We start from the raw sequence: 106873 nt of genomic DNA on the forward strand, positions 1-106873 counted from the left end.
CCCTCAATAGGGGAGAAAAGATCTCAGCACGTACCCAAGATAACATGAGAACGTGGTTATGAGGCGGTCCAACCTTATCTCCTTGCCTTAACGACTAAGTCTAAGTATCTGATAGACTCCACTCTTAATGGGCTTCTTCCCTTAACCTAGACGCGGCCCACTTGGCAAGCAACATTTTCGGCCCAATGGGCGATATGCGAAAATATTAGGAGTTTTTTTTTTTTTTGAATGACAAATTGTTAGTATGTTAATTGTTGTGTTAGTTTATTTACGTCTTTTCAGAATTTGAACCCTGAAACTCCAACTCTTTTAATCCTTAACTCAATTAGTTCAACCAATTGAGCTACCCAATACTCATCCCACCCAAAATATAGGACAACTAACTTATAGTTATTGTTTTCTCCTGACAATTACTTAAAAATACGGTTGATACTTGCCAAAACTTTTTTCAACGGTGGTTAATTGTTGATCCTAACGGTATTTCATGTGTGTTTTGTGGTTTCATGGTGAAGTCGGCTAATCATTTGCTTGTCACTTGTGATTTCGTACTTCAAGTGTAATATAGTATTTGTACGCAGCTAGGGTGAGTTGTAATAGTGGGGAAGGATCTAGGATTAGGCTAACCTTAGATTTGATTTGACATTAGTTGTGTGGTTTATTTGGAAGTTCAGGGGCGGAATTAGGCCTTTTGAGGGGTTCAATAGAATCACTTAAACTTAAAAAATGCAAATATATTCCAATATATTTTGTATTTTGAACCCTTTATTTTTTTTCAACACTAAGGCCAAAAAGCTCAAGAACTCAAAAGTTTAAGATTTTTAATTTTCGCGCCCCCTACAAATTCTCATGCGCCCCTGAGATTACCAAAATAACCACTCTCTATCTAGAAAGCAAACTCAGTTCGTACCCTATTTTGCGAGTGATAATTTTATTTGACTCAAGTTCAACGTCTGCGCCCCCATAAATGAAAATATTATGAAAAAAAAAAGTTCGCATCATAGGATGCGAACTCACATCCTAGAATGCACATTGTTGTAGTTTTTAACAATTTCAAAAATACATGGTACCATATCAAAACGTATATGAAAAATGAAAGATAAGATTATATCTATAATATATATATAAATAAGAGCAGGCTGTTAAGCAGGCTGTTTTTAATATGGATGGTTCTTCTTCACCCGGCCCTGATGGTTTTGGGGGATGTTTTTTTCAAAATTATTGGGATATTGTTGGCAGTGATGTTGTGGCCTCGGTCACTCAATTCTTTAGTCAAGGCTGGATTTTACCCAATCTGAATTCAAGTCATGTGGCTCTTGTTCCTAAATTTCCAGGTGCGGATACTATTGAAAATTTTAGACCTATCGCGGTGGCAAATTTTCAATTCAAAATTATTACAAAAATTTTGGCGGACAGACTTGCGGTGATTGCCCCTAAAATTGTTTCAGAACATCAAAGAGGGTTTGTACAAGGAAGACATATTTATGAATGCATTTGTATAGCCTCCGAGGCCATTAACATGTTGGACAAAAAATCTTTTGGTGGTAATATGGCTATGAAAATAGACATTAAAAAGGCTTTTGATACTTTAGATTGGAGTTTCCTTCTCAAAGTATTACAGGCTTTTGGCTTTAATCATAAATTTTGTTCTTGGATTTCCACTATTCTTCATTCTGCAAAATTGTCTCTCTTGGTTAATGGTAAAACTGTTGGCTTTTTCGGCTGTTCTAGAGGAGTCAGACAGGGGGACCCCTTATCCCCTCTTCTTTTTTGTATTGCAGAAGAAGTGTTGAGCAGACATCTTTCTCTTCTTGTGGATGCTAACAAATTAAGTTGCATTACTTCAGGTAGAACTATTCTTCCTAGCCACTCCTTTTTTGCTGATGACTTGATGATTTTTTGTAAAGCTACTAAAAAAAATGCTAGAAACATTCATGATTTGTTGGAAGAATATGGTGCTAACTCGGGCCAGAGGGTTAGTCCTCATAAGAGCAAACTCTACGGAGGCTCTATTAGTCCTACCAGATTAACTACTTTGTCCAATACTCTTGGATTTTCTTTGGGTTCATTACCTTTTGACTATCTTGGAGTTCCTATCTTTAAAGGGAAGCCTAAGAACATTCATCTTCAGGCTTTAGCAGATAGAGTCAAATCTAAACTTGCTTCTTGGAAGGGTCATTCTTTGTCTATGATGGGAAGAGTCCAACTTGTTAATTCTGTGATTCATGGCATGTTGACATACAGCTTCAAGGTCTATTCCTGGCCTAAAGGACTGATTAAGCAGATGGATCGTTGTATTAGAAATTTTATTTGGTCTGGTAATATAGATAAGAAGAAATTGGTCACTCTGTCTTGGGACAAAGTTTGTACTCCTACTTCAGCTGGTGGTCTTGGGTTGAGAAAACTAAAAGACATGAACAAAGCTGGATGTCTTAAACTTTGTTGGGACTTGACTAAATCTGACAAACAATGGGCTATCACTCTTAAAAGTAGATTTTTTCGTAATTTTAGCCCCATCAATCATGCGATTTCATCATCTATTTGGTCAAGTTTGAAAAATGTTTTACATTTGGTTCGCGATCATAGTATTTGGCAAATTGGTAATGGTTTATCTACTTCATTTTGGAATGATAATTGGCTTGGCTACAAATTAAAAGACTTAATTTTGGAGCCACTTCCTAATCCTATTTCGCATCTCGTGAATGCCAAAGTTGCAGAAGTCGTTCATAATCAAGTTTGGGCTTTACCTGAAATTTTTAAACAACAATTCCCTATTATTACTTGCGATATTCATGCTCTTTCTCTCCCATCCACACCGGAACCAGACGAATTAGTTTGGGAATATTCTATCTCTGGAGAATTGACTTTTAAACTTGCATATTCTTGTGATATGCCGCCCCCTCAATGTATAGGCTGGACCAAGCTCATCTGGAAACTTTTTATTCCCCCTTCTAGATCTTTAGTTGTTTGGAGAATTATGCACAATGTTATCGCCACTGATGATAACTTGATCAAAAGAGGCCTCACGATAGTTTCTTGTTGCAGTCTTTGTGGCAGTAGTTACGAAACTGTTGCTCATCTGTTCTTGCGCTGCCCCTTTATAATGCAGTATTGGAACTGGTTATCTTCTTTGCTAGGCATGCCTCTTGATCTCTCAAATTTTGATTCCCTTCTTGGCATATGTAACAAAGGTTGGAGTCCTCAATTGCATGATCTCATTATTGCAGCCATTGTCAATATTTTGTGGAAGGTCTAGAAATGCAGGAACAATGTCAGGTTTAATGATATTTATCCCTATTTTTCTCGGGATCTGATCTATGTGAAAAGTCTTATTCATCAAGCAGCCCATTATTCCAAAGGTCACATGTACTCATCTGTAAAAGAATTTTCTATCCTCAAGCATTTTGGTGTTGATTGTCATCCTCCCCCTCCGCCATCTATTAAACAAGTCAATTGGATCATGCCTCCTAGTTTTTGGGTGAAGTGCAATACTGATGGTGCCTCTAGAGGTTCTCCAGGTATTTCTTCTTGTGGTGGCATCTTTAGAGACCATCTTGGTACTTTTTTAGGTGCATTTTCGGCTAACATTGGTGTTGCAACCTCTCTTTATGCTGAAATTTGCGCTGCAATTTATGCTATTGAATTTGCTTCTGCTAAAGGATGGACCCGTCTATGGCTTGAATGTGACTCTATCCTTTTAGTTCAAGCTTTCACTAATGTGAATGTGGTCCCTTGGAAGCTGAAGGTTAAATGGAAAAACTGTCTTCATATCATTCGGAATTTTCGTTTTAGATTTTCTCATATTTATAGAGAAGGAAATACTTGTGCAGACAGATTAGCTAATGCGGGTTTTTTTGTTGATGGGTTAGTCTGGTGGGATCAATTACCAAGTTGCTCTAGAGAGAGTTTCTTTAGAGATAGAGTTGGTTTGTCTAATTATCGCTTTCGTTAATCTTGTTTTGGTGGGTTTGGTTTATGCCCCCCCACCCTTTCTTTTGTTTTTTCATTCTAATAATACTTTTGGTGAGATGGTAGAGGAGTGGTAATGTATTGAGGTGCCAACATAGTTGGGATGTCGATGACTTACTATGATGCCATACTCTCCATTTTAGAAAAAAAAAATAAGAGCATATGACGAAGGAAACCAAAATTGGATTTGGAGGTGGTATCATATTAATTATTATGCACAAAATCCTTATCCATTTCTTAATTCTCATTAAAAATTGGTATAAATTCCAATTTATTTATATATATGGTTTAAAATTTTTTATTTTATTTTGAGTTATGTGCTTTGAGCTAACAAGGCAAACCGAGTTGTTTGCGAACTCAAATGGAGTTGAGTTTGAGCTAGATTTTTTTTTTTTATCAACTTGAGTTGAGTTTCAAACTGAAAACAAATTAAATACTGATGAATCGAACCGAACTATTTGTGAATAAATGAGCCGAATTCGAACCGCAAATAGAATTCCTGTCGAACTCGAACCAAATTTCAAACTGAGCCTAATCTTATCGAGCTCAAAGAAATTACTCATTTTCAATCGTTTTGTTTGCTGAAACACTTGGTTTCTTTCTTTCCCACCCCGTCTTCTTGTCAATCATGTGCTTTGCGGCAATGGATATTGGAACCTTGTTAGGACTTTTCATGAATTTAAACACAATATTAAACGAATGACTAATGAAGTTAGTTTGCTTCAGCTTCACCTTTTGGGTAAAGACTGTTGGGCTAAGCCCGAAAATGTTGCATCTTAATGGGCCGATTCCTTATTTGGGTTGTGGAGGGGCCTTCCCTATGATTTTTAAAATAGTGTTAGTTTTTGCACCCCTGAGATTCTCAAGCCCCCCTTGAACTTCCAATTTTACTCCTTACAGGTTGGGTAGCGAGTGTGTAAATAGAAAAAATTGGGAAAAACAAATAGTTTGCATCCTAGAATGCGAACTGAGCTTGCTACATAGGATGCAAACCTTATAAAAATCATTTTTTTTTGTCATCTTCACCCTTCTCTCACCTCCCATAAAACAATTTTGAATGAAATACAGTTCACAAGTTAAAGCGTTAACCCTTCCTTCACCCCCCCCCCCCCCCCCCCCCCCCCAAGAAGATATTCTGAATGAAACATTGTATGAGCGAGTGACACCTCTAAAAAATGCATGATTTTAGTGTTACTTTTACTTAATAAATCTTGCTTGTTTGTTAAGTTATTGAAACTATTTCACTACATTTTCTTTGTTTTGCACTTTGTAGGTCCAAATACATGAACAAGTGGAAATGTGCACTTTCTAGGCCAATTTTGATGGATATTTGATCAAGCCATCATAAGTGTTTTAAAGGAAGACTTCCTTTATGAAGGAATGATGGAATTTGAAGGCACCTTTTTCCGTTACACAGTGTTTAAAGAGTGAGAAAATCAAAGGTTAAGGGTAAAAAAAATCCTGTCATGGCCCTGACAACTACAATAGAAGGAAAATTAGTGTCTGAAGACCCTGTCACGGCCGTGACACCGCTCCACATGGTCGTGACAAGCTTTGTTGAGGCAATTGTCAGTTTTGACTTTTGGTTTTCCCTCTCTTAATGACACTTATGTGCACTTATGTTTTGAATGAAATCTATAACCTTGGAGATCTTTATAATATAAGAAAAATCAATCATTGTTACTTGTTTGTTTTGATGACTAAAAAAATCCAAAAACAATTATCATAATCATCATCACTATTTCTTCTCATATAAAAAGCAATATAATTTTTTTTGAGCGAGATTCTACCCTATTACTCATTAGATTATGTGAATTCAATGCTCTTTTTTATCGACTTAAAATCTGTGACTTCATAGTTATGAGTGAATTTCAATGATGTATATCACCGAACAAAAAGAAAAATGAAAATATTATTCACCATATCTTCTTTCCTTTGTTTTGTTTTGTTCAATTCAATTCTATTATGTTCAAGATCTGGTTGAGAATTGGACTCGTTGCCCACGCCCACATCCCCTCAACGAAAAGGACTATGATCAATGGTGAAGCCGGGAAAGAAGGGGACAGAGTTTTGTTGTTTTCTAATAATTTTGTCCACATTTAATAAAAGACATTCAATTGGTGTGTTGTGTTTTTTTGTGCATTTAAAATAATAGGGACCCCCACAACTAAGAGCCGGAATATGAACATTATTAGATGTCATTTTCGTTGTTTTTTTTACACCGGGTAAGAACGATAAAACGTACTACTATATTACTATTACTATTCTTTTTCTTTTCTAAAATTGACAGCATGAACAGCCAATAAAAAGTTCTCCATTTAGAAAATTAAGAGTTCTGTACAAAGCTATTCATCGGTACAACTTTTGCTTCTCCAATTTGTAATAATAATTAGGGAGCATTTAACAGTAGTAGCAGGTTCAAGTGTTAAGCTACTCATGTTAAAGATTTAGAAAGGACTATTTTTTTTAAGACTAAATTGTATTTTTGACCTCATAATTTCCACAAACTTACAAATTTTACTTCTTAACTTTTATAATAGTATTTTTGGATTGTTAAACTTTCACAAACTTTCGATTTTGACTACATGACCAAGTCAACGCATATGTGGCAATTGACTCACATGATACGTCGGCATGTTTTGCCACATGGACAATGTCATTGTTCATATGGCAAGACATATGCTAACGTGGTATGTGAATTACTTGTCACATGTGCGTTGATTTAGTCAAAATCAGTGGGATCTTCCTTTTGCAAAATGAGCTAAAGTTATGGGAACAAAATTGTAAATTTGTGAAAATTATGTGGCAAAAAGTGCTATTATGAAAGTTAAGGACCAAAATTATAAGTTTGTGAAAATTAAGCGGCTAAAAGTACGATTTAACTTTTTTTAAAATTTGGTAATATATATATAAAATATGAGACATTTGTTATAGATATTTTTTTAGTTTAGTTATATAGGAGGAAAACCTCATATCTTCCTTAACCTAGTTTCAAACCTTAAACTCAACAAAAATTTGATTTTAATTTGATTTTTTTTAAAATATCTCGCTATAAAATTTGTTTTAGGTTTCTAATTATATTAGACCAGTACTTTTTTAACCTAGCTGTCACTCTCGATCAAACCCGTAATTTCCCTTGAGTTTTTTTTTCCTTTTTGTTCATCCATTAGAAAGGGGTAGGGTCAATTTTGATCCGAAATCACTTCACTTAATCGTTTTTTCTTTGTTTTTGTTTTAATAAGTGATTTCCATATATTTTTAGGTTTCGATTGAATTTTCTTTGTAAGTATTTAGTAAGGATTTTAAATTACTATTGACCGTCTTTGTTGATCGTAAGGTCCGTGTAATCTGAAAAATATAATCACTAGATATGAATTTGGTGTTATATTTTTTATCCTCATTTAGAATCGGGATGGATTTGGGGAAACCCAAACTTTATGGGTTTCAGCTTTGGGAGGGCAAAATCCGCCCCCGTCCCACTCCATTGACATGCCTATTCTTGTCTCGAAGCCCCAATACTCAGGCCTAATACATATGTAGATTAACTATCAGACTTAATAGACTTTTTTGTCTGCATAAAAGACAGATATCTATTACGGTCACCTCTTCTGCACACCCCAATGTCACATGTGGTATACTCATGACTAAATTGATACTCAAACTCATAATACTTATGTAGATTGACTATTAAGTGTATGTTTGGTTTCAATTTTGGAGCAGCCAGAATTGATTCTGGACATGTTGAATGGATTCTGACTTGTTTGGTTCCTCAAAAGTAGAATTAATTTTGCCTCCAGAATGGATTCTACTTGAAGCTAGAAATTGTAGCTTCTCATTCTAGAATTGATTTTTACACTTAAATTCTTTGTTCAACTCACTTTTGTATGAATATATCCAAACATAAATCAATTCTATCAAACTCAATTCTATCAAAATCAATTCTATCAAACTCAATTCTGTCAAAATCAATTCTGTCCACCGCAGAACCAAACACATACTAAACTTAATAGACTTTTTTGTCGGCATAAAAGACAGAGATCTTTTACGGTCACCCCTTCTGCACACCCCAATGTCATATATGGTATACTATGACTAAATTGATATACTTTTATATAGCACCGGAGGTAGTAGCCGCCATGGTAGGAAGTATTTGGAAATACTTACACATGATTGAGAGCCACTAAATAAGGCAATATTTTTCACCAATAGGAATTAGATTCGTCCACTTACTCATCTATCATTATTTTTACAAAATTATGTCCAAAGAAAAGTCCACAGACCACAATGTAGTAATTACTAATTAGATCAAGTAAGGACAAGGGTTTGTTTATAGTCTTCACTAAGTCTCCTTGTACTATTCATACCTAACATGAAGTAGGCTTTTAATTCCACCACCTTTTACTGTTAACCTCTAGCTAGTTCACGACAAAGAAAATGAGAAGACCATATACCACTTGTGGTCCTAATACATTCTCTCAAACTATTCACCCTTAATGTGATGTTTCACTATATATTTATTTTTTTCACCACAGTATTCTGTCTAATAGACCGTTTAATCTGGTTCAGGTCAGTTCTGGCATTAAGTGGTTCTAGTCCACTCTCGATCGCAGTTGTGAGAGATCGAACCATGACTCTCCCTACCAAGTTTAGTGTCAATTATTACTGGACCAACTAACGATTGATGATGTTTCACTATTTATATTTATATATATATAAAACAAGATTCGATATACGTATTTTCTCCACATAAATAAGCTTGTTTAATTAATTTCTAGATCTCTCTATCTTTCTCTCTGGCCTTTTTCTTTGAAGTTATGGAGACAAGAAGGTCAGAGGGCAAGAGGAGTTTGAGGTACAAAGAAGAAGATGAGGAAGAAGACGAAGAAGATATGGATTTTGAAGAGGAAGAAGATGGTAGAAGGAAGAGGGTAGTGACAGATCTCTATAGCAACAAGAGAGGTTCTAACAAAGCTGGTGGTAGCTCAAATATTACACCTTGTTGTCAAGTTGAGAATTGTGATGCTGATCTGAGTGAAGCTAAACAGTATCACCGGAGACATAAGGTTTGTGAGTATCATGCTAAGGCACCTGCCGTACACATTGTAGGGATGCAGCAAAGGTTTTGTCAGCAATGTAGCAGGTTGACAAACCCTAATCTCTTTTTACTAAATTTTGAATTTTATTATAATTTTTTGAATTTATCATATTTTTCTTGAAGAGTAATCTTTGCTAGATATGTGAAATATTCTTGAGGGATTGGATTATTGTTTACACTTTTCTCTAAAAAAAATTATTGAAATGTTTTTCAAATACAAAAACAGATCGAAATATACAAACACTCTGTAGGAAGACCTAATTTTCATTTTTTAAATAATTAATTATTTACATATATAAAATGTATATTTGTATTCCGTAGGGTGTTGATTTTTGTGTGTTTAAATATTGGATTACTGTTTACACTTTTATCTAAAACAATAGATCAAAATATACAGATAGAGACACTCTGTACAAAGATATAATTTTTATTTTTTAAATAATTTATTTTCTTTAGGCCAACATCAACCCTTATGTAGAATGTATATTATTTGTATAAAGTAAGGTGTTGATTTTTGTGTGATTAAATAGGATAACTCAAAAATTAATGTTAAACTACCCTAGCTTGAGGAATTAGTATTTTTTTTTATGATTGGAGGTGGAGTGGAGGCATGCTTCTTGTAATCTTTGCTTCAATCCAAGACTCATCTTCTGTTTATAGTACAAGTACTGTCTCAAGAATTTTAATTTGGTATTTTCACATCTACCAAACAGTAATAGAAACTATACTGTTCAATATGTGACTTAAATAAAATGATTTCTTTTTTCAGAAAGAGTACGGTGACTAATTTTGGTTAAAGGGGGTTGGTCCTTTACTGTGTGCATGGTTGGATTATATCTCAAAGATGACCATAAACTATGTGGCTTTCTACATCAAATCTTTATCATGGAGTAGCTGTTTGTTGGGGGGTCTAAAATTAAAATTTTGAAGGGTTATATCGTACTACCTTATAATCTATTTTAATATACTATAATTTCTTTGTCAAAAAATTTAAAATTCATTGTCAAAAAAATATGAAAGATATTTTTTTATAAGAAAAATAAAATGAAAGATTTAACAACTCCTTATATTACCACAAAAAAAAAGAGCCTTATATTGTACCAAAAAAAACTGTCGTATATCGTATGTAAAAGTAAAAATAAAACCTTATATATATTATGTACTGTTGAAAAATCTTAAAATTTTATTAGCATAACTTTAGTACTATTTTTAGTAAATTTTAATAAATTATTATTTTTATTCTCCAGTTTTTATTGTTACAAAATTTATTATTTATTAAAAATGGTAAAAGTTTACCTTTTGACATTTTTTAGTGGTCCATGTTATTTTGTCGATCCCCTCAACTCAGTGTTGATGGTTGATGTTGTGGGTGTTGCTCGTCCACGAACTTAATTTCTTTTCTTATTCTTTTGTTGTTTGTCTTCTTTTCTTATTCTTTTGTTGTTTGTCTTCTTTTACATCTTGCCGCTGTACAACAGGCTGAAAAACTTAAAGCTTATCCAATACACACAAATCTCTCCAGAGTTGTTACTAGCGTGAATTCAAAAATTGCCAGCTGTTTAAGATGAGATAATAGAGTTTGTTATGATTGGGGATCATAACTAACTTTTATAAAGAATAAGATTAAATCTTTTATCTTATGGAGTTTGTTTTAAAACTGAATCATATAGCTGACATCTCACGATCTCTACAATCAAGAGGAGGTGTCGAAGGATTAACATGAATCTTTTATCTTATGAAGGAAGTTTTAAATCAAAAGTTTGTTTTCAAACTAAAATCCCCTATTAGAGTGCATCTCAAACAAACTACAAATCAAAAGAGAAGCAAGACTATAAATAGAGACTCAAGCATACGTTTTGAAGCACGAGCAATAACTGAAGATTGCGAGTCCAAGACCTTGTGCCCCATTGTGCAAGGTATACAACTAAGTGATTAAGGCTTAAAGACGTTAGGTTCTTAATCACTTAGGTGTTGATTGTTGAATGTTCATTCAACTATATTTGTGAACCACAAAGAAGAAGTTACCATCACTTGTGATAGTGGTGAGAGGAAGATGAGTAGTAACTCATATCTTGGAGAGTAGCTCTTAGGTAGAAAAACACTAGGATTAAGAAAAGTCATACATATCAATAGGTTTTGGTATGCGTAGTAAGACTAAGTATTAATTTGGAGTAGTGGGTTTCCTTTCTTGGATTGATATCCAGGTGTGGTTTGCACTGAACTGAGTTAACTTTACTTGTGTTGTTTATTGTTATCAGTATTTTACTTCAGTATTATTAAGTTGATCATGCAATCCAGTTGTCGAACTAGTTGTCTGAGACATCTGGCAATTTACACAATTGTCTCAGACATTGTGTAAGACATCTGTCCTGCCTAGAACATAATTTCAAGGCGTAGGGTTCTAGTCTCATCTCTGTGTGTTTTTACGACTGCTATGTTGAAATTGCTCTCCATATTGGTTCATTGCATATGACTTTGCCCTCCATGTTTTGGTATTTTGTGTTTAGGTGGTTAGGGTGGGAATTAGCATTGTTCTCCATATTTCTTCGAAAATTTGCAGCCAAGACAAATTTCTTAATCAACTAATTTTAGTTCTATTCAATATTTTGTTTTTCAGATTCCACGAGCTATCCGAATTTGATGACACAAAAAGGAGTTGTAGAAGGCGTTTGGCCGGGCATAATGAAAGGCGTCGCAAAAATGCAAGTGATTATCAAGGAGAATAATGTCATCATTGAGGCAAGCATATGATTGAAATAAAATCTGTCATTCAAATCTTCAAATAATATATGTTGCTGGCCTCTAAGGATATAAGACATGCTCTCTATCTTCTGTCAATCTTTTAATTTCTACGTATGCAAATTAAGACTAGTCTTGCTGCTTAATTGGTACATCTATATCATGTAATATTTTCACCTTGACTCATCATTAATAAATTAAGTCATGCATTTGAACACTTGGGTTTCTTTTACTTTACTCGGTTAAAAATCCCTTATTAAATGAGATATAACTTAAAACTGTGGTTATATAAGTGATTTTTTTTTTTTTTTTTACATTAACACACCGTTTTGTAAGAATTTAATTAAGTCACAAAAATGTTGACGTAATAAATTAATTAATATTTGTTTGCTTCCAATTTTTCTTTTTTAAAATTTAGCACAATAAAACCGCAGCTAATATCTAAAACACCGCCCTTATATACCTACCGGCAGTTGTCAACACCACCGTAGAATAACCTGTTGGAAAAATATGACATAGAATTATTTCATTTATATAAATCAAAGAAATATTGGTACAAATAAATATGATACATCATGAAATAAAATTGATAACATAATAAAATAAAATAAAATAAAATAGAAAAGAAGAAAAGCTTATCGATTTGACTGAGGCGTGCAAATGCACTGGGCTTAAGAGTATTTCGCCACCACAGGTAAGTTACCCGGTGCAGTTGGTCTCATAGCTAATACCCTCCAGGATACAACAGTCACTTCTTGCTAGCACCGCACGTGAATTAGCAAGGTCTCAAGAACCACTTTTTGGATGCTCAAGGGAACTTAGTATTATATTAGTTACGCACAATGTTTATTTTCTTTCTAACTCTCCGTCCCCCTTTTTGCCTAGCCATCACCCATGCATATATATACATATATACCACTTTATTAGAAAACAATAAGTTTACGTTGCAGCATAACGGAGCTCTTTTAATTAGGATTGATTACATATTAATCTTGTCAATGAAATAGGAACGGCTAAGCAACCAATTAATTAGAAACATGACCAATTAAAATTAATAATAATAATAAAATAACTTTGAAATAAATTACACATAAAATATCCTACAATCCCCCACAATTTATTTTAAAGTTTTAGTTTTTTAAGTGTTCCCAAGAGCGTGAAAAATCAACGCATACGCACTAGTGTCTTTTGGACTATGAACTAATACATAGAGCAAATGAAATTTGATCCACTAGAATGTCGGTGAGATTATAACCTCTATGAACCTCATTCCGTATGTGAAACAGTGACTTCATCACTCACATTGATCTTTCGTCCAAAGTTGTTCAACGCGGTGTGGTGCATTTTGGCCTTACACCTATTCCTGGATTTCATGAGTGGCTCTAGAAAGTCTGCCCAAGCTTTCATAGGGGCGGCCTCACCTCAACACTCATATAGGTGAATCTATCAAGTGTACACCACAGTCAAGCACACCACTCATTTATGAGCTATAGATTCATTAAGAGAAGAACTCAACCTCCAACGTTGTAGTATACACTATCCTACACCATACTACACCATAGGGATGAACTCAAATAGAAATTGGATAGTGACTCCTCAATTGACAAGTGACTTGTTCTTACCCATATGAACATAGCCTTGCAAATTTTCACAATCTATGTTGGGTTACCATCACTTTCAATTTTTGTATTGGACATAAATCCATCCCCTTCGATGTATATTGCACCCACTAGTTTCTTGCTCAGTGGGATTATCACAGGATCCTTTATATATATATATCACTCAACAACGCGTTGTTTTACAAAATCACAATGCATTGACTAAGACGTCTCTTAATCAATATTTCATCATTTATTTTCAAATGTACATCTATGATATATTATCATAGGCTTACTTAGATAAATTCTAAGCAACAACACCTCCACTAAGGGAGAAATTAAATCTATATTTAGATTTATTGGCACAGGTCTACTTAAAAATTTTCCAAGCAACAAACCCCCACATTGGAAAAACTAATCCACACAAATATTTATTTTCTTATCGAAAGTTTTATTAATCATCATTGTATTATTTTAATACAATGGATAATCCACAATATACCATATTATAGTTTATGGTATCTCTCAAATATTTCATGAGTCACAATCATAAGTCTACTTAGAATATTTCTAAGCGACATCTTTTTTATCACATATTCAAGTCATGAAATTTCTCAATAAAATATCTCCTCAATTTTCCTCCGAGAAAGCACAACATTTTTCCGTGAGACAAAACCTTACAGCATCACTTGAATAACAATTAGAGGACAATATATATACATATATATATATAAATAGTGAACAATATAAACACAACAAAATATTATTCACCGATTGGAGAAATCAAAGTTTGAAAGTACTAAAGCTTTAAAACCAATTCATTTTATATCACCCCAATGTATCACAACCGAGTGCAATCCAAAATATAGTATCTCCAATTTTTCTTAAATCTTGCAATTCACATATATAGAATAAACATTGTAATAAACCAAAACACAAGCTCACTATAGACAACAAATTCATAATTTATAAAGAGTACTACTCATACCAAAACTTGGTCACGTTAATATATAGGTAATTTTATTTTCACAAAAACATTAGAATAATTATATCTCTTTATTCAATCATACCCAGCGACCACACTTGTTTCATAAAAACATATAATATATTTATTTCCAAAATTTCTCAATTTCTTTCCAATCACATAATAAATAAGCAAAATAATATTTCATGATAAAATAAAATTTTTATCAAACAATGCTTTTGATATATATACATTAACTTTAATTATATAATTATGCCCCCACAATAAAATATATTTCGAAAGTCAAGTGGACATTTTAATTTATGCTCAACAAAATTTTAGCTTTAAAAATAAATTCTTACACATTTAACTCAGTTAACCAATACTATGGCAAAGTGTCAAAAACTAAAAACAATCCACAAGATAAATTACCATGTTAAACAAACTCCAAACTTACATACATACTATATAGTATTAAAATAGGTACAAAGTAATTATTCCATAACAATAAGCAATTCAATATTAAACCAGCATGAGTAGTATGGAATGTACACTAGCATAGAATCGAACATACACAGTATTTAAAAGTCTAAAAACACACATTCATGGACATAGTTTGCAATTAACAGTAACAAATCATAGTTGAGCAAGGAAACATAAATAAAGTGGAATAATTAGATAGAACCTGGATGAAACTCATTCATCATTTCTCTATACAATATATCAAGATCAGCACGCTCCTAAAGTGAGTAGCCTCAAAATTTGCTTTCCATCGATATCATATCTACCTTATTACCCAAATTTGAGTTTCTCTTTTTCATCAACAGATAATTCAATTACCAAATCAATAATAAAATTAGTAATAATTCTATGCCAAAGAATACTCTTAAGATTGTTGGAAAAATATGACATAGCATTATTTCATTAATATAAATCAAAGAAATATTGGTACAAATAAATATGATACATCATGAAATAAAATTGATAACATAATAAAATAAAATAAAATAGAAAAGAAGAAAAGCTTATCGATTTGACTGAGGCGTGTAAATGCACTGGGCTTAAGAGTATTTCGCCACCACAGATAAGTTACCCAGTGCAGTTGGTCTCATAGCTAATACCCTCCAGGATACAACAGTCACTTCTTGCTAGCACCGCACGTGAATTAGCAAGGTCTCAAGAACCACTTTTTGGATGTTCAAGGAAACTTAGTATTATATTAGTTATACACAATGTTTATTTTCTTTCTAACTCTCCGTCCCCCTTTTTGCCTAGCCATCACCCATGCATATATATACATATATACCACTTTATTAGAAAACAATAAGTTTACGTTGCAGCGTAACGGAGCCCTTTTAATTAGGATTGATTACATATTAATCTTGTCAATGAAATAGGAACGGCTAAGCAACCAATTAATTAGAAACATGACCAATTAAAATTAATAATAATAATAATAAAATAACTTTGAAATAAATTACACATAAAATATCCTACATAACCTTGCGACTCTGAAAACTTCGATGTTTGGAGAACCGTCGCAACAAGCACATAGCGATGGTTGAAACTGCCGGCACTTTCCATATAGAAATATGCTAGGGTTTTATTTTTATTTAGATGTTTAATACTCCATCCGTCCCAAATTATAAGGAAAAATAAAAAAATCACACTAAACATGAGAATTTGAAGTATGTTTTTATGAGTTTTTCTTGGAATAAGTTGCATAGGAAGATGTAAAAACAATTTTTATTAGTTGTTTGTTTATTGAGAAAATGAGAGAGAGAGAGAAGAAATTAAATGCAATTTGCATTTAATTTTATGAGAATGAGGAAAAAATATTCTTGAAAATAATTTTTTCCTTATAATTTGGGACTAAAAAATGAGTTTTTTTCCTTATAATTTGGGACGATAAAGTACTTAGATTTACACATTATTAGTATCAGTATGTAGTTTACGTGTATATATAGAACGTGAGATTTTTTTTTCATGAGTATAAGATGTCTGGACATTCTACAAAAATGTTTGATAAATTCCTTGTTAATGTATTTATCTTTTGCTTGCATATATAACTTGTCTTCAAGATTGCCTATATGTGATGTTGATAAAAAATTTGTTTGACTATGGACCCGTTTCTGTTCCCGTTTCTGTTCGCCTTATTTTTGAGTTTTGAGTTTATATAAATAAATAAAGTTTTATGTGAATTTATAAGTTTTCAACTAAAAAAGTGGTATTTTTATAAGCTAATTTCTTATAAATTACTTTGAAAAACTTATAATATTACATAAAAACTCATTTATTTGCATAAATTATTTCACATAAACTCAAAATAAGTCAATCCAAACGAGATCATTATACGATGACAAGTCACTAAAGGAGTATAAAGTTTACCCACTCATGGCATGCACATTTATTGGCACACAAGATCGACAAACGTACAAAAAATGCAAGTGTACATCGATAAATAGATAGTTAGATTAGTTGAAAATATACATATTGAAAATTCTAAATTTCACATTGTTAAATTTACGAAGATTGTCTTAAAATTAGTTTGTGTAAAATTCTGTTTGCTTTTAAACCAAATATATTTTAAAACAAAGGTTTATATTTTTTTGCAAAATTCTATTTGTTTTTAAACTAAATATGTTTTAGATATTAAGCCTTACATTTCTATATATATGGACTCTAATTCTTCCTTAGAAGATGCACTAGTCAAAAGCAATTTAAACTTATATCTTACTTTTTTTTTCTCTCTCTTTTTCTCTCTCTTATACTCTTGTTTTAGTGTTTGTGAGATGTAGTGAGATATTTGTTTTAAAAACTATGAGTGTATTTAGGATTGAGAGTAGTTTGTGTATTGAAACAATTTTCACATTGTGTTATGCTAAATTTGCCATCCTATCTCTCAAACTAAAAAATCTAGGATTGGTAAATGTGAACTTCATCCTATCTCTCGGTCAAACTCATCCCAATTTTTGTTCTCCTTTTTTGTTCATCTCTAATGAGTAGGGAACAACTAACTTATGGGTAGGGCTGCACAAAATAACCAATTACAATGCAAATCCACGACCACATTCAAATCCAATCTTAAAAATTCAGTTAATTCTAAAATAAAATTTAACCAATCCATTTACATATGATTAGTTATCCAAATATGAAAACCGGTTATTTAACCGGATATTCATATCCAAAACCTATTTTATTTTATTTTTTTGGATTAATTTTTTTAATTTTTTTTTAAAAAAACCAATATCTTAGTTTATTCTCTGTTAATATGTTATCGTCAAAAATCAAAATCAACAACCCCAATTTCATTCGGAGATTTCACAAAATTGGAAAATAAGTTAGATTCATTCCATAAGATTTGAAAATACACAACAAAAAAATGATATAATTATAACCTGCAAAATTAGAGAGACGGAGAGAGAGAGAGAGAGAGAAAGTGAGAGCGAAGGAGAATGGAAAGTGGTCAAAACACGCCGACGGACGTGGCCGGAGTTACGGCGGCAAGCTTCCATCCCTTTCATATTCTTCTTCCATCCCTAGAGAGGGAGAAACACACGCAGAGAGAGTGAGAGAGAGAGAGAATGAGACAGTGGAGGCGCAACTAGGCCGAAAAAGATGAACATAGCGCTCACGGCGGTCGTGGCCGGCAGCGCAACGGCGATCCCCGTTCTTCTACCTTTCTCCGTGTTTCAATTTTTTTTCCATCAATATATATATATATATATATATATATATATATATATATATATATATATATATATATATATATATATATATATATATATATATATATATATATATATATATATATATATATATATATATATATATATTCCAGTTTATATATGCATATTTTTATGCATCCTTCCTTTTTTTTTTTTTTTGACATATATGTATTTCTTCCTAAAAAAAAATATTTACATTTATATTTTTTTATATGCATTTTTTTTGTTTACAATAAGCACATGGAAATATTTAGTAAAGGAAAAAAATGAATTTGGAGAATAATTGGTTTCAAACCAAAAAATAACTAGATTAAAATTTGAATTTAAGAAATAACCGATTTTAAATCAAATTTGATAAATAACAAATTTAAAAATCAGATTTATAAATTTAACCGGTTATGTAACCATAATCATATTTATAACTAGTTTGACAACCGGTTTTAAATAAAATGTGGATTTGGTTATGAATACTAATCCAAAAAAATGGTTTATAAATGGTTTGGTTTTGGAGAAAAACCGACCATGCACACTCCTACTTATGGGTGGGATGAATAGTTCAACTGATTGAACTAGTTGAGTTAAGGGTTAAAAGATATGGAGGTTTAGGTTTATTGTCTTCCAAGTGTAAAAAAAAAAAAAAAACTAACATAACAATTAACATACTAAACCAGAGAGGATAAGAATATTAGTTTTAATACCACATTATTCTGGTATAAATCTTACGTTTATGCAAAGATTAAACGTGTTCCTGTGAGCATAGTTCGGTTGGTAAAAATTTCACATTATATACGTAGAGATCGAAGTTAAAACTCAGAATCTCTCACTTATTCACCTCAAGAATAACAAATTGGTATATACTTTGAGTTATTAAAAAAAAAAGTTGTGACTTTTTCTCTCTTCTATATAAATATTCTATATAAATATGTATTCTATATAAATATGTATAAAGGAGATGCCAAGTTTTGATTTATTTTTCTCTTCCAATTTTACCATTCATTTTATGCTTCATAAAAAAGTCTTGAAAGCTCTCAAAATTTGTCATACACAAAAAATGTTTTTTTGAGTGCAGAACACCAACAACTCCTACAGAAATATATTTCCACAAAAAAAAAAAAAAACCAACAGAAATATACTTAATTTTTTTCGTTTTTAATTCTTTAAACAAAATATTATCACCAAACTAAAAATATTATCACCAACAATTAAGGTGTTAATTAAATACAACAAGAAAATGGAATTGAGGTGTTACACTGTTCACCTTTAGACTTTCTCTTTAACAATATAGTTCATCTCATGTATCAATAATGAAACCATCTCAACTTTTTGAACAACAAAAAATGTGGAGTGTTTCTTTTGGCGCCCCTGAAGTTTCTCGCGCGCCGTAAACACTGTCCGCTATTTTTCTCTTTCAAACTTCCTATTTTATAACATCTACTACTTAAGTAGCGGACAAGTAAAAAATGGAAAACAAAGAGGGCGCGCGAGAAAACACAAGGGCACCAAAAGAACCTCTCAAAAATGTGATGAGTCAGGCTCAAGAGTGAAGCATGTAAAGCCCTTTCCCTTCACCCAAAAAATTCTGTTATACGACTGAAACAAATAATGTGTGATGTTTTAGAAATGGAGGGGGTGAAAAGTAATCCTATAATTGAAATTGAATGCCTATCCCTTCATCATATATAAGAACTAAACATATAATTTCAGTAGTCCACTAAAAAAATGCTCTATCCATAAGAAAGAATGGAGGACAAAAAATACATGTATTAGGGGAAGTTAATCAAGCCCCCTTGTTTCAACTTCATCAACCAAGCTCCCTAGTGTCAAAATTAAGCAGCTTCAAATGCAATAATGTATTCTGTCTACATACGTAAAAACTTAGGAAAAAAAATGAAAATTTGAAGATCTTCAAATGCAATATATTAAAAGCATTCCTCTCTTCATCCAACTATGTTCTAGTGTGTAAAATGGGTTTCATGAAAACATACTTGAGCTTTGTTGTATTATCTGCAATAGAAATGAAGTAGACTTAGTCGTGCCTAATGAAAGACACCAAATTGCAATTGAAAAGAACTAACCTTAGTCATGCCTAATGCCTAGCATTTTCATTGCTAGCTCCCAGGTGACAATTGTTGCAGCATTAGCCGGAAATGCTCGACCTACCGTGGGGCCGAGACCTGTATAGCACCCCTTCAAACCAGTCCTCTTGTAGATCTACAAAAAAACAATTTATGCCTTTCTGATGTCTAGTTTTGTTTATGATTGGCAATTACAGAAACAGATGAAGAAAGGTTTGAGAGAACTTACTGAACTCAAGATCGTAAAAGGGTTTCTGGGACAGTTTTTATCCGGGTTTGTCTGAATTAGTGTCTTTGCCACGTCAAGGGGCATAACTACCAACCAAAACTGGTAGAACAATCAAGCAAAATCACAACCAACAAAACTTTAGTAGGGTTTATAGTATATTTAGTTGTAAACTACATAAAGTAAATACATGCTTAGTTCTCAAGATGCTTACGGCCACACCACTAACTCCACCGGTAACAACTCCAATTCCAATTTCAATCAGGTGACTGTAATCGGATGAAGCAGGTTTGATATATGAATGCATTCGATAACGCATATATTCATATACACTGAAAAAGGTAGCATTCCCTATAGATTCTCTAAGCAATGTTGTACTACTTCCACGAAATACTCCTTTCACCTGAAAGTAATTCCATCAGCTATAACACATTAATCAATAATCATAATATTGCAAGATATTGCAGAATTTCCTCACCCCTTCTGTTTTTAAAGTTTTAAGGGCACAATCAAGGGGACTACTGTATCTACTTGACACGGGAACTAAAGAGTCGGTGCCTTGGATCTGCATCCTACACTGAAGAAGTTTAACTTAAATTGGAATGGTTATATAGACAACCGACCAAAGAAACTGCGGTATATTAGATATATACAAACCTTAGGTTCACGTTACCTTTATCAGTTCAGTTGGACCTAACACAAAACTGTTGATGGCACCACTAAAAGCTGCAGACGGTATTACCACTTGAGGTTGTGGGGCACCGCTTTGCACGCCACCCTAGATTAGTGGACAAACAAAATTTGAAGGCATGAATTAAAGCATGCTATGAAGCATATGATACATCACAACAGAGAAATTCAGAAAACCAGTAAAAAGATCATAGTACTCTATCGAATAACCTCATTTATGTCACGTTTATGCACACCTGAAGGTACTGTTTTGTCTGGGAATAAATGCCGAAAAAGAGAGATCCTTCCAAAGCCATCCCAGCAAAAGATGATGTTGCTCCTCTATAAAATCCTTTGATCTGAAATAGAGTTTGTACTAGTTGGCAATCTCAAATCATTTCTCTCAAATCTCTTATTTAAAATGAATAAGAAAAAGAAAACTTGGTTTTGCATACAGTTAAACTTAAGAGATATGAAGTCATTAGCACCAGAAAAAGAAAAGGAGATATAACATCATTCATAGCACTATATTTAAGAGTTCATGCGTTCAACCACCGACACTCCCATTCTTCGTGATTAAATTTATGACCAAGTAAAATGAGCCTAGTCTTAGACACATGTCAGTAGAAAAGGTTAAAATTCAAGGTGAAAAGCATCCCAGCAGAAAGGAACTAAAAAAGTGAATGTTGCTATGCATAACTGATGTTAAGCATAGTAGCATGCAGATTTTACGAATAATAACCAAAATAAGTCCAATGATCAGTTTCCATGAAATATAATATCCAGTGCAAACTTGACATCATTCACTAAAAGTTTAGATGTTTGATTACATCAAATCAAAATTAATTTTGCTTCCAAATCTCAGTTTGACTAAAGATGATAAATAAGACAAACTTTGTGTTGGGTTGAAATATTTACGCCAAGTTCAGTCAAAAAAAGAAAAAAACTTAAGCTAAGTTTAACACCAAACTTGCTATTAGAGTACAAATATACCAACATAAAATACTTCACTTAAAATCCAATTTCAACAAAATGAACTCATTATTAGAATACTAAATCTAAATTAGTACTAAATAAAACGGTATCAATCAAGTAAATGATCCCATAACATGCCTAATTGCCTACATTATGATAAAACTACAATTGGCCAGACTTCCTGTTTTATACACAAGAAATCATATTAACCATCACTGATACAAGTTAGCAGTTATCTACTATTTCACATTCTTCTGTTTACTTCAAATGATTAACTTGTTAATTTCATCTCTCGGAAGTTAAAGCTAATGATAGAAGATATTAAAAAAACTATTATAATATCTTGATATTTGTAGTGTATATGGAAAAAAAAGACATACTCCTTCAGTCTGTAATATCCTAGCAGTACAATGCAATCCATTTCTGTATGGAACTAGATGTGCTTTTGTGTTGTGCGTCTGCAGCTTCACCTAATAAATGGAACGGAAAAAAATATTGTTAGTAGATAGGCTAATTTTTAAAAGGTAAATAAAAACAACAAACATATAATCAAAGAAACATAAAAAGATCCTTGATCAGCAATAAAAATGCATTGGAAGAACCTAAAGCAGATATGAACGCAAGTATGAAAGTCAGAACTTAGAAAAACAATGTAGAATACTATTTACCAGAAGAAAATTTAAAAAAACTAAAAATGTTCATGTTTATCACAAATCAAAATAACAGTCCAAAAACTACAAATACATTTACAACTATAATGGCAATGATCAATGGAAACATTATTAGTGGCAGATTACTGCATAAGTGATAAATAATCAATGGAAACACTATTGGTGGCAGATTACTGCATCAAGTGATATCTCACGATATCTCACTGAAACATAGAGAATCATGATATAGGAAAATTGTTCAAAACAAGGTATGCTGATTGCTGAATGCATATGTATATTCTTTTTTTTTTTTTTTTTCTCAAGTAGCCTAGTGGCGAGAAATTCACCCCGAATCACGGGTTTGAACCCCAGTCCCCGCATATATAATGTGATGTCTTTATCAACTAAGTTATGCTCACATAATGAATATCTATATTCTAATGTACAAATTTACTAAAATTTTAGAAAGTTCACTACCTTTTTCATGCCTTATCAATAATATTAGTGATTAATTATTAAGGCTTTAAAACGAGCGGAAAGGAACAAAATGGAATGGATCATTGTTTGAATATTTTATGACGAAACAGAACAGAACAGAACAACATTCTCATTCCATTGTTTGGATAGTAGACTGAATGAAATGAATAATAATAATCCAGATTACATTATCTAGGTCAAAAACATGGTACTCTAATTACAAAACAAGATGGTAATGATTCTAGTTCTACTACATGAGTTAGCTCAATTCACTGTTTCAGCAACAAGTTACATTGTAAAGCAAAGATAATTGCAACAAAAAAGAATGAATGGTAAATGAAAATTGCGAACCTTAACGGTATCAAAAGGGTGACCAGTGACTACAGCGGAAACTCCAGCGAGTAAACCAGCGACATAATCCTTGTACCCTGAATGTGAAATTTCGGACATTTCGCTACAAACACTAGAATTGGACTTGTCAACTACATATGAGATGAACTGTATTGTCGTTCATTCAATCGTTGGTGGCGCTGTCGCCGGAATGATGTTAAATTAATATTTAGACAGAGTTAAGATCCAATTTGTTGTTTTGTTATAACTTTTTGGGCATACCTCGTTGGCACATTTTTTATTTTTTTTGGTTAAGCTCGGGTAGATATGTATTCTTACTTATCGGATAATTGTGATTGGTCCATAAACAATATTTAATATAAAAAAATTAATAAATAATATTTGTAAATTAATTAGAATCATTGACCTCAATAAATGTATAAATACATATTCGTATAATATGTGGATCAAAAAATTCATCTTGTACTAGAACATCGACCCGCACGGGTCTAATTAGTCGTAACATATGTAATTATAAATTATTATTTGATAATTGCAATAATATAAGGTATTTGAAAATTTTTGAGTAACATTAATTAAACGATAGTTCAATAATAAATTTGGATAAATATTCATACAAAGGAAAGTATATTACAGAAGACTTCCTTACTGACCACATTCGAAGTCTTAGTCGTATCTTCGTCGTCATTGTCGATGATCAATATTTTTAATCCTTCTCTAGAAGTAACTCTTGAAATCGTACATACAACTGACCATGTGAAAACACTGGCGACGGAAGATATATCTCAACATGCTTTAAAAATTGTCCCTAACTCTTATTAATAGTCATCGCAAAAGAAATCATTAAAGGAAATTGTCTCCATTGAAATTTAAAAGGAATTCTTACGTCAGATGGTGTTAGAAAAAATCTAGGTATGAAAACCTGATCACCAATATTACTTCCTGAAATAATTTTTCCTTCAAGAGCACGTTTTCCCAAACTTGTAATAATAAGTCTCGTTCCATTGCATAATCCTAATTTTTAATTCAAATTTTTTAATAGCATAACAGGAACTCCAACTTTAAGTCTCAACTTGTGATTTGGGAGTCCCGACGTAGAAATCGTGTTAAAAAATTCGGGAGTACGAACATATCCACTGTTTGATCATCTACATTATGTGCGAGTGGAGTATTATAACTCAAATATGTTTTTCTTCACCGGGAATTAAGTCCAACATATAATTATTTATTGTGTCGACTATTGAATTTTTAGGAGCTAATATAGCTCTATTTTGGAAACACGTTATATCGTTCATGTTTTATAAAAGTTGAGGATATGTGCTTTCAATGATAGAAGCAAGAGGATCACATGAATTTGGAATCAATAAATCTGATGAAATGTAAGTTCTAAATCGTTGTCGTTGTCATCTTCAATTTCTCCATCGCCAACACCCAAAACTCATTCAGAAAACAATCTTCTTCGATCCATAAAGGTTAGGATACATTGTTAACAAAAGAAACAAATGTGAATCAATGATTTTTTTCGTAATTAATAATATAGTCACGTTGATATACCTGGAGTCAACTACTATTTGCATAAATATCACCTTGATATATATATATATATATATATATATAATAATACGATCAACCATATTCCTCAACATGAACAAACTTTTAAGTTCAGAAAGACCTAAAAAAGGTATAGTTTTCTTAGCATGTTTAGTTAAAAAAAAGTAACTTTTAAGTCCAATGATTTTTTTCTCTCCTTAAAAAAAAACACTAAGAAAATGGTTAACATGTTTAGTTAATTAGTAAAAAATATTGAATTAGGATAAAAAAATGTAAATTTTTTCGAAAAATAAAACACTAAGAAAATGTATGATTTGATGATTTGCTAGATTTCTAATTATCGGTTTTTAATTGTTTAAACTGTGCAATGTAATTTGATGGTGTTTAATTGTTGTATGAAATCTTTCCTATGAAAATCGATGGTGCTTATCAATTATTGCACATAATTTTAATCACAATTGATATATTTGTCATAATGGTTGAAAATATTGTCTTGCACTGAAAGCAAGGTTATCAAAACCGGACCGGACCGGCCGGTCAGACCGGTCGGACCGTGAACCGGTCATGAAAACGGTTCGGTTTTGAGCAAAAAACGGATAGGAAACCGACCGGCAAAAAAACGCGTGAACGGGGTCGAACCGGCGAACTGACCGGGCGGTTCAAGCGGTTTTGCAGTTTTTGTTTTTTTTAAAAAAGGGCAAAACGACGTCGTTTTATTTTTTATTTTTTTAAAAAAAAATCTGAAACAAAACAACGACGTCGTAGGAATAGGAAAAGTTTTTGTTTTTCATCTATTTTTCATTTGGTTTGAATTATAAATTTTATTTTATTTTGACTTGTGATATTTTATCTTTTTAATGTGTGAAATTATGAAATATTGAGCAATTATTCATATATATTTATTTATATATTAATTAAAATATATATTTAATTAAAAACGGTTCAATCCCGATTGAACCCGGTCTGACCAATTGAACCTTGAACCGGTGAGCTCTCCGGTTCGATGACCGGTCCGGTTCTGACGACCTTGACTGAAAGGGTGCAGGTTTGAATCCTAGTCAAGACAAAATTATATTATTTTTTAATAAAAATTGCAAGATAAAAGTGGAGGGAAAACAAATTAGGTTTAGGGTTTGCTTGTATATATAAGCTTAAGAGATACTCCCTCCGTCCCAAATTATAAGGGAAAAAAGCCTATTTTTTTGTCCCAAATTATAAGGGAGAAAGTCATTTTCAATAATGTTTTTCCCTTATTCTCATAAAATTAAGTGCAAGTTGCATTTAATTTTCTCTCTCTACTCTTTTCTCAATAAACAACAACCAATAAAAATTATTTTTACATCTTCCTATGCAACTTATTCCAAGGAAAACACACAAAAACATATTTCAAATTCTCATGTTTTACTTTTTCTTAATAAGTGTGATTTTTTTATTTTCTCTTATAATTCGGGACGAAAAGAGTACAAGATAACTTGTTGTCACATTACACTAAGTTCATGAGACTAAGCTGTCATATTTATTTTTAATGTATCAAAATAAGAGAAGCTCTTGTGGTTATGATAGTTTAGGTAAAAAGAGAAAAGAATTATATAATATTGTATTTTTCAAATAATTAAATAATATGTATTTTTATGTGAATTTGACCAAATTCTTGCGTACATTCAAGTATTTTTTTTTTTTTCCAAAATAAATACTTGTAGAAACTATCGAACTTCACATTTGAGACGCCGAAGAAACTGTAGAAATGCCGGTAACTTTGAGGTATCCAATGACAACAAGGGTATGAATGATAATGATGGGGGAAAGGAGTCATCTTCTGATGATGTGCAGACAGAAACCCAGCCAAGAAGATGCAAAAGAGGTGGAGAACAAGAAGCACAAGCTCCTCAACAGTCTGCTTCTACTGATCTAGATGGAGTTGGTGAAGAAAATACTCCAGAAGTAAATAGAGACATCATAATAAGTGCATCTGATATTACACTTGCTTCTGATATCATTCCTGAAACCTCACCATCTCTAGGTTCTGATGTTACTCTTGAAAACATCAGACCTGAACCTGAACCCTTTTTCATCCATTATCCCACTCTAAACCTTAACTTATCTCGACCACCACCATCATGCTACTCTGACCTGGAAGGATTCAGTGAGTTAGTGTTTAATAAGGTAAAGAAATTATTGGATGAAAGAACCGACAGCACAAGCTTAGCAGCAAATGATAGTCACTGGGATTGTCTGAGACTATTCATGGATGACAATTTGCTGAAGCTAAAGGTAGAAGGTAGAGAGGAGATTCTGGCAAACAAACAAGCTCTAAAGGAATGGTTTGCAGAACTTCTGTTCTGACTCATCTACATTTGGGAGATCTAAGAAACTTTACTACACGATGTGTGCCTTCCATTGCTGATAATCTTCAATTTATTTTTGTTGATGACAAAAGGGAAGTAAATGAAGTAGCATTAATTAACTTATTTGCTAAGTTTTTACACTTTTGCAGGATTTTAACTCAGAATAAACTTAACAAAATTTATCTCAAAAAGAGCTTACAAACCTCGCCTTCTGATCAAGTTGAGTTGAATAAACTTAATAAGACTTAAACTAAAGGGGAGCTTACAAACCTCACCTTTTGATTAAGTTAAATTTATTCAAAGAGAAATTAATAAAATTAACCAGACTTGAACTTAGGGGGAGCTTGCAAACCATACACTTTGATTGAGTAAAGTTGATATTATAAATTAAAATTAAGGTAACTAAGCTAAAACTTAGGGGGAACTTGGAAACCTAACCCTTTATTTAAATGTTAAATATATTAATTTAGAATTAATGAAGTTGATACTTAGGGGGAGCTTGCAAACCTCCCTTTGAAAAAGCTTAGTTAAAATTAACAAATCTGACACTAAGGGGGGCTTTGAAACCTAACCCTTGGAAAAGCTAAGTTAATTAAACAACAATCGTTCTTTATATACAAAAGTTTGTCATCATCAAAAATGGAGAACCAAAATGGGTTTTAAGGACAATGCATATGAGGTTTTTGATGATAATAATGTATAAGTGAACAATTGGGTACTTTAATGTATGTTCAAGTGTGCAGGACAATATATTAAAAATTTACTTCTGAAAGTAGAAATTTGCATATGAAGAACATATTGAACACGCTACAAAAGTCAACTCTGAAGAGAAAAAGTCATCATTGATGGCTTACAAGTTCTGAAGACTAGCGACTAGCGTGGTTCTGAAGAAGACTGCAACTAATATAGTAGTTTAAAAAAGTTCAAGCGGTATTAAATTAAATTAATTAATAGTAAGTGTTTCGGATTGGACTAAAGCCCAATACTAACAAGTCCAATGTGCCAATCAACAATACATGTTACCAAACATGAGATAACTACTCATGGCAAGGACAACCACGTCCTATATATCACATGGCCTCTGTGTTATCCTGGATTTTCGACATGATAAGCGTTTGTTTACCAAAAACATTGGTAAACACTCAGCCAATAGGAATTATAGTACTAAAAGTCTAAAACAATACTATCCTCAGTCACACTAAGGTAGTGGAATTGCCACTCTCCATGCATACTCATGCAAGGTTTGGCATATAAATACACATGTATCCTCAATACCTGGTACGCATATTCTACCTAATTCCTTAGCATTTCTCGCAATCAATACTAACTCGAGCGTTAAAATGCTAACGTTTTTGCAGGTACATTTTCCCCCATATCTGAAGCCTAAACCACTACATCAACCACCTATCCTCGTCGTAAACAATCTCTGTTAGAGCAATAAGAGTTTGACATTATAATATGAGACAAAATTAAAGCTTTTTAGGGGAAGATTGTAGTTATTTTTTAATATTTTTTTTTAATAATTTGGATAATTGTTGTTCAAATGAAATTATTAATAATGAAAGTAATACTAATAATGGATCACAACTTGAAATAAGGCTTTGGTTGTATTTATGGAATATAATGGAATGAAGCGAAATAGAGTGGAATGGAACGGAGTAGAATAGAATCAATTTTCTATTCCATTGTTTTGATATTTTAGAAAGAAGAGCAAAAAAAAATTCATTCCATCACTTACCTTCCAAATTGGAGCGGAACAAAATTGTAGGTAAGTGGTGGTATGACAGGGAATTCATTCAATCCTATTCCATTTCATTTCATTATTATATTTCATCTTTTTCCATTCCATTCTATCTCATTCCATAAATCCAAACATATAGCCTAAGAAAGTTTAATAGTTGACATGCTAAATACCATCCCAATTTGTTCCCGCACAAATAAAAAGTGTCACACCGCTTAAAAATTAAGTTCAAAGGTTGTTTAAATATATACAACATTCGTACTCTTCAACCCAACAAAACACATTTTATAAAGAAATAAATTTTGAAGGGCTTACACCCAAACCAGAGCGAACAACACCTAAGAACCGAGGAGACAAAAAAAGATAAAAGAAGAATTCTTTTTTTCGTCCGAGGGTTCCTTTAGAGAATAATCACGCTAAATAGATAGGATTATAATACAAATAATTTCAAACATCATTAAGAAAACCTAAATATCATAAAAATTTCTTTAAAAAGTAATAAGTTAGAAAGTTCTTTTGGGAATACCTAGATATGTGTTGCGCCCAATTTTGTACACTAATTCCTATGTGTAACTGAGATTCACTTAAGTGGGTGAGCTCTCTCAAATAAATTTAGGGTCATGCTAACCGGTGCCTCCGGGGCACTAGTTAAGGAAACCAAAAAAGGAAATTTTAAAATTGAAAATAACACTTTTTAGACTTTCGAGGCGTTGACTGCACAAACTTCAATATGATATTACTATATTTGGTTCCTTAAACACTGTTTAGCATTTTCCATAAATTTATTCATTCATATGCATCTTGGATCAAATTCATATAAGAGACTTAAACATCCCTCCATTTGTGTCTCTTGAGTATTAAATAAAGTTACTTTTTCTATTTATATTCTTTATTTAAAAAAAAAATCATAATGTCGGAAAAAAAATAGTTTTCAACTTTTACCCCTTTTTTGTCAAATTTTCCTTAATCAGAATTTTATTTTAACGAAATATAAAAAAAAAAAAAATGTCAGTCAACCAATTTCTTTCGCACTTATGAAAAAAAACTGGTCTTTAATATAAGAAGAAATTTACTTTTTATATACATTGAAAGATTGATCTATTTAGACTATATTATAGACTATATACATCACACTTTCATGATTCGTTTGATCTGCAAAATATAAATATTGAACAGAACAGTATAGGACAGTACAAGACATAACAATACAAGACAAACGTTTAAGGTATTGAATAAACTTTGTGTTGTACGACATTTGGTGGAAAAAAGATTATTTTGCTATTTTAGACAATTTGTGCTGAGGACAAAAAGTTGTCACATGATCTTGTAGGGACAATAATTTCAGTTTTTATCTTGTCTCTTGGCCCGAGTTTATCTAGTATCAGAACAATTTTAAAATCAAATACAGTACACAACTTTCTATTCACTTTATTCACATATCACACCATGTATAAAAGCAATTCTAAAAATAATTTCATAATTTTTCTTTTTAAAATAAAATAAATAATAATCTTTTATGTTTTACTAAAAAATAAGTAATCTTCTTTTACCGAAAAAAGTAAAATAAATAATCTTCTGAAGAATAAAAATCTTCAGCAACAGCTTCTATTCGTTCCTCTCTCAAGTCAAGACGTTAAGCCACACTTCGCAACCACCGTCTTCGTCGTTTTCCTCCTCCGTCTCGGCCTTCACCGTAGACTGCTCCTCCATCTCCGCCGCTTTACATAGTTGCTAGGTTACACTTCGAGTATAAGCAATGCCGGCACAGAAGCGTTCTTTCGACGAGACTCTCGAAGAAAATGAAGAAGAGTCTGAGAATGAAATGAACAGCCAGGACCAACCTAATGATGAAGACGGTAACCGTTGTTTTTCCTATCTCAATTACGTAACTGTTTCGTGCATTTTCGTATGAATTCTTACGATTTGTTTCGTTATAGTGATCGTTGTTGTTAATTTTGTTTTTCATGTTGCTTATTTGTTTTTTTTATTATTTCAGAATCAGATCAGAGCCATTCATCTGATAGCGACGAAGAAGAAGAAAAAGAAGAAGATGAGGACGAAGAGTATGTCAACTTGATTACTCGTTCTGCATTTCTTCACTTATATTTACTATTATTTATCGTTTTATTCTTTTGATTTCTTCAATATTCGATTATTGTGATTGATTATGTGTATATTCTTCATATGCATGCTCTTCTGTTTAATTTTCTTGTTGTGGCTGGTTTTTGCTTACTTTGGTTGACTTTTCATGATTTTGTATGCTTTTCATGATTTTTGTTTGCGATGTTTTGTGGACAAATCTGAGATTACAGTTCAAACTATGAAGTAGGGACACATACACTGACACATTGACACCGATAATTATTTGAAAAATTACATAATTCAATGCAATGGGTACAAACGATGAACTTTGCTCCAACATAAGAATAATGTGATGCGAAAGCGTTTCTTATCTTGTGTAATGAGTTTGCATCATGGTGCTATTTTCAACTTAGTAACAACCTTTGATTGTAAATTTTATTTTCCATCAGCATGAACTTAAGTATTTCACCTAGGCTAGTATCTAATGACATTTTTATGGGTAAGCTACTTTGCTAAGCTAAGAGAGTGAAAATTTCTGTGAAGCATGAGGTGATTTTTTTTTTTTTTTGCTAGGCTAGTATCCTTCACTTTGAAATGAAACTGTTTATATTTTGTCCTTTCCTTCATATGATTTTTGAAGGTATGGATGTATATGTCAGAATTCAGCAAAATCCTCTGAAAATCATTTTAACATCATTCCTTCAACACCGGGCACCCCGCTTTTTAATCCTAGGATGGCCATTTTTATTAAATTGAATACATTAAAATGGTCCTTATCTGTCTTAAGAGTTGCTGCTGTCTTAGCATAATTCATTGACCTAGAGAGAGGGGATGGGAATTTTGGTATTTGCTATGATCCATCTCACTCAAATATTATATTCTAACATTTGCTAATACTCTATATTGTTGTTTATTTGAAGATATGTGGCTATAAAATTGTCAGAAGTACGCAAGGAAGTTCAGTGTCCTATCTGCCTTGGTATGTAATTCATAACTGATAACTGATGCTAGAATTGCTTATTACTGCAAATATTGATCTGTTTCCCTAAAAACTTGTTCTAGTAAGAAAGATAATAATAAGTTCCGTACAATTTTTATATGGTTTGATAATAGTTTTAATTTCTAGCTATGGAAACATAATCACGTTAAGTTCTACGTTCATAAGCTCCTTTTTATCAGTCTTGTATCCCCCTCCCACATGATGCTTACACTTCTGATTCCTGATAGTTGCATGATATGACGAAGCTTCAATTATGGTTGTGGTTATTTCATTGGTTGTTTTGTAAAAGTACACTGCATTGAATTTCTACATTGACTGGGACATTCATTTACAACCATGTCGACATAAAAGATATATCAGTTTACAAGATAAGCTGGATGTTGCATCATAATTATTTTTATTTGCTTTCATAATGTTCAGAATTCAGATGGTATACTAAGAGATGATTGGTTTGAATATATGTGTAGGCATCATTCGAAAAACAAGAACCGTAATGGAATGCTTACATCGCTTTTGCAGAGAGTGCATAGACAAATCCATGCGTCTTGGGTTTGTCCTCAAACTGCCACCATCTACATTATCTTTTTACATCTTTGTTGTTGGGACACGGCATTGTTTTATTAGCTGTAATTTGTTTCATTTTCATTTTTGAATAGTCTGGACTGGTTTTTACTGCAGTAACAATGAATGTCCCGCTTGCCGTACACATTGTGCTAGCCGACGCTCACTGAGAGATGACCCAAACTTTGATGCTATTATTGCTGCTATCTATCCAGATATTGATAAGTATGAGGCAGAGGTAATATGTATATTTCATGTTGAATTAAAAAAATATATATTAGCTGAATAAAAAACTAATTAACAAGGTTATATTATAGGAATTGGCTTTGCATGAGGATGAGCTGGCTCGCCATAAGCAGGTGATACTTCACTCAAACATTTTTTAAATATGGATGCCTTGTTAAAAGAAATCAAGTGATTTTCCAATCACATTCCAGAAAATAAAATATATGAATTGTGACATCGTACCGGATAAAACTAAGGTCCCGTTGCGAAAACATTTCCTATTTTGATTTCCTTAAATATGTGCTTATTTTAATTTGCTAATAAGATGTGAGACTCCTGAAAGTGAATAGTTGTGGTTAGAGAATGTCAATACTAGCTAGAGATGATGCATTTCTGAAAATAATGAAAACAATTTTTTGGCATTTTCATTGTTTCCAAAAAATGCAAATAATTGTTCACTTCAAGAATCTACTATTTCCAAGAATCTACTATCTCCTTGTTAGCAAGTAAAATTAACACAATTTAAATAATGGAAATAGGTAATGTTTTCACAAAGTAAACGAGGCATAATATTTTGATAGCCCAACTGTCTTGTTGATGCAAATGAGGAAATTTTTCACTTTACACATCACTTCATTCACGTTGTTTTATTTAACTTCAATATCCTATAGTCCAAAATATTATTTAGGGAATCTATACAGATCAGCTATATCATGTTACAGCGGGGTGCTAATTTTGCCTCAGTTGTTTAAATAAGTATATCTATAAATCGTCCAGATGGCAGTATCCTTCTGTATATAATCTATCAGGAAAATAGTCAAATCATAGTTCTTCTCTATTTATTATTGTGCATTAGTTTGCAACAGTCGCAACGGACTCAATATTCCAAAGGGTTGTATTACTTTTGTGCAGTAGACGAAGTTGTTATAATGTGAAAGTATGATCAATATTAAGTGTTGTTGATCACTGTTTACTGTTACTTTTCATCTGTAAGTTTTTTAGTTTGGCTTGTGATACTAATATTTCAAGAGTTCTATCTTTTATATCAAGTTCCAAGCATCCATTGCCCAAACGCTACAACGCCAATCTGAAGCATTGAGTAAGAAACGAAATGCCAAAGCAACAGCAGTGGCTTTTGTGAGGAGATCACAAGGCAACTATCGAACTTCACATCTGAGACGCCGAAGAAACTTTAGAAATTCCGGTGACTTTCAGGTATCCAATGACAACAAGGGTATGAATGATAATGATGGGGGAAAGGACTCATCTTCTGATGATGGGCTGACAGAAACCCAGCCAAGAAGATGCAAAAGAGGTGGAGAACAGGAAGCACAGGCTCCCCAGCAGTCTGCTTCTACTGATCCAGATGGAGTTGGTGAAGAAAATACTCCAGAAGTAAATAGAGACATCATAAGTGCATCTGGTACACTTTCCTGGGGAAAAAATGGTCACCGGAGTCACAACCGAGTCAATGGAAAGAATGCCAAAAGCAATCGCATCTCCAAATTGGTTGAACATCTTCGCAGCTCAGCAGCAAATGATTACGCGGTAAATATTTTTCCTAGTAGTGATTTTCTTTTTATTAAAAAAATATTTAGATTAGGGGAGACACAAAACCTCGTACAAGACACAACCTCAGCAAAGATTTACAATAGAATTTACGTATAGCTTACCAACTAGAGAATTCCGGACTTCAATCCAAGTTACAGCGTGAGCAGAACGTCCAGTCATCTGTGTCAATCTCAGTTTGTTTTTTCCTAGCATTGATTTCTTAAATACTAGTGGACTACAAATTGTGAGAACCTCTGGCCTTCATGGTTGGTCAACCTATTTGAGAATTGAGATCCTGTACTAACATTTAGACCTGTACTCTGGATTTATCTAAAAGGTTGCTAAGATCATATTTTTACAATTTTGTATTTTTACAATTTTGTTTTTGTTGTGTTGTGATTGTCATTCTTTGCTTTAGTGCTCATACTGAACATTGATAGGATCACTGATTTGGCATACGTTATTTCAGCTGCCTGCCTTTATCATGCTTGTCTCGTTTGATGAGAAAAGAATGCCAAGTTTAAAAGACCCATGCCTTAATTGCGAGCCTACTATGTCAGTTAATAAACTGTGCAAGGTTGTTCTCTCTTCCTCACAACATATTTCTATCTAATCTATTTCTTATTAAGTCTGGTTTTTTTTCAATCTAAAGCATGTTGCAAATGAAACTGCGCTGCCTGTGGGTGAAGTTGAATTGTGGTTGGTACTAAAGCCACAAACTAGCATTGTACATGGTGAAAGAACCATTGATCCAAACAGAGATAATTTACGCATTTTAGGAGACCAAGAAACATTGGCTGAATTGATGGGAGATTATGAAAATGCCAACTATGGTTATCTGGTAAACTTTCAAAGTCAACTACTATCATATACATAAATATCTATTGTTTTTCCTCCTCCCATTGTTACAGTGCCGGTCTCTGATCTCTTGTTATCTGACCTTTCTTCCTGTTATTGACAGGTCATGGCTTACAAGAGGAAGTTGCAGAATTCAGACACAGTTGGGTTAAGCTGAATGATGAACAGTCACCCAAATCCTTCTTTGCCAAGTTCTTAATTATACAGAGCTATAAGATATCTTAGTTTTATTATATTCTTTATTTTAATTTTAATGCTTTCCCCAAATTATAGAAAAAGGGAGTGACCCTAGTTGTTAAGTGCACAGTAAATTAGAACCACAGGTGTGCATTTGCCAAACCCCAGGTTTCTTAAAATGGTCACAAATTTTTCTTTTGGGGGGAAAGCATATTTATCTCCTGAAATTGTGTATGCTGTTTAGTAATCTCTAAATGTCACTGTAATTGGTTTATGTTTAAACAGACTTCGTTAATATACTTTTAGAATCAAATTCCAACTCAGACTTCATTAATGATTAAAACTTATAAAGCTCTGTCTATGGTGAGGAAAGAAAGAATTCTTCACCGGTGAGCACACAGCGACGTTTGTATGATATACAGTCCTTGTAGTTCCACATTCTCGTTCTTATTCTTATCAAGTCCACTTTGAATGCATGTATGGCGTGATTACTGTGTAGATATGTTTGATTCAGTAAAGGAAACAGTGATGATAAAAGGAGAAGGCATTCATTGACTAGGTGTTTGAGGCTAAGGATGGAGGTTCTGCTACTGAAAGCTGGGGATGATAGATTGGATGGCAAGACCGTATAGACTAGTGCTTGAACTCCAATCGATGGAGGTGGGTAAAGCTCAAAATGGTAACAGCTGTGGTTGCTTCAAGAATTTTCAGAGTATTAACTACTAACTTTCATGTATTCTACCACTGTGACTCTAATTAATGATTTTCATTTCTCTCAACCAAAATAGAAACTTAAAAGTACATTAGGTGCCTTTTTATTTACTCTGCTATAAACACACCAAACGACTTTGCACCAAAGAAATGAAATACCTGTGAACGTCTTTGTTATCTATCATGTGACAGCTATTAAGATTCATCTAATTTCACATGACTAAAATGTTCCATTCATTATCATACCATGAACACCGCTCCAATTCAATCTATTCACGTTTCAATGCCTCTTTGTACAGTAACTTCTCCTCTTTACTAAAGAAAACTCATAACCCCATTTTCAGAATATTCATGCAGATGCACCTTATCAAGTCATTTTTATCTCAACACAACTCACATACTACTGATAATAATAAATTAGAACATGACATTCTTTCTCCTCAAAAACTCTTTAGGAGCCAGGATGAAGAAAGGCTTAAGAACCTTCTGCAACACTGATGGGTCAACCTCGACTCTCAACCAACAAAATAGCACTATTGGGCATGGCATCGGCAACCATAGCCAAGTTGACGTCACAAGTAGCAAGGTAAGCTCCCCATTTTTGCAATGTAACAATTCAAATTCAAAGCAAAACACACCAACACTAGAAGATCTTATACTACAATTAGAAGTGGAGGAAGAAATGGCAAGGAAAGAAAAACTCAATGAATATAGTGGAATAAAGGGAAGGATGTCAAGTGTTAACAACTCTGATATCTTAAGATCTGCAAGAAATGCTTTGAATCAATATCCAAGGTTTTCACTTGATGGAAGAGATTCCATGTATAGGTCATCTTTTGGAACTATAGAAGGAAGAAGATCAGTTTGTAGTGAGAGAAGTTTGTTAGAAAAGAATGATTTAGAACCAAAGGTTGATGAAAAAGTTATGTTTTTTCCGCCAACAGTTGCAGGTGAGAGTGTGGTTTGGTGTAAACCAGGGGTTGTAGCAAAGTTAATGGGTTTGGAAGCTATTCCGGTGCCAGTAAGAAGAAAAAGATGTGATAGCAAAGATAAGATGAGTAGTGTTGGTTTAAGGAGGCAAAATATAAGGCGAAGGTCGTTTGAGAGACATGATTTGGAGAGAAAACTAGCAATGGACATGCAGGGTTATCGTGATCACATTGTTAGACGAAGAAATAGGTCTGGTTTATGCTCTAATAATGATGGATATTGTATTATGAAACCGGTTTCTCTAGAAGCTATGGCAGGAGGTCCTAGTAGTTGGCAGCCAAGGAGATATGTTTAAAGTTTGTAGTAAGAACTTTTAATTTATTTGATGCTATAAGCTAAGTATAATGCATGTAATGCCTCATAAGAATCACACAAGTTTTATCCAATGCATACATATTTCTTTTGCTTTTAGTATATTCGCCCAATCTATAAAACTTGATCCTAACCAATAGTAAAATGCAAATTAGATATGTGAGGACAATTCATGACAGAGGAACCTTCCTCCTTCTATAATTGTCTTTGATCTAATATGCATTCAGTACTTGAAAATATAACAGTTTTATCTTAGTTCCCGTAAAATTATTCTTTTAATTTTATTTTTTGATATTTTGTTTTAGTCTTTAAAAAAATTAATTCATTTTAGAATTGGTTATTGTAATATGCTGAGTATTTGACTTTTTTTTTGTCTAGTAGACTAGTGGTTATATATTTCATAAGTGGAGTGTCCAGTGTTCGAACTCTGACTCTGCATAATATATGCGATGTCTTTGTCAACCCAGCTAGGTTCATGGAGATGAGTATTTGATTTTAATCTCTCCAAATAAAGACAGAATTGTATATTACAAAGATCAATTTTAAAATAAACAAATTTTGCAAAGAAAAAACTAAACTAAACTAAATTATAGAGACTAAAAAAATGATATATTTTCCGGAATTCAAGCATATTTTAAAACTTTTTCTATTATATGTAGAGTCAATATTTGCATTTGTAAGGGTTTATGATTGCCTATTTAGCCTTTCTTACCCATAATTTGACGTTGTTTGTATTTTTACTTTTATTAGTTTCTTTCATGACATATTTTGTGTTTGAGTATAATTTATTTTTTTTTGTTTATAACTTTCTGGTGGTTTCCAGGGGAAAGAAGTCCTAGTGTTTCAGAGTTCGGCCGCGAGATAAGTAAAGTCTGACTAATAAATTGTTCAATCCAAAAATCGAATCCGAATTTTCCCGAAATCCGTCATTTTTGGTGAAAGAGTAGAACTTATTTTAATATCAATCTTTAACTTCTTAAAAAAAGTAGCGATTTTTAATTGGACCATATTTTTTTTCTCCCTATTTTCAACTTTTCTAACAATATGCATAATTAGAAAATTTAACGATATACCTTTCCAAGTTTAAGAAGGGTCACGCATATTAAAACAAAAAGTCACACAATTGAACCAGTAGCTCTTCACGGAAATTACGCATATATGTGGAAAGAAAATTATAATACATATTTTCAAAGGAATGAAAATCAAAGTCACTTCAATTGAATGCAGGCCATGGCCTTATGTTTACCCTTTCATAAACTGCAAGGTCTAGTAAACACCATGACCACAGTAAAACACAATTAAGCAGTAATTACTATAATATAATTTCGTCCACAAATCCTAATTCAACCTTACTTTATTAAGAAAGAGAAAATATATTTAATTAATGTTTTAACTTTATTAATGATACAAAGGGTAAAATATCACTAAATGTGCATTAGTTTCTTAAAAGGGCTAAAGTTTTGGGACAAAACTAAAAAGGTAAAAAAACTATAGATTTGGGACGGAAGGAGTACATAATTGTCAAAATTGTTATGTCGGACGTCATGGTCAGAGTTAGAACCCCGATTCATCTCTTTTATGTGTGTGAGTTTCCAATGATTTGTTATTTCGTCTATCTACCAAAAAGAATCAATAGTATAATCTCACAGCATATTAACAAATCATCACTTGGGTGCATCAACAAGCATTTATGCGCAAGACATAACAGTCACAACACATACAAATTTAAGATATACTTCGTATCAAACTGCTGAGATTTGAAAATGACATCAAGAAAGGGTTAAGAATGTTAACGTTGTAAATAACCACCGTTATGCACACTCCTCCTACATCAATCAATGACCCAAATTAATGGTAGATATTTGAAATCAGTTGGGGTTTTTTAGGAATATTACTTTAGTTATACAAGTTTTATACACTATAATTTAACGGCAAAACTTGTCAAATACAAGTATGGGATACGATACGAACTCTCTGCATTTAGGAAAAGATCAAAAAATTTGTACTTTAACCTTACAAAGCCGACTTTAAAATACAACTTAAATATGACATCTACTCTTCATGAATAATGATATTCATGATGCCTTGTCATAGCCTTTGGGTCCAACTGATTTAAACTGATTTAAACTTCTTTTTTTTCTAAAAAAAAAAAAAAAAAAGAGAGATATACTAACTTAATCCTAATTATAACAAATGACTGGATAGAAAATCATTGATTATATATACGTTATGTGAAAGTGCTCAATTAATTAATTATTAGTATTACACAATACTCACCATGTAATGTATTTATATATATGACTTAGATGACCAATTCAGTCATAAATCAATGGGTACTCTTCAAAGAAATAAGCATAGTTCTGATGCAGCAGCAAGAGACAGCATTTCAGCTGATTCATTCTCTTTTGCTGGTCTTGTTTCTATTCAAGACCAGCAACATCAAAATTACTCTGCAGCTCCTAAACCAAACTCGGATTTCGAATTTTCAACCACCAAAACAGAATTATATTCAACTGTTGCTAATCCATTCAAGATCACACCTGCTGATATGTTGATTTCAAATGGACAGATTAAGCCACATGCAATTGCATTTCAACCAAACAGATCTTTCTTCACAGATCCCCCACTTTCGCTAAGATCGTTACTAGAAATTGATATTCAACAACATATCAATGGAGAAACCAGTAGCAGAGCAAGGAAATACAATGAACAAGTTGTCAAAGCAAGAAACCTTGAAAACAAGGAAAGAACTGAAACAAAAACATGGTTTGGACATAAAGTGTTTAAGTCTTTAATAGCACCTTGCCGGAAATGTGAAGCCGTGCAGCCAGGAGCTATTAAAGGACAAACTGTTCCACAAGAAAGGTACTAGATGCAATGACATTGTTATAAAGCTTCTCTGTCAGTGGAATTTTGCATTTTTTAGTGTAGTGTTTGATGGCACCGAGTGATCAAATTCTTCTGCATCAATATATTCAAAATAATAGGGATCACATATATGGATATTTTACTCGTACTATATGAGTTCTATCTTGATGTAAATTATGACTCAATTATGCATTGTTAAAATCATTTATTGAATGGCTCCTTGAAGTAGTAATGTTTTATTTTTATGTTGCGATCGTTTTAGGCTTGCTACAGTCGAATTTATATTTGTAAGTTCAAGATCTAAATTTTTTTTAAAAGCACATTTCAGGTGTATGTTTAATAGTAATACTCTATCTCACTCAGTAACCAAAATGTTGGAACATGCATGTTGAATGATTCTGGTAAGAGAATCCTGCATCCACACATGGTCAGCGTTTTTCATACTCTTGAATTTACTTCTGTCACACTCCAAAGTCATTATTTTTTGTTATGGTTTTTAACTTTCAAAAAGAGTTATGAATTTAGGATAAAGACTCAATCACAACAATATTGCAAATGCAGACATTATTCACAAATTTTCAAGACAAGACTAGAGTGTCTAAATGCAGAAGTAGAAAAAAAAAAGATCGAGCGAAGTACACAGAATTATAGAGGTTTGAAGATAATGTATTCCTACCTTGTTAGTTAATGACTTGGTCATGTAAAGACTCTCCAGTTTCAGTGCAGCACCTCGTCTCCCAAGAAAGAATGAGTGTTGTGGACATTACTACTTAGACCAACTCCAGCGGCTGGTTCTTTCTTCAGTTTGCCAGCTGGAGTATGATTTGGGGTCCACTTTTTCTTTCCTTTGAAGCTCCACCTGGCCATCAGTCCATAAACAAGCAATGGTTCTTCAATTTTTTTTTTGATTTTAATAATAAAAGTAGCCGTTACCAACGGCTAGTTTCTTTTTTTTTTCTTTTTTTTTTTAGTTATTTTTTAGTTATAAATATAGTTTTGTGAAAAAAATTAACCAACACAAATTTTACCAACACTTATATTTTCTCTTCAATTTCAATTTTCTCTCTCACAATTTCATCATTTTAATTCAAATTTTCATTTTTTTTTACTTCAAATTACAATTGTTTAGGTCAAATGGATCCTAATCATTTTCATTATCAACAAGCTATGTTCAATTTCATGCAAAATTATCAAAATCCTAATCCTCAAAATTCTCAAATTCCACCGATGCCACCATTTTCTACTCAAGTTCCACCATTTTCTACTCAAGTTGGTACTGAAAAAGAAGAAAGGGTTGTTGTTAAAAAAAAATCTCGAGAGCAATTTGCAAGGGATGAGGATATACTACTTATCCAATCATGGCTCAATGTTTCAAAGGATCCAATTGTGGGAGTTGATCAAAAGGCTGAGAGTTTTTGGGTAAGAGTCGCTGCCAATTATAACCAGTATCGTGGGGAATCGCGGGAAAAGTTAAAGGGACAATTAAAATGTCGATGGCATCGAATAAATGGCTTGGTTCAAAAATTTGTTGGGTGTTACAAACAAGCTGTTAATGGAAAGAAAAGTGGGACATCGGAGAACGATGTCATGGCCGCTGCAAATGCATTTTTTGCTCAGGATCAAGGTACAACATTCAACCTTGAGTACGCATGGAGATTGTTAAAAGATGAACCTAAATGGATGGGAGAATCGATTGAAAGTTCTTCAAAAATAACAAAGACTTATGCTAGTGAGGCATCATCGGAGAACCCAAATACACCTTCAAGTTATGAGTTTAACTCATCATCACCAATGGAGCGTCCAATGGGACAAAAAGCAGCAAAAAGGAAGGGTAAGGCAAAGGAAATTCCAAATGAAACGCAAGATGCAAGGAATAAAAGAGCAATGTTAATGGAAAGACTAGCGCAAAGTAAGGAAGACGAGATAGAATTAAAGGTAGTGCAACTAATGATGAAAGACACTTCTACTATGAGCGATAGTCAACGAGATATTCATGAAAAATATTGTAATAAGATGAAAAAAAAATATGGAATGTAGTTAGTATCTACACCTATGTAACATGGTCATTAGTACCACTTTAAATTATCAACACCTATGTAACATGGTCATTAGTACCACTTTAAATTATAATAAATATTATGTTATTCAAACTAGCCGTTATTCAAACTAGCCGTTATTCAAACTAGCCGTTATTCAAACTGTTGCGATATTTCTGCAAGTGCACAGACTTATCGTGTAGTTATAAAAGATTATCGATCCCACAGGGACTATTAGTTAATATTTCGCTTATGTTTTCAATATAATGTAAGGTTAAGGCTAATAATAATTAAAAAGGGGTTTGTAAAATAAATACCTAGATATAATGTGCTCCTTTAATTTAGGTGTGGCTGGCGCCACAATATGCATGGCTGGCGCCATGATTTTGCTTTGTGGCCGGCGCCTTAACTTAATGTGGCTGGCGCCACTTCTTTTGCTTTGTGGCCGGCGCCATAGTTGTGTGGCCGGCACTGCTGGCCTCAACTGTGGGCTGGCCCACTTGTTTTGTTTAATAAAATAGTGCATTTTTCGGTGTTATCACAAACTAGCCGTTATTCAAACTAGCCGTTATTCAAACTAGCCGTTATTCAAACTAGCCGTTATTCAAACTATTATATATACTACCACTTATGTCATTATTTTCTCATTCTCATCTTATTCTTCTCTCATTATTTACTAAAATGGATTCAGACGATTCAGATAATTACGATCAAGAATTTTGGGAGTTGGTTGAAGAAGAATTTATGGACGACAGTGATGAAGAACAAGAGCTTCAGAATGAACTTCAATCTGGAAGTTCCTCTAGGCCAAAGAAAAGAACAACGATAGATCGAGGTCGTGAAGAAGGGCATAATCGATTGTTCAATGACTACTTCTCGGAAAATCCAGTATACACAGATGTTCAATTCCGAAGAAGGTTCAGAATGCATAGGCATGTATTTCTTCGAATTGTAGATGCCCTTGGAAATCATGATGAATATTTCCAAATGAGGGTCGATGCAACTGGTAAAATGGGTCTTTCACCATTGCAGAAATGTACATCTGCTATTCGTATGTTGGCGTATGGGTCTGCTGCTGACATTGTAGACGAGTATGTTCGAATCGGTGAAAGCACTTCAATTGAGTGCTTACAAAGATTCGTTCAGGGCGTGAATGCTGTATTTGGGGCTGAGTATTTGAGAAAGCCTAACAACACTGATGTTGAACATCTTTTACAAATGGGAGAGTCACGTGGCTTTCCAGGTATGTTGGGTTCTATTGATTGTATGCATTGGGAATGGAAAAATTGTCCTGTTGCATGGAAAGGACAATTTTGTCGAGGTGATCATGGTAAGCCCACAATCATGCTTGAAGCAGTGGCATCACAAGACTTATGGATTTGGCATGCTTTTTTTGGTATTGCAGGTTCAAACAATGACATTAATGTGTTAAACCAATCTAATGTGTTTAACGATATTTTGGAAGGACATGCTCCCAATGTGCAATATACAATCAATGGGACACCATATAATATGGGGTATTATTTAGCAGATGGTATATATCCTGAGTGGGCTACATTTGTCAAAACCATTTCAATGCCACAGGGAGAAAAGAAAAAGTTATTTGCTCAACATCAAGAATCAGCTAGAAAAGATGTGGAGCGGGCATTTGGAGTGCTTCAATCTCGATTTGCAATTATACGTGGCCCAGCACGTGCTTGGCACATGGACACCCTCAAGCATACCATATATGCATGCATCATATTGCACAACATGATTGTTGAAGACGAACGACATACATATGGAGGTAATTTTGATTACTCTTATGATAATGTGGATGACAACAACTCAACAACCGAAACATTTAGCGGTCCTCATCCGAATCTTGCAACAAGACTACAAAGAAGAGCAAGTATTCGAGAAAAACAAGTTCATCGTCAACTTCAAGGAAATTTAGTCGAGTATATTTGGGAACGTTTTGGACATGTAGATGATGAAGTTTAAGTTTAATTTATTATGTGATGTTATTTATTTTTATTGTTTTTAATTATATGTCATGTATTTGAGATTAATATTAATTATCATTTTAAATTATAAGTTCAATTTGAATTTTATTTATTTTATATCAATTTTAATTTAAATAATTAAAATTATTATTTTAATTATTATAAAATTTAATATGAATAAAATATTAATAAATAAAGTAAAATTGTGGGACCCAATATGGGTTCTTCAGAGTTGCACCATTGGAGATAAAAATTAGTTGAGTTGCTTCAAGCTGACGTGGCTTAATAGGTCCCACAAGGAACCCAAAAATAGGTTCACGGTTGGAGATGCTCTTATAAAATCCTTTTCTTTGTCTGCGAGGGTTGCATGGAATCGTCTTGCATGGAATCGTCCCAAGGCATTAATCTTGATCCTCCAAAGACTAAAATCACTGTCAGCAGTAAATTTCTCCATATCAAACTTGGTTGTATACTTGTATGTTTCACAGAATTGCACTGGAACTAAGCTCTAGATGCCACTTGCTAGGATTTGTGGGCTATGAATTTGGAGAAAGACTCGATCACAGCAATGCTGCAAATGCAGGCCAGCATTCACAAATCCTAAAGAAGTAAGTGTCTAAATGAAGAAACAGAAAGAAAAAAGAAGAAAAGTAAATGGAATTATATCTGAGGTTCAGAGATAATGCACTCTTGCAACCTCACTGAGTTAGATCCCTTCCACTATGAGCACAAAAAAACCCAGATTTGCACCCTTGATCTTGCAAAATGTCAATACATTCACTTGGAATCTTTAGATATATATGTTCTATAACCACACGAAAGGGAAGTAAAGTAATTACCAGAGTAAAGAACAACTAAACAAAGGATCAAAATATTTATCATTTCAAACAAACAGAACAAATCCCACTACTCTAAATTGTATTTGTGAACGTATTGCTAGAACAGTAACCTAACTTTCCACATATATTAGATATTTTGAGATCAAGTAAAAATGTTAACTGTCACAAAATGTGATTTATTACTTTTCCAACCCAAAAGAAATGCAAGATGTTTGCTCAGGCATGCCTAGTATATGTGCCCTCTATAAATACATAGCAACATCCGGTGCTGAATGAAAAGATTTATAAATGCTAGAAACGGGCCAAGCCTATGTAGCTCCAAATAGAGAGTTTCTTTATGAAATTTTATCTTGACGAATACTAAGTACTAACAATATAATATATTTTCTAGCTTAGCTGCGACACTTGAATTCATGAAAGAAGCAACTGGCTAGGTGTTTTCTGTGTCGCTTGAACTAGCATGAGCATCCAAATTTAATTCATCTTCAACGTCATCAACTATCCTCCATCTGCAATATTCATCAATAATAATCAAATTATAGCTTATATTAACATGATCGAAGTCAAAGACTCAAAATCATATTTTGCCACATACCTCTCGAGCACAAATTTCCCTTCTTTATATTTTTCACTTTTCTCATGTGCTATGACCTGAAAGAATCCAAAATTATTACATCAAACTGCATTGAGCTCATCAAAAGGTGATGCTGATATACATGGAGATGAGACTAAACAGGATATTAAATAAATCCAGAGTTTCATGGAATGCATCAACTAAATTAACTTCTCATGGAACAGAAAACAATTTCTTTAAACAGGATATTAAATAAATCCAGAGTTTCATGGAATGCATCAACTAAATTAACTTCTCATGGAACAGAAAACAATTTCTTTAAACAGGATATTAAATAAATCCAGAGTTTCATGGAATGCATCAACTAAATTAACTTCTTATGGAATAGAAAACAATTTCTTTAAACGAATAACATATGCACAATATATTGGGAAACCACAAAATTCATACCTGCATGTTCTTTAGTTTGTTAAAAGTTGTTGGCAATTTAAATTTAAGTGTTCAATATGGTTTAATGGATAAAATTCCCCATATCTGAGGTAATATATATATCTACAGATATCATATTTTGAATTTCTGATTTACCTACATATTCAATCAAATCGATAGCTAATTTTAACTTTCAAGACTGACCACCAAAATTAATGATGTCAATGAACTATCTCCTGTATAAAAAATAAAAAATAAAAAAAAAATACTTGTGGAACTTCCAGATTAAATTCCAATTTCTTTAAAAACCAAAGAAAAATTTAAGAGTATGCATTTCAGAATTTGAGGTTTAATTTTCGTTGTTATTCATTGGACTACAACAACCAAAGCCTCTTTCCAACTAGATGGAGTTGATTGCATGAATCAAAAAACATGATTAAGTTCTCTTATTATAAAGCATTTCCATAAATCAAGCTAATCCATCATGCACAGAAATACTGAGGTCCGTTAAACTTTCCTAAAAATATTATTTATTGATTAAATTTTCATTAACATTTCATATTATCAACATAATGTATATTATCAACATAATGTATTATGGTAACCCTAATGTGACCAAAAGTATGATGAAACAAATGGGAGGTAGAAAGGCAAAGCTCACATATTTCCATCCCACAATTTGTCCACAGCAGCAACAAAATATGTCTTCAACCGTGTGAGTTCCAGAAATCATCAACCTCTCTACTTGAGTCCCAAGTGTAACATTCACCCTATCAAAGACCAAAAATTAAAAAACAAGGATATACAGAATAGTCAGTCTAGAAGATGCTATACGGGTGTTTCATGGTAAGAAAAGGTGCTAATTGTGCAAACTGCAAACCAGAAGAAAATCTCAATATCTTATATCAATAACAAACACAATGTTTCAATCCAGGGTTAAGGAGCAGGAGGTCCAAGGTTCAAGTCCTAGCAAAGGAGAAAAAAAACTAACATAACATTGTAATACTAACAACTAACATTGCTTATCTCAAAAAAAAAAAAAAAAAAAAAAAAAAAAAAAACACGATGTTTCAATCCATTTTCCCAAACCATTAGAGAAACTATGGTTTAGGAGGCCCTCGCATGGAGTGATTACTAAATTGTCTGAAGCACAATACTGAACAGATATCAAAGTAGATCTATATGAAAGTGTGATAATAAACATGGATAATAAAGGAGAAAGGGGCAAGGAACAAAGAATATAAACAAATGTTTCAAATAAACTTACACTTTGCTGAAAAGGTATGCCCTCCCTCGACCGCAGGTGAAGGACTGATCATCATAGAGAAATAAACACAGTCAAATTGCTATGACATATCAGAATACTTATACACAAAAACTAAGTACATTTTCAACAATGGACCATATGATAACAACTATCTAGGACAAGACTATATTTGACTGTTGAAGTGGCTTTTATATTCTCGGGTACTTTCATAAATTGATCTGTGCTATATTACAAATGTAGCAAGCAAAAAAACAGCTTACAAAAGTTATGTGGGAGAATTACAAGTAACTAGCAATCTAACATCCCCATTAGCAGTCAAATTATATTCCAATAATTAATGTGTATTTATGTGGAAGGAGAAATGCACCGCAAAAGTATTAAGATATGAAAAAAATTAACTTTACAATGTTATGCATCTTACATAACAGACTAATGCTTGTACGTAAAATGTTCAAATGTTAATACAATTTTAATCTTTGTACCACCACCGTGTTTAGAAGCTGCAAATAAAATGTGACAAAATAAACAAACTTTTAAGCAGCATTTACATAGAGGAGATCTTGCTCCTAAAAGCCAAGAATCAGGGGAAAGCCATCTTTTAATGAGAGTTACGGGTCTGACACCTACACTGGAGGTAGAGTAGTAGATGTTTGACAAAATAAATTGGAAAGTAATCAAAAGGCAAGCGAATCAAAAGCTATCGTATATCTTATAGTGATAACTTTTCATAATTTGAGCATGATAAAACGGACTTTTTGCTCTATATTGCTTCTTAGGTCTTTTGCATTGAAATAAGTTAGAGAAAGTCCTCTATGCACATCCTTCCACAGGCTCTAAAAGAAAGGGATATGCTTCTTATAGAAAAGGGCATGCTTGTCCACTCAATCACCTCCTCTTTTTGTATCTTCCCTTTTGGTAACGTGTCTAAATTCATGGCAGGGAAAAGCATGATTCATGTCTTGAATGAAGCTCTCTCTTTTTTATTTTAGATAGAACAAGAGGATTTGATGATCTATTTGTTTTCCAAATCCACGAGTTCCCTCTCATCAGACAAACTAACTGTGGAGTTGTACCGTTGTCTGTTGTAGACTGAAACACAATCTACCTACATTTTCCTTTTAGGTAACCTTATGTTGTAACCCAAATGGGTTGGCCTAGTGGTCAAGGCTTGGGACCTTTGAGTGTGCTCCTCACAAGATCTAAGGTTTGAATCCTCCTGACGCCACTTCCTATGTTGGGTCAGTCCATACAGAGCAAGCAAAACTAAGGCTTTAAATGGCCCCCTACTAGTGGACGGTGGGATTATCCCTCAGACTAGTCGGTCAAATTTCCAAGTTTTCACAAAAAGAAGTAATCTTTATTTTTATTTTATTTTTTTTGTATTAGCCATTTGGTTCCCATGGAAGGGGACGGTAATCCACCAGGAATCGAACTCGGATTCTCCTGAACGATTCGTCTTAGGGATAGCTCATTAACTACTTAAGTCTAATGTCTTGTCTTGGTTAGAAGTAATCTTATTTTGTTCTCTATTTTGTTATTCCAGTTTTTAATGGCAAAACCTTCATTAACCTCAATTTCTAACATACAAGATTCAACACCAGCTCCACATACTCAATTTCCAACCTAACAACATCTTATATATCACTCAGGCATTTCAAAACTGCAAACAAAACCATTATATCCTAATTCCAGTAAAAAAAAATGAATATATCCTAATTTAAGAGATTCATGATAAAATTGAGAAAGAAGAAAAGAGAGTAGTACCCGAGAGAGAACGTGATCGGCAAGGGCAAAAGGGGTATGACAGAAAATGCATCGGTAAGCTCTACCTTCCAAATCAACAGAGAAAATCCTACCCATCACCTTCAGGCGTCCGTCCGATTAAGGTGGAGGAGCTTTGATATTTGTGGTAATATTGTTTTCTTTCGTTCAAACTTTCTTCATTTCTTTTTTATAACTGCTTTTATTTATGGTCTCTTTGGCATGAGAGAAAAATGTGAAGTTTTTTTTTTTGTTACAAAGTGAGAAGATTTTATTGATAAACAAAAGTCATGCATTTGGTTTAAAATTTAGATCACGTGATAGAAGTTTCACAATATATTAAAAATGTGGTTATTTTGAGATTTTCTTATTTATTGTATTAGTTTTTTGGGGTGGTGGAAGAATGTGTTATTACTAGGTGATTTTGTGGATGATGTCTCTAATTGGTTTTTAGAGGGAATGTCTAAAAAGGTCGGCGATAATCCTATGACTTCCTTCTAAACCCCTCTAAAGAATTAGTTTCAAAGACTCTTTCAAGTTTTGGTCCGGAGTTCTAGTAAAGTGTGGGAGATGAGTAGTTGGGCTGAAGGGCAGTGGGTTTGGGACTTAAGGCGGAGAAGAGATTTGTTCGTGTAGTAATTTTAGTTTGGGGTACGATCAGTTCACCGGGAGGATCGCCCTCCCAATTCGAAGTTTTTTCCTGGAAGTCTTGGAAAGTCTCCTTGGTATTCTGAACCAAAATTCAATCTCAGATACAGAGGATTCATGGTGTTGGAGGCATGACCCAAATAGTTTCTTCTCGGTTAAGTTAACTTATTTGGCTCTCTGTTAGTCCATAGCTGACGAGGTGTTAATCTCTTAAGAGAAATTATGTCTGCTTTCAAAAGTGTGGACCCCCCCCCCCCAAAAGTAGCAGTGTTCTCTTGACAGTTTCTTCAAGATAAATTGTCGACTCATCATAATCTCTAGTGGCAAGGTGTTAGTTTTTGGATATCGGTGCATCTTTGTTGGAGCTAAAAGCTCTCAACAACTTGGTGAAGGCTTAAGCCCTCAACAAATATTTTGTAATTAAAAATAAACAAAAAAACAATTTTTTGTGATTTGGGCGGCAACAAATGTTGTTCGTTTTTTTTTTCAAAAAAAAAAGTCTAAAACTTCTTGGCGGCTTGGGCCGCCAACAAGTTAAATGGTTTTTTATAACAAAAAAAAACGTGTCTCAAAATAAAGTTATTTTATAATTCTTCCATGTTGGCTTAAGCCGTCTAGGAAGAATGTTTGCATAAATTGTAATTGTATAATTCGTTTACTTTATATTCTGCATTAATACCATGTTGAATTATATGAAATGATTCTATTTCTAGTCACATAGTATGGTTTCATTGTTCACTTTATAGGATGAAGAAATTTTTTTCTTTGCTCTCTAGAGACAAAGCTACCTCTTCGACTAATCTAAAAGCATCGAAAACTCAACATCCAAGTGAGCCACAACCTAAAATTCTACCCAACTCGACTGATGTATGAGAGTATTATTAAAGTTGTTGATGAATTGTTGAAAACGGATCCAAGAATTAAGCCTTGAATTTCAAGCTATCATCCTAACATCAACTTCAAAATTATGTTAGAAATGTTCGATGTGACCCAAAATTTGCAAAGTTGAAAGGACTTGCAGATATTTGTTCGAAACTTATAGAAACATCTGGGTTTATAAGCTTCTAAAGTTGACTTTAGTCTTGCCGGTAGTAACTTTAAGCGTGAAATGTGTTTTCTCAACTACGAAGTTTGTGAACGTGTTTTTTTTCCAACCAAACCGATATATAACGAATATTTAATGTCTAAATTCGTCCCATGTAATTTTCTATTTTTATAATATAATTTGTTGTATATTTGAATTTGAATTGAAAGTCAAGATTAGAGAAAAATAAATGATTTATATTATTCTCAATTGACTTTATTGTCTTTGACAATCCAAAATACTAGTAGTAACAATGTAACATTCGACATCTTTTGGATTGATTTACTTTTGAATTTATAAAAAATAATTTATACAAATAAATACATTTTTATGTATTATTTATAATTTGTCAAGGTAGTTTATGAAAATATAATTATAAAAATATAATTTTTATCAGTGAAATATTATAAATGACTGTAACATAGAAACTTATTTCTTGAATAAACTATTTTTCTTAAATTAAAAATTAGGTAATCTAAACAGAACCTTATTATCTTTAAAAATGATTTTTGTGACTTAGGAGTTAAGACGCGTACAGCAAAATAAGTTTAGTACTAGCTATTGACCCAAAGCCAAAAAAGCAAAAAGTCTAGTCCCAAGTTGACGCTTCCATGCCTTGCTCATTACTCACATGGATTGAAATATTGAAACATATTTCCTGGAAATTCTCTTTAGCGTGTGTCAAGAAAGGCAATTTCGCTTGGTAAAAAAAATATTATTTTCTTACATCATCAGTTTAATCTTGTTTAAGGATCAATTCTGACATTAAATAATTTCAACCTCCTCCTAATCGTCATTATGAGGATCGAACCGTGATCTTCTCTATCAAGTTTAGCGTTTATCACCATGGATCAACTAACGATTGGTTTAAAAATATAAAGTTTGTATTGGAAAAAACATTTTTACATTTAAAATAAATAAATTACACAAGTTTCAAAATATTTTACTATATCAAATTCTTAACTAGTGTTATGAGGATATCATGGGCAATTTCGTATGTTATTCTTTTATTTTGGTAATAATCTAACATGGTTTGTTTCACTTCAGACATTAGTGGCTTTAGAAGATTTTTATTTTGAGATATAAAGTGAGTAACATCAATTATAATTAAAGGTGAATATTATACATGTTATTAACAACATTTAATTTTTGTACACTAAAACAACAAATTTTTAGATAATGGTGGCGAGGGGAATTAGAAAAAAGAGGAATAAATTAATGTTTTTCAATTTTCAGTTTGCGGATTATAAAATAAAAAAAAATTCTTCCTAATTTTTCATTTTAGTCCTGTAGGATCCTTTAACAACCTAGTTGACATTCACACATTCACACTTACCACATCGGCAATTTTTAAAAAAAGTTAATATCTAAATGGCAGATTCAGAAAATTTTATCGGCAGAGGCTAAAAATAATTTATATATTTTGACTAAAAAAATATATTACGAATTTTTATAAAATATACAACTATATAGTGGTAAAAAAATATTCAAAGTACGGTAAAAATTTATATAAATTACAATTATTCTTTACAAGATTTTATATTCTAAAAATATTTGATGATATTTATTGTTTATATTAAAACAGTACTAGTATTTTTAAGAAAATTTTAATACTCTTATAATGATATATGAGACGCAAATAAAGTTGTACTGTATTTGTCAAAGGACAAAACTTATATGTATTTTTTTCGATGCAGTTTTTCCTGTTCCGCTCACAAAAAGGTAGTTATTTATATTTTTTAATTCCAAAAAGAAAAAAAAATTGTTTTTAAATAAAAATAACTTCTCTCATGTATCTAGCACAGTAAGAACTGTGTATATGAAACTGTACATAAGTTTGGTCCATTGTCAAAAAGAAAAAGAAGTCCATGTTTATATTTATAGCCCTTTAAAACTATATGTTCAGAGTTTTGTGAGTTTAGTTCGGTTGACAAAAATATTGTATTATATATATATATATATATATATATATATATATATATATATATATATATATATATATATATATATATAGGTTTCAGGTTCGAACCTCAATCATCTGATTTATTTATCTTATGGATAAAATATTTTTAACCACCAAGTTACATTTTAAAAAGCGATATATGCTATATATTTCTCTTTATTGTATAAAAACAGTTGTTAGTTAGTTCTTGGCTTGTTGCTATTGACTCTAAACATACACAGGTTTATAATTTTATAGCTAAAAAACGAAATTATACAAATGGGTGGTGGGGAAAACTATGTCCACACTCCTAGAGACTATAGTTTAACAACCACATGCAATTTTGTAAAATATATCCTGCAAAAAGTCAAATAAATTAGAGAATATACGATATCCCAGTTTTATTAATTTCAGCAGAAATAAACAAATCAAGAGCTTTAAATTATTAAATATTTTAGTACATAAGAAATACTCTCGAAAATTAGGCCACTGGTTTCTTCTTATTGTCCTAAACATTTGTCAAACTTTAGGATACTTTTTAAGATTTATAATAAATAAAATTTGATTGATGCATTTTTAATATAGTATTACTAGTATTAAATAAACATTATACTTTTTATTCAATAATACTAATATAATATTTTATATATTGTGTCAATAAAACTAGTCTGATTGATCATAAGTTAACTCTTAAAAAATTAGTTTTGAATGATCCATAATTACTTTTAGAGCCTTCAATCAATTATATAATTTTCCATTTAATCAGTTACGATTAACACAACTGTTAATTTATTTTTTATTTTATTTTTTTAGGTAGTCTGGTGATTAGAAATTTTACCTTTAGGATAATTGAGGTGTACAGAGTTGGAACACCGATTCTGTAAATAAAATTTGATGTCTCTTATCAATTGAACTAATGATCCGTTTGGATTAGCTTATTTTTTAGCTTATGCAGTATAAATTAGGTTTTGGGCCAGTTTGGTAAAAATAAGCTATAAGCTAACTGATAACCGAAAAGTTAGATGATAGCTGAAAAACTAGCTAATTGAAATTTTATGCTATTTTATAAGTTCACACTAGTGTAAATTATAATTTTGTAAGTTATTCTATTATAAACTACCTTTCAAACTTATAATAATACATAAAAATTGTGTAAACTGTTTGCATAATCTCAAAAATAAACTAATTCAAACAGACCCTTAAGTTTATGGGAACAACTATTTTTTTTTTTTTAATATATGTGTATTTTAGGATAGATGTTAACCTTTGTTTTGTTATTATAATTTGCCATCATGTTTCAAAAAAAAAATATATAATTTGACATCATAATTATCCGACACTCATTCAACATCTAATTGTTTTTAATTTTTATGGTAAAGTGGTTTAATGATAAAAGTTCACAACTTAATTTCCATAAAAAAAAAAAAAAAAATTCACAACTTAAGGAAAGAATAAGCAGAAATTTCAAATCTGAAACACAAACTACAGCATATTACAATCTTTACAAATTTTATAAATTATACTCATAATACTCCTCTAATTCTAAATATAAAAAACAAACCATTTTTTAGGTTCATTGAAAAAATGATGGATTTAGTCTATATTATAGACTAAATATATTCATTTTTCAATGAATCTAAAATGTGTTTTGTTTCTTATATTTAGGACAAGATGAAGTATTATATAAAGGCTTGGATCCTCTCAGCCATCAAATGATGTTGTATGATCTCAACCTTTAATTATAATTAATGGACAGTTGATATTATTATTATTTTTTGCTTATAATTGAATTGATGATCAAGACCTCTAGCGTACTATTCAAACCACCTATCATTACTAAATTAAACCTATTGACTTTTTTTTTTACACAAAACCTAGTGGCTTTGGACAATTCATATTAGTATTAAGATATAAAACTGAAGAGAAAAGACACAAGAGAATTCAGATCCACTATACATATTATTTTTTATTTTTATTTTTGTCAATTAATCAAGTGCTAGAAATTTACTATCTTTTAAGATGAATTAAGTGAGAGTATCATAGTTTGAAATTTCGATTTGAATTTTGATCCTTTCATATTACATGTACCAATAGAGTTATGCTAATGAGATGTCACTCCTTGACAAAAAAATTATGCAAATGAGATTTTTTTTCTAGGACCTTTCTTTTTTTTTTGGTATAAGGACCTTTCTTTTTCTATTACAGTAGCTAGCTACTTATCACATTTATCAACTATAGTACAATTTCTTTATCCAAAACAATGTACAAAAATATCAAGTGAACCGCGCATAGCTTATGAGTTATGACCAGTTCTTTTCTTCCCACTTGAAAAATCCAAAGATACTACTGTAGATCTCATCCGTTAGTTACCATCCCTTACTGCCACGTGGACGTCATCCGACACACTCAAGCCGCCTCCTTCTACATCTTTCCCTCCTTCCTCTTTTCCCATTGTCACCATCTTCCAATTCAAAGGTCCAATCTCTCTCTCTCTCTCTCTCTCTCTCTCTCTCTCTCACAAAAAAATAAATAATAAAAAAACCCGTCCTTTTTACTTCTCCACAAAAACAAACAACACCCTTCATTCAACCCAAAATTAATAATAATAATAAGAAAAATAAACTATGACCCGCGTATATGAGTATGACCCTTTGAAACGACTCATCATAGTATATAGTACAATAATAACAAGAAAAACACACTTATGACCTCTTCAAACATCATTATATAATTACTCTTATACCACTTCAACACTTGTTATCATCATCATCATCATCATCATTCTCATTCTCAAACATTGAAGCATTAATAGGTACAAAATATTTGTTGTGGGCTACGTACCTTATAATGGGTTTCAATGCTAATACTAATAGCTATGGAAATGTTATTGGATTGGATCCTCAATCAGCAGCTGAGAAAGCTGTGAGTGTCATTGGTCAAGGATATAATCTATGCAGTGATATAAGATTCTCTGCTTGTAAGTCAAGGTTGATTCAAATTGATAATAGTAGTAATTCACATACAAGGGACCTTGTTTTTCCTTCTGGTGTTGTTGTTCATAATGTTCCCTTATCTATTAAGTCGGATAAAGGTGACTGCACTCGATTTCGCTCTGATGTCCTCACTTTCAATCAGGTCATTACAACTTTTCTATTTGCCTTACTTCTGCATCAATTTTTCTTATGATTATCTATGTAGTGTCGAATTGACACTTCTAATTAAAGGCGTGTCTGATGTCTGTTACTCTGATTATATTTAATAGTTTCAAATTATTATCGGTGTCAATGTAGTGTCCGTGTTAGTGTTTCATAGATGATTGTATATGTTTGTTCTTATTTTCACCTATTTGATTGAATCCGTATTCGGCACAAATATAGAACAGAAAAAACTTACTACTGGGGCAGATGGAGTTGACTTGGATAGCCTGCCTTACTTTGATTTATCAAAAATATGATATATTCTAATTGTGGTCAAGATTCCACAATTATTATTTTCTATTTTATAAGTTAAATCGTAATTAGATATGATGAATCATGGATATTGTGATTGTGTTTTGATCCATGTAGTATGAAGATATAGGCTTTAATTGATACTAGTATTGCCATAATTGAATTCTGATCACTGGCATTTAAAATTTGTTATTGCGGTTCGCGCCTTTTAATATTTGGCTTTTGAAGACTGAACATGTATTAACTGTTAAGTTTCTGTCTTTTTAAGTTCTATTTATGGTTTATTTGGTATAAAAGGGAAATTTTAGGTGTGAATTGTGATTGGTTGTGATAAAATGAGTCTGAATTTCGGTGAATATGGACTATTGCAGATGTCTGAGCATTTCAACAGACAGCTATCTTTATCGGGAAAGATTCCATCCGGCCAATTCAATAACATGTTCGACATGAGAAAATGTTGGTCCAGGGATGCAGCTTCCACTAAAAGCCTTGCTTTTGATGGATGGTTCATAACATTGTATACTGTTGAATTAGATAGAACTAACATTACCCTTTCCGAAACTGTGAAAAAAGACGTGCCTTCTTCGTGGAACCCTGTTGCTCTTGCCGAGTAAGTATTATTGTCATTGTTATCCTTTATTTGCTTCTTGTTAATTGTCATAATAAAATTAAACATGGTTCTTCAGGTTCATTGAAAAGTATGGTACACATGTAGTTGTTGGGGTGAAGATGGGAGGCAAAGATGTAGTTCATATCAAGCAGTCAAAAAAATCGGATTTTCAGCCGACTGAACTGCAGAAATTGCTTAAGCAATTAGCCGACGAGAGGTTTTCCGCAGATTCAAATCAAAGTTCTAATGTCAATCCTGCAGCAATATCAGCAAAACTAAAGGTAAAAATAAATATTCTTGTCTTCCTAGAACATGAAGATAAAAATATGGAAATGGAAATCAAAAAAGTTTTAACTTATCTAAATATATCTTTGATCATGTTTCCAGGATGATTATGCGAAGCTTAGGGGACAGAACAAGAACAAACCTCCGTCGATTGTAGGCAGGCCAGTTGTAAAAAGCCACTCCAAGAATGATGTTAGTATCTTTTTTGTTATCTTTACAAGTTTACTTTTTCTGGTGCACCTTGTAGCTATTTTGCATCTAACATATCGATCCTTGAACTTATTTTATGAATTTCTTTTTCAGGATATAGTAAGCATTTCGGTTCGAAGGGGAGGTATTAATGTATGTCAACCTTATAACCAGTGGCTATCAACCATATCACAGTCTCCTGATGTAATATCAATGTCTTTGGTTCCTATTACTTCACTACTGAAGTCTGTCCCAGGAAATGGATTTTTAAGTCATGCAGTGAATTTGTATCTTAGATGTGAGTAAACAAAAACCTGCGACTTCGGTTTCCCTCGGCCCCATTTCTTTTTCCCTTCTGGAATTTAATTCTTTGTTGGATTATATGTTAGTACATCTGTTTAAAAGTTTTCTGTTTCAAACAGATAAACCGGCAATAGAAGAACTTCATCAATTTCTAGAGTTCCAGTTGCCACGACAATGGGCACCGATGTATGGTGATCTGCCGCTTGTATTCGACCATAAGTATAAAAGGAATGCGTCTCCGTCACTTCAGTTCACTCTCATGGGACCAAAACTTTATGTTAATACTGTGAAGGTAATTCGTTCTTCCATGTTCCAATACAATTTAATAGTCAGAAGACGTTTAAAAACTGTCCACATTTTTATTGAAAAGCTTTTATAGCAAGAATGCAAGGAACTCGATGCACATAATTAATGTAGGAATTAGTTAGCACTGGAAAACTCATGTTTGACATTTTTTCAATAAGCAGGTTGACTCGGGAAACCGGCCTGTAACAGGCATTCGCTTGTACTTGGAAGGGAAAAAAAATGACCACCTATCAATCCATCTCCAGCATCTTTCAGAGGTTCCAGGTGTCCTTGAAATTTCAGAAGATCACAGTTATGATCCTATCGACGAACCTGAAAGCCGAGGCTACTACGAACCGGTGAAGTGGAGCATGTTTTCTCATGTTTACACAGCACCTGTACAATACAATAGCTCAAGAATGGATGAGTCGGCAGCTATTGTAACAAAAGCCTGGTTTGAGGTTAAGCTAATGGGAATGAAGAAAGTTCTTTTCTTAAGACTTGGATACTCAACAGTAGCATCTGCAAAAATTCGCAGATCAGAATGGGACGGACCTTCAACCTCATCAAGAAAGTCAGGATTTTTTTCAGCATTGATGAGTACAAAGCTTAGCAAAGAATTGCAGTCACCTGAGAAAACAACTAAAGTTGACATAAACTCGGCAATTTATAATGCCGGTCCACCTGTTCCAACAAGGGCGCCGAAAATGCTTAGTTTTGTGGACACAAAGGAAATGGTAAGGGGTCCAGAGGATCCACCTGGATATTGGGTTGTCACTGGTGCAAAGCTATGTGTAGAAGGTGGCAGAATCTCAATCAAGGCAAAATATTCGTTGTTGACTATATTGTCCGAAGAATCTTTGATGTAGTGATGATAGTAAGAATTAATTTGTTCATGTTTTTAGTCAGTTGTATATATCTTATATCATTGATCTGAAAGAAAAGGAGGTATATTTTGTGATTGTCATATTGTGCAACGGACCTGAATATCGCAAATTCATTGCTTTTTTGTATCTCATAGTTTGTTGATTTTGTTTAGGCAAAATTGCCTAATAAAGAATAGTATGTGGAATCTGCAATCAAAATATTGTATTTTTTTATTTTTGCGAATCCTTTCGCAGAATCAAGAACTGCTAAAAAAAAAAACAATGTACGAGGGGACTTGACGAAAAAAAAATAAAATGTACGAGGGTAAAGATTTAAGTTTTATTTGTTTATAATATAAAAGTAGTATTGTAATCTTTATATTCTCTCAAGAAAGAACAATAGTACGGTAATACTTATAATGAAAGAACAATAAAATTGTGAGATATCGGTAGAAATGAATGAAATATATTTAATATAGCTTATATTTTTGAAATTGTTAGGCTCTGTTTGGGAAGCCCAATAACTTATAACTTTTAGGCTATAAGCTAAATGTTCTATTTGGTAAATATTTTAAAAAAATAGCTTATAGCTTATTTGACTAGCTTACAACTTATTTTTCAAACGTTATTTTAAGTAGCTTATGAGCTTATAGCTTATCATTGTTTCTTTCAATTTTATCTCTATCATCTTACTTGAAAAAAATTAAATATTAATAAACATATCTCTTTTATGTCTTTTCATACTTATAAGCTAGTTCAACCGTTAATTTTACCAAACACTACAAATTCAATCAGCTAGCTTATTCGCTATAAGTTAAAAATTACAGTGGTTTATAAATTATTCGCTATAAGCTCATTCGTTATAAGATAACTTATCAGCTATCCGCTATTTCTTACCGAACAGAGACGTAGTCTCCCTACCTAAAGTCACATAATCACAACCCAAAAATAAAAGATAGAGAAGATGAGAAAATATCAATTTTATCCCTCTATTTACAATTGAAATGACAATTATACCCTTGTGTTGCATATTTCTCTATGATTTTGTCTAAAAAAAAAACATTTCTCTATGATAACATATCATATGCTCCTTCGTTGTTGAAAGGAACACATGTTTATCTATAATCTTGATAATAAGTGTCTAAAATTTTCCACTGTAGATTCACCAAAATTGGTGGGTTGCATTTTTTCCAATTCCTTAATCAGTTTTGACAGCTGGCCATGTACAATTATAATGGTGGGCCAAGTGTTTTCTATAATTTAATGTTTATTTTTTGTCTTGATGCAAATGTTGTCATTTTGTAGGAGCCTAATACAATAATTGAAGGAAATCGTGGTGTGCACACAAACTTTCTATCCAAATCCTTTGTCTATAAATACTCAAAGGATTGCCCATTATTTTACACATCAAAACTGTCTCAACAATATAAATTATTCTATTTTCTTTCAATTTTCTCAATTCTCATTTCTTCAACAATTAATTACTAGACAGCAAATCTTCATATCCTTTGTCTTTATTTTTTGCATTGATGATTGATGATTTCTTGAGCCTGAAAATAGAAAACTCATTTTGATTAGATCTCATATACAATCAAACTTTTTGTGAGGCATGAATATATGAACAAAGATTGAGACCATGAACTATTTTTCAATGCAATTTATTAGTTACTTGATTGAGACTTATAATTTTGTCATGTTTGCTCTTTTTTTTTAGGTGAGGCTCAGTTCGTTCAATGATCTTGCGATCTTGCTTCTAAGTTTCAAAGGTAAATATATGTTTTTCAATGAACTCATTTCTTTCATGAAAATTGTCTTTAGTAATACCCTTTTTACTTCATAATTAGCAGAATTTGCAATCATATAAAATAAGTTTGTGGTGCAATTTACTAACATTTACTTTTTTGCAAATAGACTACGTAAGCATGGTATTGCGAAAAACAGTTTATAGTTACATATTATTATAAAGAAAAGCCTACATAGTTTAATTGATATATACACATAAGCATACAAAGATCATAAAAATTTCAAATTAGTTTATTATTAGTTCATATATTTCTGTAACAAAAAAAAAGTTCATATATTTCAATGTGTGCCAAAAAAAAAATCAAGATTGAAGTAGAAGATGTTTACCTTGAATGCTAATGTGATTGCAGCTTATGGGCAAAGAAGGAAGGAGAAGAGCATACACTACTAATGGAGTCTACACGGGATCATATTCTCTAACTTTGTGCTAGCAAAGTTATCCTAACTTTCAACTTTTATGTACCGTAAGATCAATCTGATGCTTTGCATTGTGCCATATGCTTTTAACATTTATTATTAAAACTAATTAAAAATTAAGAAAACAATAGGAATACACAAAATCGTTTTCTCCTTCCTTCAGCTCCGTCCAAGCCAGCTACCATGAGAGAACCTTACCACCACCACCCACCAAAATCACACCACATTTACCGACCTACCTCCCTGTGTCTCCACCATCACCGACCCATATATGCTCTGTTTTAACAAGCCACAAACAAATAAACCCCTTTTAACAAGCTGATTGTATTCCATATTTAGCAGTCATAGCCTACAACCACCGTAAATCAAAAATTCAAATGGTCGGGTCAAGACGACGGTTATAGTCAACCGAGACGGCGGTGGTTAGAGCTAGTGATGAGCGGTGGCCGGTGGCGTGAAAGTGGAGGCGAAGAAGCAACATGTGGCTTTCGTTGTCTCAGTTTTTTGGAAAAAGTTAACGATGTGGCACTATGTTGAGCATAAGATAGATCTCATGGTTCATATGAGTTAAAAGTTACGGTAACTTTGGCGCCAAAAAGTTGACGCTTCCATGCCTTGCTCAACCAATATATGACATTGAGTTTAAGAAAGGTTACATCAAGAGAACAAAGTTCAAAGGCTATTGGGAATATCCTTAATTATATAAACTTGAGCAAAAAGATATGCACATACTATTTATTGGAATATTCTTAAACCCCTTATTACTTGCAATGTCTCCATTCTAATTTTAATATATATCTTTGTAATATCCTTAAACTCCTCACTTCTTTCTTATTCTCCATTCTTTGATAGGTGATATATATTTACAAAGACATATAAAGTCCTTATGTTATAAACACTAGACTAGATGCCAATATAAAAACACTTGAAACTCTTGACTTTTGAAAACAAATAAGTTAAAAATAAGAAAAAGGAAACTAAAAATAACCAAAATTTGTTGAATTTATATTATCATATTCTTTTGGTGTTGGAATTAGTATCAGAAAAGGATTACCAACTATGGACTTCCCTCCCTTTACTCAAAAGACATAAACCTATAAATCCTAGGAATTCCACACTTGATTGATAATGCTAACTAAATAAAAAAATTCAAAGATAACTTTTCTCTTTGAAATTTATTTATTTTATATATAATGTAAAGATGTTTCAGGATAATTAACAATTTATTCTTTAACTTTGTTTCAAATGGGTGAATGAAACACCTTTGATTACAACAAAACTTGCAAATATTGCTTCCAACTTCCTCATATTTTGTGATTGTCATATTGTGCAACGGACCTGAATATCGCAAATTCATTGCTTTTTTGTATCTCATAGTTTGTTGATTTTGTTTAGGCAAAATTGCCTAATAAAGAATAGTATGTGGAATCTGCAATCAAAATATTGTATTTTTTTATTTTTGCGAATCCTTTCGCAGAATCAAGAACTGCTAAAAAAAAAACAATGTACGAGGGGACTTGACGAAAATAAAATGTACTAGGGTAAAGATTTAAGTTTTATTTGTTTATAATATAAAAGTAGTATTGTAATCTTTATATTCTCTCAAGAAAGAACAATAGTACGGTAATACTTATAATGAAAGAACAATAAAATTGTGAGATATCGGTAGAAATGAATGAAATATATTTAATATAGCTTATATTTTTGAAATTGTTAAGCTCTGTTTGGGAAGCCCAATAACTTATCACTTTTAGGCTATAAGCTAAATGTTCTATTTGGTAAATATTTTAAAAAAATAGCTTATAGCTTATTTGACTAGCTTTCAACTTATTTTTCAAACGTTATTTCAAGTAGCTTATGAGCTTATAGCTTATCATTGTTTCTTTCAATTTTATCTCTATCATCTTACTTGAAAAAAAATTAAATATTAATAAACATATCTCTTTTATGTCTTTTCATACTTATAAGCTAGTTCAACCGTTAATTTTACCAAACACTACAAATTCAATCAGCTAACTTATTCGCTATAAGTTAAAAATTACAGTAGTTTATAAACTATTCGCTATAAGCTCATTCGTTATAAGATAACTTATCAGCTATCCGCTATTTCTTACCGAACAGAGATGCCCTACCTAAAGTAACATAATCACAACCCAAAAATAAAAGATAGAGAAGATGAGAAAATATCAATATCAATTTTATCCCTCTATTTACAATTGAAATGACAATTATACCCTTGTGTTGCATATTTCTCTATGATTTTGTCTAAACAAAAAAAAAAACATTTCTCTATGATAACATATCATATGCTCCTTCGTTGTTGAAAGGAACACATGTTTATTTGAAATTGCAACAACAACATAAATGTCCGTTTTATTATCTTCTTCTTTCAAACTGGCAATACTAAAGAACATCACCGAAAGCTTCAAAGGGATACAATACAACATCATCACTGTCACCAATGCAACACACTGTATCAGTGCTAATGGAGACTCCAAAACCCCACTTTCATTCCGACACATACGTCTATCTTCTTCAATCCGCAATCAAATCCAGAGACTCCTTCACCGGAAGATTCATTCACGCTCGAATCATCAAACATGGTCTTCACCTCAGCGTCTACTTGATGAACAACCTTCTCAATTACTATTCAAAAACCACTTCATTCACCGATGCTCACCGTCTGTTCGCTGAAATTCCCGACCGAAACACATTCTCTTGGAACACCCTTCTCTCTTCCTATACTAAAGGGGGGAACATAGAAACTGCACGCCGTCTGTTTGATGAAATTCCTCAACCAGATTCTGTCTCATGGACTACTATGATAGTTGGGTACAACCAAATGGGTCTTTTTAATACTGCCATTCATACGTTTCAAAAAATGATTTCTTTTGGAATTTTGCCGACTCAGTACACGTTTACTAATGTTCTTGGCTCTTGTGTTGCAACTGGGAATTTGGATATTGGTAAGAAGGTTCATTCCTTCATTGTAAAACTCGGGTTATCTGGCGTTGTTCCTGTTGCCAATTCATTGCTTAACATGTATGCAAAGTCCGGTGATTCTTTAATGGCGAAGGTTGTTTTTGATCGTATGAGGCTAAGAGATAAATCAACTTTGAATATTATGATTTCAATGCATATGCAGTTTGGTCGACTTGAAGTTGCTCTTTCCCTCTTTGATCAAATGATTGACCGAGATATTGTCTCATGGAATTCCATCATCTCGGGTTACTGTCATCAGGGACATGACATCAAAGCTCTAGAGACATTTTCTGATATGTTTAGGAGTTCGTCTTTAAAGCCAGATAGGTTCACATTGGGCAGTGTTCTGTCAGCTTGTGCTAATCTTGAAAGCTTGAAACTTGGGAAGGAAATCCATGCATATATTGTACGATCCAATATTGATATATCCGGGGCATTAGGGAATGCCCTTATCTCAATGTATGCAAAATCAAGTGCAGTTGAAATTGCTCGAACAATTGTAGAATTAAAAGGTACTTCAAGTCTTAATGTTATAGCATTCACATCACTTTTGAATGGCTATGCTAAAATTGGGGATGTAAACCCGGCAAGAGAGATATTTGATTCGTTGAAATGTCGCGATGTAGTTGCATGGACTGCCATGATTGTAGGTTATGCACAGAATGGCTTACTTAACGATGCTTTGGATCTATTCAGATTAATGATTACAGAAGGTCCAAGGCCAAACAATTATACCCTAGCAGCTGTATTGAGTGTCTTTTCAAGCTTCGCTTCTTTGGATCATGGTAAACAGCTTCACGCAACTGCAATAAGATTGGAAGAAGTGTCATCAGTTTCTGTGGGTAATGCCTTAATTACCATGTACTCAAGATCCGGATGTATCAAAGATGCAAGGAAAGTATTCAATCAAATATGCACTGAAAGGGATACATCGACTTGGACTTCCATGATTATAGCTCTAGCTCAACATGGTCTAGGAAACGAGGCCACTGAACTGTTTGAAGAGATGCTAAAATTTAACATAAAGCCTGATCATATCACTTATGTTGGCGTATTGTCTGCATGTACGCATGTGGGATTGGTAGAGCAGGGTAAGCGTTACTTTAATTTGATGAAAAATGTTCATCACATTGAACCTACCCCTAGCCACTATGCATGCATAATTGACCTATTTGGACGTGCTGGATTGATTGAAGAAGCATGTAATTTTATAAAAAGTATGCCTATCGAACCAGATGTTATAGCGTGGGGTTCACTTTTGTCTTCTTGCAGGGTTCATAAAAATGTGGATTTGGCTAAAGTGGCAGCTGAAAAAGTGCTTCTTATTGATCCCAACAATAGTGGGGCTTACTCGGCGCTTGCTAATACTTATTCAGCCTGTGGTAAATGGGACGATGCTGCTAAGATTAGGAGGTTGATGAAGGACAGGGAAGTTAAGAAAGAACAAGGGTTCAGCTGGGTTCAAATCCAGAACAAGGTACATATTTTTGGGGTTGAAGATGCGCTTCACCCACAAAGAGATGCAATATACCAAATGATGTCAAAAATATGGAAGGAGATAAAGAAAATGGGTTTTACTCCGGACACTGATTGTGTATTACATGACCTAGAGCAAGAAGTGAAGGAAAAGATCCTAAGACATCATAGTGAAAAACTGGCTATTGCATTTGCATTAATAAATAGTCCAGGGTATACTACACTGAGGATCATGAAGAACCTTAGAGTTTGTAATGACTGCCATTCTGCCATAAAATATATTTCTGTGCTTGTGGGAAGAGAAATTATAGTAAGAGATGCCACACGTTTTCATCATTTCAAAGATGGCTCTTGTTCCTGTCAGGATTACTGGTAGAAGAAAGAAACAGTGGAATTTCATTTAGAAAACCACATATTGATAAGTAGTTTACAAGTGAATTGACCTGACAATAACAGAAACGTTAACAGGAGTATTAATTTATTTCAAGTGAATGAATGCAAGAATGTCGGAGTCAATCAATTGATTGTCTGTCCTGGTTCATGCCCTTACGATCTATCTTGCCGATGAAGTCTCATATTACCAACTCGGTGTTGACTTGGATAGCCTGCCTTACTTTGATTTATCAAAAATATGACATATTCTAATTGTGGTCAGGATTCCACAATTATTATTTTCTATTTTGTAAGTTAAATCATAATTAGATATGATGAATCATGGATATTGTGATTGTGTTTTGATCCATGTAGTATGAAGATAAAGGCTTTAATTGATACTAGCATTGCCATAACTGAATTCTGATCACTAGCATTTAAAATTTGTTATTGCGGTTCGCGCCTTCTACAGGTTGAATGATGTTTGTTTTGCATTTGAATTTATGTTACTGAAATTCCTTTTAATATTTGGCTTTTGAAGACTGAACATGTATTAACTGTTAAGTTTCTGTCTTTTTAAGTCCTATTTATGGTTTATTTGGTATAAAATGGAAATTTTAGGTGTGAATTGTGATTGGTTGTGATAAAATGAGTCTGAATTTCGGTGAATATGGACTATTGCAGATGTCTGAGCATTTCAACAGACAGCTATCTTTATCGGGAAAGATTCCATCCGGCCAATTCAATAACATGTTCGACATGAGAAAATGTTGGTCCAGGGATGCAGCTTCCACTAAAAGCCTTGCTTTTGATGGATGGTTCATAACATTTTGTATACTGTTGAATTAGATAGAACTAACATTACCCTTTCCGAAACTGTGAAAAAAGCCGTGCCTTCTTCGTGGAACCCTGTTGCTCTTGCCGAGTAAGTATTATTGTCATTGTTATCCTTTATTTGCTTCTTGTTAATTGTCATAATAAAATTAAACATGGTTCTTCAGGTTCATTGAAAAGTATGGTACACATATAGTTGTTGGGGTGAAGATGGGAGGCAAAGATGTAGTTCATATCAAGCAGTCAAAAAAATCGGATTTTCAGCCGACTGAACTACTGAAATTGTTTAAGCAATTAGCCGACGAGAGGTTTTCCGCAGATTCAAATCAAAGTTCTAATGTCAATCCTGCAGCAATATCAGCAAAACTAAAGGTAAAAATAAATATTCTTGTCTTCCTAGAACATGAAGATAAAAATATGGAAGTGGAAATCAAAAAAGTTTTAACTTATCTAAATATATCGTTGATCATGTTTGCAGGATGATTATGCGAAGCTTAGGGGACAGAACAAGAACAAACCTCCGTCGATTGTAGGCAGGCCAGTTGTAAAAAGCCACTCCAAGAATGATGTTAGTATCTTTGTTATCTTTACAAGTTTACTTTTTCTGGTGCACCTTGTAGCTATTTTGCATCTAACATATCGATCCTTGAACTTATTTTATGAATTTCTTTTTCAGGATATAGTAAGCATTTCGGTTCGAAGGGGAGATATTAATGTATGTCAACCTTATAACCTGTGGCTATCAACCATATCACAGTCTCCTGATGTAATATCAATGTCTTTGGTTCCTATTACTTCATTACTGAATTCTGTCCCAGGAAATGGATTTTTAAGTCATGCAGTGAATTTGTATCTTAGATGTGAGTAAACAAACACCTGCGACTTTGGTTTCCCTCGGTCTCATTTGTTTTTTCCCTTTTGGAATTTAATTCTTTGTTGGATTATATGTTAGTACATCTGTTTAAAAGTTTTCTGTTTCAAACAGATAAACCGGCAATAGAAGAACTTCATCAATTTCTAGAGTTCCAGTTGCCACGACAATGGGCACCGATGTATGGTGATCTTCCGCTTGTATTCGACCATAAGTATAAAAGGAATGCGTCTCCATCACTTCAGTTCACTCTCATGGGACCAAAACTTTATGTTAATACTGTGAAGGTAATTCGTTCTTCCAAGTTCCAATACTCTTTAATAGTCAGAAGATGTTTAAAAACTGTCCACATTTTTATTGAAAAGCTTTTATAGCAAGAATGCAAGGAACTCGACGCACATAATTAATGTAGGAATTAGTTAGCACTGGAAAACTCATGTTTGACATTTTTTCAATAAGCAGGTTGACTCGGGAAACCGGCCTGTAACAGGCATTCGCTTGTACTTGGAAGGGAAAAAAAATGACCACCTATCAATCCATCTCCAGCATCTTTCAGAGGTTCCAGGTTTCCTTGAAATTTCAGAAGATCACAGTTATGATCCTATCGACGAACCTGAAAGCCGAGGCTACTACGAACTGGTGAAGTGGAGCATGTTTTCTCATGTTTACACAGCACCTGTACAATACAATAGCTCAAGAATGGATGAGTCGGCAGCTATTGTAACAAAAGCTTGGTTTGAGGTTAAGCTAATGGGAATGAAGAAAGTTCTTTTCTTAAGACTTGGATACGCAACAGTAGCATCTGCAAAAATTTGCAGATCAGAATGGGACGGACCTTCAACCTCATCAAGAAAGTCAGGATTTTTTTCAGCATTGATGAGGGGGCGTTAAGCAATTTTCATTATTTATGCATGGTGCAGAAGGAAAAAGCTTATGCACCATAACCACTCCCAGCTAACACACCAAGTATTCATGTTCTTTATCAACTTGAGGTGTTAGAACAAAAGATCAGAAAAACAAAATTATAAATATTCAAACGAGAGTTAAGCAGTCTAGATGAGATGCAATGAGTATCAATACTCCATAATCCGTACGACTAACCATCACCCACAAGACATCTCATAGCCTAGGCCCTAGAGATGCAATGAATATTATATTAAGGGTGATATCAAACAGTGTTCCCGGGATATAGAGCTGTTAAATGGGGTGGTTCGACTCATCCTATTGATTCAAGTATAAATAATTTTTAAATCAACACTAAATATCAAATACTCTTTTTTGGATCAACACTGAATATCAATTAAACTCTAATTTTAGATAAATGTTATTAAGCTTACACATTTAGATATATTATTTATAATAATTTATCAATTGGATGATAACTTTTTTAATGTTTTTATAGATATTATTTTTACAAAAATGACATAATTAATGTGTTTATATTGGGTCGGTCTGAAATACGATAGGTCAGTCTGGCCCAGCCCGATGTCCATATGAGCTACATGAGTTTGGGCCAACGAAGCTCGATTGCGTTTTGGACTAATATTTTATGGCCCGCCCGTCTAATATTGTGGACTAATTGGCCGACCCATCAGTCCGTCCCATTTTTTACAACAAATTAAAAAGGGTTTCTTGTTGGAAGACTAATCTATATTTAGTCTACATTATAGACAAATATATTAATTTTTTTAATGAATCTAAAAATTAGTTTGTTTTTTATATTAAGAACCAAAAAGAGTATAAGGGATAATTTTAAGAAATTAAATTAAATTAATCTAATAGTTCCATATCTAAACTATTTTAAAAGACACTTGTTTGAAATATTTTAGTCTCTTCCAACTCAATCATAAATCATGAATTCAAATTCTGAGAATGCTCATTGTGGTTCAACCCAACTAGCTCAAAGGATTAATCAATAGAAAAAACAACTCTTTTAAAAAATATTAAGGAATTTATCGAAGTGGTGGTAGACCACAACAAAATCGATAGTCAAAGCAATGAAAGTGTATTGGAGATTTTGTTTTATTTGCACTCTCACCATTCCTGCATAGGGACAACAACACTAAAACCACCCTCACCCTATTTCCATGTATCTCTGTCACGTTTCAACTTTTCTCTCATGAAAGTGTTGGCAGCACAAATAGACAAACTTATGGTTGTATTATGCATTTTATGTTTGTATTATGGTTATATTCGAAGAACTTATGGTTGTATTATGCATTTTATGTTTGATGAACTTATTAACTTTATTTCAACATGGTTGTATTTTATATTTGATGAACTATTATGAACTTAATGGTTGTATTATATGTATTTGATGAACTTATGAGAATTGTATTTTGGTTTTGATTTTAATATGAGTGTTTTATGTATTTGATGAATTTATGGAAAAAGAGATGTATTTTGTATTTGTTGAATATCGGGAAAAAAATAATAGCATGGAAATACATCGGAAATAATGCATCGGAAAAAATGCGATATAAAACCGATCATAGTATCTGAACCAAACCAACGGGCTTGGTTCGGATTCATTTTTGAAAAACACTAAAATGCGTACCAAACCGAACCAATCGAGAGTTCATTGGTTCGGACATTGGATTAACTCAAAACTGATCCAAACCGGTCCAATTACACCGTTATTAATGTGGGATATTAATATATTATAATATCATCTTTAATTCTTCTTCAGTAATTTCAAGATCAAATTAAATCTCATATGAATACAAGATCAATAAAACATTTCAATTGTCAACCAATACAAAATTAAATTAGAACCTATTATAGATTGACTCCTTTCTCATAATATAATCATGTTGATTACTGCTTATTTATTACACGTGGACTACCGTTTGGCCCGACTATAAGCTACTTTTAAAATATAGTCTAAATTAAGTACTTTAAAAATAAAGCTAAAGTTGTTTGGTGATTTCATTTTAAAAAACTTCATATAAGCTTATAAAAACATAGTCTAATTTTTTAAAAAAAATTATGTCAATCGTTAGTTGGTTCATTGGTGATTGACGCTGAACTTAGTAAGAAGAACCACAGTTTGATCCCCGCAACTGCGATTTGGAAGGGACTGGAACCACTTGATGCCAGAAACGACCTCGAACCAGATTAAACTGATGGTGAAAATAACTAAAAAAAAAAAAACAAAAATTGTCCATTCATTATTAGTTTTCTTGCCATTTTTTTTATTCAATTAATGCTTAATAATGACATTGTAAACAAATTGATCACTTTATAAATCTATAATCTATAATATGTAATAAGCCAGACTTATTTGTCTTTCTCTCTCCTCTCTTCATTCAACCTCATTCCTCACATTTAATGCATAAATTAAGAATATTCCTCTTATTCCTTTAGGCTCCAATTGGTAAGTTTTAACGGACAATTAATATTGTTAATTCCTCTTAACTCAATTTTCTGTTATATATATTTGGTCTAACAATTTCTTATGATTGTGCTATCTTCAAACTGTGGTGTGTATTTTATTTAATTTTCTCTTTTTCTTCGATCAAGCAAGGATCCACATTTTGAAATTATTTATTTTATTTGTCATTGAATTCTTAAATGAATTATTAATCTTTTTGTGTGTGTTTTTGTGTACCTAGATCTAATGGGCATGGTTACAGGTGTTGAAGTTGATGAGCTATGTGAAAGAAACATGCAAGTTCAATTACAATTGTTATTTTAGGCAAATATACCGCTGAAATTTGGAAATAGGCAAATACTCCCCTAAAATTAAATTATAAAATGTCAATCAAATTGTCCCCTGTTCCGTTTACTCGGTCTATTTCGGGGTATTTCCCAATTCCTAATGCATGTATACAATGTAGTCATATTTTTTGTTGGTATTTCAACATTTAGAAGAATTCTAATGTTGGAGATGATAATGTTATTCTATGGTTTGTAATTAAAGTTTTCAAGTTGAGTGAAATTTATTTTTTCTATAAACAATTTTCATATGTTTGTGTCATGACACCATAGATCTAGCTCCGAATTCAAAAATAAAATATACAGAAAATTATAAAAGGTCATCATAAAAAATAATCGTATTAGTTGCTAACTTAAAATAAAAATTTATGACAATTAATACTAATAAATTACACTTCCCAAACAATTTTGTTGCGTTGAATCTATTATCTATTATTTGAGAGCCCCTTATGAAAAACAATTGTACACGTGGTATCTCTCATTCTTTCTTCTCCCTTATTGTTTTAGCCATTAATCTATTAAATGTTTTATATGGTTTTTTTGTTTTTTTGTTGTTGATAATTATGCCTTTTTTCATAAGATTAGTCATTACGGCATATGATTTGCTGTAAAATAATTTATTCTTCATTTAGCATTCAATATCATTATTTGATTATTATCTCATTATTTCATTGGATTAATTTTTCATTTCGAAAAAAACTGTAAAATAGTTGTCATCTATCATTATTTTCGCAAATTAAATATTATTGCCTTAAATAATGATATTACAAGAGGTGCCAACTTTCACGTCTATTCATTTGGCAGTAATATCATTTTTATTGCCTTAAATAATATTTTCACAGTAATATCATCATTTTTATTGCCTCAAATAATATTTTCGCAGTAATATCATCATTTTTATTGACTTAAATAATATTGACTTAAATAACTTATTGCCTTAAATATTATTTTCGCAGTAATATCATTATTATTGCCTTAAATAATGATATTACTGCCCCGTAGATTAAACACAGAATGGAAAAAGACATTTGATGTATATATCAAATCAAGGTTAATTATAATTTGATGTATATCATTATCATTACTTTTAGACTTAAATATCAATGTTGAAGATCTTAAAATTCTTTCTTTGGTCGAGATAAGATCAACAAATCTATTAATATATTATTTGGGAGCCTTTTCTCAAATGATAGTGTATACGTGGTGTCTCCAAATGCTTTCTTCTTCCATATTGTTTTGGTCATAAATGTATTTAATATAATTCTTTATTCTTTATTCTTTATATGACAATATATGATTTTTAGTTTTTTCGTTTTTTTTTCTTTAATCCCATATTGATTGGCAATTAAGGTTAATTATAATCTCATAAGCAAATTAATTAAATGGTGACCAAGGTATATTTGTGGACAAAAAACGTCTATGTATAGCTGGAAATCCCAATTTACCTTTAATTGTTGTACGTATATTTATTGTTGTACTATTACTGCTAATTTATCGTTACAGTAAATCAACGAAATTGATGTGTTTCTTTATTACTAGCCACTAATTTGGAAATTTCAATGAGACTTTACAAAATTTTAATATGCAATAAACAACAAATTTTTAAAAGAAGATTAGAAAAACAAGTTTTAAATTTTTATTGAGTGATAAAATCTTCTACAATATCTTTATATTAGTATTATATACACAAGTATACAATAAAATATAGTTATTTTTTTGACGAAAAAAATAAAATATAGTTATTGTTTAATTTCACAAATATTATATTTCTTTTTTATTTTCGAAAAAAGCATACATCTCATATTTATGCACATTTACATAAATAAAATGAGTGTACACGTGTTTATAAAAATAATGTCTGGTATTCTCTTTTAATTTATTTTTAAAAATTTCAAACTGGGAGGTTTTATTTAATACTACAATTTTGCTTTTATAATTCAAATTTACAAATTTAGAAAATTACTACTACTGTATAGACTTTTTTTTAGCATTAATGTACAATTTTAATTTCCTGCTATTTTATCTATAAATTAGGAAAACTAATTAATGAGATTATTTTATGTCTTTGCCTATAAATAATGCTTTTTAGACTTATAGTTTTTACACCATTTTTGTAAGCCTTCTCTAAACCTCTATTTTCTTTGTTCTTTTTATATTGTTCTTTGTGTTCTTATTTTTTATTTTTATTCCTATATATTACTTTTCTTGCAATTATATATTTTCAAATCATGCCTATATGTTTTTAGATGAATATATATGATGTATATTTTTTTTATCGGTAATTACTCCCAAATTATTTTTTTTTATTATGATTTTGTCAATATGATATTTTGTATTGGATTTAATCATTATTATATTTTATTATGCCTTTTCTCACTTATCTCACTTATGATTGAAATACAAATAAATTTGAAAATTGGAAGGAAAAAGCATATGAGACGTGGCCCAAATACTCTATGTTTCTAAAATTAATTACTTATTGTTAGACATGAGTACAAAAAGAGAATGCATCAATTATATTTCAAAATTATAGAAGACCATTTGTGTAGAGATAATTTGAAATTATTGGCAATTATTATAGACAAATGAATTAATTGTCAAATGCATCAGAGAATAGAATGCATGAAAGAGGAATAAGTCTGACTTTATTCATATTATAGATTTGATAAAAAAAATACGAACTATAAGAATCTTCTCTAAGAAAACTCATGACACTATACATAAATTTTACAGTGTTATTTTAATTATTATATTATATAAGATTATAAATATAAATATTTATGTAATTGTCAATCTTCTTTTTGGTTTACGATGTTGACAATGAGGATCGAACCTAATACCTCATGCATACTACCCAACTCCCTCACCACTAGACCAAATATAGTGGCTTATGTAATTGTCAATCTTCCATTAGCAATTAAAATTTTAATTTTTCAATTTAAAGTAAAATTTATTAAAATATATTATTTATAAGTCAATAATTCTATAAACGCATTTTTACCCGTGCTTGGCACAGGTCTGGATATTGATTATCGGATATATAACACCACTAATTTTTCCTTTGGAAACTCTTTGGACATCAATGCATTTTATAATTTGTGCGATACGAAAGTGATTTTTCTTTTATAATGTGAATGTGGTTTATTAGCTTTGCTTCTACGTGACATTAATGTGTCATTTGAATGGATGCAATTGTTTCCCAATAGATTATATTTTTTATTTGAATTTTTGTTTTGAGTTTGGTTTTAATGTTATTTTTATTTGGCTTAACTATACATTTGGTCCCTTACGTTTATTTTAGGTTTCAATTTGGTCCCTTACGTTTAAAATGTATCAATTTGGTCCCTTACGTTTATTTTAGGTTTCAAGTTAGTCCTTTCCGTCAATTTTGTCACATGTGGCAGTCAATTTGCATATGTGGACTGACACGTGGCACTTTGACATGCTGACACGTGTCCTGTTCAAACGGTGTTAGTGACAAAACTAACGGAAAGGACTAACTTGAAACCTAAAATAAACGTAAGGGACCAAATTGATACTTTTTAAACGTAAGGGACCAAATTGAAACCTAAAATAAACATAAGGGACCAAATGTGTAGTTAAGCCTTTTTATTTTTATATGGTTGTAGAAGAATGATCACAACAAGGAGATTAAAATGGATGAAAGACTTTTGAGACATGTTAGAGGAAAATATAGATAAATTAATGCAGATAAATCTTTTGTTAGAAAATAAAAAATTTATTTTATTCTTCTCTAAGATGATTAACTTAGAATAAATCACTATTTTGTTTGTAAAAAAAAAATAATGTTTTATTTCTTTTGTCACAAGATTTACTCTACCGAATAATTAAACAAAGAGTAAAATTGAGACCAATTTTGTAATTCAAATACATGTTAATTTTGAATATGATTATAAATTAAAAACACTTAATTATGTCCTAGAATTTTGACTTGACTTCTCCTACCATAACTTTTTCAACTTAATAATGGACATTTATTAAAAATTGAACTACAATAAATGTCACAATTCTCAATTAATTATTCAGATCGTGAATTAAAGGAACAAAAATAAGATCTTCTCAATTTATTTTTTTTGTTTCAAATTGTCAGTTTTTCTATACATAATCAAAATAATCAATGATTTTTTTTTTGACTTCTAATGCAAATTTTTTTAACACTCTGTCAACGTACTAATCATATACTTCTACATGTCAAACTTTTCACGATTCTTAAAAAAAACACTACACGATTCTTCTGATTTTTTTTTAGGAAAACACTATTCAGATGCAATAAGAATATAATAGTGAAATATCCTAGACTTAATGAGTCACGAATAGTTTTTAATTAGTCAATTCAATTTCAAATTTTAAATGACTTTTGGTAAAAAAGAAATGTAAATGTGTTTTCCAGAAAAAAAAATTCAAATGTTATTATACTCCTAAATAATTACTTTGATCCTAAATAATTCCGTTAAAAAATATATTCAAATTCATTCTTATATTAACTTTTATTAAAAAGAATTTAAGGTAAATAAGATGATACTTACCCTAAGACATGAAACACCTTAGAGTTCAAAGAATAGTTGCAATTTTTTTTTTAATTATGAAATTAAATGTTTCATTAATTCATATAAATTCATATTTTCAATTTTTGTCAAAAAAGAAATCATATATTCAATTAAATGTGGCAAAAATAGTAGTTTTTTAGGTTTCATTTCATGTTGCTAAGTGTTGTAAAAAAAAATTCATGTGATAAGTGTTGATTATGCATCTTTTTCAATAAAAAGTGGTTAGTATACTTAAGTATGTAGAAATATTTGGACAAAATCGATGAACCCAAAAAATCAAATCAAAGTGAAAATTACTCGATCTTTTTTTGCTTTAAGTAAAAAAATTAACTAAACCAAAAAAAACTAAACTGAATTTGTTTGTTTTTTGTTTTTGATTTTAATTAACCAAGGAAATGCATCAATAAATTTATTAAGCTTACGAATTCCACTTTGACTTTGCCTACGAGGTAACACTCAAACAATACGAGTCAACAACCTAAAATTTATCATTCTCTTTATCATTAAGTTCAACAAAACCATCGTTCTTCTCTTCATGCTTCAAATTATGTGTTTCAAGTTCTCTTGAATTGTTTTCTATCTGTGTTTTCATTTCTTTAAATCCATTGCATGTATCAAGTTCTCTCGGGTACAAGGGCGGATCCAAACTTGACATATTGGTGTGGCAAAAAAAACACGTTCACAAATTTCATAGTTGAAAAAACATGTTTGATACTTGCAGTTGCTATCGGCAAGACCAAAACCAACTTCAGAAGCTTATAAACCATATCAAATGTGTTGCACTTATTTGTTTTCACAAGTTTTGCACAAAGATCTTATGTTCTTTTAACTTTGCAGATTTTGAGTCACATTGAACATAATTCTGAAGCTGATGTCAGGATTATAGCTTGAAACTTGAGAGCTAATTTCTAGATGTGTTTCCAACAATTCATAATTAACAACTTTAACACTTTCATTGTTTGAGTTGGGTAGAATTTCAGCATACTATTAGTGCAGTCTGCAGGATATGAAGTAAGCAAATTATACAATTACAATTTATGCAAAATCAGAATTTACATAATTCGTTTGGGGCTTAAATATGCAAAAGGTACATGTACTTACGGGTCATTTGAGTTTTAGTCCCTGTATTTTAAAAACCTTTCATTTTGTCACTGCACTTTCATTTTATTTTAAAAAAATAGTTCATAAGCTGACTTTTGTGCTAATATCAAGAACAAGTATCCAGATTTTAAATTCTATTTTTTTTCATGTCGTCCTTGAGTCAAAGAGACCATTGGTGATTTGATTTCAACAATGATGTGATTTCTAAATCGGTGGAAGGTGTACTTTGAAAGTGAAGTTGTTGTAAAGAAATGTTTAAGATGTATTTCAGCTCTTGCGCAACATTATGCTGGCAACATGTTATTACCCAAAGAGATGAATAAAATTCATGTGGATATGCTCTGGTGAATAACTTAGTGGAAATAAGAACAAAAAAAAAATGTCAAGCTTTGGAAGGTACTGAAATATAACATATTTATTAGAAATCACCTCACTAATAAGATTGACATAGGAAAATGTCAAGCTTTGGAATGAAATTCATGTGGATATGCTCTTGGTGTTGTTGTGTTTGTATATTTTATTATTGTTGTTATAAGAAAATGACATGTTGTTCCATTTGCTTTGTACATTGTGGTCAATCGGCTGCGGTTTCATATATGTGTCATTTAATTGCCTTTAGTTAGGGCAATTCTTAATCTCTTGCCTTTAGTTAACATTCTATATGTGTCATAAGCCATTCATATAAATTCCTTCAAAAAAAAAAAGTCATTCATATAAATGACAATAGCTCGAAGAATTTTACTCAAACTCCACTACCAAGACCAATGTTTAATCTTACCACCGAATCGGTTTCATTTGATTTGTTTCATGATTTTAAGTTTTGCGTTATAATCACTATAACAAGCTTTATCTTGAATTTTATTTGTTTTGTAATATTATACTTATATTGAATATTAACATTCAATATTTGATGTAGAGTAATAAGTCAGAGTAGCAAACAAGTTCTTCAATAGCCAAGTTTTTGGCCAATGTAAGACCTCTATAAACAACATAAAGTTTCGCAAGCATCATGTCAGACGACTCACGAATGAAGCCAGAAAAGTCTGGTAAGTAAAAATATAAATTGTATCTGACAAGACCCTCATAACTAGCTCTAATCCGGGAACCTAATCAACTACTGTCAACGTTGAGGACCACACAACAGAAGTTTTCATTGTTCCATTTGATGAACCTGTACCAACGTGATTATAGGAGAAAAAAGATGTGAAAATCTCGACCAAGTTCTGGATGTTGAAGGATAGCTAATTTAAGGACAAGATTCATTGTTTAAATAAATTAAATTATGATATCTCCATATACACCAAACACCAGCCGAGAAGGAATTAGCTTGGGGACAAATGGAGCCAACCTTGAGCCAATCATGTGCGTCAATTAAAGAGAAGAAAGTTCAGTCATTGAATTCAATGTGGTGCCAAAGGTTTCTAGAGAATGTATAGTCCTGAACACAATGAAGGAAAGTCATTTCCTGGAGGCCACATCGAGTAAAAATAGAGGAAGTGTCCAACTTCCGATGATTGAGTAAGGATAAAGCAGGAACCAAATTATGACAGGCTAATCGTATGAAAAAAAATGATATTCGCATGTAACTATTTTACTTTAAATAAAATGCAGAAAAAAGATGATCTTTGAATGTAACTACTCTACTTTATTTTATGTGCGCAGCGAATTTGAATTGTGTTAAATTTTTTTTGTAGTAAAAATAAATTTAACTGTATATTGGTCTTCATATTTTCATAAAAGTAAAATTTAGATCCCTTATTAAAAAAAAAAGATTTTTTGGGCTTATTTTTTTTTCCCCAAAATTTTAGTCATTATTTAATTATTGGCATTTTAATTTTTGAAGTAGCAAAATTTGTTACACAGATTTTTAAAGACAAAAAAATTTGGTGACTTATTAAACATATATATTAGTGTAATTTATCATTTTTTGTGTTAGATAATTATGAAATTTAAAATATTAAAATCTTAATTTTTATAGTTACTTTTTAACCCGTGCTTGGCACGGGTTCGGATACTAGTACTATAAGAATCAAATTTATTAGTTTGTTTCTTATCGAAAGATTAATCTATCTGGTCTATATTATAGATTAAATATATTAATTTTTCAATGAATCTAAGAATTAATTTGTTGTTTTTATTAAGGACGAAAAAGAGTATAAGAGATAATTTATTAAGAAATTAAATTAAATTAATCTAATAAGGACATATCTAAACTATTTTAAAAGATGTTTAAGGTACCGTTTGACCTAACTTTTTTTTCCTCTTCTTTTTTCTTAGAAGTAAGAAGCTAGGTCAAACAACGATTTTTAAAAGCTCTAGTAAGAATAAAAAAACTTCTATATTTTAAGAAAAATTATAATATATTATCAAACATATCTTTTAACCTTATTATAATAAACAAAAAAAAACAACTTTTAACCTTTTTTTTATGTATCTCAATAACATATAAAACGATTTTGGATTTATTTGAAATTTTACATAAATGATCTATATAATATAAACATTCAATTCAACGGTGGATTTTATAAAATTTATATCAGTTAAAACGTTATTAAGAGGTGTAACATTTACTGTCAAACTAGTTGGTATCAATGAATCCTGACTCTTTTAAGATTTATCAAACAATTTTAATTTTAAAGTTATTATTTTTCTATGCTTTTAATTTTAGCCGTTGATATCTACTTAGATGAAATGAAAGGACAAGATTGTATTATATTATTCTCTCAAAACACTATTAATATCTATTACCTTCTCAAAACACTATTCTCTCAAAACACTATAAAAGGACAAGTCTCAAAACGCTATTCACGGCAGCAGGAGTTGGAGGTAACTATCCACTCTTATTTTCACGGCAGCAGGAGTTGGAGGTTTGTATCCACTCTTATTTTCACGGCAGCTCTTATTTTCACGGAAGCAGGAGTTGGAGGTTTGTTTGTATCCACTCTTATTTTCACGGCAGCAGGAGTTGGAGGTTTGTTTTATAACTTATATCTTTATTTTTCTTCTTGTTTTCTTTGCAAAGTTGATCAAAATCGGAATACTCACACACCATTCCTACTCTCTCTCTCTCTCTCTGTTTGCAAAATGGGTAGAAAAAGGTGAGCTTTTTAGAAGGGTTGGAAAAAAAAATTGTCTTTTGATGTTTTTTGTTAGAAAAAAGGTGAGCTTTTTAGGATGTGTTTGGTAGGCATGAAAGAGCAAAGAGAGAAGGTAATAGTTTGGTATTTTGGTGGATCTGTGTGTGTGTATGAAGAAAATGTAATAGTTACACTTTCTATGCACCATTCAAATAATGCTTTGCTGGGTCTGGGATTAGTGATTTGGAGTTGTGGGATAAGTAAAGTTTTGATTTTGACAAACTGCAATGTGTAATTTTTTTAAAAAAAATTGTAAATGTGGAAGGTTTTTTCATTCAAGGGTAGATGATGTTTGCTGGTGCTGTTTGTGTTTGGGAGTTGTCCCTCTAGCCACTCTGTTTGGCGTGATTTTTATGTTCCTTAGTCTTGGTTTTTTAGCTTTCTGGTTTTAATTGTTTTCTGCTGCTTCTGCCATTGTGTTGTATTGGTTCCTTCCTCCTTAACATGTCTTATGTTTTGGATGGTATCTAATAAAATCCTTTTGCTGCTAAACAAATAAAGTTTTTAACCATTATGAATATGAATATTATGTGCAGAATGAGAGTACTGTACTTGGGAGAGTCTTGCGTTTGTTGCTGAAGATTTGGTGAGTTAATTTCTCTCTCATCCATTTTACGTTCATTTGTTTTCATTGTACACACACGCCTTATTCTTCTGAAAAAATGCATGTTTTTACAAATGCGTTGAGACCTTTCACGAATGCAACCTTTGCACACTTTGCGTTGCGTCACTTGTTCGTTGAGGATAAAAGACAAAATAATAAACTGCATTTACACTACTACACAGTTGGTCACGATGCATACAAATTCTATTATAGGGACAACCCCAAATCAATAATATTTGGGCACACATACATTAAAGAGAAAATTTTAAAGATAAATGATTAAATCACATCAATTATTATCAATTAATTATTTTATCTTAAACTTTTTAAAATCATGTATGTGTGTCTATCACATCATATTTGGGGTTGTGTCCAACCAAATCTTTCTCCACGATGCAAACATACCACATTAGATTTAAGAACACACTCATTTTTATTCCGTTGTGAAAATTATAGTTATGTTCTTAAAAATTTATGTATTTGGTCCCTTACGTTTATTTTAGATTTCAATTTGATCCATTACGTTTAAAATGTATCAATTTGGTCCGTTACGTTTCCACCGTTTGCATCAATCGTCCTTTCCATCAATTTGTTGACTGACTCTGTTTGTAATGTCCACATGGCTAACGGAAATGCACACATGGACACACAATCATCCCATTTTGTACATGTAGGCGTCACGTCAGTAATTAATTTAAAATTAGTTCAAAATTTTATAACTTTTAAATATTTTACAAAATACCCATAACTTTGAAGCAAATCTGGAAAATCAAAACACATAACCTTCAAACATTCATCTTTTCCATTGACCAGCAAACAACCCAAAAGAACCACATAGTAGAAATTAGATTTTAATTTTTCTATCAAATTCATCATCCACAGTCAACAAAAACATAAAAATTGTTTAAAAAAACATAACATGAACAAAACCCATATTGTTGTTCGTTCCCTTTCTTTTTCTTTCATCTTCTGAGCGAGAAACGTGTGTCGCCGGGGAGATAGATTGATGTCATTGGAAGGAGTGAAAGAGAGGAGAAAAAAGGCATCACAGGCTCACAGCCGTTAGGGAGCACAAGTCGTGGGGGAAAAGACGAAGTGTGGCAGCGGCGGTTATCGGTGATTGGATCTATTTTGATTTTACCGTTTGTTGATTGATTTCATCAAATTGTGGACATGATTGTAACATATATATCGGTATGCTAGTTTTTTTTTTTTTTTTTTTACACTTAAATGTAACATATATTTTATCAATAAAAGTAATAGTTTTAATACTAAAATTAATTTTTAATTATTTTTATTTCTCAGTTCAAGGAAAATAAAGACCAAGCAATTCAGAAGATTATCATTCGTGAAAGAGACCAGTAAGTATTATTATCTCGTAATAACAATAATCGGATAATAATTTTTTAATTCTTATAAATAATCACTCGTTTATCAATTTTATTATTCAGTTATATGATAGATAGGCTGCTGAACCTCTCAAAGGATAGCTCAAATATCTTGGCGATTGTTGGCAAATCTCATCTGCCTGGGATGACAACAATTTGGAAGGCCAACACGGGAAACTAATCTTAGTATCTGTTTGTTTGCATAAATAGTCAAACACTCAATTTTCACTGTATTGAGATGTACTAATAGCCATTATGTCTTGTTAACATTGCTTAATGCAATGAATGATATCTTCTGAGACAATCTCAATTCAATCCTATCTCATGCACTAGAAAAAACACATATATAGATTAGAAACCAAACACTTATCATGCAAATTATGCAGCCAAGACAAAGATTTTGCAGCAACATATTGAGAACCAAACAACTTATCGTCAAATATCAAAATTTGAGAGTTTGGGGAAAGCTTTATTAAGAGCATGAACTATTAACCAGTATCTTACCTTAGCAAGTCTTGTTCTAGCTCTAGACCAACGTGAATTGACACTTTAATGTTTCTCGATGTCAATGTGAGACACAAAGCTGCACCTTAATTAAGCATAATGTAAGAGCTTTCACCTACAAATGATGAAATTTAAACAAGTCAGCAACACATTAAATATTTGCGAAATTTAAAATGTATCAATTTGGTTCCTTACGTTTCCACCGTTTGCATCAGTCGGTCCTTTCCGTCAATTTGTTGACTGACTCTGTTTGTAATGTCCACATGACTAACGGAAATGCACATGTGGACACACAATCATCCCATTTTGTACATATAGGCGTCACGTCAGTAATTAATTTAAAATTGGTTCAAAATTTTATAACTTTTAAATATTTTACAAAATACCCATAACTTTGAAGCAAATCTGGAAAATCAAAACACATAACCTTCAAACATTCATCTTTTCCATTGACCAGCAAACAACCCAAAAGAACCACATAGTATAAATTAGATTTTAATTTTTCTATCAAATCCTTCAAATTCATCATCCACAGACAACAAAAACATAAAAATTGTTTAAAAAAACATAACATGAACAAAAAACATATTGTTGTTCGTTCCCTTTCTTTTTCTTTCATCTTCTGAGCGAGAAACGTGTGTCGCCGGGGAGAGAGATTGATGTCATTGGAAGGAGTGGAAGAGAGAAGAAAAAAGGCATCACAGGCTCACAGCTGTTAGGGAGCACAAGTCGTGGAGGAAGAGACGAAGTGTGGCCGTGGCGGTTATTGGTGATTGGATCTGTTTTGATGTTACCGTTTGTTGATTGATTTCATCAAATTGTGGACATGATTGTTTGTAAAAGTCTAATGTTAGTTTTGATTCGGAGAGGTTAAACTTAATTAAAAAGATTAAGAACAATTACTATTTTGGTTTTCTTTCCATTTTTTATTCAATTAATGCTTATCAATGACATTGTAAACTAATTTGGGTGGATTAATTTAGCTTCTTCAATAAAAAAAAATAATGACATTGTAAACAAATTGACACTAGTACTGCGAAAGTGAAAGTAATTTTCAGTTTTGCTTGATTTCAAATTCTCTTTATTTATTTTCATTGCTTTATTAGGAAAATGATAGTTGAATATCCAGAAATTTTAACTTGTGGGGTATGACCTTTTAGTATTATAAATATTTATAAAAAAAATATAAATACATTTTTTTTTATACATAAACGATAAAATAACGACATCATTATCATTAAAAATGTTGGCTTTTTACTCTTTGACTTTTGTATTTTGATTGTGGTATGCGGAGAATGGGAGTTGGATTTAACGTATCACAATAACCGCTAAAGGCCGTCCGATTAAAAGTGAATGGTTGCGATTAAAACTATCAAAAAGTAATCAAGTTAAATTGCATTAATTAGAACTGTTTAATTGGGTTTCTACGGATGAGATTGTCTAGTGCGTAAAATTACGTGAAAGCACTCGAGTCACTAGCTTGTAGTTGATTATAAGAATAATCAAAATTGCCACCGTACGTGGCGCGTTCATCTTCAACAATCATGTTGTGTAGTATGATCCATGTATCCATTATACGCTTCAATGCATCCATTAGCACATTGATATCATTGTTTGAACCCGCTACTCCAAAGAATGCATGCCAAAGTTTCCGGGGCACTCTTTAAGCACCTTAAATAGTAAGATTTTGTTAAAATTTTATAGAAATGTGTGAAGTCAATGTATTGGAAATTGAAATGTTTCGCTTTTTGAATAAATTATTTCTATAAATAGAATGATTAAAGAGTGCCCCGAGGACATTGTTTAGCAAGACCCAATTTTAAAACATAGATCGAATGCAGCTAGTACCCACAACTACAAATAAAATTAGTGAGATTAAAACTGTTCGACTTTTGTAAAAAAAAAAAAACTATTCGATTGAGATTAGTCAATTTATATTTAAATATCAAAAGTTTATATTTTAAAATGTTAAAACTTCATTTAAATCTAATAAAAATGTATTTTCTAAATTTTAAATAACGATTGCTTGATCGTTAATTCTCTATGAGAGGAAAACCTTTGGTTAGAAGAATTCCCTTCTCTAAGAATTCCTTTGGAAAACCTATAATTATCAATCTACCATTCGTGGTTGGAAGGGGATCCATCATTCATTCGTGACATCAGTTGCCGAAAACGACTTTGATACCAAACGTTGCCGTATTATGAGGGTTGACACCTCAAAGTGTTTCCACGTGTCACATTTTGATTAGTAGAGCTGCCTTTGCCGTGTTGAAACCTCCTAGCAATTTTTGCTATAAAAACCAAACCCCGTAAACCCCAATATTCAAATAGCTACGACAAAGTTTTCAATTCATCGCAGAGAAAAAGAGATTCTTTCGCACCTAGCAGACAACACAACACCGTTTCAAGGTATCATCTACTTTCTCTCCTCCTCTCAATTAAGCCTTCGATTATTAGCTCTTGGTTAATCGATCTTTCGATCGATCAACTTGAATTTTATTTGGATTTTTAGACATCGATTTTTAGGGTTTTTAGTTATCTTTCAATGTTTTGTTCATCAAAGACTTGTGTGCATATAGTTCTTGATTATGTATTGTATGATTCTAAAATCTCTTTCAAAATTTAATTTGCACAGGGATATTATTTCGATTGATTGTAATTTGTAAACTATGTATAAAAGTGTAATCTTAGTTACCCGATTTATTGATTGTTAGGGAGAATTTGATAAGCTTTGAGAATGTTACCTGCTAATATAATTGTTTATAATAGCTGATTTTCTGTTTCCAGTCCTCTGTAACATATAGTAGCCTTTACTTTGTTGTAGCTATAATAAAGAATTGATTATTGATTCATTTGTTTTGGTTTATAATTATATAGATGCAAATCTTTGTCAAGACCCTCACTGGTAAGACCATTACTCTTGAAGTTGAGAGTTCCGATACCATAGACAATGTTAAGGCCAAAATTCAAGATAAGGAAGGGATCCCACCGGACCAGCAGCGTTTGATTTTTGCTGGAAAACAGCTGGAGGATGGGCGGACCCTTGCCGATTACAACATCCAAAAGGAGTCCACCCTCCATTTGGTTCTCCGTCTCCGTGGTGGTATGCAAATCTTTGTGAAGACTCTCACTGGAAAGACAATCACCCTTGAGGTGGAGAGCTCTGACACCATAGACAATGTCAAGGCCAAGATTCAAGACAAAGAGGGAATCCCACCAGACCAGCAAAGGTTGATTTTTGCTGGAAAGCAGCTCGAAGATGGCAGGACCTTAGCTGATTACAACATCCAGAAAGAATCCACTCTTCATCTTGTCTTGCGACTTCGTGGTGGTATGCAGATTTTTGTGAAGACCCTTACTGGCAAGACTATTACTTTGGAGGTTGAGAGCTCAGACACTATTGACAATGTGAAAGCTAAGATTCAGGACAAGGAGGGTATCCCCCCAGACCAGCAAAGGTTGATCTTTGCTGGAAAGCAGCTCGAAGATGGGCGAACTTTGGCCGATTACAACATCCAAAAGGAATCCACCCTTCATCTTGTCCTACGTTTGAGGGGAGGTATGCAGATCTTTGTGAAGACATTGACAGGGAAGACCATTACTTTGGAGGTTGAGAGCTCAGACACCATTGACAACGTGAAGGCTAAGATACAAGACAAAGAGGGTATCCCTCCAGACCAGCAGAGGCTCATTTTTGCTGGAAAGCAACTTGAAGATGGCCGTACCTTGGCCGATTATAACATCCAGAAGGAATCCACCCTTCATCTTGTCCTTCGTTTGAGGGGAGGCATGCAGATCTTTGTGAAGACTTTGACAGGGAAGACCATTACTTTGGAGGTAGAAAGTTCAGATACAATCGATAATGTCAAGGCAAAAATACAGGACAAGGAAGGAATCCCACCAGATCAGCAGAGGTTGATCTTTGCTGGGAAGCAATTGGAGGATGGAAGGACCCTTGCTGACTACAACATTCAGAAGGAGTCTACTCTTCACCTTGTTTTGCGCCTTCGTGGTGGACTTTAAGTATGTGAATGTTGCATAGCTGTCTTATAATGTGTGGAAGTGCGCAGGTCTTTGGTTTCTATTGTTTCAGAACTTCTGGTTTCATGGGTCTTTATTCTTTATTGGCCCTTCAAACTTTAGTTTGCTGTGGTATTTGTATAACTCTGTTCTCAGTTTACTTCATGAACATGGTTTATCTGTTATTGTTCTAGTAATCATGTACTCCTTTGTATTTTTATCTGAAGTTCAAAATGATAATTTTGAAATGTTACTTTTGATTTCATTACTGCTTTGCTCGTAATTGGAAATAGCAGAAGCTTTCCGTGTGATGCTGTTTGTTAGACGTAGTAGGTAATACTTCTTTTATACCGGTCTCGTTTCCCATTACCTATTTCCCCTGTTACAGTATAACAAAACATCAAATTTTGGAAATATTGGTAAATAAAAAAGGCTACATTACTACGTCTCTTGCCGAGGATGCTTTTCACAAAGAGTTCTGAAAAGAAAACTCCATTTAAATTCTAGTTTTGGTTGTGTTTTTCCTTATACTCCACACAAAAAGAGGGATAAACCTGATAAAAGGATAGAACCAAAAATAATTATCATTGAAAGTGTGGGCAAGTAGTTCTATGTTTATTTAACAAATTTAACTGCAAAATAGAAGAATTGTTGCAAGCAGAACTGAAAATTACACCGTGGACAAAAAAATGGGTGTAGAAATATACTATTTACCAAAAGTTTCAGATTGTTGATGTTGATTGTATTACACGTAAAGGTACAAGGCTCTTAATTGAACCTAGTCAAAGAAGCTACATTTGTCTTAGAATTATGAAAATTCAATGAAGCTATCAAGGATAAGGATCCAATCCAAGAAGAGAGCTCATATTGATTAAAAATGTGACCTTTTTTTTTTGATAGGAAACATACTTTCATTAGAAAAAGACTGGAAAACAGCCAAACATAATACAATTAGTAGCAGAATTTGACATAACAGAAGTATTGGGAGCTGCCCCTACCCAAGTTCTATTTCCACTAATCTAGGCAAAGAAGCTAAGTTATGAGCATCAATATTTTGATCTCTTCTAACAAACAAGACACTAACATTAGGCAAACTAGACAACAATTCCCTACAATCTTGAGCTACCATCTCAATGGCATCAATCTTCACCTTGTTAGATATGCAGTCAACCACATTTGCTGCATCAGAAAATATACACACAGAGTGCAAACCTTGCTCTCGGACAAACTGGAATGCCCAGCGAACACCCAACGCTTCAGCCATAACTAGATCCATTGCAATATCATCACACTTGCAGGCACTGAAAGTTGTAATTCTGTCATGATTTTTAAGCACAAGTTCCCAAACAGTTGGGCCATTCAAATTGCAGCCAGCATCAACAAAAACAAAAAAAAAAGTGACATTGAAGTTGATGAATAAGGCACAAAACCGAGGGGTTAAGTCCATGGAAAGGAAAAGAAGGTTTGAAAGTTGAAGATGACATTGTGAGGTATTAAACAAGTCTCTTAGAATAATCAAATGCCCAAGTAAAACTATATTATCTGTGAACAAGAATACACTTGTAAATCTAATTGTAGTTTTTATGTTTATTCATGCAGAAAACATTTCTGATATTACATCATTACATTTCACACATCATACAAAAGGTAAACATTACATGCCAAGAAGACTCTTAAGTAAGTAAGAGATTAACAGTGCTAATTATGAATTTAACCAGAGATCTCAATGGACTTGACTTCAGGCTTCTTAATCTCTTCTTTTGGAACAGTAACTGTTAGAACACCGTTCTCCATGGAAGCTTTCACTTGATCCATTTTAGCATTCTCAGGCAACCTGAACTTCCTCACAAACTTTCCACTGCTACGCTCAACACGATGCCATTCATCATTCTTGTCTTCTTTCTCAACATTCCTCTCACCACTAATCTGAAGAACTCTGTCATCTTCAATTTCAACCTTCACTTCTTCCTTCTTGAGTCCAGGAAGATCAGCCTTGAACACGTGTGCTTCCGGTGTCTCCTTCCAGTCCACTCGTGTACTCAAAAACGCAGAATTGTCACGAGGGAATGAAGCAGAAAGTGCAGAATTGGGAAATTGAAAGTCTCTCAAAGGATCCCAAACATCAATGCAGAATGGATCAAAAGTCTCTCAAAAGAAACTTGGAATCAACGACATTCTATTTATGATGTAGTCCCATTACTAAATGTATTATTCTCAAGGAAACAAACCTATAACTAATAGGAACGATTTAGTAAAAATATTATTACTTTTAACAACATCATTACATTTCTTAATATGTGTTAAAAGACAATCTTTTTGAGACGAAGGGAATACGTAGTTGAGTACTCTGAATTGAGAATTGAGTGCGAGATATCAATGCGAAGTGTGGAAAGAGGCACGCATATATATTCAGCTGCTAGTGCTATTAAGATAATAGGTTCACCATTAAAACACACATATATATTCAGCTGCTAGTGCTATTATGGACATACTTTAAATAAAAGACCTGATCCACTTAATTTTTCTTCTATGATTTTGGATTGCTTTTCTACCATTGATGGAGAGAGATAATTATTCCAATCTCCTATTTCTGCCTTTCGAAATAAGTACTTTTTCTCAATTTTCCATCCAAAATCTCAAAATTTATTTGCCTCCGATTCTTTCTTTTTTTTCAAAGCTAGTGCTATTACTTACATTTATTTGCCTCCAAATTTGATAATATTTTCAATCCTGCCATTATTTTCCTCCTCAAGTGATTCAAAAGAAGGCACTAGCTCATGTGAATTAGATTAAGTAATGGATGATTCTCTAAAGAAGAGAAATGATTACGATTAACAATGGCAAAGGTAAGGGCTTTCAACCATGTTGTTCCTGATTTTGGTATAGAGGCAATAATAACATCACTATCTTCAGCTTGAAAATGGTTTTGAAAAGAGATTATAGATTTGATTTGAGATGGTGGAGCCCAAAAACCTTGAGATGGGGACACCATAATATTCTTTAAGTGAGAGGATTAGCTCCTTAAATTTACTAATTGCTTCTAATTGAACATCTTTTGATTGCTCTTCTATGAAATGTGTTATGTGTTGATGATGATGCCATTAAATGAAGGAGAAAATGTTCATATTCTAGTTTGCCATACTATAGTGGTTTGCATTGTTTTTGTTATTTATAGGATACATAATACATTAATTAATTTAATAATGGTTTGTTTAAAAGAAAATACATGGCTTAATTACAATTTTGGTCCATTATGTTTATTTTAGGTTTCAAGTTGGTCCATTATTTTTTTTCCCTTTGCATTAGTGGAAAGACATTGATTAAGGAAAGGAAACACATTGATGGTTTTCTTTCCTTTCTCCTTAGTGGCTTGGAAGGTTCTAATCATGTCAAATTCTCAAGTGGCGTGTTTTAGTGTCCTTGAGCCAAATTTCATCTTGGGAAATAAGTTTAGCGATTGTTGGTTTAATTAATGGGTTTTTCTTTTGATTTTCAGGGTAATTTATATCACAGGAAAAAATACCCATCCTTTATTCGAATTTTATTTATGCACAATCTGCTAGCTTTCTTCTTGTTCAAAGGCTTTTGTATACTTTCTGCAAATAAAATGCAGCCATATGATTAGGGTCATCTATCCATATCTTTCATTTTGTAGCTCATAGGCTATTGGAGTTTTGATTTCATCTTTTCACATGAAACTCAAGTTATACTACCTTACACTCGGAAAACAATTATGGGAAAAAAAAACTTATTGAGCTATTGATAAACTATTGAACTTTGAACCAGGGTCTTTCATCACTCCAATTTTCAAGTCATTGATTGTATATACTTTTTAAAAGTAACATCGATTCATGAAAAACTTCCTCTCTATGTATAAACACAAGTCATTAACATTATGCCAAACAAATATCATGAAAGAAAAGCTCGATCATTCTGAAATTCTCACGAATAATTGACCGAAGTGTCATATTGATATTTTTAATACACTTAGACAGAAGTGTCTTGCGTCTTTGTGGTGGTATGCAGATTTTCGTCAAAACTCTTACTGGTAAGACGATAACTTTGGAGGTTGAGAGCTCAGACACGATTGACAATGTGAAGGCTAAGATACAGGACAAGAAGGGCATTCCCTCGGATCAGCAAAGGTTGATTTTTGCTGGAAAGCAGCTCGAAGATGGCCGAACCTTAGCTGATTACAACATCCAGAAGGAATCCACCCTTCATCTTGTCCTTCGTCTGAGGGGAGGTATGCAGATCTTTGTTAAGACTTTGACTGGAAAGACCATTACACTGGAGGTAGAAAGTTCAGATACGATCGATAATGTGAAGGCAAAAATACAGGACAAGGAGGGAATCCCACCAGATCAGCAGAGGTTGATCTTTGCTGGGAAGCAATTGGAGGATGGAAGGACCCTTGCTGACTACAACATTCAGAAGGAGTATACTCTTTACCTTGTCTTGCGCCTTCGTGGTGGATTTTAAGTATGTGAATGTTGCATAGCTGTCTTATAATGTGTGGAAGTGCTTGCAGGTCTATAGTTTCTATTGTTTCAGAACGTCTTGTTGCATGGGTCTTTATTCCATATTGGCCCTTAAAACTTTAGTTTGCTGAGGTATTTGTTTAATTTTGTTCTCAGTTTACTTAATGAACATGGTTTATCTGTTACTGTTCTAGTAATCATGTACTCCTTACTTTGTACTCTCATCTGAAGTTCAAAATGATATGTGTGCTTTTGATTTCATTACTGCTTTCTTCGCAATTGGAAAGAGTAAAAGTTTTCAGTGTGATTCTGTGCGGTAGACGCAGTAGGTAGTTTCTTTTATACGGTCTCCTTTCCCTTTACCTATTTTCCCTGTTACAGTATAACAAAACAAATAAGACATAGGTGGTGAATAAAAATGGCTGCATTACTACATCTCTTGCTGAGGATGCTTTTCACAAGAGTTCTGAAAAGAGAACTCCTTTTGAATTCTAGTTGTGCTTGTGTTTTTCTTATACTCCACACAAAAAGAGGGATAAACCTGATAAAAGGATAGAACCAAAAATAATTATCAATGAAAGTGTTGGTAAGTACTTCTATGTTTATTTAACAAGTTTTAACTGCAAAGTAGAAAAATTGTAGCAAGCAGAACTGAAAATTACACTGAGGCCAAAAAAATTAGTCTAGAAATATTACTATTTACCACAAGTTTCAGATTGTTGATGTTGATTGTATTACACGTAAAGGTACAACGCTCTTAACTGAACCTAATCAAAGAAGCTATGTTTGTCTTAGAATTATGAAAACTCAATGAAGCTATCAAGGATCTAGAAATATATCTCTCAGAATTATTTTCCCCATCTTAACACCTTGATACAATCATTATATGCTTGCATTATCTGTAAGATGTAAAGTCCGCATTCTTTAAGTCCGCATCTTAACACCATTCTCCATGGAAGCTTTCACTTGATCCATTTTAGCATTCTCAGGCAACCTGAACTTCCTCACAAACTTTCCACTGCTACGCTCAACGCGATGCCATTGATCGTTCTTATCTTTTTTCTCAACATTCCTCTCACCACTAATCTGAAGAACTCTGTCATCTTCAATTTCAACCTTCACTTCCTCCTTCTTGAGTCCAGGAAGATCAGCCTTGAACACGTGTGCTTCTGGTGTTTCCTTCCAGTCCACTCTTGTACTCACAAAAGCAGAATTGTCACGAGGGAATGAAGCAGAAAGTGCAGAACTGGGAAATTGAAAGTCTCTCAAAGGATCCCAAACGTCAATGGAGAATGGATCAAAAGCATTGCTCCTTCGGCCACCAAAGAAACTTGGAATCAACGACATTATGTTTATGATGTACTAGTTGAGTACTCTGAGAACTGAGAATTGAGAATTGATTTTAATAATAAAATGAGTGTATTCATCAAAATATTTTTATTAATGATAGTAAGTGGAGTAATTAAGGGGGGTGTATTGGATTAAGATTTCACAAGATAATTTTAACAAAAAAAGTCTTGAAGATTTTAAATGACTTTGTGAGATTATATTGATTTTATGAGATTTTAGAAGACTTTTTTGAAAGTCTTTTTACAATCAAGATTTTTAATACAGGAATTTGTGAGACTTTATAGCACAGGGATTGGTTATTATACATAAGCTATCCTTATGCACCATGCATAAGTTACTTAGTGCACCCCCCAAATTACTTGTGCACCCCCCAAATTACTAGCACACCCCCAAATTTCTCATGCACCCCCCAAATTACTTGTGCACCCCCAAATTTCTCATGCACCCTCAAATTTCTCATGCACCCCCAAAATTTCTCGCACACCCCCAATATGACTTTTGCCCCCCAATTTTATTTTTTTGGTCCCCTCCACATTTCTAGCCTAAACCATTTTGTTGTGGGAATGGTTTCAGAGATATGCACTCCAAAACCATTAAGTGTATAAGATGGTTTTAGAGTACAACCCTATAATTAGAATACAAACAATAATTGTGATTTGAAACCATTTAACCAACATAATGGTTTCCAGAATTTTTAAAACCATATAAACACACATAAAACCATTTTACAATACAAATGGTTTCAGTGTATAACTATCTGAAACCATTTAACCAACATAATGGTTTCCAGAATTTTTAAAACCATAAAAACACACATAAAACCATTTTACAATACAAATGGTTTCAGTGTATAACTATCTGAAACCATTTAACCAGCATAATGGTTTCCAGAATTTTTGAAACCATAAAAACACACATAAAACCATTTTACAATACAAATGGTTTTAGTGTATAACTATCTGAAACCATTTAACTGGTTTTAAATAATGATTATAATTGTACCAAAAAAAAACAATTATGATTCTAATTATAGGTTGTACTTCAAAACCATCTTATGCACTTAATGGTTTTGGAGTGTATATTTTTGAAACCATTCCCACAGCAAAATGGTTTAGGCTTGAAATATGGGGGGTTAAAAAAAAATTGGGCGCACAAGTCATCTGGGGGTGCGTGAAAAATTTTGGGGGTGCGCTAGAAATTTGGGGGTGCGCGAGAAATTGGGGGGTGCATGAGAAATTTGGGGGGTGCACGAGAAATTTGGGGGTGCACGAGTAATTTGGGGGGTACGTGAGAAATTTGGGGGGTGTGAGATTAGGTGTGAGTGTGTGAGTTGAGATTGGCTAGGATTATTACATGTGGATGCTCAATCTAATGGATGTTATTGACTTATGTACCATGCATAAGGATTACACTTATGTATAATAACTTCTCCCTTAAGATTTAAATGACTCAATAAATTCAATATAAGTATTTTCTAAAATAATAATGAATCAATCAATGAAAAAGAATCATTCCTTAAAAAAATCAAACAATCATGAATATCAAATAAATGGATATTAAACAAAAAAATGTAAAAATTAATAAAAAGATGCATAAACGTTGAAAAAATAATTAATAGGTTGATGAAAAAACAACCATGAATCATAAAAAAAAGTGAATAGTTGCATAATCATTTTTTTTTTTTTTTTTGCAAAAAGTTACAAAATTATGTTACAGAATTTTTCAAAGTTGTAAAATTATGTTACAGAAATTATGTTACAGATTTTTTAAAGTGGCATATATGTATGAACGATGAAGAAAAAACCATATGAATAACTAGTATGCATGTAGCTTATAAAAAGTGAAATCATTAATCAATGAATTATATATTAAAAAAAAAAAAAACGAAATCGATTGCCAGCAATAACTAGTATGCCTATAGACTGTCATTCAAAGGAAAAATTGATTGTGAATAGATCGTATGAGAAAGAATTTGGTAATATTCCTGTTCTGCAGAAGATGAAGAGAGAAAAAAAAAGTCTTGGAAGATTATAAAAAGTCTCATGGGTTGGAGTAGGATTGTTGGATGAGTGTTTTGTGTGTATTTTTAACAAAAAAGTCTGTCAAAATCCATTCCAAAGAAGAATCTATAAAAATCCGTAGACTTTTGAATACCAATAGACATTTTAAAAGTGGTATGAAATCTTAATTGAATACCAGCGGATTTTGTTGCCCTGAAAAAAAAAATCTTAATTGTCTTGATTGAATACCACAGGATTTATTTGACTTTTGTAAAAGTTTTGATTGAATACCACAAGACTTTTGTATCATAAAAAAGTCTTTTAAAATCCTTTGAAATCTCAATCCAATACACCCTCCTAAGTAATTTTGTGAGTTGAAATGAAATAAATAAGTAAATGTTGTTTTAGTATTTGAAAGAAACAAATAATTTGATAAAAATAAAAAATTCAAATGAAGACACTTATCTATTGAGGTGTTTGTAGTTTTGAATTCATTCAAAGGTAAAAATTCATTTGATACATAGAAAAAATTATTCGTCGTTTGGTTGATTTTGAATGACTAACTAAAAAAAATCGATATAATGAAATCTAATGATTTATTTTAAATCGATTTTTAGATATTCAAATTATGAATTATAATTTTTTTATTAAATATTATAAAGATACAAGAAAATAAACAAGTTTTGTTTAAAATAACATATTCTATATAAAAATTATCGATTATATTTCCTCCTAAAAAAAAAATCATCGATTATATTTGTAACATATGACATAGTAAAATAAATAGATTAAATGATAGCGATCAAGTTACTCAAAGATGGATGCACCCTTACGCATCCGCATCGCACTCTTATAGAGAATATTCATCAGGTTCATCGAAGTGTGAATTCGATTAAATAGCTATATGTTGTTAGATAAGCTAATCAAGCGGCGGATCAAATGGAGAAGCATGGATTGTCCCTATGTTTATTTTAAGATTTTTAATGTTGTTTCTAGTTTTATTTGTTTGCCTATTTGGACTAAATGTGCTTGTATAAGCTTTTCTCGTGGTTTCTATTTAAGTTTTATTTTTTTAGGGGAAAGACTCCTTTTGCCCATAAAAAATAAATAGATTAAATTGACCTAATGAATAATATAAAAAAAATTCTATAAAAAAATAAATAAGGACACAAGTGAAAATTTGTTTTTTTTTTTTTTTTGATGGAAATGAAAATTTGTTATTGTTAAACAATTATTAGCTTAATAATATTTTAAAGTCTTAATAAAAATATATTAGTATAAGAAAAGTCATGTTATTATGTGAACTTTGTAAAAAAACAAATAAATATATCCAAATACATATATCATTTTCATATAATAAAATGAAATGAATTTTTTTTTTTAGCAAACTAAAATGAATTTTAGAAATTGAATTCAACGGAAATTAATTTTCATGTTGAACCATACAAAGTCAATTCAACGGAAATGAATTTCCTTGTTCAATGAAACGAGTGTGAGTCGTGAGCATAGAAAGCACGCACCACGCAGTTGAATCGGATTCACTTTCAAACAGAGCGAAAATGGTGAAAAAACTTGTACCGGACCCTCCGAACCTCAAGAAATACGGTGTTCCTTTATACTCCGTTGCTTGGGTTCCCAAAACCGTTCTCAAATCGATCCAAAATGTAACCGCCGATGATTCCTCCGACGCCGATCATAAACCTTTGCCGGAGACGGCACAACCTGACGAAGGGAAGTACCTTGTGTTCGCCGGTGGCGGTGGACAGGGACGCAGCGGTATACCTAATTCTGTGTTGCTCGCATATTTCGATGTTGCGTCCGTTTCTCTCTCTGATTCACCGGTACGTCTTATATTTCGATTTTGCGTTCGGTTATTAAATTTTGATTCATTTGATTTTGTAGTGAAAAATTCGTAATCTGTGAGATTAGAGGAATCGGATCTGATTTTGATTCGGATTTTTGTTGTTTATCTTGTGAAATTGTGATGCGATTGAATGTTTGTTTTACAATGTGATGAATCTGTTATTTATTGCTGCTTTGAATTTAGGCTTTCTACCGTTTATTTGATGTTTTGTTTTGTTGAAGTAGATTTATCTGAAATTGAATTGCATAAATTCTATAGTTTGAGTAACTTTATCAATATTTCAGGTGTATAAGCTAGGAACTAATTCCGAGTTGCCTTATAGAATGACAGTTCATCCCAATGGAGATGGCATTATTTGTGCGATGGAAACGCCAAAGAGTTGCAGGTCTTTTTCTTCTCCTCTCTTATTTGCTTTCTAGAATTTGTTCATTTTCATTCATTAACGAGAAAGCACTCCGGCTAGAGTTCATTTTTTCGTTCAATTATAATGCTTCATATTTTGAATGAATGAAACCGGATTACTTTTGTGAATACTTGTAAACCATGCTTGGTTGAGTAGATGGAAATTTTATCATGTTGCCATGCATTTCCTTTTTTCACCAACTCAACCAAGTTATCAGATAAAGAAAGAGAAATTGGATCATGAATTCAAAGGTTTCAGATTTGTATGATTTATGATCGGATATAGAGAAATAAAATCCCAAAAGAATTATTAGCTATCTAGTATGTTGAGGAACTGCATGAGGTTTATATAGTTTGATTATATATCCAAAATGTAGCCTTTTTTTATGTTGACCTTCTAGGCTGAGATATCTTTCAATGGTTATTTTATTTATACTTTAGTACCTGCACATGGATTGCAGAAATTCAATCACTTGGTTCTACAGTTCTATCTCTAGAAATTTTTAGTCAATAGTAATATTATTTTCTACCCTATACTGTAGGATAGAAGATTGAACTGGCAAATTATAAACCATATAGACTGCATGGTATTTTAGTAATTCCAACCATAGCGTGCGATGTAAGATGATGTTTGATAACTGGATTTTAATATAGCTAGCACCAGTAAGAAGTTGAATTGACAAATCAGTACGCAGAAATTTTCTGGAGAGCAGTTATCAGCAATCCAATCTAATTAATTGATTTGAAATAAATCCCAACTATAAATAGTTTTATGAATTCAGGTTTATTTATAAAATGTAGTTTCATTGTTGAAGAATTTAGTTTAATTTAGAGCAATATAAGCAGTGTTGTTCAATGTGCAAAAAATATCAAGAAAAACGGTGCTTTCTACTTTTTAGTTTTTAGAGGGTTGGCTGCTGGATAAATGGTGTATGCCATTGTAAATTCCCAGAACATGTTTTAGTGCTGCTGCTAACCAAATGAAAGTATGGGTTTACTGCATTGCAGGAGGAAATACAATTAGAAAGTGGGCAGTTAAGGTCATTGCATTGCGTCAGTCCATAATATTGTATTGATACTCTAGACCAACAAAAGGCTTTGATATTCTTTTGCACCGTTACAGCTAACTATAGAACATTATGATCAATAATATGTTATGCCTTGCACATGCAGATGGTTTGACTGGGATCAAAACGAGACTGCTGAAATTCACAAGTTGGGTCTGAAAGTGTCAGAGAAAGTGCTCACCGAGTTGGATAATGTTGGACTACAGTTAGCATTGGCATTTGACAATGATGGTACTACACTAGCAGCTGGTGGAGAGGTATTGGCTTCCTCTACATTTATATAAATGAAGAGATTAAGATCTAAACCATTACTTTTTGTAAAAGGGGATGAGATTAATAAATTATCTTCTATTGCTTTTGTACAAAGAATTTGATGTAAGTAGGTAGTATAGTATCTCAAGGTCAATATAAAATGCACTTAATAGAAGAATTATTTGATCATTAATTTAGTATATGAAAAGTTAATCCAGGTTATAATGGTACACCTAGTTCATTTGTCATAGACGTAAGCATGTAACCATTTGCTTGGCCTAAGCTAGCCTAATGAGAAAAGGCTTTGGTTGCTGTTGTAATTAACCATTTGTTTGTCAATAGTACAAATAGTATTTCCTTGTATCTGTTGACATAAACCTGAAAACATTGCTCTCAATAGATAATTGATTTGTATTTTCTGAAGATCCAGCCTAAATGGGTGGCAACTGGCAACCGACAAATTAAATTGTAACTTATAGCTTCAAAAGCTGTTAAAACCTCAATATGTAAACTCTTATGTTGCTGTTCCATCTTGCTTCAACTTTCATATATGTGGTGATATATGGTCTTGCCTTTTGTTTTTCTCGGTGGAGGAATTTTTCTTTTTCAGGACAGGAGTTGCATCATTTGATGCTTCCAAATTGCAGTTTTCTTTTTACCAGCAAACATAAAATTGTAGATAATTTCTTTTTTGAAGGATTGGTGTGCCATATGATATTTTATTTTTGTGCAGTACAGGACGGCAGTCTAAGGGTTTTCAAGTGGCCTAGCATGGAAACTATTATCAACGAGTCTAATGCTCATTCTACTGTAAAGGATTTGCATTTCAGGTCCGATGCACATAGCAGCATAATCATTTCACTTAATTGATACTATTTGACTTTATAACTCGCAAGAAAAAGAAGAAAAAATTGAGAAAAGATAAGAGATAGAGAGGCTCCATAAATCTTGTTATTTTTTATGGATTGTGGCTTAGTCTGGTTTTGTCTGTCTTTCAGTTTTGATGGCAAGTTGATTGTCTCTTTGGGAGGTGGTGGCCCTTGCAGGGTTTGGGACGTTTCTTCAGCAATAGCTTTGGCTACTCTAGCAAATGAAAATGTGAGCAATTGATTAAAACCTCACTAGTGGAGAAAGTTATTTTGATTTGATGGTTTTGTATGCATTTTTGAAAATTTCATTTACTTTAAGATTAATTACTTGAAATTTGGCTGTCATGAATTGCACTCAATCACAGTCAACACTGACATAAATGGAATATGTATAAATTGAATAATTAACTAATATAGTTTATAGATTTATTTAGTAATTAGTAGAGACTTGATATATATTGTTTTCAATACATTTGTTTCAAAAACTATTTCTTATTGGATAATGTTCATTTGCTTTATATTTTCTGGTGTAAATTATTATTCAGTATCTACATGTTTTTTCATATATAGATGACTTAAAAGTATTATGGAAAAAAGTCTACAAAACAGTTGTTTATAGTATATGACATGTCAACTTAGTGGTTTACACACTTGAGCTGTCAGACCAGCATTGGCAACCAGCCTGTGTGCACTAAAGTTGATTCGTTCTGCCTGATTGTTGTAATGCCAATTGGTACTAATTGGTCAGGCCAGCATTGGGTCAGATTCCCAGTTTAACTGATTAAATTAGCTGGTCTACTCTGGTTCTGAAAATTGATAGTTTTGTGATAATTTCCTAAAGTAACCTACAAAGATAGAACGTGAGTTGGTTTTCCTGGTGTTGATGGGCCAAATAAAGGAGATAGGAGGCTAGGATCAAATATTTTAAAGCCAACAACATACTGTATATTCTAAGAGGCCCATAACTATGGTTTGAAGCTTTTTTAACCAACACGTTCATTAATTCTATATATTCGGATTACGTTCCAAACACAATCATGTTGAAGTATTGGGAAGTATCTTATATGCATCTTAACTAGAGAATAATTCTAATCATGTGGAAATGTACCCTACATTTATAATAAGCAAAAATCTAACATTTAACATCTAGTTGGAAAAGATTCTAACTGCCTTGGCTGAACAAAGGGAATATATGGTTCCTCAATATGATTCCCATGTTTTTTATGTTGGTGATTGCTTTTGCTTTGTCATAAATTCTATATAGTTATAGTATGTACTAATCATATTTTGTTGAATTTCATACAGCGTGAAATTTTTAGCTCTTGCAGATTTTCCCAAATAAATGACGGGACTCGAGTTTTATATATTGTTGCCGGGACAGGTATATATTTTGCAGAAAAAATCATCTACTTTTTGTATCTTTACTTAACTGACAAAATTTCATTGTTTTGTATAGAAAAAGGTGGAAGCATCGTGACCTGGAATACACAAACATGGGAAAGGATTAGTTCAAAGCTTATTTCGCGTGATACGATATGTGCATTCAATGTCTCAGCTGATGGAAAATTTCTGGCATGGTACATATTTATTCTCTATATTTCTGGTACTTAATATGGCACCCTATTCTTTTTCTTAAGCTACCTGGAAGCAAGTGGTGGCTTAATTTTTGTGGTTTACCTTCAGACCTCATTGGTACATTTTTACTAAAACTTACATCTTTTGTTTTGGTGGATTGACATGCAGCGGAACACCTTCTGGAGAGATTGTAATTGTAAATTCAACAAATATGCACATTCATACAAAGATAAAAAATGCTCACCTTGGCATAATAACTGCTTTAGCTTTTTCCCCTGATTCAAGGTTTGGAGTTTTTTTTTTCCTGCCAAAATTTACTGTTTATGGCTTTATGCCCTGTTTGAAGGTATTTTTAGTCATAATTGTGGGTTCTGTATTCAGGGCATTGGCTTCTGTATCCTTGGATTCAAGTGCAAAGGTAACAGTAATTGAAGAGAAGAAAAATGGTATGTGCATATTTCATGATTTGTTGATTTGATAACACTATGACATATGTTCTTGATTTACAGATTTATAAAGGTTTATCAGAGCTCGTAATAATTGGTGTTATTCTTTTTGCCTGTCAGTCTGTTGGTTTAATAAACCTTGAATTTTAGTTCCGAAATTTTGTTTAATTGCTAGTAAGTTTAGGAAGTTAAGCACTCATTTTGCTTGCAAAGGATACCTGGTTCCTGAGTCTGGTGATGATTTATATAATATGTGCAATGTGTACAATAGTTAATAGTGTACTTACTATAAATAAAACTGCATTAGTAAAAAAGCATGTTTGTGTCTATACTTGTGGCCGGCCTAAAAACAATTTCTGCGGGCTTAAACATCTGGGGAAAATTAGTAACCCAACATGATATTAAATATTAAATAAATAAAACAAGAAGCTATCAATGAAATTAAGGATACATTGCCAAATGGATGTTTTATTGATCGTGTATCAAGTGGCGTAGCCAATTTAGCAAATGACCAACTATTTGTGTTTTTTTTCTTGTTTTCAGGAGGGCTGAGCTTGTGGTTTGCAATACTTATCATCCTACTTGCAGTAGCTGCTTACTTCCTGAAGGTTGAAGGAATTGAAAAGTTAAGGCTTCAATATTGGTAGCTAACATCTTTAAAAATATTACTGCTTACCTTTGAAGCATTTCCATTTTTGGGGGGATTTACAGATACTTATTTCATAATTTTCATCATTCTAAGTTGTTTTTCCATCTGATATTCACCCTCTCACTAGTGCTGTGTAGATTGTATAATTATGGTGTTAAATTGTTATGAAATATCTTATGGGATGGTTCAATCACGAATTAAATTGTTTTGGATATCTATATCTATTTGGTGTCATAATTTTCATGCGTTTTCTCTTAAAAACTTTAATACATGGATTACATTTCTCACTCTCGTCCATTTTCACTTTTATCTTTTTCCGTCATCTCATTCATTCTCCAAGTATCGGTGAGCTTAGTTTTTTTCTTGGATATCATTTCTTATAACATTTTTACTATCACGTCAAAGTGAAACCTGACCCGTGAACTGACCAACATAATATAAAGGGTAAAGTATAATGACCTCTCTAAGGTGTCACTGTGTCTAAATGCAACTAAACACTTCATCTATTTTTCAATCATCAGTAACCACTCCTGCCACTAGTTTCAGTCAAGGTTCCCATGCAAAACACACTAGGGTTGGTTTTGTAAAAGTGTTATCTTTTGATAATATTTGTATTTCTTAATATGTGGAAGAAAAACTTTAAATAACACTTAGTTTGAAGCGGATGCAGTATTTCATTATAGTGTTCTTGTGCTGCATTCTCTTCATCCTTGTTATGTATTCTTAAGTTGTGTTCACGTTGTTGTCACGTGTTTTTGCTTCGACACTCTCTTGTTCGTGTTGTCATTCTCATTGTCTTGTATTGTTCGTCTGTAAGGGGTTTCACTTGTTCTCAACTTATCATTTGTATCATATTTATACACTTGTGTTTAAATAGATGGGTTAAATATGTTTTTAGTCGTTACATTTTGTCCTATAGTTAATAATAGTCTCTACATTTTTTTTTCATGGTGAAAAAAAGTTCTACATTTTTTTGTTATCAAAATTGGTCCCTACCGTTAATATTTTCTTAATATAATGTTTATGTGGCGTAGCTAGCCAATAAGGTGATGTCACGTGTCTTCTTCCACCATAATTATTGTGCACTTTTCACACCAATTCTTTCCCTATCTCTTCTTCTCCACCAACTCATTTTTCCTTCTATGGTACGCCACATAAGCATTATGTTAAAAAAATTTAACAATAATTATGGGGGAAGAAGACACGTGTCATCATGTTATTGGCTAGCTACGCCACATAAGCATTCTATTAAAAAAAATTAATGGCAGAGACCAATTTTAATAATGGAAAAAAATGTAAGATTTTTTTTTTCACCATAACAAAAATAGGGATTATTCTTAATTATAGGGAAAAATGTAAAATGTAGTGACTAAAAACATATTTAACCTAAATAGATTAACCTAAATAGATTAACTGGTTGCTTTTATTTCTTTTTGTCGTGATCAATTGATATCTTTTCTCACCATTTTGTGTGGATGCGATTATGCTTCAGTGGGAAGCACAAAATGGAGAACAATGATTATGATACAAGGTGCATTTTTATGCAGAATGAAGTATACCGCTATTCTTTTTTTTTTACCAAAGTATACCGCTTAAATGCTCAAAGTGAGGAATAAATCAACTTCCTCCACTTATGTGTTTTAACTAAGAACAACATGTGTGTTAACAAAAAGAAGATGGGATGACTAATGGTCATCTATTTATCTATCTTAAGAGTGAATTTTTTAATCGTTGGGCTACTTGACGAAAAAAATATTGTTCGATACAAAATACTATATAGATTACACAAAAAAACCGCCTTTACCAAAACAAACTAAAATATTTCATTAATAAAATATTGTTTAATATAAAATAATGGAGAGACTAGTTAAAAAAAATATTGCTTTTGCAAAATTATGTGTCGGTTTGGTAAGTCTACTAAGCTATTTTATAGTAGTTTATTGGACTAACTTATAAATTTGTTTGATAAGTGTTTGATAATAAAATATTTTAATTAGCTTATAGCATTTTTTATATGCTATTTTAAAAATTTGCCCCTATTTTATTTCTTGACACATAATCAATTCAGGGTTATTTTGTGTCTTTATTAAAAAAAGTTAGTAGAAAAATGCTAAAAAATTTCTTAGTAGGATTCGAACCTTTAACCTTTTAGTTACACTTCTTATTATATTTACCACTAAGCCATATGAATTAATTTGTTATATTTTTGGAACCAACATATAATCAATATGAGTTAAGTTAAAAGAAGAAAGGGAAAGTGTTTATTTTTTATTTCTTTTTTATAAGTTAAAAGAAGAAAGGGAAAGTGTTTATTTTTTTTTTCTTTTTTATAATTAGAGAGTAAAATTCATGTACAAATAAAATGAGAGATTCAATGAAATTCTTTATTTCAACGTCATAAGTGCATTATACCAAATAAAACAACAAATGTATGGTTTTGTTTTTACAATATAGAGGTATATGGTGTTGTTTCCATTTATTTATGATATTTTATTTGAGTCCAACCCTTTCTTTATTGTAATTTTATCATTTATTAATATTGTTTATGTTTTGTTATTTTAGATTCACTCAACTTGATTTATGGACTTCAATCCAATATTTAATTAAGTTAATTTTCAATTTGTAGTTCAACTCAATAAATTTAATTAATTTAATACAAGAATATGGTGGGAGAAAAACTGAAAAACTCCCGTAAAAAAATGGTGAGACAAAAACAATAAAAATTGTCAGTTACCTCAAGATGATTATTTTTTACAATTGCGCGTGAATGATACATTTAGTTTAAAAAAAAACAGTAAAAATTAAATACAAAGTTGAAAATAGTTGAAAAATAAATGACATTTTTTAGAAGTTTTTTTTTTGAAAGATTTTTTGTTGTTGATATAAGGACTAATATTTTTTTTAGGAAACCAAAATGATATATATTAACATAGACAACCTCCCCAACACAAGACGTACCGAGGTAGACTACAAAAGTTTACAAAGAGTTAGAAAAACAAAACCATAAACAAATCACACAAGAAAGATATAACAAGAAAGATATGACTTTCGTTCTTATGAGATTTTTCTACGCCGAAGAAAATTATTGGAGAAAAAACCGACTAAAATATTATGTTGCCTATTTTTTTTAAATAATTTTATATTTTTACTCATATATTAGTAAAGTTGTTTATTTTTTTTTATAATTTTACAAGTTATAGACATATATTAATACGGGGACATAATTTTTCGTGTGAATTCTACGTGACCTATGTTTTTCCTCTTTTTTCAACAAACAATATTCATTTATTCAAGTAAGTAGAATACGTGTGAATTTGCACTGAATCTGAATCGGAGCAAATCTACAAATCTGAACAAAACAAACATCGTACTACAACGGAATTAAACCGAACACCGTACCAACACGCGAACTCAAGACAAAAAACTCTGCACTAAGACAGGACTAAAACAACATCAGACAAGAACAACAAAAGAAAACTCAAATGAAACATAAGAATGTGTGAAAATCACTTATTTAAATAAAAAAGGGTCTTGATAACGAGTGGCCCCGAGACACTCTTTAAGCATTCCATTTAAAGAAACTTTTTATTCAAAAAGTTAAACATTACAATTTTCAATGCGTTGATTTTATGCATTCCGATAAAAATACTATAAAATCTTTACTATTTAAGGGCTTAAAGAGTGCTCCGGGGCACTATTTAGCATTTGCCATAAAACAAATATATAAAACAATCAAAAGGGGGTGATTTCAGATCAAAATTATCCAAAATCACCCCTCTTTGGAAGATGAACAAGAATAAAAAGCAAAAAATAGGGTTTACTATGTTGTTGTTGTGGAGAGGCTATGAAAAAGCAAAAAGTGAAATATGTTTTTTCTCTTATTAATAAGATTTCATGTTCTTTAATAATTTATGTAGGACCTATATATATTTATACTCATGAATTAATAAGACAACCTTTTTTTTTGTGATTGAGTCCTGATTGGCACAAGGTGTGCCAAACAAAACAATAACAATTTATTTCATACACGTACGCATGCCCTATGTTTTTACTCTTATTAATAAAATTTCCAGTTTTTAACTATTTTTTGTGAACTTATATTTATACTCATATATTAATATACGATAACCTGATCTTTTGTGTGGTTTATGCGGGACCTATGTTTTCTACTCATATTAATACGTTTGTCCGTTCTTTTATAACATCTACGGAACCTATAAAATACTCATATATTAATATGGAAACTTTTTTTTTGTCATTTCTACGGGGCTTATAATTTTATTTATATATATTAATTAAGTTGTCTATTTTGTTTTACAATTTTACGGGTTATACTCATATTTAATACGGTGACATAATTATTTTGATGATTTCTGTGAGACCTTTATTTTCACTAGCATATTAACAAGGTAACCTATTTTTTAATAATTTTAAAAGGATATATTTATACTCATATATTTAACACAGGGACCTAATTTTTTTGTGGTTTTTACAAGGCCTATGTTTTTACTAATATATTAATAAGGTAGTCTATTTTTCCATAATTTCTACATTATCCTTTATATTCAAATATTAATACGGAGACATAAGGTTTTTTTGTGATAGTTTTACCATTGTTCTTTTTCTATTTTTTTACCAAATATTATATCTTTCTATTTTTTTAATCTTTTAATCTACTTTCCAATAAATTACTATTTTATGTTATCAAGTGAGGAGCGGCAACGCCGCGACTCCCGTGCGGACGCACGGGTGTCCAGCTAGTTAATAATATACTTTTATGTCTAAATTTATTAAACATTTTAATTTTATTTTATTAACTTATAGTTTAATTTTATGAAATTACTGTTACGAGTTTGTTTCCCACTAACAATATACTACAAATTTTAAAACATAGATCGAATGCAACTAGTACCCACAGCTACAGATAAAATTAGTGAGATTAAAACTGTTTGACTTTTGTCAAAAAAAACTATTTGATTGAGATTAGTCGATTTATATTTAGATTTAAATATCAAAAGTTTATATTTTAAAATGTTAAAACTTTATCTTCTACACATATAATAAAGAGATACTTTTTTTCGGTGTGA

At 32.1% G+C, this 106873-nt stretch overlaps 11 protein-coding genes and 3 pseudogenes across 13 annotated transcripts; 10 read left to right on the forward strand and 4 right to left on the reverse strand.

The window, feature by feature from the left end:
- The first annotated feature begins 8688 nt into the window (after positions 1-8688).
- Positions 8689-12017, forward strand: LOC123919039 (squamosa promoter-binding-like protein 3). Its single transcript, XM_045971262.1, has 2 exons — positions 8689-9106; positions 11679-12017. Exons 1-2 carry the CDS (start codon positions 8781-8783, stop codon positions 11785-11787), a joined length of 435 nt encoding a protein of 144 aa, XP_045827218.1. The 5' UTR covers positions 8689-8780; the 3' UTR covers positions 11788-12017.
- Positions 12018-19785: 7768 nt separating this feature from the next.
- On the reverse strand, positions 19786-23742 carry LOC123915824 (mitochondrial arginine transporter BAC1). The gene is made up of 9 exons (XM_045967077.1): positions 23514-23742; positions 22416-22505; positions 21318-21419; positions 21065-21169; positions 20870-20968; positions 20606-20794; positions 20395-20493; positions 20166-20301; positions 19786-20094 (listed from the first exon to the last, which is right to left on the reverse strand). Exons 1-8 carry the CDS (start codon positions 23610-23612, stop codon positions 20167-20169), a joined length of 918 nt encoding a protein of 305 aa, XP_045823033.1. The 5' UTR covers positions 23613-23742; the 3' UTR covers positions 19786-20094; position 20166.
- A 6992-nt stretch (positions 23743-30734) lies between these two features.
- On the forward strand, positions 30735-36023 carry LOC123916456 (putative E3 ubiquitin-protein ligase RING1a). The gene is made up of 10 exons (XM_045967918.1): positions 30735-31006; positions 31147-31213; positions 32153-32211; positions 32700-32781; positions 32911-33031; positions 33111-33152; positions 34069-34566; positions 35039-35146; positions 35222-35410; positions 35531-36023. The coding sequence occupies exons 1-10, from the start codon at positions 30907-30909 to the stop codon at positions 35582-35584; spliced, it is 1320 nt and encodes a 439-aa protein (XP_045823874.1). The 5' UTR covers positions 30735-30906; the 3' UTR covers positions 35585-36023.
- A 140-nt stretch (positions 36024-36163) lies between these two features.
- LOC123916457 lies at positions 36164-37716 on the forward strand. The gene has a single exon (XM_045967920.1). It carries the CDS (start codon positions 36740-36742, stop codon positions 37598-37600), a length of 861 nt encoding a protein of 286 aa, XP_045823876.1. The 5' UTR covers positions 36164-36739; the 3' UTR covers positions 37601-37716.
- A 3637-nt stretch (positions 37717-41353) lies between these two features.
- On the forward strand, positions 41354-42635 carry LOC123916930 (glutathione S-transferase T3-like). The gene has a single exon (XM_045968521.1). The coding sequence runs from the start codon at positions 41620-41622 to the stop codon at positions 42520-42522; it is 903 nt and encodes a 300-aa protein (XP_045824477.1). The 5' UTR covers positions 41354-41619; the 3' UTR covers positions 42523-42635.
- A 567-nt stretch (positions 42636-43202) lies between these two features.
- LOC123914689 lies at positions 43203-44504 on the forward strand. The gene has a single exon (XM_045965874.1). The coding sequence runs from the start codon at positions 43203-43205 to the stop codon at positions 44502-44504; it is 1302 nt and encodes a 433-aa protein (XP_045821830.1).
- A 996-nt stretch (positions 44505-45500) lies between these two features.
- Positions 45501-49654, reverse strand: LOC123917578 (protein yippee-like At5g53940). The gene is made up of 5 exons (XM_045969338.1): positions 49380-49654; positions 47616-47659; positions 47010-47118; positions 45941-45996; positions 45501-45854 (listed from the first exon to the last, which is right to left on the reverse strand). Exons 1-5 carry the CDS (start codon positions 49473-49475, stop codon positions 45776-45778), a joined length of 384 nt encoding a protein of 127 aa, XP_045825294.1. The 5' UTR covers positions 49476-49654; the 3' UTR covers positions 45501-45775.
- Positions 49655-55506: 5852 nt separating this feature from the next.
- On the forward strand, positions 55507-59256 carry LOC123913722 (MACPF domain-containing protein NSL1). Of its 2 annotated transcripts, XM_045964559.1 has the most exons (7): positions 55507-56185; positions 56871-57109; positions 57186-57390; positions 57497-57586; positions 57698-57881; positions 58006-58178; positions 58354-59256. In XM_045964559.1, the coding sequence occupies exons 1-7, from the start codon at positions 55898-55900 to the stop codon at positions 59038-59040; spliced, it is 1866 nt and encodes a 621-aa protein (XP_045820515.1). In that variant the 5' UTR covers positions 55507-55897; the 3' UTR covers positions 59041-59256. The 2 variants fall into 2 exon arrangements, with proteins under 2 accessions (XP_045820515.1, XP_045820514.1); XM_045964558.1 differs by having other exon boundaries at positions 55685-56185; positions 57497-57881.
- Positions 59257-63718: 4462 nt separating this feature from the next.
- LOC123913723 (pentatricopeptide repeat-containing protein At2g22070) lies at positions 63719-66091 on the forward strand. The gene has a single exon (XM_045964561.1). The coding sequence runs from the start codon at positions 63719-63721 to the stop codon at positions 66089-66091; it is 2373 nt and encodes a 790-aa protein (XP_045820517.1).
- Positions 66092-66256: 165 nt separating this feature from the next.
- On the forward strand, positions 66257-69052 carry LOC123913724 (annotated as a pseudogene).
- Positions 69053-85063: 16011 nt separating this feature from the next.
- LOC123914354 lies at positions 85064-91351 on the forward strand (annotated as a pseudogene).
- Positions 88496-89006, reverse strand: LOC123914353 (annotated as a pseudogene).
- Positions 91352-92236: 885 nt separating the features above from the next.
- LOC123914691 (18.2 kDa class I heat shock protein-like) lies at positions 92237-92659 on the reverse strand. Its single transcript, XM_045965875.1, has one exon. The coding sequence runs from the start codon at positions 92657-92659 to the stop codon at positions 92237-92239; it is 423 nt and encodes a 140-aa protein (XP_045821831.1).
- Positions 92660-96015: 3356 nt separating this feature from the next.
- On the forward strand, positions 96016-102031 carry LOC123914350 (SEC12-like protein 2). 2 transcript variants are annotated; one of them, XM_045965472.1, is made up of 10 exons: positions 96016-96503; positions 96811-96911; positions 98102-98252; positions 98986-99077; positions 99246-99345; positions 100422-100497; positions 100573-100693; positions 100860-100976; positions 101073-101137; positions 101681-102031. In XM_045965472.1, exons 1-10 carry the CDS (start codon positions 96222-96224, stop codon positions 101782-101784), a joined length of 1209 nt encoding a protein of 402 aa, XP_045821428.1. In that variant the 5' UTR covers positions 96016-96221; the 3' UTR covers positions 101785-102031. The 2 variants fall into 2 exon arrangements, with proteins under 2 accessions (XP_045821428.1, XP_045821426.1); XM_045965470.1 differs by having other exon boundaries at positions 100860-101137.
- The last annotated feature ends 4842 nt before the right edge of the window (positions 102032-106873 follow it).

Source organism: Trifolium pratense, linkage group LG3 (genome assembly GCF_020283565.1).
Source record: "Trifolium pratense cultivar HEN17-A07 linkage group LG3, ARS_RC_1.1, whole genome shotgun sequence".
In the NCBI taxonomy this organism is placed as follows: Eukaryota; Viridiplantae; Streptophyta; class Magnoliopsida; order Fabales; family Fabaceae; genus Trifolium; species Trifolium pratense.

Bases quoted from the DNA above. Each gene is read 5' to 3' on its own strand.
- LOC123919039 (XM_045971262.1), top strand. From the start codon at position 8,781: ATGGAGACAAGAAGGTCAGAGGGCAAGAGGAGTTTGAGGTACAAAGAA. The intron at 9,107-11,678 runs GTTGACAAACCC...TTTGTTTTTCAG, and splicing joins TTTTGTCAGCAATGTAGCAG to ATTCCACGAGCTATCCGAAT.
- LOC123915824 (XM_045967077.1), bottom strand. From the start codon at position 23,612: ATGTCCGAAATTTCACATTCAGGGTACAAGGATTATGTCGCTGGTTTA. The intron at 21,420-22,415 runs GTATGTCTTTTT...ACTCTATTTCAG, and splicing joins GGATATTACAGACTGAAGGA to ATCAAAGGATTTTATAGAGG. The intron at 21,170-21,317 runs GTGTGCATAAAC...CCACTAATCTAG, and splicing joins AGACAAAACAGTACCTTCAG to GGTGGCGTGCAAAGCGGTGC.
- LOC123916456 (XM_045967918.1), top strand. From the start codon at position 30,907: ATGCCGGCACAGAAGCGTTCTTTCGACGAGACTCTCGAAGAAAATGAA. The intron at 34,567-35,038 runs GTAAATATTTTT...ACGTTATTTCAG, and splicing joins CAGCAGCAAATGATTACGCG to CTGCCTGCCTTTATCATGCT. The intron at 35,411-35,530 runs GTAAACTTTCAA...TGTTATTGACAG, and splicing joins ATGCCAACTATGGTTATCTG to GTCATGGCTTACAAGAGGAA.
- LOC123916457 (XM_045967920.1), top strand. From the start codon at position 36,740: ATGACATTCTTTCTCCTCAAAAACTCTTTAGGAGCCAGGATGAAGAAA.
- LOC123916930 (XM_045968521.1), top strand. From the start codon at position 41,620: ATGGATCCTAATCATTTTCATTATCAACAAGCTATGTTCAATTTCATG.
- LOC123914689 (XM_045965874.1), top strand. From the start codon at position 43,203: ATGGATTCAGACGATTCAGATAATTACGATCAAGAATTTTGGGAGTTG.
- LOC123917578 (XM_045969338.1), bottom strand. From the start codon at position 49,475: ATGGGTAGGATTTTCTCTGTTGATTTGGAAGGTAGAGCTTACCGATGC. The intron at 47,660-49,379 runs GTACTACTCTCT...TATGATGATCAG, and splicing joins CCGATCACGTTCTCTCTCGG to TCCTTCACCTGCGGTCGAGG. The intron at 45,855-45,940 runs GTATGTGGCAAA...TGAATATTGCAG, and splicing joins GGGAAATTTGTGCTCGAGAG to ATGGAGGATAGTTGATGACG.
- LOC123913722 (XM_045964558.1), top strand. From the start codon at position 55,898: ATGGGTTTCAATGCTAATACTAATAGCTATGGAAATGTTATTGGATTG. The intron at 57,110-57,185 runs GTAAGTATTATT...ATGGTTCTTCAG, and splicing joins AACCCTGTTGCTCTTGCCGA to GTTCATTGAAAAGTATGGTA. The intron at 57,391-57,496 runs GTAAAAATAAAT...TCATGTTTCCAG, and splicing joins CAATATCAGCAAAACTAAAG to GATGATTATGCGAAGCTTAG.
- LOC123913723 (XM_045964561.1), top strand. From the start codon at position 63,719: ATGCAACACACTGTATCAGTGCTAATGGAGACTCCAAAACCCCACTTT.
- LOC123914691 (XM_045965875.1), bottom strand. From the start codon at position 92,659: ATGTCGTTGATTCCAAGTTTCTTTGGTGGCCGAAGGAGCAATGCTTTT.
- LOC123914350 (XM_045965470.1), top strand. From the start codon at position 96,222: ATGGTGAAAAAACTTGTACCGGACCCTCCGAACCTCAAGAAATACGGT. The intron at 96,912-98,101 runs GTCTTTTTCTTC...TTGCACATGCAG, and splicing joins GAAACGCCAAAGAGTTGCAG to ATGGTTTGACTGGGATCAAA. The intron at 100,694-100,859 runs GTACATATTTAT...ATTGACATGCAG, and splicing joins GATGGAAAATTTCTGGCATG to CGGAACACCTTCTGGAGAGA.